General features: G+C 41.0%; 13 protein-coding genes across 29 annotated transcripts in view; 7 read left to right on the top strand and 6 right to left on the bottom strand.

The window, feature by feature from the left end:
* Positions 1 to 7,674, top strand: part of LOC6503465 (neurogenic protein mastermind) — a 17,860-nt gene extending 10,186 nt beyond the window's left edge. For 5 of the 7 annotated variants that reach the window (XM_044716772.1, XM_044716771.1, XM_044716770.1 and 2 more), the window contains 5 exons: positions 58 to 315; positions 411 to 523; positions 596 to 676; positions 2,662 to 2,981; positions 5,211 to 7,674. In XM_044716772.1, the coding sequence (XP_044572707.1) occupies positions 58 to 315; positions 411 to 523; positions 596 to 676; positions 2,662 to 2,981; positions 5,211 to 6,125 (1,687 nt within the window). In that variant the 3' untranslated portion in view covers positions 6,126 to 7,674. Of the gene's footprint in view, positions 1 to 57; positions 316 to 410; positions 524 to 595; positions 677 to 1,642; positions 2,642 to 2,661; positions 2,982 to 5,210 lie in introns of those variants that run through there. The other 2 variants (XM_044716773.1, XM_032452897.2) reach the window with 2 other exon arrangements.
* Positions 7,675 to 16,048: 8,374 nt separating this feature from the next.
* Positions 16,049 to 19,552, bottom strand: LOC6504176 (cap-specific mRNA (nucleoside-2'-O-)-methyltransferase 1). The gene is made up of 3 exons (XM_001964289.4): positions 19,358 to 19,552; positions 18,430 to 19,291; positions 16,049 to 18,258 (listed from the first exon to the last, which is right to left on the bottom strand). The coding sequence occupies exons 2-3, from the start codon at positions 19,076 to 19,078 to the stop codon at positions 16,538 to 16,540; spliced, it is 2,370 nt and encodes a 789-aa protein (XP_001964325.1). The 5' UTR covers positions 19,079 to 19,291; positions 19,358 to 19,552; the 3' UTR covers positions 16,049 to 16,537.
* A 279-nt stretch (positions 19,553 to 19,831) lies between these two features.
* LOC6504175 (DNA repair protein complementing XP-A cells homolog) lies at positions 19,832 to 21,170 on the bottom strand. Its single transcript, XM_001964288.4, has 2 exons — positions 20,920 to 21,170; positions 19,832 to 20,858 (listed from the first exon to the last, which is right to left on the bottom strand). The coding sequence occupies exons 1-2, from the start codon at positions 21,066 to 21,068 to the stop codon at positions 20,129 to 20,131; spliced, it is 879 nt and encodes a 292-aa protein (XP_001964324.1). The 5' UTR covers positions 21,069 to 21,170; the 3' UTR covers positions 19,832 to 20,128.
* A 32-nt stretch (positions 21,171 to 21,202) lies between these two features.
* On the top strand, positions 21,203 to 22,484 carry LOC6503467 (beta-1,3-galactosyltransferase brn). Its single transcript, XM_001964287.4, has one exon. It carries the CDS (start codon positions 21,249 to 21,251, stop codon positions 22,212 to 22,214), a length of 966 nt encoding a protein of 321 aa, XP_001964323.2. The 5' UTR covers positions 21,203 to 21,248; the 3' UTR covers positions 22,215 to 22,484.
* A 1,086-nt stretch (positions 22,485 to 23,570) lies between these two features.
* LOC6503468 (thymosin beta) lies at positions 23,571 to 28,269 on the top strand. Its single transcript, XM_001964286.4, has 4 exons — positions 23,571 to 23,806; positions 27,515 to 27,653; positions 27,719 to 27,832; positions 27,999 to 28,269. Exons 2-4 carry the CDS (start codon positions 27,515 to 27,517, stop codon positions 28,136 to 28,138), a joined length of 393 nt encoding a protein of 130 aa, XP_001964322.1. The 5' UTR covers positions 23,571 to 23,806; the 3' UTR covers positions 28,139 to 28,269.
* Positions 28,270 to 29,393: 1,124 nt separating this feature from the next.
* Positions 29,394 to 31,999, bottom strand: LOC6504174 (tRNA (cytosine(34)-C(5))-methyltransferase). Its single transcript, XM_001964285.4, has 3 exons — positions 31,814 to 31,999; positions 29,901 to 31,728; positions 29,394 to 29,831 (listed from the first exon to the last, which is right to left on the bottom strand). Exons 1-3 carry the CDS (start codon positions 31,871 to 31,873, stop codon positions 29,506 to 29,508), a joined length of 2,214 nt encoding a protein of 737 aa, XP_001964321.1. The 5' UTR covers positions 31,874 to 31,999; the 3' UTR covers positions 29,394 to 29,505.
* Positions 32,000 to 32,199: 200 nt separating this feature from the next.
* Positions 32,200 to 32,944, top strand: LOC6503470 (augmin complex subunit dgt4). The gene has a single exon (XM_001964284.4). It carries the CDS (start codon positions 32,292 to 32,294, stop codon positions 32,847 to 32,849), a length of 558 nt encoding a protein of 185 aa, XP_001964320.1. The 5' UTR covers positions 32,200 to 32,291; the 3' UTR covers positions 32,850 to 32,944.
* LOC6504173 (histone acetyltransferase Tip60) lies at positions 32,846 to 35,100 on the bottom strand. Of its 2 annotated transcripts, XM_014905718.3 has the most exons (5): positions 34,946 to 35,099; positions 34,756 to 34,882; positions 33,440 to 34,697; positions 33,090 to 33,302; positions 32,846 to 33,027 (listed from the first exon to the last, which is right to left on the bottom strand). In XM_014905718.3, coding segments are annotated over exons 1-5 (1,659 nt in total). In that variant the 5' UTR covers positions 35,006 to 35,099; the 3' UTR covers positions 32,846 to 33,026. The 2 variants fall into 2 exon arrangements, with proteins under 2 accessions (XP_014761204.1, XP_001964319.1); XM_001964283.4 differs by having other exon boundaries at positions 32,846 to 33,302; positions 34,946 to 35,100.
* Positions 35,101 to 35,446: 346 nt separating this feature from the next.
* Positions 35,447 to 47,609, top strand: LOC6503471 (pneumococcal serine-rich repeat protein). Of its 3 annotated transcripts, none has more exons than XM_001964282.4 (10): positions 35,447 to 35,702; positions 36,877 to 37,262; positions 37,333 to 38,047; positions 38,988 to 39,116; positions 39,320 to 40,138; positions 40,243 to 40,761; positions 40,821 to 42,032; positions 42,099 to 43,319; positions 43,376 to 44,633; positions 44,692 to 47,609. In XM_001964282.4, the coding sequence occupies exons 3-10, from the start codon at positions 37,403 to 37,405 to the stop codon at positions 44,754 to 44,756; spliced, it is 5,868 nt and encodes a 1,955-aa protein (XP_001964318.1). In that variant the 5' UTR covers positions 35,447 to 35,702; positions 36,877 to 37,262; positions 37,333 to 37,402; the 3' UTR covers positions 44,757 to 47,609. The 3 variants fall into 3 exon arrangements, with proteins under 3 accessions (XP_001964318.1, XP_032308696.1, XP_014760951.1); XM_032452805.2 differs by having other exon boundaries at positions 35,447 to 35,967; XM_014905465.3 differs by lacking the exons at positions 35,447 to 35,702; positions 36,877 to 37,262; positions 37,333 to 38,047 and adding an exon at positions 38,490 to 38,912.
* Positions 47,610 to 50,304: 2,695 nt separating this feature from the next.
* On the bottom strand, positions 50,305 to 52,542 carry LOC6504172 (titin). Its single transcript, XM_001964281.4, has one exon. It carries the CDS (start codon positions 52,377 to 52,379, stop codon positions 50,541 to 50,543), a length of 1,839 nt encoding a protein of 612 aa, XP_001964317.2. The 5' UTR covers positions 52,380 to 52,542; the 3' UTR covers positions 50,305 to 50,540.
* A 381-nt stretch (positions 52,543 to 52,923) lies between these two features.
* Positions 52,924 to 54,627, top strand: LOC6503472 (galactosylgalactosylxylosylprotein 3-beta-glucuronosyltransferase I). The gene is made up of 2 exons (XM_001964280.4): positions 52,924 to 53,262; positions 53,319 to 54,627. The coding sequence occupies exons 1-2, from the start codon at positions 53,048 to 53,050 to the stop codon at positions 54,028 to 54,030; spliced, it is 927 nt and encodes a 308-aa protein (XP_001964316.1). The 5' UTR covers positions 52,924 to 53,047; the 3' UTR covers positions 54,031 to 54,627.
* Positions 54,628 to 56,106: 1,479 nt separating this feature from the next.
* Positions 56,107 to 128,189, bottom strand: LOC6492919 (fasciclin-2). 7 transcript variants are annotated; one of them, XM_032452928.2, is made up of 11 exons: positions 127,832 to 128,189; positions 124,850 to 125,149; positions 79,883 to 80,057; positions 79,594 to 79,641; positions 72,931 to 73,094; positions 66,368 to 66,492; positions 64,811 to 66,301; positions 64,553 to 64,736; positions 58,975 to 59,176; positions 57,759 to 57,881; positions 56,107 to 57,042 (listed from the first exon to the last, which is right to left on the bottom strand). In XM_032452928.2, exons 2-11 carry the CDS (start codon positions 124,899 to 124,901, stop codon positions 56,919 to 56,921), a joined length of 2,688 nt encoding a protein of 895 aa, XP_032308819.1. In that variant the 5' UTR covers positions 124,902 to 125,149; positions 127,832 to 128,189; the 3' UTR covers positions 56,107 to 56,918. The 7 variants fall into 7 exon arrangements, with proteins under 7 accessions (XP_032308819.1, XP_014761203.1, XP_014761202.1 ...); XM_014905717.3 differs by having other exon boundaries at positions 57,759 to 57,845; XM_014905716.3 differs by lacking the exon at positions 57,759 to 57,881.
* Positions 120,396 to 123,993, top strand: LOC6503473 (mitochondrial import receptor subunit TOM40 homolog 1). 2 transcript variants are annotated; one of them, XM_044716769.1, is made up of 3 exons: positions 120,396 to 120,668; positions 122,753 to 123,165; positions 123,218 to 123,993. In XM_044716769.1, exons 2-3 carry the CDS (start codon positions 122,778 to 122,780, stop codon positions 123,865 to 123,867), a joined length of 1,038 nt encoding a protein of 345 aa, XP_044572704.1. In that variant the 5' UTR covers positions 120,396 to 120,668; positions 122,753 to 122,777; the 3' UTR covers positions 123,868 to 123,993. The 2 variants fall into 2 exon arrangements, with proteins under 2 accessions (XP_044572704.1, XP_001964315.2); XM_001964279.4 differs by having other exon boundaries at positions 122,741 to 123,165.
* Positions 128,190 to 128,568: the final 379 nt, after the last annotated feature.

Below are 128,568 nucleotides of genomic sequence, written 5' to 3'. Positions count from 1 at the left end.
TATCTGGCCAAGACCACTTGGCGAACAGGACTAATCCTGGGGTATCCTCTTTCACAGATTGACGGGCTGTTCGCGTTCGGACCGCAACCATTTGCAGTCGCACTCGCAGGAACTGAAGTGCCCCACGCCCGGATGCGATGGCTCCGGCCATGTGACCGGCAACTACTCCTCACACCGCAGCCTCTCCGGCTGTCCCAGGGCCAACAAGCCAAAGAGCAAGCCCCGCGATGGCCAGGACTCGGAACCACTACGCTGCCCGATACCAGGATGCGATGGCTCCGGCCACTCCACCGGCAAGTTCCTCTCCCACAGAAGGTGAGTTCAGTGAGTCAGTGGACTAACAGATAGGAAGCTAGGAGTTCTCAGATTTTCATAAAATATCCTTTTTTTTTATCCTTTTTATCGCATAGTGCTTCGGGCTGCCCGATCGCCAATCGCAACAAGATGCGAGTCCTGGAAGCCGGCGGCACTGTGGAGCAGCACAAGGCCGCTGTGGCAGCTGCCACGGCCATGAAATTCGATGGTAGGTTCAACTCCCCACTCTAAAGGACTCCCCAGGACTCTAAAATATATTTTATTTCTCTGAAAAATATAGCCTGCACTACGGTGGGTGGCCAGGGCATCAAGAAACCGAAGTTTGACGAGGTCACAATGGTCTATCCCAAGGGCTATACAGGTGAGTTTTTCTATCTTTTTTTTTTGGAAATCCCAGTAAGGATTGTATTTCTATATCCATATCTCTATCTCTGTCGCGCTGTCTCTACCTATCTCTCTCTCTCTCTCTCTATCTGTTATGAACTGGGCAAAAAGGCGCTAAAAAAAAAAAAGAATCCATAACCCCTCCTATATATTTTCTAGAAAATAGAAAGGGGTTGGGGCACAAAGTTTGCAACAAAGAAGAAAAATATTTAAAATAAATAACAAATATTATATATTGTGGTTTTCCTTAAAGAACCTAAGCCCGAAATCTTCATCTTTGATTCGAAATTCAAAAATCAGTTTAAAAAAAATGCCAATTTTTGTTGGAAAATTTTTTCAAAATTCTATTCTTCTTCTATGTTGTTGCTCGCTTTTTGTCTTGAAAATTTTCGGTTTTCGGTTGGAATTTTGTGTGCGTGTGCTAAAGTCAAAAAAAGTCAAAAAAAAATATATAGAAAAAATATAGTAATCTTAACCAGAAAGTCAAACAATAGACAGAAAAATATTCAACAAGAAGAACCTTTATTTTTGGTTTTGGTTTCGGAAAATCCAACACAAAAAAAAGATGTCAAAAAAATTCTAACAAACAAAATCTAAAAAGTCTAAAAATGTTCTAAATTTTTTCGTTAAATTTCCAAAATATTGAAGACGGACCCCGGGCTTTAGGGAGAAACCCCCCTTCTACTTCCACCCACAACACACAACCCCAACCCCAAAAAAAAAAAAAATACCTCAAAATACAGATCCACGACTAATCCAAAAAAATTCCCCCAATAAACCCGGTACATAACAAGTTGATTCGAAAAAAAAAAAAAAATAAAAGAGATATAAAGTAAAGAAATCCATAAACAATTAAATTCCTAGTTTTAATTCTAATTTAATTCTGTGTTCCTTCTTTTCCGTTTCGTTTCATGTCTGTGTTTTTGTTGGCGTTTTCTTATAGATTACGCAACGTTTTGTATCGGTGCCGAGTATCTACTGTAAATAGAAAACGAAACCACTGAAATCGCAGTCAAAACAGTCCGAATCGAAACCACTGAAACCACAACCAGCAACCAAAAATAAATGCAATGCAAAAAAAAAATACCAAAAAAAACAAAAATGATAAATCGAAACTAAAAAACAAAAATGGTGCAGCAGAAATACCCAAAAAATCACAGAACCCAAACAAAAAAAAAACAATATACTACAAATATTTATATAGATATGAATAAAACAAAAAATCGAATGAAGGGCAGAAAATGCCAAGAAAACAGACCACAGATTGTCATACAACTCACACAAATCAGAGAAACCAAATATACAAAATGTACATACAGTAAAAATTGCCAGAGAGAGTCTGTTGTGTCGATCAAGGTAAGCCCCCGAGGATAAGTGATTCCAGAATAAAAAATACATTAAGCCACTGTCGAAAAATACCAAAAACTCACTCACAATGTCATAAAAACAAAATGATTTATATTTTCTTTAAGTTTTCATGTTTCAAATACAGCGTTGGTCACACTGTTGGTCACATCTTGTCCAAAAATGTGTTGTTTATTTGAGATTTGTGTTGATTATTTACAAAAGTGGGTTAAAATATTTATTATTTGAAGGTCCTTTGTCATAAATTATTTAAAATTTAGAAAAATGCTTTGGTCACACTTTAATTATTATTTATTTGTATATTATAACTAGTTTTCATTAAAAAACACTGCTTAAAACCTGTTATTATTAGTTCCTTATTTTTATTAAGTTTTGCTTCAAACATTGTCCTGGTCACACTATTACCAAACACACTAAAACACAGCCACACTAGTGCCAATTGAGTTGCTAGCACACGCGCACATGACAACCCGCGAAATGATCCGATTTGAATCAAGTTCGATTCGAAGAGACAAACAGCATAGTGTATACAAAGTAAATGTCCTTTCGAAGGATCTAAAACTCGACTAAAATGGATACCGTAATTGTGATTCGCAGGCGGCAGCGGACTGGACATCGTGATGGGCGGTGGCGTGGGCCTGGGCCTCGGCCTCGGGGTCACCAGCAGTAGCAGCAGCAACAGCAGCTCCACCAACAACACCGCCACCGGCCAGGAAAAGAGTGTGACCGGCGGCGGCGGCGGAAGTGGCGGCGTCACCTCCGCCCCGGGTAGCGGTGCCACTGGCAGCGATGACCTTAACACCTTAGAGGCGGAGATCTCCGAACTGCAGCGGGAGAATGCCCGCGTCGAGTCGCAGATGATGCGACTGAAGTCGGACATCAACGCCATGGAATCGCAGCTGAGCACCAGCGATCGGGTACGTAGGCTCAGGTTCGTTGACGCAAACAACAAATTATGAGAACAACTTCCATTACTACCCTACTAGACTAAGTGCACTAACTTCCCAGACGATGGTCACACTGAATAAACTTTTGCACCACCCCTCCCCCCCCCCCCTACCGCCCTAATAACTACCCTCCTCCTCCAAAAAAAAATACTAAAGTTTGGGCTGAAAAACTTTCCAACTCGAAACGAGACTTTTAGTGGAGTTCTTTTGTCCGTGTTTTCCGTGTTGGAGCCACTGTCGTCACCTGAGTCCCGAGTCTTGAGTCCCGAGACTTGCCACTTTTCAAGGACGTCTCTAAAACTCGGCGAGAAAACCGGCAACAAAATAAAATGAAACGGAAAACAATGAACAACAAGTGCAGAACAAGATATAGTATATATAAAGTATAGTCCAAGTAACATTAACTTGGAATGAAACTTTGATTCGAAACTGGGCGCCAAAAGTTTCATCAGACAAGACAGGCATCATCACAGGATCAAGGGTTTCTTTTTTTGGCTTTATCATTACATTCCTCTCATAAAAATGGGGTATTTTGTAGAGAAAGGATTATTAAAGGAGAGGTAAGTAAGGTTAGGTTTTATATTAGAAAAATTAGTAAAGTTTTAAGTTAAAAAAGAGGGGGTTTTTGAAGAAACTATTTCTTTAATTTATAGAGAGATAGGATAGATTTTAAGGTTAGATAGGTTAGATTTTAAGAAAATATTAGAGTATATTAAGGATAATATAGTTTAGAATAGGATAGTAAAGAATAGGACAGTATAGAATAGTTTAGAAAAGTGTAAATAGGATATTACATAGAAGTATAGTATAGAATACGATAGTAAGGAAGAGAATACGATAGTATAGTAGTAGAATACGATAGTAAAGAAGAGAATACGATAGTATAGTATAGAACACAAAATGCTTTAAATTTCCTTTAAGTTTTCATGTTTCAAATTCAGCGTTGGTCACACTGTTAATCACACTGTATAGTATAGAATAGTATTAGAAGTTAAAAGAAATATAGTAGTAAAGTATAAAAAAATATAACAAAGGATAGGAAATAGGATATCTAAATAGGATTTATAAAAGGACGATAGTTAAATATTTAATAATATAACATAGGGAAAATAGATAATAATAAATTACAAAAAATACTAAAAAATATAAAAAATTAAAGCAAAAAAGGAAATCTTCAAGTATTATAAATAAATCTAAGTCAAAGCCTCTCCTCTCAGTGTAGTTACTCCTAAAAACGCAAAGGTCCTTTAAGAAAACCCACCCGGAATGCAGTTTGCAACCCGCATTCGTTGATTTCCTCGCCACCGAGGGCGGCCAATCGGTGACGTTGCATCCTTGCTGCATCGGGCAGCGAATCAGAAGGAGGCAGGACACCCCTAAGCCCACTCACACTCGCACACACACACGCATGTCCCTAGAGTGTGTGTGTGTGGGTGTGGGTGTGGGTGTGGGCTGGTCATGCGCAGGCAAAAGCAAACGAGGCGCCAACAAATCGCAGGACTCCATTCGATTTGCTCCTAAAACTCGACAAAAGAAAAACAAACGTGTGGGGGGTGCTTGGCAGTGGGGGAGTGGGGAGTGGGGGGCCACAGGATAACAACAACAAAAAAAAGAAACAACTGTTGGGCGCCAACTGTGCTACAGTGACGTCGACCGCGGCAGCGCTGCCGGCAGCCCGAGGCCCCAAAGCCCCAAAACTCCGAAAAGCAGTAGGACAAAAAAAAAAATACCCCCAGCCTCTCTCACTCGCTCGCACTCTCTCCGTCGTTGTGGTGGTCTCCACCTATAGCTAACCCCCTTTGGCTCCCATAGGCCGTCCCCCTCTGGCGCTCTTGTCTGCCTGTTCGCTCTCATTGTGTGTGTGTGACCCCTTCGTGCGAGTTCGTTCATGATTCGTCTCAGTTTGGTCCTTTTTTTTCCCTCCTTTGTTTCACCTTCCCCCATACCGTTATTATTCTTTTTTTCCCGTTATATTGGCGCGTTCTTATTGGAATTTCAGCACACATATGTGCTCGTTAGGGAGGGGTCATGTATAAAAAAAAAAATAAAATAAAACACCATCCCCCTTGTGTAAATTGAATTCCAATTCGTAGACCATTGTCTGGGTAATTTTTTTTTTTTTTATTACTAAATTTCTGATAACTTTACTAACGAACTGGTAACACTTTTTTTCCCACCCTCCCCCCTTCTAATTTTTAGGAGGCTTCTCCACTGAGTGCTCATCAGCAACAACAACAACAACAACAGCAGCAGCAGCAACAACAACAACAACAACAGCAGAGAACTATGACCTCGCCAAGCGGTCAGTCGCCATTCGCCAGTGTTAGCTCCACTAGTGGTGGTACTGCCACAAATAACGGTAATCCCAATGGCAATAGCAACGATCTCGGCCACTCGATCAGCAATCTCGCCCCAAGTTCCACCGCCAACAACAACAATAACAATCCGGATCACAATGGGACTAATCCTGCTAACAGTAATCTAAATAATTACTATGAGAGCTTGAGGAACAATGTGATCACATTGCTGGAGCATGTGCGTCTACCGCCACCACCCCCGCCCACGGCAGGATCAACCGCTCCCGCCCCGGCACCACCCCCGCCAGCACCCACATCAGTGTCGGCGGCCAGCAGCTCCACTACCGGATTGGAGGGATGTCCCAGTCAGCTGGGTGGCGGTGTGGTCACCGGAGTGGCGGAACATGCAGCCGCCTACTCCACCTTGCTGCCACCACCCCCACCCCCGACCTCTGTTGGCCAGCAGGGAGGGGGAGGAGGAGCAGGAGGAGGAGGCGGGGGCAATGGCAACATGTACGTGGGCAACCATCAGACTGGACAGCCCGTACCGCCCGTGCCCACCCATCATCACCATCATCCGTATACCGTTCATCATCCGGTGAGCTACGGTCATCCGCATACACATCCGCACGCCCATCCGCACGGTCATCCGCATCCGCACGAGCACTTCGACTCGTACATCTCGAAGCTGCAGTCGCTGTGCGTGCCGCCGGATGTGTATGCCCTGCCGGGCGAGGATGCCGAGCGGCCGGTCTACAACTCGGTGAAGCCCAGCATGCACCAGGACTACGGCAAGCTGATGCCCACACCCATCTAGAGGGGAATGGGGGGGAAGAAGCTCCATCTCTCCGTATAATGAGTCCTCCCGATGAGGGGCCACCACCACACCCCGTCCCGTCCATGGGCTCGAAAAAAAAAGGATTAAGGATGTAAATAGTTAAAAAAAAAAAAAAGAAAGAAATCGGGTGGGATTATCCATATATAGTATATATATAGAAATAGATGATAAAGAATAGAAGATAATAGATAAAGAGGCATCTGAAGTTAGTTTCTAGACCTTAGAGCTGTTCCACATCCTAGATCCTTAGATCCTAGACGCTTTCGTCCTGTTGATAGCCACTGTATAAAAAATAAAAAAAAATACAAAATATAAATGTGTAATTGGTTTAAAAAATGCAATTTTTTTTTTAATCTGTATCAAATACTACAACTAGAAGTTATGAAAATAATACACACATATATATATATAAATATATTTAAAATGTAGGGCATTTGTTTGGTGTTAATGTCTGGTCAATTTTTTGCATAAAATCGGAGAACGAAACTATCTAATACATGTAATCCCCTACAATCCCCTACAAAGACTAGTTTAGTGGCAAAGTCAAAAGAACACCAAGAATGGAAAATTAAAAACAAAAAAATTAATAAAAATAAAAACTAATAATATAATATTTGAAAATATAATCAATATTAAAATTAGTAGATGTAATCGTATTTTTTGTTTTTTTTTTTTTAGAACAGAAATTTAGTAATATCAGATCGGAGAATATCGGAAACTAAAACTGGTAAGGGGTTACGACACATACATATATTGTAGAGTACTCGATGGAGTAGATGACACACACCCCTATATACCCTACGCGTATATATCTCGGTATATCAGTTTGTGTGTTTAGGATCGTAAGTTTTAATGTTAACCACTAATGAGAGATCGGGCAAAGAGGCATTAACCCATAATACCAGATACAAATTGGAACATAGATTAGAATTCAGTGCAATATAAATTCAAAAATAAAAAATTAAAACTAATTGTGTAAGAATAAGTAAACAAAAAAAAAAAGAAAGAAATGTAGTTGAACATAATGTCACGGTTTTTTTTTGTATCATCATACGTCTAATCTTAATCTTAATTATAATTCAATAAAGGATAATGTATGGGAGGGTGAGAAATCCCTCTATGAAGGGGCATCCAAAAAAATATAATAATTAAAAAAAAACACACACACACACAACCGCAAGGTAATTTAGACGAATTTTAAAAAAATAAAATCGAAAAAAGTTTAAAACAAAACGAAAAAAGCGAAAAAGATATAAAAATTAATAGCAGGCTTAAAAAAAATCATTGTATTTAACAAATAATAAATGGAATGAACGAAGTAATTAATTACTATGATTAATATAATTACATTAAACATAAATCTAAAATAATAAATATATATATATATATAATATAATATTGTATTGTATGACAAGAAAAAAATTCTGTAATTTACAAGCGAAAAATATTTTATGTGATCATTGTCTTTTTTTTTAATATTACAAGAAATAAATAATTCGAATACCAAATAAAGGATATACACAATAAATCGTTTGATATTTTTATTGAAAATGTAAGGAGATTTCAAAACGCCTAAAATGGCGCTTAAAAGAAGGCAATAAAAGTGGGAATTATTAATTAAGCGTATAGGAGTAGATAATTTCTTAAAAGGAGATTTCAAAACGCCTAAACTGTCACCTAAAAGTAGGCAATAAAAATTGAAATTACTAAATGTAAGCGTATAGGCGTTTTGAAATCTCCTTTTTTGTTTTGGGCAGACTATTCGTCCTTACATTAGCATAAATCAGTGGTAAATGGCAAATTGAGTGAAAAATGCCCAACGATTTCTTGGCAACGATTTTAATTTCAATTAGCCCTCTGGTCTCTGGTCTCTAGTCTCTGGCTCTGACCAAACCAATAGCGATGAAGGACCTTGGTCAAGAACAGCCCTGGCGAGGATTGCAATGTTCTCTGGTTAGCTGCCACTTGATTTATGTGGCTTCATTAGACATTCCGCACATAGCTGGTGCTGGGGGAAGGGGCTATTGGATGGCAGAAGACCCGCAGAGAACCGGGCTAAGTGATTGCCAAAAACTAAAAGCGAACACGGCCAAAAACACAATTAGAACCAAAACCAAAAACGGACTTCAATGAGGGATTTTTTTGGGTGTAAAGTGTTTGTTATAGAAATATTTTTTAAATACCCTTAAAAAGGGTATTACTAAGTTCCATTTAGATCCTGACCCGATGGTTCTTGGCTCTTAGTTTTTAAACAGTTCTTAAATAGTATTTAGTCTCTTAGTAGTCTTAAGTTTTAGTAACTCCCCTAAGGATCTCTTAAGGATATAATACGATAGAGTATGAAACTTCCTGTTTAATAAAATCTATTTTTAGAGTTTCGAGTGCCTCTCTTTTTTTTTTTTGAGGATGAAATTTTGTAGTTTTTCGATTGACCAGCATGGAATATTTTTGGTTACCACCTCAAGCACTCAAAGGACGACAAAAAAAAGGGTTCACAGGGTCCGGCATTTGGGGCGACTGCTAGCCTGTTTGTTCGTGTGAGCCGCAAAAATATTTGCATAGTTACCTTTAATGTGGTTCGACAGCGTTTTCCAGTTCGGCCAAGGGCTTTTGGTTTATTTCAGGTCGTGGTGTCAGTTCGCTTTCGGTTCAGTTCGGTTCGGTTCAGAGTTCCCCAGTTCACAGTCTCGATGCAAAGTTCTTCAAAAACAAACGAACAAAAGTTTCCTTTTTCCCAACAAACACACAGACACACACACACACAGACGCACACACATCCTGGCATGTAATTTAAAATGAAAAATTCTATTCTTTTGACGCAATCACACACATATACACACACACTGGTACGTCAACAAGCATTGATTTCATTTGCATAAATAAGGAAAAAGTGGAAAGGACTGGCCTGAAGGAGGCGTGCCAGGGGTGGCAGGAGCAGGAGCAGAAGCGGCAGGACTGGGTCTAAGAAGCACTGCAATGTTGATAAAGTGCCTGGAACGAAACTATTGCCAGAAAACTGGTACTTAGACAGTGGTTATCATAAAAAAAATAATTAAGAAACCTTAAAACATATATTTATTATATATTTATTTACTTTAGTAAGAAAAACTATTCAAACTAATTAAAATAAAATCATATAACTAAAACACAGTGCTCTTAAAACTGTATGCCTGCCCATTGGCTGCCCAAAAAAGTATGCTATACTTTTTAGAAAAACCACCTTCCCGCCAAAAAATCACAAAAAAATCCTTTAAAACGAATTAAAATCTTTTGAAAACCATTCCTCAAACTGTCTTAAAGCAATCAGGATTATAATAAAGCAAAATCCATACCTGAAATAAACATAAAGTTGGAAACAATGGACCAGACTTCCCAACACAATAATCCCCCCACTCGAGTGGCTAAGTAATTATAAGTAATATGGCCACTGTGCCACGCACTGTCACTCCCTCCGATCCATCCAGACCTCCCAGCCCCCACTCCGGGACACCTCCCCACCCCCTTTTTTTAGTATATGCCTCCACCCATGCCTCTTGCTAAGGGCGACGGCAGTCAAAAATCGCATAAATTAAAAAACTGCACACACTCACGCACAAAAAACGCATGGAAGGAGTAGACCGAGGTGGCCTGGAAGGGGGTTTGGGGTAAAGGCAACCCTTTTTTGCCACACCCCCTCCACCCCGCCCTCGCAGCTGTCGCTCACCACCAAGGAAGTAATAAAGTATCTCGAAAGTAACTTATTAACCATGCTGACAACGCTGCCAGCTCCTGGAGCTGCCGTTGCTTCCATTGCTCCTGCAGTCAGGATATCAGGATGTGTCTGTAAACCTCACACACACACACATGCAGGCACAAAAAAAAAAAATAGAAACAGGTTTTGGGGAGTATGGGAAGGGGGTAGTCATGTTTCATGTTTGCTAATTGCAAGTCGATTTTTCATTTCGCATTTCTCTCCAGAGTGTCGTAGTCGTAGTGGACCTGGGACCTGGGAGCAAGGACCAAGGACCAAGGACCTCGACCTGGAGCCCAACCTGGAACTTGGGTCCAAAGCAGGCACTGAAAAAAAATTCCTTCATTTCAGGACCTTCCATTTCTTCTTTATTTTAGGTTTTATTTTTAGTATTCTTTTGAAATATCCTTAAAAATCCTTTTTTAATTTTATATAATTTTTTCGTTAATCATTTAACAACATTTTAGTGATCTTTTTAATAAATCAGAGCCAGGCTTTGGATATATTTTTGCGGTGCGAGGCAGGAAGCCCGAAAGGATCTAGAGTCCTGGATTTTGGAGTTTGGAGACCGAAAGCTGGACAAGGAACTGATTGAATCCGGGACCCTTGTGCCGTGAGTGGAATTTGTTGAGGTTTCCGCTGACCCACTCAACTCCTGGCTCCAGGACCTGCAGACTTCCAGGACTCCACCAGGACCTCTGGCCGCATCATTCCGGAAGGGACTTTCGAGTACAAAAGGCAAAAATATTTAATTTAAAGCAGCATAAAGCCCAAAACCAAGGAGCAAGGATAATGGAGGATGGGGGAGTGGGGAGTGGGAGAGGGGATGAGGGGGTGGCTGGGTGGCTGACAGGATGCTAGTGTGTCGGAGGGAGATGGAGCATCGGCAAATGGTTAATTTAATTACAAATTCTTTGCTTTCTTTTTGCATTTGTATTAAAATTTTATGGCTCCTGACAGCCTGTGTGTGTGTGTGTGTGTGTGTGGAGTGACACGATGTGCGTGCTTTTTCGTGTATGTGTGTGTGTGTGAGTGGCAGGACATGTGTGGTTGGGTTGGAGGCACCTGCTGTCGTTGCCCGTCTTTGCTTAAATACCCAAGAGATTTCACGGCGCATCCTTGGCCATTACGAAAAGGACGTACAAGGACTCGCAAGGACTCTCTCTCCCCAAATAGCACGCGCTGATTGTCCTTTCAATGAAAAATAGCGCTCATTAATGTTGCTCATTAGCAGCCGCAGGACCACAGAATTACAGAATTTCAGCTCTTTGACTTTTGCCCTGCCTGGCCGAGTGTCCTGCCCGTGTGTCCTGACAGCGGCAGAAAGGAAAAACTCCCCAAGAGTGTCAACTGGCAAATGATTTGCCATTATTTTCTAATAAAACTCATCGAGTTTTCGCTCCCTTTGCTAATCGAATGTGTGCTTAGCCAAAGGACATCCACATCCCCTCCCCAAGCACTTTGCCATTCATGTCCTTAGCCAGGACATGCGAAGGACTCTTAATTCGAAGCGACGACTCTCACGTTTATGCTCGCAAATGACCTCAATCAAGGAGGGCCCAGAAATTACGAACTTTTATGGGCCAAGTGGTAAGTTAAGGTTCTTAAAGAATAAATAAATATTTAGAAATATAATAAATTAATTATTTAAGGGTATATATTTAATACTAACTATTTTTATTTTAAGAATATTTGAGAGCTATTGATTCTATTCTTAAGTATAAGAACTCTAAACTCTAAGAAGTTAAATATTATTTTATAATATGTTTCTCTTAAAAATTGATTAATTTTTTATATTATATATATATTTATATTTTAAATATTATTTTTTATATATTTAATATAGATTTGTAAACTTATCCAGGATAATAAACAAAGAGCAACCTCTTTAGAAATATTTCTTCAAATTTCTCTTCCAATTTTAAGATTAAAAAATATATATTGATTTAAAATAATATTTTATATTTGTATTTAAGCATTAAAAATATTATATTTTACTCCCCACTCTCCTCCCAATATTGAATAATATTGTGATTAATTTTCATTCACAAACCAAACATGAATATCCCATTCATGGGGAGTCCCAAGTTCCAGCTCCCACACTTCCATTTCGATGATTATTTTTGTGGCGCCCCCGTTCCCAAGTCATAATGACACATCGGATGACCGGAGACCGGAGACCGGAGACCAGAGACCCTTCGGAATGGTCAAACATCGCATTAGAATGTGATAGAATGTGGAGTAATCTTTCACGTATCGGTCCACAGATGGCTTCCAGTTCGATTCCGGGGCCTGTCAATCAAGGCCAGGTCCCACATGGTTTATTTTCCAAGTGGCAAGTGGCAGGAGTCTAAAGGCAAGTGGCAAGAGGCTAAAGCCAGAGAAGTCCTGATAGAGGGTCCTGAAAGTAAAACTCTTTCTGGCTAACCAATTCTTTGCATTTAATTTCGTTTATTCATTCGAATGACCACAAAATGACATTTGCATTTGGGCCGCCTCCGTATCCTGCTGCTCCTCATCCGACTCCATGTCCAGGACTCTGGCCTCCGGGGAGTTGGGCCGACAGCTCGTTTTATACCCAGGACTTATAGAGGATTGAGGGTATATTGTTTTTGAAGTTAAGATAAGGTTTTTATACTTCAAAGGGTTTTTATTTTATTATAATATTGTCTATTTGCCTGCTAAAATCTTAGAGACTATAGGATATAGGGTTTGATTTTATATTCCCTATATAGACTATTGTAATACCCTAGAAAACATATATAAATATATATAGGGAATAGGGAAGAAGATATATTTTAATCAAAAAGAAATGAATTTTTTTTCCAAAAAGTATATATATTTCAAAGTAAACCCCGCAAAGCTCTGTCCGATTGTCCGTGTGTCCGCTTGTTGGAATAAAACCCTATATCTCAGAGACTATATCATATAGAGTCATAATTTTTCGTATATATAATCTTCTATTATCCAAGTATATAAAAATAAAATAAAAAATAATGCCACAAAAAAGAAATATTTCCTAGAGCCCCCCGAGTACCAGGTATCATACAGTCTAGACCAACTTTATCGACCATCCCTTCTGAATTTGAGTTCAGAATGGTGGAGGATGGTGGACCTCTATAAGATGGGAAGTCTCCAGGGCCGTAACAAATGAATGGCACATTTGCAAAAATTTGTTTTGACATCCGAAGATGCCTTCTCTTAGCAGCAAACGGAGTGCAAAAATTGTATAAAACACAAAAGTGCGAAAACTATCAAATGTGTTCATTTTCCATAAGTTTGAGTGTTTGGATGTGTGTGTGTGTGAGAGTGTCCTGGGAGTGTGTACTATATACTATATATGTGTGTAATTAATTCTACGCTGAGTCGGCCAAAAATGGCCAAAAACCCAAGGCCCAAAAAAGCACAATTAAATGGCCAACAAAAACAATGCAAGCAGCTGGCCTGGACATGGCATGAGTCCTAGGACACTGGATCAGGGTTTAATTATAAAGTAATTACTTAAATATTATAGTAAATTAGTTAAAGATTAAATAATTTTAAGGTTATTATTTAGAAAAATATTTTTTATTTCGCTTTTAAGGGAAGTATATCTCTATAAAATAGGGAACTGTTTTCTAAAAAACTTTTATTTCAATTCTTTATTATTATTTAAAGAGAGATCATTATAGACTATTATATCTTATAAAAAAATAGTATAAGCTATTATATTTAATTATAATTAATAAGAATGTAATAAACTAAAACTAAAAAATAATATTTAGTAATTTTACTAACCACTGCCACTGTCCCTGCCCGCTGAACTGCAAATGGATAACTACAATTTTTCGAATCCTGTAACTGGAGTCTCGTCGTCAACAGGATAGCCAGTGCCAGTGGCAGTGCCAGGACCAGTGCCATTCTCCGTGGCGGAGGAATAACTATAGCCAAGGCTATATCCATGGCCTAGACGTGGCCAAAAAGCAATTAGCAAAGTTTTCAGTCTCCAGAACACTCACTCCTCGGGTGGGCAGGGCTGGCCGGTGGCTCTGATGATGGAATCGGTGGGATTGGAAATGGACAGAACGGGGAATGGGAATCGGATTCGGAATTAGTATAGAAATGGGTATGGGAATGGGATGTGCTAATGGGTATGAGGAAGAAGGACATAGAGGCCCAAGGATGTGGCCATCATCAATCTACTGCAGTTGCGATTCAAAGTGCATTTTAAGGTCGAATGCATTCGAAAAAAAATACTTTCAAAAGTGTTTCTTTTAAAATATATAATATAAAAAGTATTTTTTACAATTTTTATATTTTAAATTTCATTTTTTTATTTGTTTTTCTATTAAATTCTATAATTAAAAGTCTTTAACTTTCATTCTAACAAACAGTTTGAAAAATCCAAAAACATTTCGAAACCTTACTTTTAAAAAATTCTTTAAAGGCCTTTACTTTAATTCGTTTTTTTTAATTATAACTAACTCCAGTACTTCTTAGTATGATTTTTAATTTTTTAAATTTTTAAATATTAAAAAATTCCTAAAAATTTGAGTGAAAATGGCAAGGACTCGTCGCAATTTCCAATTATTCATGGATAATCTAACCCAGAATGGGACGTTAATTACTGGCGCATGTCAGTGGCATTTGCCTCCCACCCACAGTGCCACTCCCCCCGACAGTGACGCCCCTGGCCCAGTGCCACACCCACATTTTGGTGGCGCCTCCTCCGATTTGTAACTGTTTTGTGCGGCGTGAATTGCAAAAGTACCCCCAGAAGCCCCAAAGAAGGGGAAACTATTTGCTTTTTTGTTCAACTGTAAACAGCTTCTTCTCTCCCCGACCCCCTCTCCACACCCAATCCGTGGTCCGGAGTCCTTATTCCGTAGTCCATAGTCCGTAGTCCGCTCTCCGGTCATTTATCGGGTGATTAATTAAGCTGCAAGGACCTGCGACTGCAACTTTCTGCCGCTGACAACTCCCGATGGAGAAGTCCTGGCTCGCCGGCATTAAAGATTTCCGCCAATTATTAAATTACTTAGGCCGCAAAATTAGGGGAATTATAAAACATTAAATTAATAAGAGGAAAATAAATCAAAATAAAGAATTAAATGTTTTACGAAATATCTAAACTCTAATGGGAAGTATTTGAATATCAATGCCTTCAAAATGCTGGATTTTCGTCTGTGGCCCATATCCATAGCTATATCTCCGCCAATTCTTATCCGATCCTTAAGCGGAATACCTTAATCGATTAGTGGATCGATTTCCAGTCATTCTGCATCAAAATCCTGACAGGAAATATTTTTTCAAAATTTTTTCAATTTTTGTGGGGGATCCCCTCCAAAATGCTGGATTTCCGTACTTGGTCCACATCCATAGCTATATCTCCGCCAATTCTTATCCGATCGTTAAGCGGAATACCTTAATCGATTTGTGGATCAATTTCCCATCATTCTGCATCAAAATCCTGACAGGAAATATTTTTTCAAAATTTTTTCAATTTTTGTGGGGGATCCCCTTCAAAATGCTGGATTTCCGTACTTGGCCCACGTCCATAGCTATATCTCCGCCAATTCTTATCCGATCCTTAAACGGAATACCTTTATCGATTTTTGGATCGATTTCCCGTCAATCTGCATCAAAATCCTGACAGGAAATATTTTTTAAAAATTTTTTTTAAAAGTTTCAAAAATATCTCTATAAATGTATCTTTTGAATTTTGGATTTGGACACTGGATCTCTATATATTTGTATCTATATCCCGATGTCTAGAATCATATTGTGTCAATAATATTTAAAAAACTGTTAAATTTAAAGAATTTGTTTTTTAAAAATCACTTTTCATTTGAACTCTTTTGGAACTTTTTTGAGAGAATAAAAGTAATTGTATATTTTGTGAGAAATGTTTGTTTTTAGAATTCGTGGCATTTGTTTAAAATTCCTCATCGAGATTATGAAAACAGTTGGATTGCTTCGATGGCAAAACCATGTCCAGAGATTAGATTACCGAAGTCGGTTCCCCCCGGGATGAGTAATAGTGTTTATACAACGAGGGTAATACGATAAGGATCCGATCGGTTCTGGACTCTGTACTGGAACTGGTACTGGTCCCTTCGGCTTCAAAATTGTTTGTTTTTGAAAGTCAAGTTTCAAGGCGGAGAGCCATAAACCTCAAAATAAAACGCAATTGTTACAGTTTTGCTTAAGATCTTTAGAATTAGAACAGTTTACACATTCACATGATTAATTCTTAATAATTGTCAGAAACAAAATAGGAAGAAATTGCATAATTGTGGTTTGTTTTTAAAATGAATTCAGTTCCTGCAGGGCAAATAGTCGGGTACTTAATGTGGCTAAGTAGCAGCAGTAATAGCTTCCAGATAAAAATCCTGGAAAAATGTGCATATATGTATATGGATGGGGATGGGGATGGAGGGTCATTGTCAAGAGGGATCTACGGGTCTACGGGTCACTGCAATAAGGGAGTTACACTTTAAGGGAATACAGACTTCAAGGGAATACAGACTTCAAGGGAATACAGACTTCAAGGGATATACACTTCATGGGGGGGTTCTACAGATCTACGGGTACTAGGATGGGGGAGTTGTATATAAAAAAAAAAAAAACAAAACACAGTACTAGTATGTGCAATTTGAACTTAAGCCTACGATTGTGTCGCCTAGCAATGGCCAAGCTTTTCCGCAATAAACTGCATAAAGTCGCTGCGGAACAGGATCTTTGGATTCTCATCGGTGGCATGCTCCTCCACCTGGCGCAGGTTCGTCCACTTCCAGAGCAGGCGCCGCAAATAATTAGACCGGAACGAGGCGAAGATCTCGGCTGCTTTTTTTGGCGGTATTTGATCCTTGTAGTACGATTCTCTATTGGTCGTGTTGAAATAATACAGCTGGCCGCAGGACTTCGACTGGGCGGACACATAATTGGGAGTTAGTTCGCAGAACATCAGGATACCTCCCGGCACAAAGAATTTGTTATCATCCAGGGCATAGCCGAAGCGCTGGGAATTATCCTTGAGAACGTAGTGTCGCATCTCGGCAAAGAAATTCCCCATATCCTGGAGGCGGAAGAAGGGTTTGCTGCGCAACGGGCCGCAGGTGCGATCCTTGCGATACGGCTTGTTCAGACTCCGGGCGTACTTGTCGCACATGCTGACCCGTTCGCGAAACGGTCGCCGCCGTATATCAATCCCGCCCAGGCAGATGCCGTCGATGATGTGAAGGGCCGCCACCCGCTGGATGGTCCTGCCCTCGCCATAGAACTCGTACACGATCTGGCCAAAGAATATGGAGCGAGGCTGCACCTCGAACGCCGTCTCGACCAGTTCCCACTTCTTGTGCTCCGTGTAGCGCAGCAGGCTGCCCCGCGACTTGCACAGGAACAGGGTGCAGGCATTGATGTTCGTCTCCTCGCGGCCCACGGGCACAAAATACCAATCGGCCACGTTCTGGATGGCCATTTGCAGGTTCGCCGGACTGGTCATCTCGGCCGGCGCCTGATGCAGCCAGTTTCGATCCTTCCCCCAGTCCGCCAGCAGCTCCTCCAGCAATCGATCCGTCGGCTTGATCTCGGGCGCCTGGCGCAGCTTGTCCGGCAGGCCCCAACGCTTCAGGCACTCCTGTCGCACCTCCGACTGTCGGGTCTCCTTCAGATCGGGATTCTGGGCGAAGGCGGCTATCTTTTGGAGGCCAACTATCTGTTTCTTGCCAATCGAATTGTTCGAATCGATGATGTAGCGTAGGAAGTCCTCGTCCTCGGCCAGTTCGTTGGCATCGAATATCTCCAGGATATCGAGTTCGCTGTCCTGCGGATAGTCCTCGTTGATCATCACGTTAATGGCATTCAGGTAACCAATAATTCCGGCTATATCCGCCTCCGGCCGCTTGTACTTGCACACCAGATACCGCTCCGAGTTGGCCGGCCGACTGCTGTTCGGCTTGATGATCGAGATCTGATGGAAGCACTTGTACATCAGATACACCAGTCCCACGCTAAACGGCGTAAACAGATCGAACACCTTGCACACAAAGCTGCCGTTCTCCCGCAGGATTTTCAGAGCAGTGAGAAACTGGCAGAGGTACAACTGCTTGGAGAGGATCTCTTGGATGTTCTCTTGCCCCTCCACCGAGAATCCACCGTCCGCCATGGCAAAGTGTACACCCTGCGGCGTATGCCTCCTTATGTAATCGTTCAACGAATCCTGATTGGCCTCGTCGAAAATATTGCCATCCTCCTTGACGCCGTAGTAGGCGTCGAAGGGCTCCGGGGATGCCGCAAAGAACTTGTCCAGCTTGAAGTCGTTGGCGCCGCGCAGCGTGAAACCGAAACCCTTGGCTTCCCACGATTTCCGATGAAGCACGTATTCCGAGAAGCCGCCGGGCCCTATGAAATACAAGAGAAGCGAATCATGTTTATACAACTCGGATTACAATGATAAGAACAGTGCAGTCGTCTGGACCACCACAAGGGAGACACTTTTCTTACATAAATGATGTTCAGAAGTCTTATCTGCTAATAGGGACTTCCCCTTTGGGATTCACCCCAATGACCCACCTGCACACATGTCCGTGAAGTAGAGCAGCTCGTCGTTGGCCACCAGCGAGTGGCCGTCAAGGTCGCGGGGATTGGTGAACATAAAGTCGCACATGGAGTCGATGTTTGCCATCTTGACGGCGGCCCGATTTAGGAAGATTGAGCTGCGGATAATCTCGAACGGATTGCAGCGGGAGCGTGCTCTCCGCTTTTCGCTATCGTTGAGATCGTCGAACACCGTCTTGGCATTGAGGATGTGATGAAGAATGGCTGGATCGCAGTACCGGGTTTCCTCGTCCAGGGTTCTCCTCCGACCACCGGTTACAATGTGGCTCATTAGTTGATCATGCGAATAGCTGGCCGCACCGGCCCCCAAGTTTGTTAGCCAGAGTACCGGCTCGGGTATCTCCAGTTCTTCCAGACTGGGATCCCATTGGCCAGCCGCTGATTGTACGGTGTCCAGTTTCAAGCCAAATCCCCGACGACCATCCTGCTGGACGGCGATGATGGGCTCGAGCCGGCCCTGGTTACTCTTGCCCAGACCCTTGTCGTTCTCGTAGCCCATCTTCTTCATCATCTCCATGGCCTTGTTCGAGTAGCTCTTCACCCATTCCCGCTTGATCTTCTTGGGCGTGGGCTCCGCATTCTCGTCGTCGGACGGCTCCTCCATGGTGCTGGCTGCGAGGCTAGCCTCTGGATATCGATGGGGATCGGCCAGTTTCGCTTATCTGCTGCGGTGCGGTGCGGAGCGGATAATTTGTTTATTTAATTGTTTGATTTTATTTGTTTATTCATTTGGTGTACCAGAGTTGCCAGTACACTGAATCAGTGTTGCCAGAATTTCATGGACAGGAATAGCTCGGCCGACGTGAAAATCTAGATTCTAGAAATATTAAAGCACTATTTTAACGAAACTATATGAGAGAATGAGCTATTTTATTGACTTTACCATCATCCATTTGTTTTAAATCTCCTGACCATAGACCTGCGGTTTCTCTTGGGGTTTCCCATTTTTATAATATATTATGTTCTCGCGGCACAACCTCAATCACCGTTTGTTCCTTCAAATATTGCATTATTCCTAATAGTCTTTCTATTCCTGTGGTCCCAATGAGATCCCATTTTTCCTCAAACCAGTAGAACTTTTCAAACTGGCCGAAGCTCTTGATGTCATTTTGCAGAACTTTTTACTTTCCCTTTTCTAGCCAGATCTAGCACTATAATCGCTAAAATGGCAGCCCTGATAGCTGCATGCTAGAAGTAGCTTTCGTGTTGCCAGACTGTTGTCTTTCCCACCTGAAAAATACCACAAAATACTAAAACTTGTTGATTTTAATTTTTAAATGATTTTAAAATCATTTTCTGTATGATTTATAATTATTTTATAGCATTGGTATAGATACATTCTGTTTATAAAAATGTGTATGCTTTTAAATTATATTTCTGGGCATTCAGCTCTTACAAACTAAGAAAAAAAAGGGAAAAAAGGAAATTTTTAATAGCCATACAAAAAAAAAGGATTATCTCTTAATTAAATAATTTTTTGCTTAAAACTAACACGAAGAAGGATATATTTAATAGTTAAATGATAACCTTCATGCATTCACTTCAAAACATAAACTTTCAAGAGAAAAACTTAACTTTCTTCAAAAAGAAGAAAACCGTTTTTCCTTTTTCATAAATATTTTGGTTGGAAAAAAAGCTTATTCCCTAGAGATTTCTACATCTTTTCGTAGGTCTCGCTATAGGGACACGAGAGGCAGGTGTGGGTGTAGGTGTCCTCCTCCTCGTTGTAAGTATCCGGGCCGAACTCGTGCTGGTGGATTTCGTGGGTCTTCTTTGTGTAGATGCTGCTGCGGACCTCCATGCGGAGCTGTTTCATCTGCTTGTTGTACTTGCGGGCCTTGCCCACCTCCCGTTTGTCCTCCCTGGACTCGTGCTGGCGCACCAGCTCGTCCTCGCTGCCCCATACCTCCATGGCCCGTTTCAGGACCTGCAGATGCAGGTACAACTTCATCTCGCCCCAGCGCACGTTGTGCGGATTCTTTCGGCTGATGTAGCGCAGCGGCGGCTGCCGCTTATCAAAGTCACAGTCCTTCAGAAGGTACTCGGCCTTGGCCTCGGTCCTGGTGATTAGCGAGTGCTTCTCCTCGTTATCCCGGCACTTGTCGCACACCGAATGATCAAAGTTGCTGAACAAATAGGAATCTGCGAACTGGTCGCCGCACTCCAGGCATTCCTCGTAGTGAACGGGTATGGCAATGGCATCGTCCTCAATAACTGGGATACCATCTCCAGCTGCAGCTGCCGCTCCTGCTGTCCCGGCTCCTGGAAGGACAGGCTGTTCCAGCAGAAAGCCGCCACCGCTGTCTATGTATTTGGTGCCCTGCACCTTTATGACGGAGGAGCTCTGGCTGAGAACCGCCTCTGGATGGCTGCCGTCTTTGTTGCTGCAAAAGAATAGGATGCTTTAGAATCGAATCTATGTAGTTTACCTTCTGATAACCTCACCTGGCCAAGTCCTTGTAAGGATGCGCCACCAACTTGGCCTCGCGCAGCTTCAGGGCCTTGGCCTGATTCCGTTCGATGCGCGCCCTCTGGGCAGTGGTCAGCGTGGATCCAGTTGGAGCCGCTGTAGCGCTGGCTACTTCCTCGGACATTTTCTATTTCACAATATTTATAAACTGCCCGCTTAAAGTTTCTGGTTTGTATACAATTTCTTCTTCTTTCTCGATTTGACATTCGTTTCGATAAGGGTTGCCAGACTTTGAGATTTAAAGCTAGGACTGAATACGGTCACACTGGTTTTGTTTTTTGTTTTTGTTTTTGTTGTGGCCGGAATGCAGGGTAAACTCTGCAAACTGGTGTTGAAATGCCTCCTGGCGGTGCCCCTTATCCTGCTGGTGGACTACTGCGGCCTACTAACCCACCTCCACGAGCTGGACTTCGAACGCCACTTCCACTATCCGATAAAAGATGACGGCCTGGCCACCTCTGGCATTGACGGATACGCCTTTTTGCGGATGCCCACATTTACGGGCGAGGCTGCATCGGATCCGCCCCGGTTAACCATACTCGTCAAGAGCGCCGTGGCCAATGTCCAGCGCCGGGATGCCATCCGACGCACTTGGGGCTATGAAGCCCGCTTCTCGGATGTCCAACTGCGTCGGGTTTTTCTGCTGGGCACGGCGGAGGAGGGACAAAAGGACGTGGCCTGGGAAGCGCGCGAACACGGCGACATTCTCCAGGGTGATTTCGTGGATGCCTACTTTAACAACACCCTGAAAACCATGCTGGGGATGCGGTGGGCCAGCGAGCACTTCAACCGGAGCGATTTCTATCTCTTTGTGGACGACGACTACTATGTGTCGATGAAGAACGTGCTGCGGTTCCTGGGCCGGGGCAGACAAACCCACCAGCCGGATCTATTATTTGCCGGTTACGTTTTCCAGACCTCGCCGCTGCGTCACAAGTTCAGCAAGTGGTACGTCTCCCTGGAGGAGTATCCCTTTGATCGCTGGCCGCCGTACGTCACCGCCGGCTCCTTCATTCTCTCCCGCCAGACCCTGCTTCAGATGTACGCCACCAGCAAGCGGATACCACTGTTCCGCTTCGACGACGTCCACCTGGGCATTGTGGCGCTGAAGGCGAGGATTCCTCTCCAGCACTGCGATGACTTCCACTTCCATCGACCGACGTACAAAGGCCCGGATAGCTACAGCAGCGTGATAGCCTCCCACGAGTTCGGGGATCCCGAGGAAATGGTCCGGGTGTGGAACGAGTGCCGGTCTGCCAACTATGCGTAGCATCTGGATAGGTTCTGGTAGAATAAGTTCTATTTTTAATGCCAAGAGATTGTATATACGAAAGTGTTTAAGACCTAGATCGAAGCCTTATGAAAGTACACCTAAAATAAGCTATTTTTTTTGTAATAGCCAGTCTGAGGGACAAGTTATCCTTCAGGACTGTAATGATATCCTATATAGCTTTTCTTGTTTCTAAAAATAAAGTGTAATTATAGTATGTTAGCTTATATTTCTATGTCTCTGGATAATAAATCTAAAATGGCAACAGAAGAACAAAATATATATAGTTTTATAAACAATATGACAATAAAATGAAGAGCAGCTTAAAGATATTAAAATCTCAATTAATTAATTATTTAATTATATATTGGGAATATTTTCCAAAAAACTAGGAGTCTTTTTCAAAAATCATTTTCCAAAAATTGGCTTATTCATAAATTTCTGAAAAGAAGAGAAAAATAAATTTGCGGTTAGATTAAATAGCATTTGTCACAATAGTTAATAGTACTAATTTATACTTAGTACACGTCATTTGCTGATAAACTTTAGTAGATTAATAAAATTTCCAAAAGTTATGGGACATTTAGATCAAAAATAGCCCAGGATGACGTCATTTAAAGGAAAACACAATAACGTATGCCTATTATTAGTTATTTTTTTTCTTTAAATGCTTATACTGGGAATCCCTTAATGAGTTTTTAAATTTTCCGATCAAGTAACCGGAAATTGAAGTCGTATCTGACACCATTTGTTTGTTATTATCACTTTTATTCCACAAAAAGCCTCTCACAACGCTACAGTTCTCTCCTAAACGAGGTACAATTAAGCAAAATTGTAATCTGCAGCCACGTATGGTAGGTTATTGTGTTTTTCAGCTGAAAAAACCCTTATAATATACTTTCCTTTTAAACAAAGTTTCAAATTACACGTTCGTAACGGGCCGCCCAGGGTTGCCAGCTCGTAGGAATGTGAGCGCTTTGTCTCCAGTTACTCTCATTTCGTGAAGGAGTTGCCAACGCTGATGTTAGAAAAACAAAGCTAGATTTTAGTTCATAAAAAAGCAAAGAAATTATACATTTAAAAGTTTTTTGTACAGGTTTGACCTTTTGGGATTATTTTAAATTATTATATCAAAAAAATCAAACTTAACAATTTAGTGTTTTTACTGTACCTACGATAAGACCCCCATTATTTTAAATAAGATAAATATATAACAGTTTATAAAATATTTTATTTTAAAAATTCTGATAAAAAGCTCAATGGTTTCAAACTCTAGTTAGAAATTGAAGTATGAGCTGAAATTCCCGCTAGATGTAGCGGGAAAAAAGCCAATCTGGCAACACCACGATGGGGGTATATAAGCGGAGTTTTCGCTCTCCGCTCAACTTTTCGCAGCAATTCAAACTGAAAGTAACGCCGAACCAAAACTTTGTGCGCTTCGCCAGGAATCAGTCCGGGTATTTTTTTGCAGAAAGTGTCAAATCAAAATCCTAGTGTATACCACATATATATACGATAGTATATATATATATATAAACCCACCCAGATCCAGCTTCCTGTTTCTTTTTAAACTCCAAAAAACCAAATTAAAGGTGAGCCGAGCTTTCAATTTTTTTCTTTATTTTTTTTTTTATTTTCAATCTGCAAACCGGCAATTTCTTTTCTTCAAAAAAAAAATGGGGAAGAGGGGTGGGGGAAAAAAGTCTGCAAGCCAGAAGAAGTTGAAGAAGAGGAAGAAGATACCAGTTAACTGGTTTTTTGTTGACTGCGCTTCTTCATTGATTGCAAAAAACGGCAGTGGCGGATTTGTTATAAATATTTATTGTGCTAGTCCGTTACTTATTTTCTTTTTTTTCTCTTTTTTTTCTCTTTTTTTTTGTCCATTTCATTTCTATCCATCATCATCGTCACTTCTTTGTCATTTTCTGTGGCACAAGCGCAGCTGTTAAAGCGCTTTTGTCGCCGTCTGCTTTTGTTGACTTTTTTTTTTGTATTTTTGCGGTGGAGTCTGCTGTGTATGTGTGTGTGTGTGTGTGGGGCTTGAACTTCAGAGCCGCTATCCCTCCCCCCTTTTATTTTTGGCGTACGTGCGCGTGTGTTTGTGTGAGTGCCGGCCGGCATTTTGTTTGTGTGTGTTTGGGCGGGGCACACGTACGTGTATATCCTCCCCACGAACGGCGCGCAAGTCATGCACTTGCATGTCCATGTTTGCTCATGTGTGTGTTTGTATGTGTCTGTGTGAGTTGCAAAATTTATCTGGGCGTGGCGGCGGCATCATCGCTTCATTGTCACAAAAAATATAAAAAAAAAAATGTATCCATTATCCAATATATCCAATTTTGAAATAAAATATGTGCAACTGCCGCCTGCATATTTAAAATTCATTGCGAGTCCCAGCCGCAGCCGCTCTCTTGCCGCCCTCTCTCCTTTTTGGCGTCTTCTTCTTCTGCTCACCCCCATCACTAACGCAGACACTGGCGTCCCGCAGAACAAAGGGGGGTGGGGGATCATTTTGGGGGTTAAATGACTAACGGTTAACTAATTTATATATTATTATCTTTTTGAATAAAAATATTTGCCATTTTTTAGTTGAAACTTAAAAATCCCCTTGAAAATATCCTCGGCACGCCCCTGCTGCAGCTGCATGTGTAGGAGTTGGTGGGAGAGAGGGTGTAAAGCGGACGTGTCTGTCATTTCTCATTTCTCCTGCCACCTACTCCACTCCTTCGTCGCGTTCGTCGCTCTCTCCTTTTTAAACTCCGTTCTTCTTCCAGTCTGGTGCCACGCATCAGCGGCTTTGACTCATTTCTCTGGGCCGGCCTTAAAAAAAAAAAATAAAAAAAACCAAAAAAAAAAAAAATAAAAATTTGTCCAAAAAAAAATTCTTTTGGATTTTTTTTTTTGCTTACGGCTGCTAGGCGCCGTTGGCAACGCCCCCCCTCCTGGCGCCCTCCCCCTTTAACAGCAAAGTCATAAACCCGAAAAATGTAGATATAAAAAGAAATTAACAAAAACAGGAAAAAGAAAGAGGAAAGAGGAAAGAAATGAGCGTCGTGGAAAGCTTACACAAGTCAGGAGCAAGAAGCAGCACAGCTGTGTGTGGGTAGAAGCAGCAGCAACAAAAATGAAAGCAACAAAAACAAAAGCAACTATATAGCTCCGTATGATTCATCGGCGGCTTTAAAGCGGGGTGACCATATTTCGAAGTTGGAAGTTGATTCATGGCAAACACCACCCCTCCCCCTATCACCTCCACCTCCCCCCAAAATCAGCTCATTTTGTATGTATGCAGAGTTGTTGCATTGCACATAACATGTATGTACATGAACTGTACATATATACATATTATATGCTTGTTTTTGGCCTCTCCTTTGTTTACTGGAAGGAGCTGACACCCAGCTTACATTGGCAATTAATCGAATGTAAATTGGAAAGAGAGAGAGAGAGCGAGAGAGAGGAGCGCTCTCTCCTCTCCCGAAGAGAGCCAAGCTTAAATGGTACATACATTGTAGAGATCGCGATTACACGAAAAAAAAAAGAAAAACAAAAAACAAAAACTATGTACATGAAACCCTTATTCTCAACCCTTATTAATTATGTACTCATATTTCTAATATACTAAAATCTTATGTATTTTTTACATAAGAGCAATGTGTAATTATATTTAGTTCGCGATAAATGAGACGCATAAACCATGTTGGTAGCGATTGGAAGGAGCCAGTTAGGCCGCCGTTAGTCAATCAACTTGAGGCTCGGCTTTACGACCATTTATGGCCACAAATGTGCAAATAAATATAGATTTGCTTCGACTGCCTGACTATTTTTTCTCCACTTTTAATTTTTTTTTATTTTTGTTCGATTTTGGTGCGGTCGCTGCCCTTGTAACGGATGCAATATCGACTTGACTTGGAATCCATTTCCAATACAATGCCGTTTCTTTGTTTTCCAATGGCAATTCCAGAATGGAATACGATCGTGTCGTGGAATGGGGCACGCAACTCGAATTTTGCAACTAAAAATAAACGTGATAAAATGCAGTTCAACCTCAAGAACACCCAGCTGATAAGGGGGGGCCGAGTGTTAAAACAAAGACGGGCTACGCCGTTTAATAAAAAAAAAGCGCTTACAAACAAAACCAAAAACAAAAACAATAAAAAAAAACAGTCACTTGGAACAATTTGAGACTTAATCTCTTCCCGCTGGAAGGTTCGCTGAACTCTTTCTTCGCTACTGCAGTACTCTTTCTCTCTCTCTCCCCCGCATTCCGATTAAGCTTAATCATAATTAGGGGGGGTCTTTAATTCAAATGTTTAGAAAATAAAAAATTGTATATTTTTTTGGAAAAGTTTACATTTTTACGAAAAAATAATAATTAAAAAATAAAATTTATAAAAATTATATTTTAATATTTAAGTAGTGACCCCCCTTAAGTGGGGGGGATCATCATCATCGTCCTTGCTGCGCATTTATTTGTGTGTGTGTTGAGTCATCCTTATCGCATGATTAACTTTTTTTCTTGTCGAGTTACTAATCGAATGAGAAACTCACAAAGAAAATGAATTATTTATTAAAAAACACACTACCGTTATATTAGTCATCGATAACATCAGTATCCTCTTCCGTTCGGAATCTGAAATAGTATCTACTTCCAAATAAAAACTATATTTCGTAATGCCCTCAAAGCGACTTAATTTCGAATATTATTGTAAATTCGATTGCCTTTCGCTATCTTTTAACCAATAAGTCAAATAATAATCGCCACAAGATTGTAGGTCTTTGATATTTCTGGGAAAATAAATAAAGAACCCGCTGTTTGTGGCATTTTTGCAATTTATTTTGTTTGTTTGGCAAAGAGAGGTGTGTTTATCAATAAATACACTGTAATTTATCGTATTTGTTTAGGTTTTATCTTTATTAACATGCCATTTATTAACAAAGCCTGTTACAAAATATATAAAAATAATAAAGAAGGGGGGAAAAATGTGTTTTATTTTGAGTATTTTTTAATTTTGAAGAGGGTTTATGGTTTTCTTCCCACAATTTATGTTTTTTTTTTGTGTCAGTTCCCATCATAACTCGAAGACTACTCCAATGATTGTTTTGAAATTTGATCTGTAAACAGAATTTATGTTATTAAAACAAAGAAACACTTTTTCTTGGCTCTAAAAATTTTTTTTGTCTATTTTTAGAGATTTTTTAGAGCCATTTTCGTATTTTTTTATATTTCTTCATAAAATTTATCAACAAATAAACATAAAAAACTAATAATATCCCCCCTTTATAAATTGTTTATTTAACAGATGGCCGCCCCAGCTGCACCAGCCCTCAAGGACCTGCCCAAGGTGGCCGAGAACCTGAAGAGCCAGTTGGAGGGCTTCAACACGGAGAAGCTGAAGAACGCCAGCACCCAGGAGAAGATCATTCTGCCCACCGCTGAAGGTTAGAGGTTTTAAACCAACTCTATTGTAATCCAATCCAATCCCCCCCTTTTTTCTAATACACAGATGTGGCTGCCGAGAAGACCCAAAAGTCGATCTTTGAGGGAATCACGGCGTTCGATCAGAACAACTTGAAGCACACGGAGACCAATGAGAAGAACCCGTTGCCCGATAAGGAAGGTGCGTTTCTGGCCATAAAAGCCATCTGGTCTCGGTCTGGCCGGGTTAGCAGCAACCTACCCTAAATGGCCAATGTCACTTGACCAATTGCAACTACATTTTTCCACACGCACTCTACATTATTTTTATTTATTTATTTATTTATTTTTTTTTTTTGAAATTGTAGCCATTGAACAGGAGAAGGAGAAGAATGAGTTCATCGCCGGCATCGAGAACTTTGATGCGAAAAAGCTAAAGCACACCGAGACAAACGAGAAGAACGTGCTGCCCACCAAGGAGGTCATCGAGGCCGAGAAGAAGGCTTAGATCCAGATCCAGATCCAGAATCCAGATCCAAATCGATCCTTCCCGTCGTCGTTTATTATATTTCTTGTCTCGCCGCATCTCTCACACTCTTTATACGTATAAAATATATATATTCCTGATTTTTTTTTCGATATCTGAACTGCTAATATATCCGTGCAACCACCCATTCTGAACCATCCACACTAGTGACGAAGTCGTGATTTTTGCTATCTTTGCTTTAAAAAAAAACAAAAGTATTTTATTTTATATCGTATTCCGTTTGTTTTAAAAAAAAAAATTTTAATTTTTTTTCTATATATATTTTATTTTATTTTTATTATTATTTTATTCTGTTGCTCTGGGCAATAAATTTTTTTGTATTATTAACAAAGCTGCTGCTGTCGCTGCGGCGAGTAAGTCTCATTCCTAAAAGCGTAATTAACATAAAATAAACATTCGTCTATCCCCCCATACCCCTAAAACACACATATTATACACAAATATATATTTCTGTACTGAAACTCAGAAACAAAAAACAAAAAAAAACACAAAAAATAAGCAATACGACAGCCAACTCACTCGGAACATGGAATGCATTTAAAAAAAAAAGGCAGTAGAAACAGCAGAAATATTTGAGAAATACTTTTTAAAAAAGACATAAATCACGTAAAAATGCGTATAAAACATAAAAACAAAAAAAAAAACTGACTAGAAGGCGATAAAAAAAAAAGGAAGAAATCCATCTACATAAAGAGTATGTGTAATTTTTTAATAAACTTTTTTTTATATACTTTACATACGATATATTTATACTGGGAAAATAAAAAAAACACATAAATGTAACATTTTATAACAAAAAAAAATGGGTTTTTTTTGGTGGATTTTGAGATTATTTTCAGGAAATGTATCTTTTCAAGTCGTAGATTCGGAAAATTGTGGCTTTTTAATTTATTTAATACTTAGTCACGATTTTTATGCATTTTTGCATAAATTATAAGTGGAATCTGCGAGATCGTGACAAGATTTATTTTATTTTATAATAAAAGTAAAAGGCGTTCGTCACCTGTCTTTTTAACTCGTCAAGAGTTAGTTTTTTTCTGGTATTATTGGATTTTAAAAGATACAAAGAGATTTTTCGTCACAAAATAGATATTTTGGCGATGATTTCATCACCTTTCGTCACCTTCCATCATGATGTTTCTTTCATTTCATAAATTATTGTAACAATTAGGCCAATTTCGATTAAAATTTGCAATAAAAGTACCTCGATTAGTAATATTTTATAGCATATGAACTATGCTTAGCAACTTTTTATATATTTTTTGATTCGTTCTATAAAAAATCAGCTTAAATCCTAGGGTGTGTGCTGGGAAGTTCCACTTTTTAAACTAACTCTCCATGGGCGTGTCTTTAGCTCCATTTTCTGATGTTTTCGCTTCACCTCCCGCCGATTCTTCCGCCGATTCTGATCCGGATTCTGGGCCAGCATCGCCCTCGTCACCTTCCTTGGCAGCTTCCGCCGCGGCAGCAGCAGCGGCTCTCGCCTCCTCGTACTTGTTCGTCTCGAATTTGCTAAGATCGGCGCCCAGCAGGCGCAGGATGTGAATGGTCTCGTCCTTGTGGACGTAGGCCCGCAGGCTGGAGGTGCCGCGCCATCCCACCACGAACAGTGTGAATCTTTCGTCCACATACTTCAGGATGCAGCTACCGACTCCTGCAATTCCAAATTATTTATTTTTAATAAAAAAAAATAATGAAAAAGAAAGGATAAAAATGTACTGACCCAACTCCTTGCAGCGCTGCTGCGTCTCCGGATTCAGTTCCAGCGTTGAGGGCGGCTTGGTGGGATCGGTGCAGTTGAGCAGCATCACCAGGTCATCCCGCTCGATCCGGATTCTTCTGCTCTCGCCCATGAAGGCGTTGGAGGTCTGCAGACCCTCCTGGGCCAGCCGGTACGGATGAACCGTGTGCCGGTTCTCGCAGCGCACGAATGTCTTCACTCCCGTGTTGATGATCTTGATGTTGTGCTCGTTGTTGAGCACTAGATCCCGGATGGGCTCGGAGCAGTAGTAGATGTTCTTCTTCTTGTCGGTGATGCAGCGCGTCAGGAGGCAGCGCTGATTGAGGGAGCCGTCCAGCTGATAGAACTCCTTGATGGCCTCGTAGTCCGGATCGTTCTCGCCAAAGAATACGTACGGATCCTCCTTGTAGCCGTGGAGGCGCCTTCGCTTCCGCTGCGGACCCCACGGCACGGCCTTATCCTCGATCGGGTTGCCACGGTCGTCCAGCTTGGGTTCCGTCTCCACCGGTTGCTTGGCCTTCTCGTTCTGCTCGACCAGCTCAACGACATCGTTCTTCTCGAAGTTCAGTTGGCGTCGCTTCTCAAGAACTGCGACGAAGAAGCCGCCACTGTCCTGGAGGTGCGGCAGTACCCGGATGCACTTCTCGAGGCCAATCTTGGCCATCTCGTCGGCGGGCAGCGGGAACATGCCCGGCCGGATAATGGTGTGCAGGCTCTCCGGCACCTCGTCGAAGCTCTCGAAGATTTGGTCCACCTCCTTGGTAGCCAGCTTCCAGTTGGTCATACCCGGCTTGTACTTTAGGCCCGGCACCAAGTGCCCGGCATCCACTAGCTCCAGGGCACCGTCCGCATCCTTGAGGATGCGCTGCAGCACCGCCTCGTTCTCGATGGGATTCAGCGAGCAGGTGGAGTACACGAGACGTCCACCGACCTCCAGCATCTCAGCGCCACGTCGCACAATCCGGTACTGGATACCATGAAGGTTGTAGGCCTGGGCCAGATTCCATTTCAGCCAAATATCGGGATTCTTGCGGAGCGTTCCATCCCCGGAACACGGGACATCGCACAGGATCTTGTCGAACTTGAGGATGGCCTTGGAGTTGTCCGGATTAGTGACCAGAAGGTTGGGGAAGACGCTGCTGTCGTGATTCGTGACCAGAAGGCACGGGGAGTTGAGCCGCTTGGCCTGGTGGACCAGCATGTAGCAGCGATTGTTGTCCACGTCGTTGGCCAGCACGAAGCCGGGCGGGATCTTGTGCTCCTCGGGAGCGGCGTGCAGGGCCTCGATAAGCTGAGCCGTCTTCGATCCTGGCGCCGCGCACATGTCCAGCACCTTGTCCGTGGGCTTAACGTCCAGAACAATGGGCGGAATCATGGAAACGGCCTCCTGCCGGCTAATACCACCGGCCGTTGTCTCAACTATCAGGAAGTTATGCAGCCGATAGAGCGGCTCTGAGCGTCGGATGTCCTTGCGGGTGAGATGCAGCTGGTAGGCCAATCCGTTCGGATACCAGGGCAGGCACAGCGGGCGCTCCACCTCCTCCGGCTGTTTCTGATGCAGCTCAGCCACCGCCCGCACATACTCCGTGAACAATGTCGTCTCAATGATGGAAAGCAGGGCTTTCGCCTCCTCCCTGAAGCCAGTCACCCGGAAAGTGGTCGGCAGATTGTCGCGAATGGACTCCAGGAACTGGGACCACTCCTCCTCGGTGGCGCAGATTTTTTGCAGGTGGTAGTACTTGATGAAGAATGCATTATCACGCTTGATCTCCTCATAGGGCAGGGCACGACGATCAGGCCTCTCGGGTCCCTGAATCGGAAAATATATGGTTGGCGTTCGTACACAATTGGAAAGTGTGTTTGTTGAAGCGTTTAAGACGCTTCTGGGTACTTACATTTTCGCGCTTTTGCCTTTTTCTCGCCGCAAAGGGATTTCCTTTCTTATTACGCCCCATTTATATATATGTTTCAGCTAAATTATGGGTAAAAACCAAGAAAGCAACGTTTATTTATTTTCCAGCGCGAAACAGCCGGCAACACGTGTTTGGATGACGGGTGGCAAGCCTCTGGGTCAAGTGTTGCCAGATCGTTGGAGTTTCAAACCTATAACCGATAGTCCTATCAATATGTCTTTGAAAGCGTATATATGTCTTTAAATTGAAACTTAAACCTAAAATATTATATGAATTTTATGAATATTTATATAATTATTAACAATATTGCGTATTTGGCTTAACTCGCCGAAACAATTGCCTATCGATATTTCGATAGAGGCATAGCTTACAGTTATCAGAAAACTTTCAAGTTATCAGTTAACTTATCGAATGCAACGCCAGAATCAAAAACGCCGCGAAGGAAAAGTTAAGATCTAAAATGGAGACACCACCTACACAAAGCATGGCCAACGGCAGCCTGACCGACATACAGATGTATCTGCACTTGGAGGCATTGCGGCGCTTCAACGAGGACGCCCGGAACGTGAAGCGTCAGGTGGCGGAGCAAGCGCGTCTCTGGCTGGATGCCAAGTGCGAATACCAGCGGGAGTATGCGCGCCTGGCCAACCTAACCAAGTGCATTGCCATGCGCGTGGCCCTGGACGCCAAGCGCCAGCCCGACGTGGAGATAGGCAAACAGGCCGTAAAGGATGTGGCCTATATGCGGGCCAAGATCTCCAGCGACCAGCGTCCGGCCGCCATTGACCCAAAAACGGTGGAACATTGCCAGCAGCAATTGGAATCGTCGCACAAATGCCGCCAGAAGCTCAGCCAACAGCAGAAGAACTTTGCCGAGAGCCATGAGGCTCTCAGAGCCCTTCGGATCGCCGTGGACACGCTGGAGAACGGTCTGGAGATCGCCACCGTGCAGGCGATGGACCAACTGGTGGCCCAACTCCTGCCCCGCCCGGAACCGGCGCGTATAGGTCGCGATTAGGTCGTGTCATAAATATATTTGGAATATATACGCCATTTATACAATTACAATAGATTTAAAATTAATTCTCTTTAATGCCTAGTTTTCGAAGAAGCGTGATAGCAGCGGAGGAGCAGAGATTGGCTCACATCCGGTGATGATCTGCGGGCGCAAGCGGGTTACAAGCGGCGGTAGCGTTCTGCAAACAAAATCGGTATTAGTTTAAGCGCAAAAAAGCCACAGAAGCCGATTAGTAATTACCATTTGGAGCGTTTGGACCAGTCCTTGGGCGTCCAGTGGAGGCACTTGGAATCGATACGAATCTTGCGCTTCTCCATCGCCCGACGATGCTGCTCGATGGTGTCCCGATTGATGCACACTATGTACTGGCCCTTGTAGTAGTTGATCAGGTTGAGGTTCTGCAAAGTGGAGATCACGTCCTCCTTCTTGATGGAGGTGCACTCGCAGATGTCGCTGGAGGTTGATGGAATGTATGTTATTAGGTTCATAATTAGTCTTAAAAAATTAATAAACTAAGCCCTACTAATAAACAATTAATTTTAATTCTAAAAACAACTAAAAATCTACTAAAAAAATAATAAACGACCTACTTGATCGTTATGGTTGGCTTCTCGCCCTCCGTGTTCGGATTCTGGCTAATGAAGATCTCCAGTATCGTCTGCGCCCAGTACGAGCGATAGGACAGCAGGCCCAGATCGGACAGTGGCTTCTCCGGCGACCCGGTCTTGCCCTCGAACTTGGAGAGCTCGTAACTGAACTCGATGAGGAGCTTCCCGTAGCCCTTGCGCTGGTACGGTGGCATCGTGAGAATACAGGCGACGTTGTAGTCCTCGGTGCTCTCCTTCTCCTTGGAGAAGTAGCCCACAATGTGAAAGCCCCGGGAATCGAACTCGGTCATGACATAGAACAGGAAGGGATCGGTGTCATAGTAGAGGGTCTTGTGATCCAGAAACAGCTTGGCCAGGAGGCAGAGATTCTGGGCGTAGACCTTGTTCTTCCTCCCGTCGATCTCGAAGAAGGAAATGGTGTGCTTCCGGTAGATCTCGTTGCCGGGCGGATGGCGCAGATTGCACTTGGACAGATGCCGCTCCAGGCACTTGCGACTCTTCCGGTACTTCAGGCAGAACTCACAGATGTAGATGCAGGACATCTGGCAGAGCTCTTGCGGGTAGGGCGAGAAGTACCACGGCTTTATTCGATGCCTGCCCAGCTCGATCATCTCGACGTTCTTCATGCGGGTGACCACGTCGTCCTGGTGAGTGACCATGCTACCGGATTGCCGGGGCGTTGGAATCTTCCCATCCTGCGACCCGTCCCCATCCTCGTTCGCCGCCCCGCTGATCAGGCCATCGCCTGTGACGTGAACGGGTGTGGCGGTGGTGGGAGTCTGGGGCGTCTGAGGATGGGCATGCTGCTGCTGGGCCTGGGAGGCGTGATGTCCGTGCGCCGAACCGCCGTGCACCTTCCGCTTCCGGTTGATGCGCTTCTGCAGGGCTGCCGCTAGGTTGTTGCCGTTTACCAGCTCGCCGCCACTACTTGCCACAGGAGTTGCTCCCGTCGACGCCGACGCCGCCGCTGCTGCGGCTGCTGCTGATGCCGCTGCTGCTGCAGCTGCTGCCGATGCTGATGCTGATGCTGACACTGCTCCTCCAGGCCCACTGGCCGCACCTCCAGACGCAGGATGTTGGGGAGAAGTAGGCCGGGAAACGCTCCCCGCCAGGGAATGATGCCGCTGCGGAGTCGTTACTCCCGTACTGGTGCCAGTCTGGGAGCCATCTCTCCGTGGGAACTGCACCTTGCGGGTATACAGATCCTCCTCGTTCACCCACTCGTCCAGACGTTTGTTGACTGAGGGATTCAAGGACTAAGAATCATCCAAACTAACAAGTATATCTATTCTACTTACAGTCCACATAGTGCACGTAGAACTGGCGCCGACCGTCCAGCTCCTTGATGCTCACAATCTCCGCCAGCGGCCAGTCATCTGTTTTGTGCATCCTTACGGGTAACCGACAGCCCTCCGTTAAGGCAGCCTGGAATAGCAATTTGTGGAATGTTTAGTCTTTTGAGAATACACTGCGTTGGGGCACACCCACCGTCGACTCGCATATGGAGGCCACATCGTCATCGAACTCATATTTATTGTTAATTTTCATTTGTTTTGTTTATATTCTCGTTTAATATAAAAAATAGGGGACAAAACACAAGCAGCCTAGTGATGGCACTATCCCGTAATGAAAATTCTGCGACTATCGGTAGAGCTACATAGAGTATTTTAAAAATATAACTTTAAATGTATTTCTTAATCGTTTTGAGAATAGTTTTTTATGGAATATAGTTCTACATTACAAAATAGTACTTTTAAAACAACTGGCGATAGTTTTGGATTGATAATATATAGATGATGATCATTTTTCATAGCTGTAAGTTTATTTTTAAATCAATGTAAAAAAAGAGAAATCTATATATATACATAAAACACTATATATAATAAATGAACATTTCTTTATATCTTTTATAATCCTTAATAAATAGTTTGTTGCATATCGATAGTTTTCTTCCATCCCTAGTGACATCAGAGGTTTAAAAATATCGATGACCAGTGCTGCGCAGCGTCGCTGGCCAAGTGCTGCAAAACACAACAATAATTCCAAAGAGTGTTCTGTTCGGTCGGAATTTTTTCATGTGCCCGTGCAATTAAACAAACTATTTAATTCCCCCATTGCACGCCCACATACATACGCCTGTATGTCGCGGGGATAATAAAGCATTCTCGATTATCGAACTGTTGCAGTCGCTGCGTGAATGACCATTTTAAAGTTGTTCCTTTTGGTTCAAAACGTCGCCGAGAAGGTCAGAATCAGAAAAATGTACACAGTTTGTGTGTGCCAGTGTGTGTGTGTGTGTGTGTGTGAGTGAGTGTATGTGTGTGTATGATATAGGGAAGAGGGGGGTAGGAGTACAATTGTGTGAGTGCGCAGAAAGTTATACAGCTGGCGTATGTATCAGCGAAATCAGTAAATAACAACTGTGATAAACGGAAAAAGGCGGCTTAAACGCCTCTAAAAAAAAAACACGCCCCCATCGCCCGGCCCCAGTGTCAAATATCGCTGCAAGGGTAAAAAAAAAAAAAAAAATCAAGAATCGAGAATAAGAAAAAAAAAAAAAAACTGTGTGGCAAAATGACGTGTTTTGCGCTAGTGTTGCCACTGACAACAGCCGCAGGGTTGGTTGTCACAGCTCCGTTTTGATTCCCATTCGAACGACTCGACCGAGTACCTGGTGCGGAATATATATATATACATATATTATTCCAGTGACAGAAATACGTCTGAACTTTAACCTCGACTTGAATGTGATGCATTAATTAAGTATATTTGGAGGTGGCATCTAGCTAATATCCTAATCACATCCGCCACTTGGCAACCCTAGACCAAAAAAAAAAATAGGCCTCGGCGCACTTGGCAACTCTGCGCGGCTTGTCAGCCAAAAGGAAAAAAAAAAAAAAAAAAAAAAAAAACTGAAAAAAAAACGCAACTCTTTTGCGAAATGTGAAGCCACAGGGAAATATGCCAATCTAACCAACAGCTATAGCTCCACCACAACCACCCAGTTACCCAGTTGTTGTTGTTGTTCCACTCCCCCTGCTGCTGCCACAGCTGTCCGCATAACCGCAACAACAACAACAAGAATAACAACACCAAAAGGAAGAGCAAAAAAAAATTGAATATAATCGAATATCCTATACCCTGTATTGGTTTTTATTGAAATTTTTATACAAAAAAATTATAATTTCTGGCAATCTGCTCCTGAAACTCTTCTCCACTTTGTATCTTAATCCTTGAGATACTCTTCCATAGCTATTATCCCGATAAGTACACCCATAGTCTGATAATATATCTATTAGATATTCCTTTAAAATCCTGATATCCTGACAAGGACTCCCTCTGGGGATAGAAAATGGCATCCTGCTGTGAAGCATCATACTTTGTACACATGTCCTAACCTCCCACTTCCATTTCGACAGAAGCACGAGCACAAAACAGTAGCACAGTATTAGCTGTGGGCTGTGGCTTGAAATCCGCATCCGTATTCCGGGTGCCAGTCCCCGTGCTCGCAGGTGCTCTCCGGTAAGGACGCACTTTAGATGCCACGGGTGGAAGGAGGGCGAGGAGCCTGAGCCCAGGACTAAAACCTGTCACCAGCAGAAGGATCAACAGTAACTGAGGCACAATAGAGAATCCATCCCATCCATAGCCTGTCCATATATATCGCGCAACGCAAATCGGAAGCAGAAGCAGACCAGTTGCAGCCACTGTGGCGTCCGGACGGCGCCTTGGCAGCTGTGCTACCTGAGAATTAGCGAGAGGAGCAACCAGGTGGCAGGAGGACACGACGAGGCAGCAACAGTTTGTAAGTATCTCTCGGACTAAACTAAACTAATCCGGGTAATCCGATAAATCCCAAATCCATTCAATCGCAGGTTCGAGGAATTCGAATGGCATTTGGTTGTTTCGCTAGCCTGTTGCCGCGTTGCATGCCACAACAAAAAGATGAACAATGAACAAACGGCGTCAGCATCGGACATATCGGCGGAGCGGATTGCGGCCACTGGAACAGGATCAGCAGGAACAGGAGCAGGTGGTGGGTCAGCGACAGGCGTTGGAAAGTTACCCATTCCGGACACGCCCATCGTCTCGATTGCATCTGGGACGATGAGCGAGAGCACCACCACAACCACCTCGACCAAGACGACGCCGACGCCGTTCTCCCAGGAGCAGCTAATGACCATGATGTCTCACCATGTCGCCGACGACGAGTCAGAAGCCGATGGAGAGCGACCAAAGGATGCCAGTGAGGAGATGGAGCCATCCAAGTCAACAACAGACGACAGCCAAGGAGTAGTTGGAGAAGCAACAGCTGCTCCAAAACCAGAACCAGCTAAAAATCATATAGAGTCCAACAATAGCAGCAGTAGTAGTGGTGACCCCGCGAAGTCAACCTCCCCTAGTAATAGTCATAACACTAATCACGCCACCAGCGAACCGGCACCGTTCTCGCAGGTCTTCGCCCTGCTGGGGGACACTCCTGGCGCGGAGCTGACGCGGCCGGAGCTCAGGTGTCGGCAGTACGGGGCCACCGCCAAGGGCAAGACCCAGGACGACCAGAATGTCGGCAAGCGACAGAAAAAGAAAAAGGTGAGTTCAAAATTTTCCAAAATATCGGTGTCTTTTATGTTTTTTTTTCTTAATTATTTTTTTTTAAATTAAAAGATTTAATAAATATAAGTTAACTATGTGTATAATTTGTATTTTATGTTAAAGAGGGGGTATCTTTATTAAGAAATTATTAAATATTATTTCTAAACTAATTCTGGTTATGGTGAGGATGGGATTTCTATTCGATACTCATTATTGACTAATTATTTTCCAATAAAATAATAAGTGCTAATTTTTAAGCAATTTTTTTTGATAAAAAAGGGTTTTTTTTTTTTTAAAGAAATATTCAAATTAGGCCGGGCGAAATGGAAACTATCGAATAATCATTCCAGAAATTGGGGGGTTTTAGTGGGGACACAATCCATCAGGTTGGAAGAGAATTAGCGGTGAGAGAGAGCGATGAGAGAGAGGATGTGGCGAAAAGAGCGCAAGCTAGTGGCGCAGTCGTGGAAGTGTACCGTTAGGCGCAAGCCGGCACACAGGCGCCTTCGCACGTTCCTTTTTGGATCATTGGAAAGAGTTCAGTCTTCCAATAAGGGTGCTCCGAGTGTTATTTTGTTTCTTTTGTTTTAAAAATATTATTAAAAATAAAATATTTTCTTAAAAAATAAAAATAAAAAATATATGTAAATCGGAAAGAAGGAGAAGCATAAACCGCAAAGCTTTATCTAAACAGAGCTCATAAGTGACAAGAAAAAAAAGAAAAACCACAAAAAAAAAGATTTAATTCCCCGTTCTTGGTGTTTTTTGTGTTTTTGAGTTTTTTTTTAATTGGCTTTTGGCTTGGAAGTGTTTTGGAAGGGCATGTGTTTTTTTTGCACCAACTTGCAACGCCCATTTTGAGGTTAGGTTCTATGTGTGTGTGTGTCTGCATATTTCTTAAAAAATTTAAATATTTTTTTAATTGATTTTTTTTTAGACAAAAAACCATGCTTGGGAGGACAGCGATTTTAATGATCTCGACGACGCATCATTGAAGAAGCTACTGGAGGAGGCCTACTGGTATCGCAATCCTGGCGACAGGAAGAACAAGAGTGAGCGTTTTCTGGTGAGTATATCGGTCCGATCTCGGATTCAATATTGTTATTATCGAAGGGGGCGTCTCTTCCCTTCCCCAAGAATCTCACATAGCCCCATAGAAACTGGCTGATGAAGCAGATTCTTTTTGGAGTAAACAATTGGGGGATGGGAAGAGGGCTTTTTGAGTCTTGAGTCTGGAAAGTTATCTAATCATCTCATTTCCTTCTCCAGCAAATGCTCAAGAAGGCCGAGTACGACGAGGAGATCTCTTATCGTGCCATCAAAACCTGCCTCACACTCAATCCATCGGCTTTAGCAGCCACCGGTGTCTCATCCGCGTCCTCATCATCAGCAGTGGCCAGCACCAGTACCAGTGGAGCTGGTGCAGGAGGAGGAGGGAGTTGCAATCAGTCTGCAGGGAGTCATCAGTACCATCACCACAACAACAATAACAACAGTAATAGTAACCATCAGAACGCCATAAATTATAGGCAGTCGGGAACAGATACACAGAACCGGCATAAGCAGGGCGGATCCCTGCAGGATCTCGTCGAGGCGACGCACCGCAGCGAGCTGGCCACCACATCGGCGGCGGCGGCGGCAGCGGCAGCGGCGGCAACGGCAGCCACCCAACGTTTCAACTGTGATTACCAGCTAACTGGTCGTTCCAATCGTCGCCAGCATCAGAATCAGCATCAGCATCAGCATAACCAAAACTCCACCATAACCACCTCATCCAGCAACAACAACAACAACAACAACAATAGCACCTCCAAAAAGATCAAAAACTCATCAGTTTCGGGACGACAACGTGAAGGAGGAAGTCTACCCAGTAGTGTCAATAATATAGACGCAACAGTGATGGATTCGAAGCATTCGAAACAACAGGAGATGGGGGGAGAGACGGCGGGTGCCTCGAGAGGATCGGGCAGCAGCTGCTGCAGTTTGCCCAGCCAGCTGGGGGAGGTGGACAACTGTACGCTGACGGCCCAGTTCCTGATGGACGAGGACGACGGCAGTAGGCCGGTGAGACGCGATTACCTCCTGGAAGTGAGTCCTAATTGGCTTTAATGTCCCTTATCCCTCCACCCTGTCCTTCAGCACTAATCCTGTTAAGGTTCCACCACTAATTCCTCGATTTATTCTTTTCACAGCACTTGGAGAAGCATGCGCCGCCCACTCCCCACTCGATGACCTTCATGGGCGCCAAGCTGCTCCGCGAGAGTCTCGCCAACCAGCAGCAGCAGCAGCAGCAGGAGCCTTCGAGCCACCAGGGAGAAAGTGGTGAGGGTGCCGCCTACAAGGAGGCCTCTGTCGAGGATCCAGTCCACTTTGCCGTCCTGGAGAACCAGCTGCAGCAGCAGGCCTACTACCTGGCCGCCCTCACCGGCCAGTTTGGACTGGGCATGGACCAGGAGCAGAAGCGCAAAGTGGAGGCGGGCTATGTCTCCCTCAACGACAACTATACAGCCTGTTCGTCGGTCTACGGCGGCGGTGCTGGATCGCTGCCAGCTTCCGAGTCCGGCAAGGCATCCACTTCGTCCTCCTCGGCCAACTCGGCCTCGCCATCGGAGGCGATGGGCGGCGGAGAGCTGCGTCCGGCGAAGATAGGACGCATGGTTTCGGCAGCTGCCTCCGCGGCGGCTGCCTCTCTGGGTGGCAAGGCCACCACGGTAAGTGGGGGATATCCCCCAGGACCAGGAGGAAGACTAATAATCTCTCCCTTTTCCAGCGCCAGCTGGACGAGAATGGCAACGCTCTGGGTGAGGGTTATGGAGGAAATAATGGAAATGGTAGTGCCGCCAATGGGAATGGAAATGGGAACCAGTTCACCGCTTTGATCACTACCACGGTGGGCGGCAGTGCCCCCACCTCGTCGGCCGTCCACCGGCAGATGCTCTCCACCGGACCGAACACCACCACCACGGCCATGGCGGCGGCGGCAGTGGCCGCCTCCTACAGCCAGCTCCAGCAGGCACCGGGCAGCGGTGCTGTAACCGTGTCAGGCGCTGGATCCGGTCTAGCCCAGCCCAGCACCAAGCTGAAGGCCAAGAAGAAGTCGCAACAGGATCGAAATACAAAGACCGTTGATGTGGAGTCGCAGGCCGGCTACCGGGGCAAGGATCCTGTCGAGCAGCTGGTCAAGTACATTGAGAACGATGGTGCCGGAGGTGGGGGTGGCAACAATGCGGCCGCCCAGCAGAAGAAGAAGGAGCGCAAGAAGCAGAACAAGCTGAAGAAGAGCAACTCGCTGGAGGAGTTGCGCAGCTGCTCCAAGATGGAGGTGGACGATCTGAAGCGCCAGTCGGCCACCACGGAGATGATGCGCCAGAAGAAGGGTTCAAACAATGGGCCATCATCGGGTTCTTCTGGGTCCACTGGCCCTTCCGGCACTGGCAAGCACAACTCCTCCTCCGACATCAGCAGGAACAGCGGCAAGGAGCAGCAGTCTCAGCCCCAGGCTGTGCCTGCACCTGTCCAAGTGCGTGCCGGCAACACATCGGCCGGAGGAGCGCAACAGAGGAAGGGGGAACGCCGCTCGTGGGGCACCGAGGAGCTGCAGTACCTGGGCAATGACCAGGAGGTGGCGGCCACCTGGTCCGAGCCGGAGAGTCTCGGTCAGAAGCTGCCGCTCGCCCTCACCCGCATGTCCGAGCTGGACGCCCTCAACACTGTTCTCTCGGAGACCGCCGAGTTCCATGTGGTGACCAAGAAGAAGAAACCAAAGAAGCAGCGGGCGGTGACCATGGATGATGCCGCTGTGGCAGCTGCCGCCCACACTGGGGGCAATCTCCAGAGGATGCAACAGATCACCAAGTCGGCATCCTCCAATATGATGTCCCAGCGGATGCACTGCTACACCCCCTACAACAACAACAACGGAGGCAGCAATGTCGGAAGCGGAGGCTACTACAAGCAACAACAACAACAACAACAGTACCAGGTGGGTGTCGGGAGGAGTCTCTAGAGGATCAGAATCCTTCTAATTGTAATCCTATCTCTCTTCCAGTACCAGGACCAGCACCACCAACAGGGCCAGCAGCAGCAGCAGCCCCACCACCACCACCACCACCATCATCACCACCACCATCATCACCATCATGGTGGATCGGCGGTGGCCAACCAGGTGGACAGCTCCCGAAGGAAGTCCACCTCCTCGATGCCGCCCTCCGAGAAGTCCGATTCCAGTGACCTGGACTCTGTCCACTCGCTGCCCATCCAAACGGGCAAGAAGAAGAGCCTGGGCGGAGGTGGCAACAACAAGCAGAAGGGTGGAGGAGCCACCGGAGGAGGAGGAGGAGGACAGAGTGCCTCCTCCAAGCCGGGCAAGCAGAGCAGCCCGTCGCCGGCGCCCATCTCGTATGCGGACATTGCCCGGAACAAGCAGGAGGCGATGAACAATGCCATTGCCAGCGACACAGAGCTGGAGCTGGGCAAGAGCGGCAAGTCCAAGACCCGTCCCGACTTCCCAGAGCTGCCAGGACCGGCCTCCTCCGCGTCAGCGGTGGTCAGCAGCGCAACTCAGCCGGCAGCCGGCGGCAATCCCGGCGGCCAGATCTCGGCGCCGTCCTACTCCCAGAGCCTGAACGCCACGCCCGGCGGCAGCAGCAGCAGCGACGCCGAGGCCAGCTTCACCTCCCCGGAGCTGCCGTCCTGCCAGGCCTCCATCCCGGCGGACATCGCGAACATTACCATCGTTGGCAGTGGCGGAGGAGCAGGAGGTGCAGGAGGAGTAGCACCTTCGGTGGCCAGCTCCGCCAGCACAGGCTTCACCCCGTCACCGCCGGCGCTGCAAAAGTCCAAGAGCGTGGAGCACGATGCCAGCTACAGTTGCACCAGCAGCAACCTGGACCAGCAGTACCCGGCGCTGGAGAAGACCGTCAAGCGGCACAGCACCAACAATGTGTCCCTGACGGTGGCGGTAACTGCCACGCCCACAACCACCGCACACGCCTCCACCCCGGGCTGCTCCAACTCCACCTCCTCCTCGCTGTACAATTTTGCGGCGGCGGCCAAGCAGTCGGCCATTTCTACCTCAGTTCTAGGAGCAGGCTCCTCCGCCTCAGCCTCATCCTCGGCCTCGTCGTCGTCGGCGTCCAGCACCTCCTCGTCATCATCGTCGTCGACTTCCAAGCTCAAGAGCAAGTCCAAGGAGCTGTCGCCGAGCAGCAGCGGCAAGAAGTCGTCCTCGGCGAAGCCTAGTCAGGATGAGGCTCCAGTGGCCCACAAGGTAGGTATCCTCCAGAATCTCCCATTGGACTATCACTAATCCCTTTCTCCTTGCAGGCCACCACCAGCACAGCCACCAGCACGACCCAAAAGTCAACGGCCGCCACCCAGACGGAGGGAGCCAAGAAGCTGACGATGAAGTCCAGTGGCGGAGCACTGGAACCCACCGCCGGACGACGGGCAGTGATCATCCTGAACGATGACCGTGACGCTGCCGGTCGTGGCAACAACGAGTTCATCTTCGGGGACTTTAACGAGGACGAGCTGAAGCTCTTCGACGACAACGAGGAGGAGGAGGAGGAGCAGGAGCAGGAGCCAGAGATGGACGAAAAGGACAAGGAGAAGGAGAAGAGTCTGAGTTCTTCCAACAAGCAGCAGCAGACGGAGACACAAACCGAGCCAGAGGTGGACTCGAATGAAGTGGAGCTGGAGGCGGAGGAGCAGGACGATCCGGAGGAGGAGGAACAGGAGCAGGAGGAGGATCGCCAGCCGAGGGCCGAGAAACATAGACCCAACGAGGAGCAGCTGAACGACTCTGGCACCGCATCGGATGTGGTCAACAGCTCGGCCAGCCTGGACATGCTCTCGATATCCGCGGAGGCGGCCCAGTCGCCGTCGAATGCGGCGGCCACCGCCTCCTCCTCGAGCGCCGTCAGTCTGATCAACTCGTCCACGCCCTCGGCCAGCGCTTCCAATTCATCGTCATCCGTTTCCATATCTTCCACCGCCTCCGGTTCGGCGGCCTCCTCGTCCTCGGCGTCCTCATCCTCATCGGGCAATGTGGGCGCCTGCCTGGCCTCCGTTTCCGGGATGCTGGCCAATCAATCGGCCGATAGCGGCATCTATGCCGCCGCCAATACGTCCGTGAAGGAGCACGTCAATCACTTCCTGAGCAAGGCCAGCAGCAGCGAGGAGATGCTGCCCTCCAATGTGGCCGCCATCTCCATGCAACAGCTGGAGACGTGCAACGACATCGAGGCGGCCATCATAGCCGCTGCCCGGGCAGCTGCCGCCGCCAGGAGCACCAGTTGCAGTCGCAGCAACTCCCAGGAGTCCAAGCCGGTCCACCACCAGGAGCGGATCAAGAATCCCAGTGGCAAGGCGGCCGTCTACATGGCGTACAATGACGGGGACGAGGAGGAGGATGAGGAGTGCCTGCAGGAATTGAGTTTTATGGCGGATATGCGGGCGGATCCTGCCACGCCCACGCCACCAGAGGGAGTAACTGTCCTACCGCCATCGCAGCAGCAGCCGTCCTCCACGCGACCGGTGATGATGACCAACACGGAGCTGATAGTGGACTACATAGCCAACAGTGAGTAGATCCCTTTCCCTAAAAAGGATAATAATAATTGACCTTTGACCTTTGATAGCCTGGAATGCCATTGCCAATAGCAAGTATGTGACGTACTACAACGAGCAGGAGCAAGAGACTTAGGCAGGATCAGGATGCGAGGATCAGAATCAGAATAGGAGTTAAGAGATGGATCTGATGGAGGAGCAGATAGCTATCAGTGTTTGGATTGCATGTCTGGCCTGGCTGGCGTTGTCTACTACTACTATTATTATTATTATTATTATTATTATTATTATTATTACACCATATTACCCCCTATTTTTTTTTTTTTTGTAATTGTTGTGCTGGGCCATCATCGTTTACACACACACATATATATATATATACCGATTATGCGCATGCATTATAAATAATTGCTATAACGATACGCTTTTATGCTAAATAACGGTCTAAAGAGAGAGAGAGAGAGAGAGCGGCGGTAGATCTATCAGAGCAGTACCCCCCCTTATAGTGTGAGAGAGAGAGTGTGTTTGAGTGCATGCCGTGTGATGAGTGTGAGTGTGAGTGGCATAGTTATAGGAACTAAAGAGAGTTTAGGATATAGAGAGAGAGAGAGACAGTTCTCCCAGCTGTGAATTATAGAGAAGAATCTAACGGGACAAGAAGAGAGTCAGAGTCAGAGTTGGAATATTTATTAAAAGTTGAAAGAATTGGAATGGAATTTGAGCATTTGGGATCTGCTTTTTGTTTATAACTGTACTTTAGACACAACCTGCGGGCTCCCTACCATACAACAACAACTACTACTATTAACTATTACTCACTTATGATTACAATTGCCTATTATTATAATTATAATTATTATTTTTTGCCTTTGTTTTACAAAAAAAAAATCAAGAGAGAGAGAGAGCGCGCGCTCGAGCTAAAATATTTAAAAAAACAAAAAAAAACTAAAAACTAATCTAAAGTTTAAAGTTTTAAGATTAAAGTCTTAGTTGGTAGACCGAGTCGCGTGTAAATATTTAAAAAAAAAAAGAAGAAAAGAAAAGAAAAGTAATTTGATATTTCGATTGCATTGATAAATATTAAATATTAAAGAATATATATTATATTTAAGTGTAAGAGAGATGGAGGGTGTATGATAATGGAATAATGGAATATTTAAAGGATTCGAGTAGGTCCTTAGCTCCGGCTAGCCATAAAGAGGATAAAGATAAAGGATACCAGATTCTAAAAACTATAATGCACTTACGAAAAATGCCGCCGTTTAGCTGAGAGACAGAGAGTTAGAGAGTTTAAAATTAAACACTAAATATTACATTTAATATTAATAATTTAAATGAGAAAGAGAAGGAGAGAAAAAAGAGAAAGAGAGGGAAGAAGCCGAGCAGAAAGAGAAACAAAGTAGGCGTTAAGTGAACTCGTAGCATAAAAGCGCCACTAAATCGCTATATTTCTAGGAACTAAAATATATTATATTATATATAAACGCGTATATATATATATATTTAAATATTACATTTTTTTTTTTGATAATGCAACGTTAACCGTTTAAAATCGATTAATTCTAAGATGGAAACAATGTCAGAAAAGAAAAGAAGTTAAGCCGATAGTGAAGAAGAAACCTAAAAAATCTATTTAAAGCTTAAAATTAAAAATTAAAAATGAATGCCTAAGCCTAAGACCCGGATAAAAAATGTCAAAAATAAATATGTTTTCAAATGTTTTGCTTCGATATTGCTCTCCAAAAAAAAAATGATATATATATATATATATTCTTCAATTAGTATATATATTTAAGTTTGTTGTCGTCTGTCCCTTTCTAATTCATGTCCTGTCATCCGTAAAAACAAAAAAAAATAATAACTTGAAACAGAATCAAAATAAAGCCACAGAGAGAATAAATTTTTAACTAAGTTGCAGGGAGGATCTATATATATATATATATATATAAATTATAAAATATATTAATGAGTATATATATTTATTTGTACCACGCCTATTAAGGAGGATCTAAGCGCATTACGTAATATAGAACAACTAAGTCAAAAAAAACAAAAAAACTAAGCCAATGTACACTGCAACAACTTTTTAGAAACAATTAAAAAACAAAATAACTATATAATATATAGTTATAGTACATTATATATAATAATAAAAAAACAAAATAATTGTTGCTACAACAACAAAACAACAAAAAACGAAAAACGAAAAGTTTGAAAAAAAAAAATATTAAAAAATAAAAATTGAACTTAAATTGTACGCTAGGATCGTAACTAAAAACTAACACTGAAATATTATATATAAAAAACAAGAAAAAAATAGTTGTATACCGAGAAAAAGAAGAAGAAAAAAAGCAAAAAAAACAATGTTTCTTATGTGTGTGTATTTATGTAAAATATATATTGTAGTTGTGTGTATGTGTATATAAATAGAAAAATGTGACTCTTAAAAAAAAATGCAACCAAAAAAAAAAAAATAAGAAACAAAAATTTACAGAGTAAGAGGATCAGATTGGACAGGCACATTAAATCAGGAATTATTATTTTTTTTTTTAATCCTCTCCCCCCAAAAACTAAATAGTAAGGATTTGTTTTTTAATAATTATTTTTTTTTTAAATAATATCCTCGAGCTTGGAGTTTGGAGTTTTGAAGCCGGAAACCAAACCAAACACTAGAATTTGATTTATCGTAGCTAGCGGTATTTTTTTTTTATCGAAAAAACCAATAACAATTATCGAAATAATCGAAATAATCTTATCGGATGTTCAAACTGGCATTATTTTCGTCTTTAGTGCACTTGTTGAGTTTGAAATACAAGAACATAATTATTGAAAGAGAAAAAAAGAAATAATTAGTCGAGAGATCACGGCGGGAACTATAATCATAGATATATATACACATACATATGTACTCCTCGACTACATACACTACTTCTGCCGATCCCCCCCAGGCCCAGATCCCTGTCACCCCTGACCCCCATCCCCCATCCCCTAAACATAACTTATACATACCAATATTTGTACATGCGAACGGAGAAAAAATTAAATTAAAAAAAAGCGACAAAAAAATTAGTAAGCGAAAGGCATTAGAATTTAAAGGCGGTACAGTCCCCTCAAAACACACAAAAAAATAAAAATGAAAAAAGAAATGAAAAGGTCCGATTACCGCGATTGCCCCGTTTCGATCAAGTATCGATAACAGCAACCTATTTCTTCGGGAAATCGACATTTAATTTAAAAATGTGTTTAAAATATAATATACTGGAGAGAAGTGTATTTCTGTCGAGAATCGAAATAAAAATTAACAAAAAAAGATCAAGAGTTCAAATTACTTGAGATTAGAGGTTATTTGATGGTAATCGAAATCCGATTACTACGATTATATCGAATATTTTTCCAAAGTGCTGGATTTCCGCACCTGGCCCACATCCATAGCTATATCTCAGCCGATTCTCATCCGATCCTTGAAAGGAATACCTTAATCGATTAGTGGATCGATTTTCCATCATTCTGCATCAAAATCCTGACACAAAATATTTTTTCAAAATTTCTTCAATTTTTGTGGTGGATCCCCTTCAAAATGCTGGATTTCCGCACTTGGCCCACATCCATAGCTATATCTCAGCCGATTCTCATCCGATCCTTGAGCGGAATACCTTAATCGATTAGTGGATCGATTTCCCATCATTTTGCATCAAAATCCTGAGAGGAAATATTTTTTCAAAATTTTTTAAATTTTTGTGGGGGATCCCCTTCAAAATGCTGGATTTCCGTACTTGGTCCACATCCATAGCTATATCTCAGCCGATTCTCATCCGATCCTTGAGCGGAATACCTTAATCGATTAGTGGATCGATTTCCCATCATTCTGCGTCAAAATCCTGAGAGGAAATATTTTTTCAAAATTTTTTCAATTTTCGTGGGGGATCCCCTTCAAAATGCTGGATTTCCGCACTTGGCCCACATCCATAGCTATATCTCAGCCGATTCTCATCCGATCCTTGAGCGGAATACCTTAATCGATTAGTGGATCGATTTCTCATCATTCTGCATCAAAATCCTGACACAAAATATTTTTTCCAAATTTTTTCAATTTTCGTGGGGGATCCCCTTCAAAATGCTGGATTTCCGCACTTGGCCCACATCCATAGCTATATCTCAGCCGATTCTCATCCGATCCTTGAGCGGAATACCTTAATCGATTAGTGGATCGATTTCCCATCATTCTGCATCAAAATCCTGACACAAAATATTTTTTCAAAATTTCTTCAATTTTTGTGGTGGATCCCCTTCAAAATGCTGGATTTCCGCACTTGGCCCACATCCATAGCTATATCTCAGCCAATTCCCATCCGATCCTTAAGCGGAATACCTTAATCGATTAGTGGATCGATTTTCCATCATTCTGCATCAAAATCCTGACAGGAAATATTTTTTCAAAATTTTTTCAATTTTTGTGGGGGATCCCCTTCAAAATGCTGGATTTCCGCACTTGGCCCACATCCATAGCTATATCTCAGCCGATTCTTATCCGATCCTTAAAAGGAATACCTTAATCGATTAGTGGATCGATTTCCCATCATTTTGCATCAAAATCCTGAGAGGAAATATTTTTTCAAAATTTTTTCAATTTTCGTGGGGGATCCCCTTCAAAATGCTGGATTTCCGTACTTGGCCCACATCCATAGCTATATCTCAGCCGATTCCCATCCGATCCTTGAGCGGAATACCTTAATCGATTAGTGGATCGATTTCCCATCATTCTGCGTCAAAATCCTGAGAGGAAATATTTTTTCAAAATTTTTTCAATTTTCGTGGGGGATCCCCTTCAAAATGCTGGATTTCAGGACTTGGCCCACATCCATAGCTATATCTCAGCCGATTCTCATCCGATCCTTGAGCGGAATACCTTAATCGATTAGTGGATCGATTTCCCATCATTCTGCATCAAAATCCTGACAGGAAATATTTTTTCAAAATTTTTTCAATTTTCGTGGGGGATCCCCTTCAAAATGCTGGATTTCAGGACTTGGCCCACATCCATAGCTATATCTCAGCCGATTCTCATCCGATCCTTGAGCGGAATACCTTAATCGATTAGTGGATCGATTTCCCATCATTCTGCGTCAAAATCCTGAGAGGAAATATTTTTTCAAAATTTTTTCAATTTTCGTGGGGGATCCCCTTCAAAATGCTGGATTTCAGGACTTGGCCCACATCCATAGCTATATCTCAGCCGATTCTCATCCGATCCTTGAGCGGAATACCTTAATCGATTAGTGGATCGATTTCCCATCATTCTGCATCAAAATCCTGACAGGAAATATTTTTTCAAAATTTTTTCAATTTTCGTGGGGGATCCCCTTCAAAATGCTGGATTTCCGTACTTGGCCCACATCCATAGCTATATCTCAGCCGATTCCCATCCGATCCTTGAGCGGAATACCTTAATCGATTAGTGGATCGATTTCCCATCATTCTGCGTCAAAATCCTGAGAGGAAATATTTTTTCAAAATTTTTTCAATTTTCGTGGGGGATCCCCTTCAAAATGCTGGATTTCCGGACTTGGCCCACATCCATAGCTATATCTCCGCCGATTCCCATCCGATCCTTGAGCGGAATACCTCAATCGATTGGTGGATAAAGATTCAGATCGATCTTGAAAGAAAAAGACCATTGTCGGAACTGCATTTTTCATAGGAATCCGAATTTATTTGAAAATGTTTACAATGTCACTAGCTGGCAAGAATCGTATATTCGTGGAAAATGAAATAATAAAATAATAAACAAATCAACAGGAAGGGCATCGCATCCAGCTTCCGGCCTCCGCTAACTGTATAGATTTTGAGAAACGAACCATTCAGGAGGCTTGGCCGGAAAGTGGAAACGGAGACGCATGAGGGACATGATCTGGAAATGGGATTAGGCCCGAAGGCGACTGCCCTGGCTGGCGGCGATGGACAACTGCTTGCGGCGCTTGTTGAGACGGATGAGGGCGTCGACGACCATGTCGATGGCCATGTTACGATCACCGCTGATGAACATGTTGTCCAGGTGGTCGCAGAAGGACTCGAAGCGACGCTTCTCACGCTCCTTGGCTGGCATCCGGGCGACGGTCTCGTCCTCGTAGTAATCGGCATCGAACTCGAACTGCTGCTCACGGAAAATGGTAAGAGGATCGATCTCGGTATTCATCACCTTCACCAGTTGGTTAAGCAGTTGGAACTTGTAGGTCTTCACCGGACGCACCTCCCTGGCCCGGTACTGCGGCAGCCGAGAGCGGCTGGGGCGTTGGGTTTGCGGCGCCACCGGACGACGCTTCTCCTGCTCCCTCTCCCGGAGCATCGATAGCTCGTGCAGGTGACGATAGTCGTCGATCAGGCTCTTGCGGGTCAGGCCCACCGATGCCAGTTCCTCGTCCGAGAGGCGATCCAGATTGTACAAGCGCTCCAGAGTCTCGTCCTTAAGCCGGCAGATCCCGGCGAACTTCAGTTTTCGCGACGTGGCCTTGTCCTCGGGTGTCTCATCTGGTGGCGGAGTCTCGTCCATCAACTCATCGGCCGACTCATTTGCCGGCTCTTCGGGGGTCTCCTCCGGGGTCTGTTCCTGGGGTATGACTTCCGGTATCTCCTCGTGTATGATCTCTGCGGTGAATAGGGAAAGTGCCACCGGATAGCGCTGTGGCTCCGGCATGGGGAATGCATCGTGGAAGTAATCTATCGGTCCGGTTGGATAGTATGGCTCTTCGGGAATCGGATATAGGTAGTCATCTTCTTCGTCAAAGTCGGTAACCCTAATGGGCGGCTCGGAGTGTGGTACCGGCTGGGCCAGGAGGACATAACCATCGTGATCGAATTCCACAGCCGTGTTGAATAATGAGAATGGATTGTGTAGAGATGGACCGCGCCATGGTAGTGGAGATTCCGGTCGGATTAATGATGCTGGCGAAAGAAAACCATCCGGCAGGTCGAACGCCTCCGGTGGCACAAACGCTCCGGGTGCTACAAACGGCTCAGATTGTCCAAATGGTCCTGGATTGACGAACGCTCCAGCCGGCATTAACGGCTCCGGTGGCAGGAACGGTTCCGAAGCACCAAACGGCTGTGATACCCCAAACAATCCCGATCCAAAGGAGTCTGGTGGTAGTAGACTTTCTGGAATCTGAAGTCTTTCTGGAGCGGTTTGGATCGGATCGGGAGTTTTTGATCGCTCCACTGACGGAACTAGTGGCTCCGGAGCAACTGGTGGTACTTCCACGACGACTGGAAGTGGCTCTTCAGGAACTGGTGCCTCCTCGGGAACCACAACTGGAACCATAATGTCTTCATTTTCTTCTGGGACATCAGCATCAGTTTTTGGAATAGGATCCATTTTATTTGAATCAGTTGTGACGTCAGTGGTTTGCTCATTTTTAAATGTATTTTCAATGGTGGCTACTGCGGCGACAGAAGGTCCTGTTGGATCTAGATCATTCGGTGTAACGGGATCTTTTGGGATAACCTCACTTTCGTCGGTTGATGGAACTAGTTCCTCTCCTTCTTGGGGGATAATTTTCTCCTCAGTTACAGGAACAGGAACAGGAACTCCTGAAGTAGCAGCAGCATTTTGAGGATTTAAATCATTGTTGAAAGCGGCATTCTCGTTCAATTCATTAAGTGCAACTGTCATAACAGCTTCGGCTAATGGAGTTGGGGTTTCTTTGCCAACTAATTCTTTAGTTAGTGGTTCATTTGAACAGGATTCACCGCCGGTATCGTTCATTTTGATGTTAAGAAAATTCAATGGAAAAAATTTACCGGCTAGGAATTTTAGGTGAACGTGTTGGAAGCCAGATGTGTGTATTCTCGAATTTGGTGACAATGTGATCAGAACGAGCACCGATTCAGCTAAGGTATATTCCACCAGCTACTTTGTTCAGAGAATTTCAGATCAATAACCACCTAGTGCCAGGAAATCTGAAAGTACTACTGGTACTGAACCCACAGTCTACTTTGTAATAACAATTCTAATACAGAGTCTACTTTGTAAAGCTACTTTTACTACAAATTTCTTGTTATTTTTTGAAAGTAAAGACATTTAGGCCCTTTTTTGGTTTTTAAATTAAGGAAAAAATGAAATTTTGTGATTTTTAAGACTTTAAAATGTTTAGTGAAAGAATTCCCGCTTATATATCTAATAAAAATCACTCAATATCATTATTTTTCATATTTTAAGATCTTGCATTTCAAATGATCCATTTAAATACTGTTATCGATAAATCGGTTGAAAGCTTTTTGCCGCCATGGCAACGCCAACCGCCATAGCAAAGCTTTCTTTGTCGCGGCCAAGCTGGTCACACTACAAAAGCACTGATTCACTTGGTTTGTTTGTTTTAGCTGCGATTTCTTGATATGGTCTTGGAGAATTAAAAGGAACAACAGGTGATCAAGATGTCAGAGGTGCGCATTAGACCGCGCCAGGTGCTGGTGTTGATCATAGTGTTCCTGGTGGTGCTGATGATGGTCCACAGGAACGGGAAGCGCACCTGCCAGGGCCCGGACTATCTGCAGGCCATCTACGCACAACAGCAGGCGGACACGTTGCCCACTATTTACGCCATAACGCCGACCTATTACCGTCCCGCCCAGAAAGCAGAGCTAACCAGGTAAGTGACAGACTGCCACATCGTACAGAGTTGGAAGTAATACCTTCTTCGACCAGGCTATCCCACTTGTTTATGCTGCTGCCCCACCTTCACTGGATCATTGTGGAGGACTCCAACACCACAACGCCACTGGTTAAGAATCTGTTGCAGCGCGCCGGCCTGGAGAAACGTTCCACGCAGCTGAACATCAAGACGCCGCCGGAATTTAAGCTGCAGGGCAAGGATCCCAATTGGATCAAGCCGCGGGGCGTGGAGCAGCGCAACCTGGCGCTCTCCTGGCTGCGCAGCCACGTCGACGTGGACCGGCACTCCATAGTGTTCTTCATGGACGACGACAACTCCTACTCCACGGAACTGTTCGCCGAGATCAGCAAGATCCAGCGCGGCCGGGTCGGTGTTTGGCCCGTGGGCTTGGTCGGCGGACTGATGGTGGAAAAGCCGATCCTCAACGAGGATGGCACCCAAGTGACGGGCTTCAATGCCGCCTGGCGACCCGAGCGTCCCTTCCCCATCGACATGGCCGCCTTTGCCATCAGCATGGACCTGTTCATCCGGAATCCGCAGGCTATCTTCTCGTACGAGGTGCAGCGCGGCTACCAGGAGAGCGAGATCCTGCGGCACCTCACCACACGAGATCAGCTGCAGCCGTTAGCCAATGCTTGCCGGGATGTGCTCGTCTGGCACACCCGCACCGAGAAGACCAAACTAACCGCCGAGGTGGCCCTGCAGAAGCAGAACAAGCACTCTGACGCCGGCATGGAGGTGTAACCGGGACGCCTCAACGATCCTCTGCGATCCCTGCTAGCTGTATATACATAGCCGCCTCGACTTCTCAGCCCTCCAGTTAAGAACTTAGTGAATTTACTTAATGTGTTCGTCTCCGCACTATTTTGGAGTGTCGATCGATCCAATCCGCCAGAGAATTTAGCAACTACTGAGCAAAAAGTGCAATAACTATATATCCTAAGTAAAAAATTACTATTTTGACTATACTTTATGTGAGTTGTTCGATTGCCTGGCTGGAATATCCAAAAAAGACACTCCTACTATGTATTAGCCAGAGTTTCCTCATTTGTATTCTAATAGTTGTACGATGCTCAAATCAAAGTTGTAACATATCTGTGTAAAGTATTTAAGAACGGTAGGGAGGATTCCTTTGAAGCGTTATTCAGATGCACCCCAAATAAGTTAACTTAATTTCCTCCTTTGTATTGGTTTTAAAGCTTTTATGTCAAATACTCAAATACTTGTCAAAAGATTAAGTCTAGACTCTGTAGAGCTTGCCCAGTTCTTCCCTCCAACTGTAAGCTTCCCAATTGTGCCTCCTGTTCTAAGCAAATAAAACGAATTTTCGTTGAAAATTAAGACTAGTAGAGTGATTATTTCGATTATTTTGTACTTTTATCGAAGCCTATCGACATTGAGCCTGAGAAGCCACTAAAGACTAGGCTTGGAATTATTATATTTTATAGAATAAATACAAGATTCAGCAAAAATAACTAATTTTCATTTTAAATTCGAGCTTTTTAAGCGATTATATCGATAATTTTCTTTATTTATCGCATCTATTAGAAGTACATCTCTAGAAACCTCTTCTCCTGTAACGGAACTTAAAGTTTTAGAGTCCTTTTATCGAAACCTATCGATCAGATCCACTACACACCCCGATTAAAAAGACCAGGCTTGAAATTATAGTACAGTAAATACGATTTATTTCCCCCGTTTCAGTTTCAGTTTCAGTGTATAAATTACCATCAATTTTGTTTAGTTCTCATATAAAAAGCTACACTCTTGCCGTCGAACAAAGACCAATCTGGTATTTTGGAATGCATATTTTGAATATGCAAACGACTGTTATTTGGCTGGCAAATAGTTACTTTCCAAAAAACAATTGCATCCAAATTCAAATTCAAATTTAAATTTAAATTTTCAAATTCATATACACATATATAATATATAATTACAGTGTGTGTTGTCCTTTGGGTAGCCGTTTTGTGGGTTTTTGTGGATTTTAATTCGATATAGCTTTTTATAGTATTATTATGTATATATATATTTAGGTAAAAAAGCTCTGACAAGGCAACTGAAGCTACAAAAGCTCATTGGCAACAAACAGAAGATGAAAACAGGGATCACTACGCAGGATCGGGGTAGGATTTGAAATAAAAATGCGCTTTCCTGGGGATACATACATACATACATTCGCTTCATGTGTATACATATATATATATATTTAATATATTATTTAATTTTTTTTTGCAGATTTTTTTTCATAAATTTTTTATTATTTTGTTTTTGTGTAGAAAAAAAAAATCTTATGAATAACTTTAAATACATTGTACATACATACATATAGATTTCTTTATATATCCGTTATATTAATGCGTTCATTTTTTTGTTTAGATCTCTTAACTAGAATTTGTTTAATTTTTACATACATAAGAGAATTCTTTTTTTTTTAACATAAAACTGAGCGATTTGCGATTTGTCGATGGAAGTGGGAATTTTTTGGGATGAAAGATGTATAAATGAAACGCATTATGTTTTGGCAATCTCGTAGTTGATCATCTCTTTTCCCCTAAAACATAGTTTTAAGTTTACTTCCGGTTTTACTTAGCATTTTTCTTAACTGTTTCCTGCGAGTGTGGTGGTATGAACCGGAAACGGAAACAGAAATCGCATTTGCAAGCAGTGCTAAGCAGTTTTTTCAAATTTCATTTCAACATTAATGTACATTGAGCATTTTTCTTGTGGATTACACATTTTGGTGGTTAAGTATATAAATTACCAATAGGAAACCAAGGATTTCTATATATTTCTTTTCCTTTTTTTTTGTTTTTTTATAAACTAAATATTCAAGTCCATTTTTGTTTTTAGGTTTTTAAGTTTCAATTTTTAATGTCATGTTCTAGAAAGAAATGCTCGCAAGTCTTTTGTTTCAGCGTTTTAAGTACTACGATTTTATGTTTTTGGGGCTTCCATGCAAAACTTAATGTTTAAACTTATTTATGGCATGTTTAAGTTAGTTATACTAAAGAAATCGTTATCATTCCTTGCGGCTTACATGCATAAATCCCGTTCTCTTCGCTTTAACTGCTAAATAAATGTAATTTTTGTTTGTAAGGCATTAATTTAAGATTTTTTTTTTTTTGTTTTTATATTTAACTTAGGCTAGGTTCTCATTTCTACTTTTCATTATCCTTAGTTTTCATTTGATTTTGAAGTTTTTTGTTTTGTTTTTTGTGACTGAGGAGAAACAAAGCAAATGCAGCGATTTAAAGAAAAAAATTATTCAAACTAGAAAATGAAGCTTGGACTCCTTCGAAGAGTTATTTGTTTCGCGGCTTAGAGTTCTATGTGTTAGATGCATTAGATATCGTATGTATTTATAGTAAGACATTTAGTTAGATTAACGCTGTGTGTACGAAAGTAAATAAAACCAATTCTTTTCAGTTTGCCAATCGAATCTATCGATAGATCCCATCGATAGTCGATAGTTCAAGTGATCGCGTTCCCCCAGTTATTTGGCTTTGGCTTCTTCTCGCTTTCTTATATCCTTTTCATATATCTCTTGTAACTGTTGTTTTTGTGCTTCCATTTGGCGATCCTTGCCTTCGGTTTCTATATATTTTTTTTTTTGTTAACAAAAAACTCGTTTATACCGCCGAGTTCTTGCCAATTATTTCTCCACTGCGCGAATGCACGAAGCGTCCATCGAACTCTATGGTGGAGTTCTGCTTGATGCTGCCAGTGGGCGTGCGCAGCGGTTCCTTTTCATCCCTGGGGAATTATAGAGAAATTTTAAAGAAATTTATTAGTAATGTGATAAAAAAATAAATGAAAAAAGGAAAGTTTAAAATTGTAACTACCAAAACGCAGCCATGCAAAAGCTGTCTGCTACGCATGCAAGCAGTGTGTGAGAACTGCTTTGCCATCTACAAGCACAGGATACTCACCTTTTTCGGTTTTTAAAATTTTTTTAATTACATTTTTAGCTAAATTACTACTTTTCTTTTAAAAAGGGGTGACACACCAACTAAATTGTATTAGTTTTTAAAGAAATAACATTTTTGAACAGTTTTTATTAGCAATAATCTTTCTTTTCTTCTTTTTTTTTTACTTTTAACTTGACTTTTTTGAAGTTTAAACTCAATACGACTTGATTCCTTTGCTTTGTTTCCAAAATGAAATAATTTAAAAGATTTTAAACTAATATTTAACAAAAAGAAAGTATTTTTTTCTCAATATTTGTCAATAAATGTCACACCCTTTTTTTAAAATAAAATTTCAAAATTCAACTTCTAATAGTGGCATGCAGTGAGGATGACTTATGAGCTAAAGTGATAGGTGACAGGATGAAGGGATTACAGTTCATGAAAGGACACTACAGAGCAAGAGGACAAGCAGGCAAGAGGATAAAGCAGTAGAGCGGAAACGGAAACGGAAACTGAAGCAGGATAACTGAAGCGGAGAGAGTGGTAGAGAGAGGTACGTACAATGGCGATGTCATGGGCGAACCGCCCAGTTTGACGGGCGGCGGCAGTGGCAACGGCGACGGTGGCGGCTCCTTTACCAGCTGGCCACTGCAATAAGGTAGCGGAAAACGCCAACCATAAAGACTGCTTGGTTAGATGGTTGGTTTTTGGTTCGATTTCGTTTGTTTTTTAATTTTTAATTTTTTTTTTGGTTGGATTTATTTGGATTTTTATTTATTTTTTTTGGATGTTTGGATGTGTTTTGTTTTTTTGATGAGTGGAATAATACATGATGAGGTTGATTTAGTATCGAAGAGAGTAGATAGCATGGAGATTGGGTATGTAAGTGACAACAATAATGAAACGAAGTGTACATATGCTTGTGTGTTATGACGGGGGGGTTTTTTTTTTTTTGTAACAATTAACATTTAGACTGTTTTCTCATCGGTTATAGATTTAATAATAAAATCTCTTAAAAATAGCCAACAGAAACAAATAAGCAAAAAAAAATGTCAGTGTTCTTTTGTATTATTTTCTAACAATTGTGAAAAAAATTGTGTGTTCTTTGTGTTCTGAATTTTGAATTAAATTCAATATTGCACTAAAAATAGTTGATGGCAAACGAAAATATAACAATTTGGAATTTTTGTACACAACTCTGACGGTCTCAGACGGATATCAGGGAATTGCGATTGAACAACAAGGACTTGGGCCGCGCATAAACCCAATTGTATTCAAAGTCCTCGCGCCTGTGAGTTTGGCTTTTATTTTTGATATTTTTTGTTAAAGAATGGATGCCAGGATGGATGCCGTGGTGGGAGGAGAAAAAAAAACACAAGCAGAACACAAAAAGCAAATGTTAAATTTCTTTCTGACTTTAATTCCGATTCGGATTTTTAGTGCAATATTCGTTTCATTTCGTCTCGTTGCGCTTCACATTTTCCAATTAAATCAAATGGACAAAGAGAATTATAATCCAAGAAATTTGTCAATCGATTATTTATCGAAAATATCGATAAAATAAAATTTTAACTTGTTTTTAGATAGATCTACTCCAGTTTTAATTCAAATTAAACTTTAGTTCTTTAGAATTTTAAAATACAAGCTACTTGCCTATCGAAAAAAATCGATTTATCGATTGTAGATATTTCTAAACCCTTCGATTGATGACAGTTTCTTGTGATTATATTTTTCTGTGCCAGAATTGTTGAATAATATTTAAGAGATCTTCGCTTACCTGCCCAACTTGGCCTCGTCGTCGATCTCGGAGGGCGATCGCTTGGCCCGGCGACACATGGTGGCCATGACGCCCATATGGACGGTGACACAGCAGAGGAGGTCCACCACGAAGAGCAGGAGGAGGACACCGCCGACGGCAATGCCCACGATGGCTGCCGAGGAGAGGACTGGACGTTCGGCCACCTGGATGACATCGATTCCTGTTTTGTTTGTTCGGCGTCGGGATTAGAGGTGCAGCAGCGCAGGATGCAGAAGGATGTGCGAAGGATGCGATGTAGGTGGGTGGGTTTTTGGGTGTTTTGGCAAATGGAATTGGAAATGGAAATGGAGAGGGGGAACAAGTGTACTCGATTAGTAAAATGTCATTCGTATTCTTAAGGCTAGGTGGTAGGTGGTAGGTACTTTCCAGCACCGATCTTAGGTCAACGCCTCCATTTAAAAGCTAATCTTACGGCTACACTCTTCGACTTTCTCTCTAATTATTTTTAGTTTATTTTCTCTTAATTTCTGGTTAATTGTTTAAACATATTTTTTTTACATTTTTGTGTGTGTATTATTTTTTTTTTATATTGTGGTGGAAATTAAAACGGAATTAGTCGGAACTAAAGGTTAAAAATAACAATAAATAAAGCCAATAATACTTGTAGTAATACAATACAAAATAAACCAAAAAAATCGGGGTTTACGAAATGAATTTTCAAATTCCAATTGACATAACATGAAAAGCAGTTTCAAACAAGGCAAAAATACAAAGTTTTATTTCCAGGGTTGTCCATATCGAAAAAAGTGTGGGCGGGAAAGTACAAATAAAGCATGCAGCCAGGGTTGGGAAAAATAGTGGGCGGGCTTTTTGAAAAGGGGGCATGGGTTTTCGCTCAGCACAGAGAGAGATAGAGATAGTGTTTTTTTCAAAATTATTTATTTATTTGGTGAAAAATAGTAGTGAGTGAGAGAAAAAAGCATAAAGAGGTTTTCAAGGTGTTCGGTTTTTACAATTGCAAAGTACAGTTTCGTTTGTTTTTTTTTTTTTTTGGCCAATATGCAAAGTATACAAGCAGTGTTAAGCAGTTCAAACTTAAGGATTAAAATTGAAGTATTAGCTGTTTTTGTGTGTTTTTTTTCTGTATGTATGTACAGTATGTGTGTGCGGGGTATATATGTATATATAGAGGGGGAGAGTGGCCTAGAGTGCTGCATTGGTTCGGTTAAAACTATAAACATAAATTTAAACAATTAAACATTCGACAAAAAGGCTTTTTACAAACTGGGTTTTGTTCTCATAAGGTCTGGGTGTACAATTTGTCTGAGGTGGCTGTTAGTGTTTTTTTTTTGCGGTGCAATTAAAGTAACATTAATAGACTTAAGTTCTGGTTTTGGTTACACACACATCCCTTGTTACCTGGCGGCATCGGCAAAGCTGGTGGCAACCCTATTCCCAAGTCACACACGCACTGCTTTATGTTAAAGTTGTTTCTTTATTACCCAAAATGAACTGCTTAAGTGGTAGGCTTCGATTTCGTTTTTTACTTTTTAGTTTTTCATTTTTTTTTTTGCTTACAACATTCATAATACCGTATGCATTTTGTTTTTATCATTTAATATGATCTGTGATTTAAGTTACTTGCAATTTTCTACTGCTTTTTTTATTCTTTTTTTGACTGCAAAGACTAAAAAAAAATCCACTGTCTTCCCCCGATTTCATTTTTTTCCATCAGCAACGTTAGGCGGGCTGATTTATTCACTAACTATTATGTATAACTAGATATTGTAAAGGTATAAACTGTATCTTCTGGTTTCACAAGATATATTTGGCTAGAAAATCGCTAAAAAAAAACAAACACACAAAAATACAGTGTATACAGGAATATTCATATCAATTCTAAGGTTGGCTCACTAAATGCTATCCAACGGAAGGATGTGAGAAAAATTCGTAATTAGACGCACATAATCGCACTGCTTTAACTTAGTTAGAGTTACTTATTGTCCCCTCGTAACATTTACGCGCTCAAAATCAAAAAATCCATCCTGGGAAGAAGCTTTTTGGCTAATTTTATGATGTGATTTTGGGTTTAAAGTTTAAATGTAATCTATCTGCTAATTTTTTTTGGTAACTTGTACTCGTAATTTGATATTCCATTATTTTTCTCGTGTAGAATTTTGCTAAAATATTTTTGTTCATAAATTTGGTATAATTTTAGTTTAATTCGCTTGGCAGTGTTGTAAAATGCACATTGAACTAAGCGGAAAGGGTATCCGGAGTCGTATGTGTGTCGTTGCAGGTGTTTAATAAATGCTTCCACTATACAAACATACAACTAAATAACAACTTAATAATGGCTTAGTGTTTTAAACAAGGGCACATAGGATAAGTACAATTATTATCATTGTGTAAGCTGGTTTTTTTGGCATTTTTTTTTCATTTCATTAACTAGAGATTATCGTAGATTTTCTATTTTTTTTTTTTTTAAACTTTTTTCGTTTTGTACAGTTATTATGGAATTGTGACCCGCCCTAGGTGATACATATATGTGTATATATATTGATCGTATTCTCTACTTGAGCACATTCAACATAATTATTCCGCTTTATCATGCTATTTAAGATTAGGTTTTATTTTTTTTTTTTAATATATTTTCTTATTATTTACACGTTGAGACACCAAAAAAAAAAAAAAAAAACAAAACGGAAGTATTAGAGAATGGAAGAAAACCCATGGAAGGCCAGCGAAAGGATCCTCCTCGGTGCATAATTGTGCTTGCCATTTTGGTCCTTCGAGCCGGAGGGGGGGGTTCAATGTCCTATTTAAGCAGTGTCCACTGTCGTCGGAAGCAGGAAGCAGAGCGCCAAAGCAAGCAGTTCGACCAGGGCTGGAGCAGCGAATGTCACTCCATTGGATTTCATGGGATGGGGGTTGTCTGGATTGGTTTTTTTTTCGGTTTTCGGTTTTCGGTTCGATTTTCGGTTCGGTTTTTGCGGATTTTACAGTTTTAATTGATTTTTAGTAGTAGTAGTAGTAGTAGTAGTAGAAGGAGTTGTTGTTGTGGTTTTTAGCACACACACAGCATAAAAGAGAGAAAAAAACAAAGAAGAAAATGTGGTAGAAGAAAAAGGAAGAAAAGGAAACACACAAAAGAACATTTTTTTTTTGCTGGTTTTCATTGCACATTAAATTTTAGTTTCTATTTTTTTGTGTTAATTTTTTTATTTTTTTTTTGACGACGAATTAAAAACAATGTGCATGTGTGTGTGTGTGTTTGTTTTTGGTATTTTGTGTGAATTGTTAGTTTGTTTTTTTTTTGTATCTTGTTTGTTTGCTAACCAAAGGGGCCAAAAAGGACTTGTTGCTCGACATGTGTGTACGATTTTGAGTTTGTATTAGTAATAGCTATGACTAGATGCCTAATTAGATGCACACACTAAGTCCACGGGGTTACGGGGTTACAGGATTAGTCAAAAAAGATCCAGTTTAAGCTTAAAAATAAGGTCAAGTTGAAGCAAAAGCGGTTCAGGATGTGGAGACACAGGATACACAGTAAGAGTAAGAGACAGATACAAAGAGAGAGAGAGAGAGAGGGAGAACAAACACACACATAGGCATTCTAACAAACACATCAAACAGACTACGCACAACATTTACTTAAAATTAAATTTAGTTTAAATTCAAAAAATCATTATTTTTTAGGCAACAGAAGAGGACAGCAACAGAGTGGTTGAGCGAATAAGAGACAGAGTCATAGAGAGCGAGAGAGATAGGTAGACAAAGAGAGAAAGAGACAACGCAGGCATGGTAACAGTAAATTACAGTTTGATTTGGTTTTCTTTGAATTTTTTTTTTATTTGAGAAACGTTTCTTTTTTCTTTTTTTGTTTTTTTTTTTATACTTATAATTGAAAAAAATTTAACTAAAGAAGTAGTCGCAGTAGTATACACACAAAATCAAATTAAATCAAATAATAATAGATGTGATTAAAATAAAAATAAAAATGAAGAACTCTAGTAATAGTAATCCAATATCAATGAAAGTAACTAAGAGAGTGTCTGAATTTCAAAATTTCATCTTCATTTTTATGATTACTTGCTAGGATTTACATTTAACAGGGTTCTCTTGTTATTCATAATATTACAATCGATGCATTTTCAAATCGAAAACTGTGATGAATGCACACACAAAAATATAAAATTATAAGTTTCATTTCATTTTGATTTTCTGTTTCGTGTTTCTGTGTTTTTTTTTCAGTGTTGGTAATTATAATTAAGTAAATGCTTAAGAATGATGTTTAAAAAAAAAAGAACGTAATTAATGATAAGCTACTAAAAAATTGAATTCGCAGAACGCACTTCTCTCACAATTCTATACAACGTCTGTGACTTTTTCAAAAAGCGCGCGCATGCATGCGCACTGCTTGCTTGCGAACTGCTTGCGCGCGCTCTTCGTGGTGAATTTCGGCATTTGAATTCGCCATGTGAATGAATTTCTGTTTTCTTGTTGTTTTTTTTGGTGGGACAATAACACGCGTTAAATATTTATGAACTGCAATGTCTATCAGATGCGTTGCAAACCCTTTGCGATTAGTTTCGGCCCACTGATGCCCGATTATTCGTATGTTGTGATGTGTTTTTTTGGGTTGGAATGTATTACATAAGTTATCGATCAAAATTCACAACTTACTTGGCAAACTTAACTTTTCAAAGGATTCAATGCTCTAGACAACCAGGACAAAAAACTCACAAAAAAAGAACATGCAAAACACAAAATGGTTCAGAACAAAAGACAAAATATTCAAATTAGTTAGAAATTAGAGCAAATGATATGGAAATACTTTTCGATTAGATTTGATTAAAACGATAACGATAAACGGGTTTCATTTTAGAAGGGGACAATTACGGGGCCGATCACACTTTTGATCTTGAGTGCGAAACAAAAAAACCAAAAAGTTGAAACGCATATGAAATAAACACTACAAAAATGTATGCAAAATTAATCGATTATATCTGGGATATATATCATATTCATATAGTTATATATATAGGTATATAGAGCAGTAAAAATTATGTCTTTATCTATATATGAACGATGTCTGGGTGTGAGTGAGAGTGTATATATAGAGATTTTCTTTTAATATATATATATATATATATATATTTGTTTGATTTCTTTCATGTTTAGCTGGGATCTTGTAGACTCGATACGATTCGATACGATATATCGATAAACCAAATTACAACCCTAAAACTGTAGAGAGTATAATCGATATATAATAACTATTATATTCTCTACTATTATTTCTTTTAAGGCCTTTTAAATGGTTTATCATTAATCTGTTTTTTTTCTCTTAACTTTTTTTTTTATGACTTTTAGGCTAACATTGAGGCTAGGACACTAAGTAATGTTATGCTTATTGTGGTGGCCAGCGTTATGATTGTTGTTGTTGCTGTTGTTATCGATGTGGCTGTGGTTGTTGTCGATGTGGTTGTTGTTGTTGTGAACAGTCGTTTGTGTAGCGCACCGACTCCGGAATTGAATCCGGCCGAATAGAGCAACGTGCCGAGATTGTTATTAGCAGAATCGGACTCACCTCGTGTCGTCTTCATGATGATCGATGCTGGCGATGAATAGCCGATGGCGTTGTGCGCCTTCAGCTCGATCCTGTAGTAGGTATTCCCGTTCAGTTGGGTCATCTCAAAGGATGTGGTCTCCACCACCTCAACGGTGTTGCAGTTGTTCTCCAGTTCGGTCCAAGTGCCACTGATCTTAACGCCCTGTTATCGGGGAGAAGAGTTGAGAGAATGAGTTTCTCTATGAGACCTCTAGCCAGGATCTAAAGATTACTTACCGGACAGTACTTGATCTGATACTTGTCGATGGGCTCTCCATTGTCGGCAGGTACACCCCAGCGCAGCTCAAAGTGATCCGAGTAGGGCGACACTACCACCGGTTCCTCGCGATCGTGCTGGACGGGATTGTGCAGCGGCTTGGGCTCTTCGGGTGCGGAGCGACGCGGTGTGGACTGTTGCTGGTTGACGCCCCAATTGCCGAGACCCACCTGGTTGCGGGCAGCGAACCGGAAACTGTATTCGGTCTGGGGACGGAGTCCTTCAACGATGTACGGCGAATCGGGCGACCAGCTCCGGTTGTAGGCGGTGGACCAGTCGGGATTGTAGACCTCCTTGTACTGGACGCTGTAGGCGAGAATGGGCAGACCTAGTTCGGTGGGCGGGCCGCGGATGTCGAAGGTCATGGTGGTGGCGGTCAGTTGGCGGGGCGCGGCGGCCGCTACGAAGTCCGGAACGCGTGCCTCCTTCAGTTGCATGTCGTGCTCGGCGGTGCCGTGGATATTGGTGGCGATACACTTGTACGAGGTGTAGTACTTCCTGGTGACTGGATGCACAATCAGATCGCTCCTGGGTCCAGTGCCGACGATCTTCAGATTGGGATCGGACATATCCTTGACCTTCAATCCGTTCCAGTGCCATTCGATGGTGGCGTTGGGAATGCCCATTGCCAGGCAGCTCAGGTTAGCCTTGCGCTGCTCCCACGAGAAGACTGGCGGCAGGTCCTTCATCTGGCTAAAGTCGGGGGCGAACTCCACGGTGATGTGTCCGGTCTTGTAGGCATCGGCTCCCTTGTTCCGGGCAATGCACTGATAGAGGCCATCGTCGCTCCGTTCGGCATTGGAGATGCGCAGGGTGCCGGTGCTCTCGCCACGCTCCTCGTCAAAGTTACGCTCCAGAACGATGCGGTTATCGTCCACCTGGACTCCGTTCGAGTACTCCTCCTGGGTGCCCCAGCGACGGAAGGTGATGGCCGGGGCGGGACGTCCCTTGGCGCGGCAGGTGATGGCAATCTCCTTGGTCCTGGATCCGGTCACATTGTACAGCTCATAGATCTGCGGACGCACCAGGACATTCAGCTTCGTTTTCTGGTCGACCACGCCGGCCTTGTTCTTCGCCAGACACGTGTAGGTGCCGTAGTCCTCCTGGCTGACCGACGAGATGGTGACCAGACCGGTTTGGGGGTTCACCTGGAAGCGATCGGCAGTGGCCACGTTGAGCTGGGTGGCATCTCGAATCCAGCTGATCTCCGGCACTGGTTTTCCCGTGGCTGTGCAATTGGCAGCGAAGGGCTTGCCCTCGACGGCCTCCAGATCGGCGGGCAGGGACACAATCATGGGCTGGATGAAGACCTCCACACGGATGGTGCGCTCCAGTAGCTCTCCGGTTTCGATAACGGCCGCCCGGCAGGTGTAGATGCCTTCGTCACTCTCCTGGACATCGCGGATGCGGAGGCCATGGTTCTCCACCACGTACTTGTCGCCAGTTCGGATCTGTATTTAAAATATTTGGTATTTATAGTTATATACTGTCTAGGAATGTCAAGAGTTGTATCCTACCGGATCTCCATTTCGTAGCCAGTCGATGGTGGGATTGGGATCAGCCTTTACTTCGCACATAACCACGTATTCCTGGCCCAGGGTGGGGTACTGGTTCTCAGGGGCATTTGTCCAAGTAATAGCCACTAAAAGAATAAAATAAGCATACAAATTAGTATTAAATAATATTTTAAATAGAAGGATATAGTTTAGATCATAAATTAGTGTTGGAAAATGTTAGATTAAGCTTATTAGAACAATTTATCGATATACAGCGATCGCCTGTCACTAAAAGTGTTTACCAACACTAGCTAGATCGCAAATTAACCATTTTTTAAATAAAATATTGTATATTATTGAACTAACTATTAAAAAAGTAATTGTAATTAAGCTTACATATAAAATCTCCCAATTAACTCTCTTCCAAACCCAAAAAATACAATACTTTAATTCAATCATTAAAGATAACCCAGTTTAAGGTGAATGTTGTGTTAACAAGACCTGTTGTTGTTGATATTTTACCTTTAGCTTCTGGCTGGGATTTTTTGCATTTTGTCCAAAGGACTCGAAGGATCCGAGTCTAAACTCCGAGGCAAACAAATTCCATGGCTAGGTGTGCAAATTGTTTGATTTTGCTTCGCCTTCATTTGCACTGCAGAAAATCCGGACACAGACCCACTATGACATGGACAAAATGTAGAAAAAAAATGGAGAAAAAAAAAAACCAAGAAGAAAAATGCAAGCTAAGCACCCAAGCTTGGCACTATTTTTCCGCCTCGGTCATGTTGACAATCCGAGCGGAGCTGTACGTGGCGTATACGTAATATAATTTTAAACAAACTGTCGGGCACATAAAAGCAATTCGAGTATCACAGGCACAAAGTCCAAGACATGAGCGCGACCCCACACTCCTTCTCCTTTCAAGGGTCACTAACGAGCTGGTCAAGAAAGGACACTTGCTTCCGCCCCTCCCCTCCTTTTGGGCGGACGCCTCTGCTCTGACTGCCAATAAATCTTCACTCCAGAGATGACTTGGAAATTGAAAATGGATAGAGGGAGAGCAGCACGGCAAAAGTGAAATTCCAAAATCAAATACTTGCCCTCACAGTTCCCCAAAGAGCCAAACAAAACAAACAGATAAACAGGGGCGTACTCAATAGGGGGTGGAGGGTGGCAAGTACTACAAATCAAAGCTAGCCACCCCCCCCCAAACCCTGAAAGTCAAGGCGTGAAGCGGAAGACTTAATACAGAAAATAATCAAAAAGGCCTCAAACTGGAACTAACAAATGAAAAGGGGTTATCCTCTTTGGGGAAAATTAAAAGTACAGTTGTGTTCGAAGCGTAAAGTGTTGGAAAGTCCTTTGACAGGCAAACCAAACATTTATTGTGCTTTATTTTTAAATTTTTTAATTGAAATCACATATTATTTTAAATTTTAAATCACTCACAGTCGTACAGGGTACAGTTGTGTTGAAAGCCTAAAGCCGTCAAGTGTTGGAAAGTTCTTTGAGAGGCAAGGAAAATTGAAATATTTTTGATATTCAAAAGGTTACCCATAATCTTTCTTGAAAACTTATTAAAGCTATGGGCAGTTGTCCGAAATATAATATTTAAGTAACTTTCCGTTTAATACTTGTAATCTTTGCTGAAAAATGCATTGGACGAGGCAATCTGGTCGGCAAATCCTTTCAAATTCCCCTTTTTTTTTTTTTGGGAAAACGAAGCTGTTACTCACTATTGGCAGCCTTTCAATTTCAGTTTCAGCATATGTGGCTCAAATATTTACAGTTTATTTATAAATCAGTGTAATAACAAGCCATCTCAGCCTGTCTGTCGGCTGTCAGACACATAAAGTATAGAGCTATATATATATTCTTATATATACGAGTGTATTCCGAGCGTACGTGTTGGCTTGAAATGTCCGGAGTTTTTGGGGTTTTCTCTTATTTTTCTCTATTTTTTTGGGAAAAAGCCAAAGCCAAAACCAAAATAACGGAAAGTTGTGTTAAAAACATTTTCTATTTGCAGTTTTTTATTGGCCGTGTCTGGGTCTTGGTCTTGGTCTTGGTCTTGGTGTGTTATCCTTTTTACCAATACATATATTTTTCCTTTGGATTTTCTTGTATTTTTTTTGTATTTTCATTTCGCATAGTCCTGTCTCGACTGCAGGCGACTTGCTTACTGTGGGTGAGCACAACATATAAAATAAATAAAAACTTGCCTCTGCTGTTGCTGTCACTTGCTACCGCTACCCTACTCCCTTTAAGTCCTTGCAAGGACTCTCCCTGCCCCCAGCTCCTTTACGATTTTTTTTTTTTGCTCTTTTCAGTTTCAGCTGCATTGTCGTAGCGTGTGAGATTTTGTTGTTCAAACGCTTTTCGCTTGCTGCGTTCGTTTCTGACGTCTGATGGGCAGCAACAGCAAACACTCAGTCAGGACAACAAAAAACACACACACAAATACAATAAAAAAAATAATAAAAATGAATAAAAAAATACAAAAAAAAAAAGAGAGAGACACACACTCGCAACACAGACACCCACAAGAAGAGGAAAAAAAGATGAACTAGTTTACGATTTCATTATTAGTTTGAACAAGGACATGCAGCCAGTCCAGAGTCCCTAGTCCAGAGTCCCTAGTCCAGAGTCCTGCGTCCAGAATCCTGCATCCTGCAACCAGGATCCCGGATATGGCAAAGACGAAGGAGAGAACATGACTCACAACTTATTGAAAAAGTTGCTGCAGCACCAACTTATTACAAAAAAAAAAAGGGATACAATGAAAAAATTGTAAAAAAATTCACAGGATATAAGGGGAAGGAACTGAAAGGAAACTGCAAATTCGATTTGGGGGTCCTGTACCGGCAATGGGTTAAAATTATCGCCCTGACCAGGTTGAAATCGAGCCAGACGGTGTTAATAAAAAGTCAACAGATTGTTTCAAGGGAATCCTTTTCACCCAACACAAAAAAAAAAGGATATTTTCTTTGAAATAAAACAATGTCTCTGAAAGGATAATTTTTAATTAAAACCACAATTAGTTGAGACTATAAATTATCCATTATAGATGCCCTTAAAGCCACTGAGAGATGCAGACATGTATCGTAATTAATAAATAACAATTAATCAGTTTGCAATTCGGCTGCTGCATTAGGGCTGAAAAGTATGCTATAAATTATTGTCGATGTCTCGAAAACACCAAGGAATGCAGGATAAACAAATAACTGCCTTTTGTGGGAGAAATGTGGGGGGGGAAACCGGAAGTAAAGAACTAGAATGCTAATTGGATGCTTCAGCAAGATGAATCTGTCAATTTCGAATTAAATTGAATGGAAGGAGTGGAGGACGAGTATCTGTTTATTTATCAAGTGCAAGTACTCTCTAATGACTCCAATCAACATTATTAGGGGGCAATTACATGACCAGGACCAAGGATGTCGACAATTATGCTCCAAAAACTAAATAGAGACTGAGAATACAAGATACTTATAGTTGTGTTGTATCTGCATACGAATGCGGCAAATAAATATTGAATTAATGCACTGTCTTCATTCTTTGGTCTAATGCGCTTTAATGCCTTTAATGAATGTACCGCCGAGGAGTTGCAGTCATTGTCTGGTCATAATAAATGCTAACACACATACATATATACACACTCATATATATATATATAGTTACAAATATGCATATGGATCCTGTGAAGCGTTTCCAAAACGGAAACAGCCATTGCCATTGCTTTGGCTTTGCTTTTCGCCTCTGGTGCTCTGGTATCCTGGTACTCTGGTATCCTGGTATCTATATGCCTTTTCTCTCCTCCCTACTGGCGGAAGTTTGTTTTGAGCATATGCATTTATTAAAAGCATAAATATTGAAATATTAAGCTGTGACTGGCAACAAACAACGATATGTAAATATGCACGGCGCCAGCCATTCCTCCCATCTGCTCTTTGTTGTCATACACTGAGAAACAAAATTATAGGTATCTTAAACTAGTTGACAATTATAAAGGTATTATGGATAAATTATAAACCTTGTCTTCCTATACCTCTAATTATTTATTATTTAATTTTTTTCTTGATTTATTTTTTGGAATTTTTCCAAGTAAATCTAAAGTAAATGTTGCAATTTGCCTTCAACTGCCGCTGTGTCTCCTTATTTGCCTAACTAAATGCAACTTGTGAGTTGTCAACACAATGCCAGTTACTTGATTCTCCTTCGGCAAGGTCCTTACAACTCCCCCAAACTGCCCCTCGAGTGTCCTTTCGCCTTGAAGCCTTGAAGCCTTGAGCCTTGAGCCTTGAGCCTTGGTGTTGATAACTAACTATTGTATTTGAATTCTGGTCAACTTGGAATCGGCTTAGACAAGCTTAACATGCGAATTGTGGTCCGCACCACTGGAGAGCTCTTAAAGTTGATGGAGAGCAAGTCATATATCGGTCATATACATATATATGCTATAGTCGGGGGGGAGGTATCTGGATGGGTCAGAGTGGGCTAAATCCTGGCAATTGTCAATACGGATTGTGTCAATTTTCGGTGGCCCTGCATCTCGAATATTTGCCAGCCCGGCCCACCAACCAACTGGAGCCTGAGAAATTCCCCGGAAAGGTAAACTCGGCGACGAGATAGTCTTTCCAAGTTAAACAAGTTGGCCTGACATCGAACCGAGGTACTATTTCTATTCTGGGATGCTATCGTACCGTTCTGGGGGTGCCCATATCACCACCACTGGGTGCAAATTGTTTCCCGGCAAAATATTTGATTTCATTTCAAACGCACCGGGCCGGGCCGGGCCGAGCCTCCACTCCAATACAGTTTGTTTCGTTCTCGAACTTGATGGCAGTATAGCTCTACAGTGAGAGAAATCTCTACCCCTTTTTTAGGCTCTTGTTAGGAAGCTCCAGTTCGAGTAGGGGCTCAAGTATGAGTTTTTTTCGCTGTGCATCATAGAAAAGGTCCTGCTAGAGCCCAGGATTTCTCACATATCACGAGCACTCGCATTGTTGGCTCACAATTCCTTTGCCTTTGCCAGAGCCAGATCCTGCCAGTGGATGGGTGCAAGTACAAGGTGAAGGTAGATAGGGACAGTAGGAACAGGACGACGAAGGGCAGTAGTTGTTAAGGTCGGTGGTTTGTGCTTCGTGGGAGGTAGCTCTGTGTGTGTGTGTGTGTGGTGGAGGTGTATCGGTGGGGGTGCAATGAGTACGAACTTTAAATTGCTTAGAAAAATCAATCTCGTAAAAGTTTTGAACTGCAGCGGCACTTATGTGCACTCAACTACAGAAAGGCCAGTCCGGAGAAAGGGCGGAGAAAGTGGCAGGGACTAGAGCGAGTCAACGAGCCAGGAAAATGTGTGCAGGTGTTTTTTACTCCAGCTGTTGTTGTGTAGCTTTTGTGTGTATGCTGCTTATTGAGGAACGTGTTCTGTTGCTATTCTGTTATTTTTGTTGTTGTTGCTTGTCCTGTATTTTGGAGTCCTTTGGAGGATTGGGTGGCAGGGTCTGATATCCACAGCGATTGCTTTGTAGAGGACGCATCCATTTTGTTTTAGATTCGCTTACAATGCTGCACATGTAATGAAATCCCGGCAACTGTAATTTCTTACTGCCCTGCAGGGCTTCTTTCCACAAAAAGCTACAAAGCTAAATAGCTAAAAAAAAAAATAGTAAAAAAAAAAAATAGCAAAAAGCAATAGCTTAGCAATAGCTGTGTGCAATGTGCTGGGGACACAAATTGCTAACAAGATAAATGAATCATGCAGCAGAGGAATCACGTTGAGCTTTCCGCTTTCAAATTGCGATTACTCACAGCAAGGACGAAAAGGATCGAAAGGAAGGGAGGACTAGAGGGCAGTAGTTCGTCCTAATCGATGGCGACAACAAGTCAAGCATGCTAGCCATCTAATGACAAATTTGACCGCGCTCCAGCACAACTGTATCCTGTTCAGCGACTGGGAAAACCGTCTAATATGTGGTATCCTTAAATGGGTATTTGTCAAATGTGCATAAAGTGGTTCACAACAGAAACTATTAGTTGCTTGTCACAGGAAATCGTGTTTTTCACTTGATTTCACTTCAAATTCAAGAATAAGGTGACCAATTTAGCTTCAAACACAATCAGTGTGACCTTTTCAGTTATACTATGCATTAAGGTGACCAAATGTGTTCAAGTCACAAGCAGTGTGACCTTTTCTTGGAAAGTTAGGCATGTTAGGCCCCCTTTTTAAAGTTCTTCTTAAAACTTTAACATTAAAAAATGTTAATTTGTTAAGGGCTTTACGGCTCAGTTAATGTTCAGATTTAAGTATTCTTTAATTTAAAATTTCAATTACTGTACTTTATTATTATGGGCCCGAAAAGTACGAGGGCAGAGAGAAAACAAAAGCACAACACTTGTACTTGTAATGATAATAATAATAATCGTAACAATGACAATAATAATCATTGTCAGCAGACCCATCTTCATTAGCATTTCGAATGAGGAATGTAATTTACAAAAATACACAATATACAGTGGACTGTGTACTGTATACTGTGTACTACCCGGCGGGGTAGTAGTCTCCCGGAATGAATTGCAGAACTTACCGTAAGTTGTAATTGTGACGGCCTTCTCGAGGATCTCGGTATTTGCATAGGACGCGGTGCAGTAGTATATTCCGCCCATTTCCACCGACAGCGAGGGAATCATCAGGGCCAAACTTTCGCCGGGCAGCGTTTCCGTGTACATTGGCGGCTGGTTGCGTCCCATTCTGGATTTCCGGTAATGGCGGCGGAACAAAATGGCGGCAGGAGCAGCAGCAGCAGAAGCGGAAAAGGGGCGAGAAACAGTAATAACGGTTGTATGTGCGTGTATTAGTAACGGGATATAATATGCATTTCAATTGTACGTGTCAGTATGTATTTTTATTCTTTTTTTTTTTTTTTTGCCATAATTATTATTATTATTATTTTTTATTATTATTATGTTTATGTATGCTTATGATTATAAGAATTGCTTGTTGTTGTTAGTACATTTTCTTGCTTTCCCTATATATATTTTTTATTAACTTTTTTATTTTTCCCTCATTTACATGCCCCGCAAAAATGTGTTACGCATTTTTCCGCATAAAAGTTGAGAGAGCTCGTTTACAAATATATTTCGCATTTCCAGAAAATTTGTCAGCAACTTCAATGAAAAATTCCTTTGGCTTTTGCCAGTAAATGTGCGAAGAGTGCATGAGGTCACGCGGGTCGCGTTTTTTTTCCCCCATTACCCCTCATTTTATGGGGTATACGAGGCTATCAAAAAACTTTCCTTCCAAAACAAACAAAACTTGATATAAAGATTTTATTTTAAATATTTTTCCCTCAAATTATTGACTAAAAAAACAAATTTTTTGTAACGAAAACATATATTACCAAAAAGATTAATAACTTTAAACTACTTTCTCCTAATAGTACCTAGAAAATTAATTTTCTGGGCGATAAAAAAATTACTATTCACGCCCTTCGACCTTCGCTTTTTGTGTGTGAAAATCGCATAAGCCGAACAAATTATTTTTGGCTCCTGGCACGATTATACGATTATTTTCGTTACCCATGCCGAACAAAATCCTCCTGTTCACACTTCACCATCCAAACTCGTTTTGTTGGACGTTGGACTAATTAATTAAAAAAGTTTATACTGGCGGAGAAACTAAATATGCAGCGGTTTTGTTGGGTTATTATTACGATTTTGCTGAGCAGGAGCATAAAAAAATTATCAAAATTGAAAAACAACAAACACAAATACAAATAGAAACGGTGAGAAAAAAAATAAAAAATAAAAAAAATATTAGAACAAAGCCAATAACTGAATAAAGATGAAGATGAGCTTGTTTTTGTTGAGAGGATGAGGGGGTTCTTGATTGAAATATTTCGCAAAAGCTATAAAGTCAATGGAGCACTGGGAAAAAATGCTTATAGCTTTCATGGCTAGAATCATTTGAGAATTTTAGAGCTTGAACTGAAAGGTTAATATTATTTTTCAGCATGAAGTTCTTTTGACAATCTCTTGTCTTTTTATTTTTTTCTATTGGTTTTCTTTTTCCTTTTTTTTTTGTTGAACTTTTGTTTTTACGACTGTAATTGGTTTTGTGGGTGTGTGTGTGTTCCTCGGTTTGTTTGCATTTCCAGGCACAACCTGCGTTCGATTTGCGATTCGCAATTGTTTGGCAAAAATGCAAAAAACACACACACACACACACATGTAAAAAAAAAGAGGAGAAAACGGCGAAAGAGAGGTCCTTGTTTGCCTTGGCACACACACACACACCAACACTTACACACACATGCAATCACATATATAGAAAATGGAGGAAAAATCGTCATTGCTGCGCCCAAAATTATGCTAACAAAAGTTGTCGACGTAGAATAAAAAAAAAATAAAAGGAAAAAAAATGGAAATTCTACAGTTCTTGGTTGGGAAAAACCGCAGCGGGATGGAAAATCCCCGTAGTGCCATGGGTGGCTCCGGGGGGGGATACAAGTGAGATGGAGCGAAGACATTGTGCAAAAAAATTTCGCTGCATATTTGCGTTGGATTTTTAATATTGCGTCAAACACAAACACACATTGCAAAAAAATAGGAAGAAAATATAAAAAAATAGAACCTTTACGCATACGTAAAAATCAAATTTTTCCTTCTATTTTATTTTCTTTTTTTTTTTGGCGTTGATTGTCTCTTGGGAACGAAACGCCCATCTCATCGGTTGGGGGTGTGGCGCCTTGGGGTCTCGCTACCATCGCAATTTCAACTTTTTATTGCATTTCTTTTGCCATTGTTATTGTTGTTGTCAGGGTGGTGTTGTTGCTGCCATTTTCGCTGTTATTGAATGTCGCGGGGCCACAAGGGGTTAAACACACTACTTAGACGGTATTTTTTCAACGATATCTGAAGTCACTCCTCTTGGTCTGGCTTTTCTGCCTTTTCCCCAATTTTTCCTTGTAAATTATTCTTAAGATCCTACTCTCATTCATCGACAATAGTTTTTCGATATTTTGTGGGGAGACCCCTGCAAAATCCTGGATTCCCATATTTGGCCCCTTTCGATGTCCATATCTTTGCCAATTCTTATCCGATCTCTGAGCGGAATACCTTAAACGATTTCTATGCCGATTTCCAGTAAATCTGCATAAAAATCTGGGAGCAAAATATTTTTTCGAAATTTTTCAATTTTTTTGTGGGAGATCCCCTGCAACATCCTGGATTTTCATATCTAACCTCTACCAATGTCTATATCTGAGCCAATTCTTGTCAGATCCTTAAGCGGAATACCTTAATCGATTTGTGGATTAATATCCTGCCATTCTGCATCAAAATCCTGACAGGAAATATTTTTTCAAAATTTTTTCAATTTTTGTGGGGGATCCCCTTCAAAATGCTGGATTTCCGTACTTGGCCCACATCCATAGCTATATCTCAGCCAATTCTTATCGGATCCTTGAAAGGAATACCTTAATTGATAAGTGGATCGATTTTCCGCCATTCTGCATAAAAATCCTGGCAGGAAATATTTTTTCAAAATTGGGTGGCCACCTGGGTGGCCAGGTGGCCAGGCAGATTCCTCCAGCTTCGGGGACCACCAGTACCGCTATATCAATATAAATATAATTTTTTTTAAATTAAAAATCGAAAATAATTTATTAATAAAAACAGCGCCCTCCTCCTCGATTCTCATACGTGGCACTTAAGCAGGGCCCAGAAATGAATATTTAAAAAAAAATATTTTTTTTTTTATTTTTTTAAATAATAAAATAATTAAAAATTATTAATAAAAACAGCGCCCTCCTCCTCGATTCTCATACATTGCACCTAAGCAGGGCTCAGAAATCAATATTCGAAAAACCTTCAACGGGAGGTTACCCCCGGCAGGGTGTCCGCACTTCAGCCAGGTGGGCAGGAGGAGGACCAGCACCGCTACCAGGTGGCCAGGCGAGGGACCAGTGCCGCATCCAGGTGGGCCAGGCGAAGGACCAGAGCCACATCCAGGTGGATCAGGCGGAGGACCAGTGCCGCATCCAGGTGGATCAGGTGGAGGACCAGTGCCACATCCAGGTGGACCAAGCGGAGGACCAGAGCCACATCCAGGTGGACCAGGCGGAGGACCAGTGCCACATCCAGGTGGACCAGGCGGAGGACCAGAGCCGCATCCAGGTGGACTAGAAGGAAGACCAGTTCCGCATCCAGGTGGACCAGGCGGAGGACCAGTGCCGCATCCAGGTGGACCAAGCGGAGGACCAGTGCCGCACCCAGGTGGACCAGGAGGAGGACCAGAGCCACATCCAGGTGGACCAGGCGGAGGACCAGTGCCACATCCAGGTGGATTAGGCGGAGGATCAGTGCCCCATCCAGGTGGATTAGGCGGAGGACCAGTGCCCCATTCAGGTGGACCAAGCGGAGGACCAGAGCCACATCCAGGTGGACCAGGAGGAGGACCAGTGCCACATCCAGGTGGACCAGGCGGAGGACCAGTGCCGCATCCAGGTGGACCAGGCGGAGGACCAGAGCCGCATCCAGGTGGACTAGAAGGAAGACCAGTTCCGCATCCAGGTGGACCAAGCGAAGGACCAGTGCCGCACCCAGGTGGACCAGGCGGAGGACCAGAGCCGCATCCAGGTGGACTAGAAGGAAGACCAGTTCCGCATCCAGGTGGACCAAGCGGAGGACCAGAGCCACATCCAGGTGGACCAGGCGGAGGACCAGAGCCGCATCCAGGTGGACTAGAAGGAAGTCCAGTTCCGCATCCAGGTGGACCAAGCGGAGGACCAGAGCCGCATCCAGGTGGACTAGAAGGAAGTCCAGTTCCGCATCCAGGTGGACCAAGCGGAGGACCAGAGCCACATCCAGGTGGACCAGGCGGAGGACCAGAGCCGCATCCAGGTGGACTAGAAGGAAGACCAGTTCCGCATCCAGGTGGACCAAGCGAAGGACCAGTGCCGCACCCAGGTGGACCAGGAGGAGGATCAGTTCCGCATCCAGGAAGACCAGTGCCGCGTCGAAGTGGACCAGTGGCACATCCAGGTGGACCAGTCAGTGCCGCATCCAGGCTGAATTCCATTTCTTATCCGATTCATGAGCGGAATACCTTAATCGATTTCTGGATTGATTTCCAGTAATTCTGCACTAATACCTTTCGCAAAAATATTTTGTTTTATTTTTTCCGGCTTCTCTTTCCGATTGCCTTTTATTTGCGATGCAAGTGGAAAGTCCAGCCAGAGGTCTGAGGCCTCAAAAATTCAAGCAATGACCGGCCGCAGAACTATGCCGAACTTAATCGTTTTAATTAACTTCGGGGCGAGTTTAAAAGGGGCACTATGGAAGCTCCTCTGGCCCCGACCGTTTTGGGGGCCAAAATAGAACGTATAATGGGCCTGGTAGTCGGTTGGGTTTTTGGCAGCTTAATTACATTTCGCGCCTGCAAATATGCAATGCAGGGCAGGAAAAATGCGATGCGTGGGAGTGGACGTTGCAGTGGGCGTGGCACTGGACCGACCACGCCCCCAACGCCCTACCCCTGCCCCATGCAACAACAAAGAAGAAGAGCCACAACAGAAGCCAAACCAAAACGGAAGCGAAGCGAACCAGAAACTAAAAACCTAAAACCTAAAACCTAAAACCAAACTGAGCCAAAACACAAAACAATCAGCAGTAGGCAGAAAAGCCAGGAGGAAAACTCGACTGGAAAAGTGAGGAAAATGGACATATTTGGGACGAAGGATGTGCGGGTTAGGGCGGGCAGGGTTGCCAGGCTAACCTTTCAAATGAGAAATTGCATTTGCTTGTGCGTGAGCAGAATTGAAAGGCAGCCAGCCCAGGGTTGCCAAAGTCATAATTAAAGCAGACATTTTTTTTGGTAGAAAAGAATTAAAGGAATTAAATTCCCTAATAAGGAAATATTATATTTCCAAAAGACAATTTATATAAAAACTAATTGAATTAAATAGTGGCTTTCCTAAATGCTAGAACCATAATTAAATAAATTGAAAATATTAATAGGATCCACCCCTAAAGTACTCTCAAATACGACAAATATATGTGGAGAATGTCCCTAAAAATAAAATTGGAATAAAAGGAGAAGCCAAAAACACAGGCTTCCACTCTCATAAGTTTGAAGAGGAAACGAGTTTAATTGGTACGCAATGGTTTCCCGCCTCCCTGCAGCCCTTTTTTTTGGGCGGGGGCGGGGGGCGGTCAGGGGGTCATGGGTTAAATGCCGGGTCAGGTGTGAAGCCTGCAGCTTGGCCACGCCTCTTTCTTTATTCATGTCACTCAAGAGAAAGAGAGAGAGTGGGGGTGGCGGGTCATTCCTCTTGCAGGCAAATTAATTAACACGATTTCGCTTTTCACACGCAGGCACTCTACAGGACTCTCACACACACACACTTACACACACACAGCCGCAAAAAAAAATAGTCCTAGAGCTGAGATTTCGATCTGGAATATCTGACTTAAAAATTCCCATTCGAATTTTCCTTTCACAACCCCTGTCTGTTTTTTCGTTTATTGCTTTTTCCTATCCACCTGTCAAGTCCTTAAAAGCAAAAAAAAACAAAACGAAAATAAACAAGAAATGGGAAAACCCTTTCAAAAATATATATATTTTATTAAAAAAAATTATGAGAACATGAATCTGAATCCTCGAAATCGGAATCGGAATCGGAATGAAAGGTGTGTTAGTACAACAACTAAAAGGACAATTGCATGATCTCGTGTGTGTGTGTATATGAGTGCTGGTGTGTGGGTGTATGTGTGTGTGTGAAAATGGAAAATGCCAAAATGCTACTCATAATCGAGGGGTTGGGAGGGCCTGGACAAAATGCATTTGCTTTTCAATACAGCGCGATGAGTTAAACAAGAAACAAGAACAAACCAAACAATTAAACATGCCAAATAAACGACAATAAGTGGGCAAGGATAACAAGGATAACTACACAACTAAAAAAATCGTGTTAAAGTTAATCAATTTTCGAATTTTTTTAGAACAGACAGCCAGTTCTTTGAAATTTATTTAATAATCGAATCAGAGTTGCTTTCAATCAGAAGTTATCGTCTAAAGTCCATGAATTTATCGAAAAATTATCGTTATCAAGTCAAAATAATGATGATGTTGCGGTTAAATTACTTGGTTACAGTTTACTCTTGCAGTTGCTGTTACTGTTTTGTTTACGGGGGGTTTACTGTAGGTACATATATGTATTCTTGCTGTAAAGCTGATCTTCGGCACTTACAGTTTCTTTCTATTGCCCTTGGAATCATACAGTGGATCGTAATTGGCCCTACAATACGATATTCGACATAAAAAATAGGTAAGTGTGGTTGGTTTTTTGTGTATTTATTCGAGTGGGTGGGTGGGTGTATTGTTGTGTTTGTGTTTTTGGTGTTTTGTGTTCCATGTTCCAGGTGTAGTTTCGTGTGATTTTTGTTTTTTTTTACAAAATTCCATTATAAACATGTATTATAGGACACCCATAACCGGAGTTTATTTTTAAGGAGAAACTATTCAATCTTGAGACTTACGGTTTGGGCAAGATGGTGTTGTTCATGTTATCCCGCCATTGCAAATCGGCCACCAGAGCTGCTTCCGGTACTCGAGGGCGACAGGTCAGGATCAGAGGCTTGCCAACGGGCTTACGTTGTACTTCCTGTGTGGGATAGATTTCCAGCCGTGGTTTCTCTTCCGCTTTGATTAAATCTAAAAAAAAAAGTAAAATAAACATTATTTGTTAGTTTGCTTCATTAGAGATTTGAAAACTTTTATTTCTGCGCTTAAAAGTAGGCAATAGACATGATAAATGCTTGTTCTGTTGTACTATTGTAATTTAATGACTTAAACAGTTGGTTTTCTCCTTTTGAACTTAAAGAAACTTGAATTTAAACCCTTTGTGATTTAAAAACTCCTATTTCAGTGCCTAAAAGTATGCAATTTCTTCAGGAACCCTTTAAAATTGCTTGATCCTTGTAGAATTCAAAGGCTCCAAACTTTACTAGCAAATATATATATATTTTTTTTTTAACGCTTTAGTCATCGGTCTTTGTTTTCATTTTATCTGCTCTTTTTCCGAGTGACTCATTTGCACAGGCGAGTAAATTTAAATTAATTTTAATTGCCTTTGCCGCGGACACACACAAAGGCGAAAGGGGTGGTGCTGGTGGGGTGTAGGGTTGTGCCCAGCTGGGAACCTTTGTAATTTTCGCCTCCGCTCATTATGCACACAAATTTGAATGTGTGTGTGGATGTGGGTGTGTGTGTGTCTTAATTAAATGAAATTATTCCAGCGAAATTCCAAGAGAAATTCAATCGAAATTCGTAGATACAATTTTGTCGTGAATATGTAATGGAAATTAGTCGAGCGCACTTGTGCAATGTGCAAGTTCCTTTCATTAAGAATTTAATACAAATATTTCGCGCATTTCTCAATAGGAATATTCAATTGAAAATTTTAAAGAGGCAGCTGTGGAATTTGATTTTTGTTAAAAAGTTTGCATAGAAATTTATTTTTTTTTTCGATTTTTTATCGATAACTTGAATGGAACTCTACAAGAAGAATAAATAATGTTTTGAAACTATTTATAATAACAATAGAAGCTTTAAATTATTTTTAGTAATATTTTAAAGCAAATCCTTACTATTTAAGCATATAACTTTAATTTTTTTTTATCAAATACTGATCTTTTATCGATAAAATAACCTAAAAAGCAACTCTGTAAATGATTTTATAAAGCTTTCAAAAAAGTCTCTCTTTAAATAATTTATTAAAAATAGTGTTTATGGATGATACTCTATTGTTAACAGTTTCCTTTGTTAATAATTCTGTATAGAGGGCTAGAGCATATTATTTTCTATTATTTTGTGTCCCTGGAGACGGTGGTGCTCCTTTCAAAACTTACTCCTTGGCTGAAGCTGAAGCTAAAGCTAAAAGTTGGCCATTGTTCATCTGGCTAATTACCGACAATTAAACGCTCATGAAACCCTTTGTTATGAGTTCATGGGAAAAAGTGGCCAGAAGTGAGAAATAGGAGAGAGAAAATGCCACTTTTAAGTTTTTAGCATTTTCTTGCCCCGCCAACCGTCCCGGTCTCATTACAATTAAAAGGCTTTCTCCTTGGACATTTTCTTTGACATTTTATTGGGGGCTGTTGCAACAGTTGACTTGACTCGGATAAAGGCAAGGAAGTCTCTGGAAGTCTCTGGAAGTCCTGTCTCTGCTTAATGGCCAATGTCCGCACATTTGTTTAAGGACTTTATGTGGTCAGCATTTGGCGGAAGATTAAAGTGGTTTCAAGGGGGTGATGTGGCGGCTTAAAGGTGCCACCACCCACCCCCTAGACAGTGCCAGCTGTGATCTGTTTTTTTCCGAGTGTGTGTGGCAAGGATGTCTTTGTGTGTCCTTTTTTTTGTTTTTTTTTTTTTGTCAAGCTGCAAGTGCCGCACACAGTCGAGTGCATAAATAATTTAATGTAAACGAAGCCGCGCACATGGGTGGCTATTTTTTTTGTGTTGTTGCATCTGTCAGTGGGTAGGTGGCATGCAACAGAGTGCATTAAACTGTCCTTCCCCCCAACCCCTACCTCAGCTTCCTTCCTAAGCCCCCCTGCCCCCCACCCCCTACCTCTTTGGGGAGCCCATCTCCGGTTGCATCTGCAACTCTGGCGAAAATTAAATATGAGAAATTTATGCGACGTTGCCTTTTTGCATTGCAATTAATGCAAAGGCAACAAAATGGCGCCACAAACTATACCACCAACAAAAATATAAAAAAACTATAAAAAATATAAAATACAAAGAAAAAGAAAAGCTTTCCCCCAACAACAACAAAATATACAAATAATAATGAAAAGTTTCAAGAGAGTTCTTGACAAAAAAAAACTCTTCGAAAGAAGAGAAATATTAAATGCTCTTTTAAATTATTATTAATCGATTAGTTCTTTTTAAGAAAAATGCAAAATAATATATATTGATTTTTAATCTATTTTTGCTTTTTTTCTTTTATTTTCTGATTATTTTCATTCATTTTGATTCCCTAATTAATCGGTAATTGCTTAATGGTTTAAATTGCTAATTTTTAATTTGTTATTTTCAGCTCATTGGCTATTGATAGTTTTTCTGTTTTTTTTTTCCCCCCCCCTTTAAAATTGACAATCTAGGTTATCCTTTTTTTTGTGGTTTATTTAATTGATGGCCTCCTTTGTCCATTTTTTGCGAAAGGGCATTCAGAGTTGGCTTTCCCTTGGGGACTGGGTTTATGCTTAATTTATATTTATTTTATTTTAAATGAATGCTGCATAAATAAAGGCGCCAACACCAGGACACACACACACACACATGTATGAGCACATTATCTTTCTACCTCTTTGAGCCCACGATTTTCCACATTTTCCCCCGCATTTTCCCCAAGTGTCTGTCTGTTTTTTTTTTTGCCTTTCCGGCGCCGCATAAATAAACAAGCGGTTAAGAATTATCGCGAGGCTCTCGGGAACAGAGAAAAAAATATAAATATATATATAAAAAAAGAGATATATATATGGTATGCATGAGGGGCGGTATAGAGCATGTGGGCGTGACCAGCGGGCAGTGGCCCTCCTTGCAGAATGGCGCGCAATTAATTCATTGCACCAGGCCAGAAAATATTGTTGAAAAACAATTAAAAACTGAACATTAAAATGGCAGCGGGAATATTAACAAATGCACACGCAATTGTGGAGAAAAATATATATTTCACCACACATCCCATTTAAAGACAAGGGTTTAGTGTATTCTGGTTCATAGAGGCAACAGGTTTTTAAAGATTATCCTTCTATCCTTAAGGATAGAAAGCTAGTTTATTTTCAAACTATTCTGATAACTATAATACATATTCAAAACAAAATTCAGCCAAATCAGTTGATTTCTTTAAGAGTTATGGAAGTACTATATTTAAGATATATATTCTATAGTTTAGAAATCCAACTATAGCCCCTTATAGCCACTTAAAGTTCCAAGACCTGACTGCTTTGATTGTTTTTATTTTCTTTTATTTTCTATATATTTTTTTGGTCAAATTTTTTGTATTATTCCTTTAGTTTTCCTTGCTTCCTTTTTGGTTTTTTGTTTTGTTTTCTTGTTTTTTTTTTATAGCTCTCGGCCGCGCAAAAGTTAAAATTAATATTTGTTTGCTTGAAAGTTTTTGGCGCTTTTTCGGCCAGAGCCAGAAAATGTTGATTTATGTAATCCTCCCACCGAAACCATCCCGTCCGAAAGTTAGTTTTTGAATTATAGCAGCAAAAATAGTGTTTTGGCCATCTCGTTTCCACTTTCGGTTGGGCAAATATTGGTTGGGCCACCCATACCGCCCCTCCTAAGGTTCACCTTCTGCCAGAGGCGTGCTCAAGTGGGCGTGGCTAAAAATAGGCATTATCCGCAAATCGAGAGCAGCCTAAATTTACATAAAACCCACTCAGAAACCCCGGCAAGATCAAAGGTATCGAACGCTTCCCAAGGATGATTTGGGGTTGTAAGTCGGTTAACGGTTAATATATATAGACTAAGTGGTCAAAGGATAACAAGGATGTGGGGCATACACTTTTATATTTAGGTTTCATTAGGTTTTAGGACATATGGTTGGTTTTTGAGGGGAGAAAATAGATTTAATGAAAAATAAGACGATTTTAAGAGACTGAAACTGTCTAAATTAAATATTTAAATATTAATTAAAGAATTTCATAGTTTGAATAAAAGATAATTAACAAGAATCTGTACTTTTTTTATAAAAATATTTAAGGTAAGAGCTTAATTCAATAAATATTTCATAGATTTCATTCATAGATTCCAAACCTAGCTTTAGATTTTAAGGTTTTTTGCTTTTAAACTTTACAAAATATAAGAAAATTGTATGTAAAATTAAGATAAAATATCTATAAATTATAATTTCTTTACTAATATTTTTTAAATATTTTTTTTAGACAAAATATTTAATTTTTAATTAGCCTGAAAGCAGTGTTCGGGCCATTCAAGGCCGAATTTATTTGCCCAATAAACATTAAAGGGCGCTATAACCTTCCACACGGCCAACCTGCCACCCACCGAACAACACCCACCACCCACCGAACAACACCCACCACCCACTAGTCCCCCCCCTTCTGGCAGAGCCCCCTCTCCGCCACTTGGCTGCAAACATGTTTGGCATATTTGATGGCATTTCCTTTAGGCATGCATGCGTGCCACCAAACGATTGCAGACATCCTCAAACCATGCCACACCATAGCCCCCTCTATTTCACTATTTTTTTTGCTGCCCCCTTGTGTGTTTTATTTGCACTCGTTATAATATTTCCACGTTATGTTTTCCTTGCCCTGCCACGGCTTGCCTTTCTTTCCTGTCACATCAATTTCTTTATTTTTTTTAGTTCGTTCTTTGGCGGCAGACATGTTGCATACTTTTGTGCTCTGGCGACAGGGTCCTTGAGCAAGGACCTCCTCTTCGCTGCGCTTGTATATTCTGTTTTTTTTTTTTTTCGGCATGTATGCCTTTTGAATTTTTAAATAGGCCACGAGGGAGGCCAAAAAGAAAGTCAGCGGCATTGACAGTTGTGCTTCGGTTTTGATACCCTAGGAAATATATTTTTAAAGGGTAGATGGGTTAGGCAGTTGTTTTGGTCATCTAAGTCCAAAGTTGAAGTTCTTATTTGGGTTAAAAAATATAGAAAAAATTATAAAATAGGTATGGTTTGATGCAAATAATTTATAGAAATGTGTTTTAAAAGAGATTTCTATTTTTAAAAGTTAGTTATTAAAGTTAAAGTTATAATAGTTACTATAGTTAGTATTTATTTAATATTATTTTATTTTGTTCTGTATTATTTTTCCCCCCATAATTCAATGAGTAGACCCATAGTCTCATCATAGTCCTCTCCCCAAAAAAAAAAAAAACGCTTGGCTGATGCTTTTTTTTCGGTTTTTGTGATTTGACTTGAAATCTTTTTGTGTGCACTCCAAGTCTGGCTCAAGTGGGGCTTTGACGAGCAAGGGGCGCCTGAATGGGAGGTCCTGGGAGGGGCATTTTACGATTGTCGCCGTCTGTGTCTGTACGGTAATTGCTGCCATTTGCACGCTTCAGATTCAGACGATATTTACATACCACCCACACACACACTGCCACACACTGACACTTGTACTGGGAATGACTTAAGCCCCCACTATATAGCCCACTAGAAATGTGGGTCTATTTAGTAAGTCAGATATCCTGCACTCTTATATCTCTCAAGTAGTCCAGCGTATCCACTTGCGTATAATGTGGATATTAAATGGCAATTTAGTTGTTTACCAAAAGGATACCAAGGTTGCGGTTTAGTGGAACTTTTTAAAGCATACTTTTCAGCTGATCTCGAGACCGAAACTAAAATATAGTTTGAAATTAAATAGTTAAATAATAATAGTCTTTTTAAACTAAAATATAGTTTGAAATTAAATGGTTGGCTTTAGAAAACTCTGTAAGAACCATTTCGCACTCAAAAGTTCCAACAAAAACAATGAAATTCAAACATTTATTTGACCTTCGAATGGAATGGGTGGTCTGGGTGGCTTTGTGGGTTAAAATAATGATCATGATCATCGCCGGCAGTGTCATTATCGCCATCATCATCATCATCAGCTGAATCATCATCTCATTTGGAATTGGCTGACTGGCTGACTGGCTGGTTGGGGGAACAATTTATATTGTTGTCTAATTGGCACAAAATGTTTGCGTTTGCTTTCGCTTTTTTTTCATTTTTTTTCATTTTTTTTTTGTTCATTTGGGTTATGCACTTGAAAAAAGTCAGCGACCCAGAAACCCACTAACAAGTAACGTCTTACCCCTACCCCCCTCTCTCAAGTCAATTGGCAGCCAATGGTTATACAAATGAGGTCATTATGGTGCAAGTGGCAAGTGTAGTACAGTGGCAAGTGCAGCATCAAAGTGGCGACAAAGTAGTTAAAGTTTTTATCTCTTTGTTACCCCCATAGATATTCCCTATTTTCGTGGATTTCAGTTTTCTTCCAAAAAAAAAAGAAGAGAAATGAAGGAGAACTATAAAAATACAAATGAAAAGTTGATGAGCATCGAACAAGAAAAGCAGCAACTGGTGAGCTACTAAACTGATTTTCACAGAAAGAAATAATATTAAAAAAATATATAAAAAATACAAAAATAGTTAAAGGATTTACAAACAATCTCCTTATACTTTACTTTACTCCTTTACTTTATTTATATATTTTTTCCAACAACCTTTGTATAATTTCTTGTAGTGCAGTGGCAGATTGCAACTGGCATTGCAATTGCCGCAAACTGTTGAACAACTCGAGTGGCAAACTGCTAAGTGAGTACTTGGCACTTGGATGCACACGCTCTCCCGAAACTCCAAGGAAAATGTTCAGGAGTCTAAAGGATTTCCACTCAGTGACATCGAAATGAGGCACGTAGTCCTTGCCAGCTTAAAACATGGCACAGATTTACGATTAAGCTTTTGTAATTAAATTCATTTACAGACAACAGATTGCTGATAGAATGTTACTTTCTTTCTTCAGAAACTTTTTAATATTATACTTAATCGGATGTTAGACAAGATAGAGGCCTTGGACATATGGATTTTATTCTAATTCTTCAGGATTATTTTTGATTTTCCGGGTAACTCTTTTAAAAGCGGCTTGAAATCCATTTTTAAATCCCTGACAACAAGGCAACGGTTAACCACTTTGCTTTTACAGCTTCGAGTGGCCTTACCCCCTTATTTTTTGGTTTTTTTTTGGAAGAAGAACCTCCCCATGGGCATCCCTAATCCCAGAGATTCTGAAGAAAAAAAACTCTAAGGCTTACTTATGTCAGGGAATTTCTTGCCATTTTTTTTGTTTAACTGCTAGCTGCTACTCCCCCTGCTACTTTTAACCAGGCTGACTTTTGGGTTTGTTTAAAGTTTCTAGCAAATAACAAAAAAATGACAAAAAGAGTAGGGGGTATAGAACAGTACAACCAAGAAAAGAAAAATAAATAAAAGCCAACAAAACTTTTGGAAGAATTTTTTGAAGAAAGCGAAGAGTTGAACGAGAAAAAGTGCACAAAAAAAAAGTGGAAGAGTTGTAACTTTTGGCTTGCAGGCGGTGCCTGCTTTTGGCTTAAACTGGCTAGCCAGGAAGAATGTTGTAGGCCTGGAGGGGGCCACCGGAGGGCGGTGTAGCACTTTACGAAACATTTTATGGGCCAGGACATGGAGGACATGCGGAGGAGGGAGCCATGGAGGGACAACATGCGCCAAAAAACTAACTGCTTACTTAACAAGACATATTCAAGCACTTAAAAGCAAAATAAAACGCCACCAAAGTCCCAAAAAAAAAAAAAAATGTCAAAAACTAGGAAAGACTTTTCTGAAGACTGAAATTCTAAAAAAAAAAAAAATAAGAGAAATAGGGGGGGATATAGTAAAAAGTAATGACACCTTTGACAGACCATAGAGCATATTTCAAAAAAGTATGTTTATTTTGGAGATTTTAAATGGGAAATAGGCTGGTTTTAATTGAAATTTAATTTAAAAAAATAAAATAAATTAGTTAAAAAATATATAGGTTTATTTAGAAGATTATATAATAGATAAAATATATATATATATATATTTCTTTGTATTTAAAATGTTATACAAAATATAACTGACATTTCCAGTTTTTTAACAATAGCAAGCCTTTCAAAAATCTTTTTATTGTATGCACTTAATATTTCTTTAAATATTGAATATTTCTTATATTCTCCCTTAAAAAATTTAAAATTTTTTTCAGTGTAGAACTAGCTGACGAGGTGCAAGCTAAGAAAACTAAAGAAAGCAGTGAAAGCATTTTCTTCGCCTCCCTCCTCAGAGGTCACACATTGCGTGGTTGCATTTTTTCATCCTCCCCTGCATGATTCTCCCATTTTTTATATTTTTTGGCATTTTTTCGTTCTTGTGCGTTTTTTTTTGTCTTCATCCTGGTCGGGAACTTTATCAGCCAAGTTTACTTAATACGCAAAGTAAGTTAAAAGCAAGCGGCGATGACGGCCAAAAGTTTTACGCGCATAATAAGCTCAACTTCTATATGCAATTCTTTCAACTTTTTTCCCCCTTTTTTTTCCTATTTTCGCGTATTTTTTACTATTTTTATTTTCTATTGCCAACTTTCAGTTTCGAGCTTAATCCTCAATATCCAAGAATCGCTCTTTTTATAAAAAAAAATAAAGCGGAAACTTGGTTTTAATATGAAACGTTTTGTCCACCGCAGAGCAAAATTTTTGTCATTTTTTTTTTTTTTCGGTTGTTTGAGAATTTTTGTGTTTTTCTATCATACTTTATAGTTTTTTACGTGATACCTGATTCAGTCTGGGCTGTGATTGAAAAACTTTCGGGCAGCTTGGCGCGAAAAGTCACGACTTTGATATTTTCATAATAGATTGTTTGGGGAGTTGGAGAGCTATTTTTGACACTCTTCTGGCAAATTTTTCACTTGCCTTTCTTTTGATTCTTTTTGTAACAGAGTTGTAATAATTTTATGGTTAAATTAGACAGGTTTTTTTTTGACTAATTGCATATTAATTAATTGTATTTTTCAGGTAAAAATAATAGTATGCTTTTAAATACTATTTATTTATTTAAGTGAGAGAAGTACTGGGTATCATTTTTCATAATTTTATGGCTTTAGTATATCTCTTAAAGCTTCAAATAAAACCGAGTTTCAAAATACTATCGTGTGTAGTACCGGGTATCATTTAATCAAAAAACTGTAGCCTATTTTTCAGAGTAACTTTAGTATCATTCAAGTTTTTGACTTATTTATTTTATATATTTATTTTTTATATATTTGTGATATATATTCCTAAGTAAAAGTGTAATATATAGTAGAAAAAACTGTAGCCCTTTCCCCGATTAATCCCATATGAGTAAGCTGCAAATGAACAATTAAAGTTCAATTTGAGGAGCTCCTGTCCCAATGGCTATCGATGGCCCTTGACCGATAGCGCATATCTCCACGCTTTCTCTGTGGCTTTCTCTCGATTTCTCAGTACTTCTCTGTGGCGCCGCTCAAAAGTTCAATTGCATAAATTAACCAAAAGCAGACACATCCATGCCGTATATATTCCACATTCCACATTCTGGCAGAACCGCAGAATTTTGCCCCAAACCCCGCGATGGTTCTCTTGGCATTATTGATGCATTCAATGACAATTCGCGGGGGGGTGGGTTTGGAGGGGGGCAGTTTGCCAGTGAACTCATTAAAATGCCATTTAATTAATCATTGCAGTAGCAGGGGCGGTGGCAGTGGCGGTGGCGGTGGCGGCAGCAGCGACGAAGCCAACCAAATGCTATAATTCAGCACTTGCCTCTAATTGTTATTGGGGCTCTCGAGGGTGGGGGTTGGGGGTTGGGGGTGGTGGTGCATTGTGAAGACCCCCCCCCCTTCGGATTGATTCATTCTCGGGCTCTGTCCACTCATTAAACATCGCCAAGTGCAGCTGCAACCCCATCATGCCCCATCATTATCATCCATCAACGCGGCATATCATCATCGCGGCTTTATCATTATTTGTTGAGAGTAGGTTCCCCCCCTAAAAACACTCCAATATACAACTCATATTCAAAGTTATTTTATTTCCTATAAACCGTATATGATGTAACCCTTTTTTTATCCTCCTCTGAAGATTCATTAACTTTCTGCATACCCTTTTATTTCGTCACTGGTATCGCGTATCTTTGGCGGTTTAAGCTTCCACGTTCCACTTCCCGGACATGGCTTCCAATTAGCTGGGCAACTTTTCGCTCAATTGGTTCCAACAACAGATTACAGTGAGAGAAAAACTATAAAGTAACTACTTTTCTTACTAAAAATAAGATATATTTTTCAAATAAAATGTATACCATTCTGTTTAATTTTTATAATAATTTGTTGTCCCCTTTTTTATATATTTTTTCCAGTGCTACACCCCCTAGGCTTGCGCCAAAGGCAGTCAACACTTGGCGAATTGAAGCATAAGCGTTCGGGTTTTGAGTCCGATAGCCCAAGCGAGCCATCAATCAGGTTATCAATCAAATTTGCCACTCCCACTGCCACCTCCTCCAGCTCCTGCTCCCATCATCCCTATGATGATCGATTTGTGCTAGACGGCTAGATTTCTGGACTACCTGCCTGCCATGCCACGCCCTACTCTGGGCCAGACTGGCCCCCGAGGGAAGTGCAAATTATGCAGTCCGACGGGGACCATCGATCAAAAATTCCGTGGAATGGAAAGGAAAGGGAACAGCTGGCCAGGATTCTCTGGCCAGCCTCTATCTGTGGCTCATATTTTTTGCAGTCATCAATTTGGTCTTTGATTTGACTCTTCCCCCCTCCAATACCTTCGTTCCTTTTGGACGGTTTTAATTCTTGGCTGCAACGTTTGCATTTGGGATTTGGATTTAGGCCTCGACTTGTGACGCGGGAATTGAGCTGTCGCCGGCCGGAGGATGATGGATGGGTGGCTGAAAAGGGCGGATTTCGGATATAACCGATATAAATGGTAGATCTATACATAAATATATATATATCTCTAGCAGACTGGGCCTTCAGCTGGCTAAATATGACAGATGAGCCGTGCCATCCCACCTGATGGCCAATTTTCACTCTCGGTGTCAATTTGCATTCAATCGGAAATTCAAATTGACTTTAAGTGCAAAGTCAGGGGATATAGGAGGGTTGAAATGGAATTTATGGACTAGTAATCGTAGGGATTATATGCTGATAATGGTTTTTGTTAACTTATTTGGATTTTATATGATTTTCTTTGTAGTAATAGTCTTAAGTTCAAATAGGCTTCGCAACTCAAAGGTTCTACGCATTGCTAGTCTTTTGATTTTAAAGCTTTTGTTCTGAAACTTGGTGTATAACATTATTATAGTTTTTAAAACAATATACTTTAAAATGATCAGGATCGGTATACTATATCTGTAAAAAATACCCTAAATATTATCATATCTTTTATGCATTTAGGAACAATTGTTTCTCTATTTTGAAGCTATTGCTCTGAAACTTGTTATAAAATTGTATTTTAGTTGTAGACACAACATATGTAATACATTTTATAGAATAAAAAACTATATACCACAAATATCCCCTAAAATCTATGATAATTTTCCCTTTTAAAGATTTTAATTTGAAATTTAGACCAAGTACTTGACCACATTTCATTTAATATCCGTCTATTTATTTAAATTCCCCAAAGCAAAGTTGATTTCTTAAAAAACATAAAATAAATCTATTCCTAAATGGCTTTCAATTCCCAGGGAATTCAGATTAATGAAAACGATTACATTTGATTGATTCCAGAGCCCCAGTCCTCTGGGGAGTGGGAGGTGTGGAAATGGTAATATTCTCGTGGCAACAATTTTATTCTTCCCTTATCAGACCGAGCTCTGGATGGTCCATAAAACTGATATCGAATACTATCAACTGGCATGCAAATGGCCAAAACAATGGCACGAAACATTGTAAGCATTTAACATTAATGTCTTTTCATTTGCATTTGTTTCTCTCTTATTTTTTTTCAGACAACAATATAGCGACAAAGTAAAAGTAAAAGATGCTGGATACTGGATGCTACTGGATGCTGAATGTTAAATGTAAAATGGGGTTAAGTGTCTCGGGCTCGAAGAAGGGAGTGCAATGAAAACGAATTTCTCATTGTCTCTGGTCTATTCTCAATTGCTTGAAATATATACACATTCATATCTGGAGAGAAGTATCTACGATATATATGGTGTACCATCCCCATTCAATCGTAGAGCTGAATTAACACCATCACACAAACTAATTGACTTCAATTAAAACAAATGATTCCTCAACTGGCAGTGCAGATGCAATACTAGTTGAATGCTAGAGATGTTCAATGGAAAAAAAAATTATTGAAAAAAGCAAGTTCTGTATAGTTATGGATGAAAATTATGATAGTTTTTGGGCTATATTCATTTTAACATATATAGTTCCAATAACTAAAGAATAGTTGTATACCCAGTTTCAGCTTGATAGCTTTAAAATTACTTAAAAAGTTTACCCTTAACTAAATATATCTAATAAATTACAAATATTTCCATAAAAGCCTTGATTGTTATACTTTTAAACTATATTTTGATGAGCCCATAAAAATGCAAACACGTAAGCAAAAAATTCTAACCAATTGGCTCGCTTATTGAACTTTTTTAACAATAAAATAAAAGTAAAAATACGGAAATTTCATTTAATTTTTAATTTTTTCTTTTTATCAAACACTCTGTTGAAGAAAATTAAAATATCTGTATATCATGCGAGTTGTGAACTGATGCTGATGGCATCGAGTTCTAAGGGAGATGATAGTAATAACAGGTGGCCCGACATGCCAGTTGCTCTCAATTGTGCATTATAATTAACAATTTCGTGTGGTTTCAGCGGAAATGTGGAAAAGTTAATGAAAATCATAGATATATAATATATGCCTGGGGAAAATTAGTTCAAGTTGCAAGTCCCATTCGTTTCAATTTCATTTAATCGAAAGACTTTGAACTGACATTGATTGAGTAAAGAATGGATTGGAAATGATGTAAAGTATTTATTTCTTTCGATGTTTACATAATCTATTTCTCAATTGCTTTAAGTTGAGAACAATGCTGGGCTTGTGCCTTAAATTAAATCAAATTTGAAGCCGCAAACACATTTTGCGGAGAGCTGCTTCAAAAACAATTGCGGTTAGGCACTTTTTGAGTGTGTGTGCGGGTGTGTGGTCATTTCCGTAAAGGCACAACATTAAATATTTAATTAAATTTTTTGGAAGTGGGAGGAGGCGGCCAAAAAAACCGCAACAACCATCTTAGAAAGTAACCAATGAAATGCCTTTTGAGGCTGCTGCCATTGAAATGAAATGAAATGAGCGCGATCCAACCGACACCGACACCAACACCGACAATTCCCCAAGACTTAAAAGAACCCCAAAGGCTGAACCCCGGGAGTTGAAGACCCCAGACATTTCGACCCCGACCTCGCCAGAAGAAGCACTTGAAAATGCCACTGACAACCAAAAGGAAATTTATAGCAAAAATTTATGCACTCATTGTTGCTGTTTCTGGCCGCTGCTGCTGTTGCTGCTGCTGCTGCTTCTGATGTTGCAGTTGCAATTTCTGTTGCTGTTGCTGATGTTGCTTCTGTTGCTGTTGCTACTTCTGCTTCTGCGGGTTGTGTGGGAACGACAGACGCAAAATATTTGCATGCTGTTTATACTTTTATTGCAAATATCTCATTCGCCATCCCTTTCAACCACTCCGACTGGAAGCCCCCGCCCTGACAGCAGACCCCAAACAGACATGTGTCAAAGTTTGGACCTCTGCCGGCTGTCCCGGGGTCCAAGGGCTTTCCATACACTCCAAAATAAATTTAAATACAAATAAATTATTCAATTTTAAGGCTATTTTTAAAGGACTATTGTCTTTGAAGGTTAAACTATCTTTGAGTTCTGAAAGTACCAGGTATCTTATAGTCTAAAAACTTTCATAAAATCATTATTTTAACAGAGAATTAGTAACAACTTCTAGTTAGGTTGAAAAATGTTATAGAATATTTAATAATGAACACCCCAAAAACAACTGAGTTTCAAATATAATTAAATAATTAGCTGTAGGAAGCCAACCAATTAGGCAGTTGACGAAACTCACACGTAGAATTAGCAATCTATTTAAAATAAAATAATTTCAATGACTTGTAAAGCCCCAAAACCTTACTAATTTGTTTAATAAAAACCCAAACCGCTTTTCCCTAAGTGGATATATATATTTTCATGTTTTTAAACGCTTGCCCCGCATCGAGGCTCATAAATCACTTGGCAAAATGTGCTGCGTCTGTTTGGCCGGATTCGGCAAGATCCGGATAGGGGACATGGAAAGGAATACGGCGTTTTTTTTTCGTATTTTTTTTTTTGGGTACGGGTATACTGCAGCAGTTCCATCTGCAAATGCTCCAACAGCAGTCTCTGTGTGCCACATCTCCCGATCCTTGGCAGCTAATTCCGACTGCTGGTTTTGCGCTGAAGCGTGGCGATGCCAGAAATGGAGGAGGGACCCTCTCGGTTATGCCTCATTTAAATGCGGCAACTCTGACACCAGTCATCCCAGACCCCAAACCCAGACCCTGTTTTTCCCACTATTTGCTACCCAAAAAAAAAAAATAAACTTTAATTGTAATAAATTTACCACATACTTGCGTGGCATCTCGGGGGTCGGTCTGAAGTTTCACCTCCCCAGTGTAATGAAATGCTAAACAGACCAACAGACAACACACAAAACAGACACTTGTTGCCCCTTCGAAATGCCACGCCCCCATCAGAGGCATGACAAACAAGCGACAGGATTAAATGCCAAGAAAATGAATAAAAACAAAAGACAAAAGAATGTAAGACAAGACAGTTTTATGACATATTTCATATAAATGAATATACGGTCGAGTGTGGCATGAAAAATTGAGGCGTCTCTTGGAGCTTGGTGCTTGGAGCTTGGAGCTTGATGGAAGGCGGTCATAATGGAAGCCAAGTTTTGACAAGCAATTGAGTCGATGGTGTGATGAGTGAACATGGATTATGGGAAGAAATGTTCAAGTAATTCAAAGGCTTCAATTGAGAGCAATTGCATTTCAAATGATTGGTTTTTATGATGAGTGAGGGGGAGAGTTCTAAACAACTAATTGAGAAACACAAGAAAGTTAAAAATAAAAACCAAACTAACCTCAAAATTAAGCTTTGAAATAATCGATAATTCCCGCACTATCGATGTCCTCCCATCTCTAACTCTAAACTCTAATCTTTAAACGTTTATTATTCAATTAAAATTTTAAAGCACTCCCTATTCAAGATAAGTGATTAAATTTAATCGGATTATGTTATGAAATGATGCTTAATTAATTATTTCACACAATGGACTTCGATTTGATTGTATTTATCACTCGATGGCAGGTTAAATACCGCGGTAAATGAATTGTTTCGGGTCCAGGGCCAGGAGTTCTTGTGGAAAGTACTAATAGAGGAGTGCGGTGCGCGCCCCTTTCAATCTTCAATGGGCGATTGAATGGCAGAGATAGCCGACGAATCAGCCATTGAAGCCAAAAAGCCATAAGGAGCGTATGCTGTCATTATGCCAGCTACTTGCCACGCAGCTTCCAAGCCACCATGCCACCTTGCCACTCTTACCTCTGTCGTTTTATCATCAACGGAAAATCTCGCACTCACTCACAGAGCACAGTGAGTCCATTAATTGGGCCACACAAGCAGAAAAGCAGAAGGAAAGCAGGAAAAGCTGCTAAGAAGTCGAAGGGTGAATGGAGAATGGAGAATGTGTTGCCATAGAATAGCTTCCATCTGAATGCAGACATGCTGCATGCCTTAATGGCATAAGCGCAGCCACCAAAGTGCTACTTAAGATCCCCCACCTTCCTTCCTTTCCTTTCTTGCTTTTCCAGAATCCTAGATGCATAGATAATGCTGCCAATCCGGGCATTGAGTGAAAAGGATTTGGCCACCAGACTCGACTCCTCCAGAGACTCAAAGTTCGACGACGACGTGCCAGCATCAATTGAGGAAACAAAGTGTGAGCGAGCGAGACACCGGTTGTCGGGTTACCCCCTTTTTTTCTTCAACAGATCTGAGCTGGAACCACGTGTGTGGTGGCTGGCTACTCCACCTCGAGAAAATATTATAAGCTATTGTTTGAAAAGTCTACCTAAATGTCACCTTTAACCAAAAGCCATATCCCCCTTTTTCTTCATGTGTACTACTGCCACTACTTATCCAGCTCATGCATCGCTACTCTTGTGTGATTTTTTTTTTGCTTCACGCTCGCTTCTTTTCAATCTTTTCTTTCCAGCTCCAGTCTCCCCGGCTTGGGTCGTCCGCCCTTCTTGTATTTCATCAACAGTGCCTGCATAATTTCGCACTGCATTCATTCCCTGGGACCTGGAACCTGGGACCTCCCTTCGATAAGGATGCGATGTGAGTGCCCCATGCAGCGTGTGGCGCTATTAACACTTTTGTCATTATCGGGCAATGGGCTACAGTTTCCATCTACACTGAACAAAAAGGCGTTATCTCTATCTAAACAATTTCTTATTGAAAATTACAGTTTCTATTTCAGTAATAGTATTTTTTTTAGAATTTAATAAACATTTGAAACATTTAAAAAAAATACTAAACTATTTATTTTTTTTTTGTAGTGCCTTCGTCTCTGGAATCTTCCTTTTTGAAGTAGGTGTCATCCTGGGCCTCCGCTTAAACATTACAGTTAATGCCACGCAGGTGAATGAAAGGAAGGGGGTACTGAAGTGGCACACAGGCGGTGTGAAAAGGGGTTCTCGTCCTACCATAGAGTGGGACACGGCGGAAAACGGAAGTCTCAACTTCCGTTTGTCGTTGTCGTCGCTCCCGTTTTTGCTTGGCTTGATGATGAAGCCATTCGATATAAATGCTGGTGGCCAGCAGCCTCAGGATCTTCTACCTAACCTCACCTTACCCCATGTTGCCATGTTGCAAGGCAACCCCCCACCCCCCTTTTGGCAACCCCATTTTGGCATTCATGTGCTACTCTGAACGTGGCATGCGTATTCAAGTGTAAGCGAGTTGAAGTGTCATTCGGAATTTGGAGCACGGTTCAGTTCAGTTTTAGAGGAGAGGAAACTGGAGATTCCGGGAGGTCCTTTTCGTCCTTCGTCCTCCGTCCGTCGCCGGTTGTCGGTTGTCCTCTGTCCTATGTCCTATGTCCTATGTCCTATGTCCTATGTCCTATGTCCGCTGATTAGGGTTGCTGCACTGCCTCACAATGGCCATGGAATGTGACATGACGTGTACAAGTGCCGCCATCCCCATGATACTCTTCGAAAGGGGTTCGAAAATTTAGGTTACTTCGTCAAGGACCAAGTAACAGATCCTGCGAGGCAAAAATGCTGATGCTGACAAGGATTGAGGACCAGGGATTTCACATTTCCAATTGGCGAGTCAATTGGTGGGGTCTGACTTAAATGAGCATCGAGTCGACATGGGACTGCATCGGACAGTCATCATCGAAACAATCAACCCGAATCGACAGAGATGCATTCTTGTGGAAACTCAAGAATTTCAAATAAAATAGTGAGGAGCTTGTATCGAAATAATCGATAGAGAACACGCTTCAGTTATCGAAACAATCAAGTTTTCTTCTTCAAGCCTTGAATGCAAATGTCTTTGTATTTTTTTGAAAAATCTATTGTTTCAAAATAAAAAGCATCAACTTTGACACTTTGGTACGTTTCGATAACATATTCAAATCTCATCGACACAATGCCTTGGCAATCGGACTCCATTTGCATTTGTTGTCTGGCGATATGCAGATGCATATCGATAGACGATATACATACAAATGACCGCTTCCGCATCTCCCATAGTCAATGAGCCAAATGAGTGAGGGGATTGGAGCCAATGAATTATTTATCGATTGTGGCCACTGCATACTCTCTTCCCCACTTAATTTCGTATGTAATCGGATTCTGGGCACGGCCATCGGACTTGAGACCCCCGGAAAAGAGGAATCGTTCACGCACCATCGATAATTCATAGGCACGGTGATTGTGATAACTTGTGCACTGGAAGGATCAGTTCGAGGACCATAAAGGTTTAGTTTTTAAACTTGAAAGACTATGTCCTTAAACTGTTGAGAGAATAGGGCTAAGGATCTGTTCTAAATTATTTATTTTTTGGTATTTTATTTACTCCTAGTACCGGGTATCATATAGTTTAGTATCTAAGATCTTCTTTATAGTATACTGGTATAGAATATCTCTAGTATTTTCCAAAAAAAAACCTCCATTAAGTACCAGGTATCACATATTTCTTCATAAGAAATGCTCTCTAATCCCCTTATCTTCCCAACCAGTGTTTTTTTTCAGTGTACTTTCTGTAACGCCTCCACCTACATACATACATACATATATCTCCAGCATATTGTAATTCATTTTTGACTTTTTTACGTGCAGAATTATCTTCTCTTAAGATTTATGCAGCGAAATTGTGTGTCAATTTACTCTGTCGATTCCTCACGGACCTGTCTGCCTTCCTGCCTTCCAGCCGCCCACCACCTGCCATTGCCTCCTACAAAACCGCCCAATTTTCTCCCTCCAGATTTTTTTGCAGACACCTCCAAAATCCTCCCACGCCCACACATGCAAAGCAGGGACGTAGATTGTCGCTGCGGCCCAATGATGTGGAAAATGTGAATTTATATATGAACAGCGTGAGTACGCCGCGGCATAAGTAATAAAAATGAACTGCAGGAGATCCCAGGCGAGGAGGACTCCTCCTACCCGTCCTGGTCGTCCTGGTTGTCCTGGCTGTCCTGGACCAAGGCCTCAATGGTGTATCCTTGTCATTGATGCCCGTAAAGATAATTTTAACGATGTCGATAAACTTCAATTTCCATTTGCTAGCCAGAGATGGAGAATCGAGTGGACCAAGCCGGCCAGGCCATTTATGAGACACTTTTTCCATCCCATTTTTCATTTATCATTTTTCATTTTTTTTATTTTTTGCAGGCAGCTCTTGCAGTCGTACTTTTACTTAAATGGCATTTAACTGTGTAAGATTGGGTAATGCGACGACAAGCGATAAAGTGCGGGTGGCAGTGTTACTTTTCAGTATCCTGATTGAGTCCTTGCGGCGTCCTGTGAACGTTTCGATAATTCTTTATTGCATTTCCCGGCTCCCCTATCTCCCGGCTGCGTTGGCCAAATGGATTATGGCGGAGAATGGACTTTTGACTGCAGACATCATTCCCCAGCAAAGGACCAACGAACAAGGAACAAGGACCAAGGACCAAGGACTTATATTCAATGATTGAAAGCCAAGCCGATACTTGATCTTTTATGTCCAGTGAGCTCGGTAAGGAGCAGAAAATAATGGATAAACCGAAGCAATTAAGTTTTCATGCATTTTATTCTGTTGAGTAGCCGCCAGTAACCATTGATTAATCATCTCATCACCTCGTTTAATCCGAACGTCCAAAGCCCTCAAAGCAGTCGGCCAAAGAGGCAAAGGATTTTCTCAATTATATTCTTTTTTTTTTTATAAATTTTTCCGGATATTCCTTTCCATTTTCGGCTTATCAATTGCATGCAAATTCAAAACGACAGCGGCAATTAAAAGCGAACTTCGCGTTGGCCCCGCTGGGTATGAAAAATCACGACTGATCCAAACCAAACGCAATCAAATCAGAATCCACTTTGACCAAGGAACAAAGTGAAGCAAAAAAGTTATAAAAGAATCTCGATATTTTCGTAGTTATTTAATGGATGGACGTTCGCGGTGTCCTTTTCAATTCATAACCACGTCCCAGTTCGAATATATTCAGATATATATATCCATTCAGATATATTCAGGTGCAGAGGCACAGAGACAAATGGGAGGCTTCCAGGTACAGTTTCCTCAAAAAGAGTGACCATCTCTAGCTATTTTTTTTTTGGAGAGTGACCAGTTTGGTGGCTTCTAAGTACAGTTGTGACTAAGAGGGACTAGTTCTTTTAATTTTTTTTGAAAAATATAACTATTTCTATGAAAAACTATATTCTTTCAGTGCTCTCCATATATATATATATATATATATATATATATATATATTCTGAATCCATGTTTATCTGCCCACATAACTGTAAAGCCGGCGGCTATTTGGGATTTTTATTATATGCGCCACTTTTTGCGGTCAAATGATTTTTATTCCGTTTTCATTCACAGCAGCATCCCCAAACAGACAAAATAAAAAATACTATATATATGCAGAAATGTTAAAAATAGAAAAAAAAAACTTTGAAGGATTCGCAGTACTGGGGGAACGATTGAACAAAAAAAAAAGGACGAAGGAAACAGGAGTCAATGGCAGTGAGATGTCTGATGATTCCGACAATATTTTCAATAGGTTTTCCCAACGATTCATTTCGTTTTGATTTTATTATTTAGACAGACTCTGTCGGTAGTTTCTCCCTCTCTCTGGCAGGACTCCTCCATTTTTGCTCCTGTTGCATTTATTTTGCCCGTACATTGCACATTTTTCATGTCACTAAAAAGTTCCCTCTACCATGCCATTGCTGCAGGATAACAATTTTACCCTATTGTATGCGTTTTTTGCATAACTCAAAGCATATCTGTTTTGCTAATGAAGTTGTTTTCGCAGCATTTTTGATGAATTTCCAGCTAGGTGTTGGTGGTTAGCATCTTCGTCCTTCAGGCTAAATAAAAATTCATGCTTTAAACGGATAAATTATGAACTCTTTGTGGGAGTTTTTGGAGGAAAAGTTTTGGTCCTTCGAGCTGAATTTAATTGAATTTTTTTTAAAGGTATTGTGAGACTATAAACATACTTTTTTTTCATAAATTTCAACTAAGATTTAATGTGAGAGTTTTTAGACGAAAATATTTGGCCCTTCGAGCCATAATTTACTTTTCACTTCCCATTACTACATTCCCCACAAAAATGCCTGAAAGTGTGACGGCCCTAGGGTATTTTCCATTTTCTCCCTGGCCGGGGACGGGGCCGAGCCGGTGCCAGAGCCGGAATCTAACAGCTTATAAATATTGGATATATTGAAAAAGCAGAGAAAATGGCCGGAGAAGAAATAAAGGAAAAACAATATGTATCAAAGGTATATTCCCATATATGCACTCGTTGGAGGCGCCACTAGACCATCAGCCCAGCATTCCACCAGCCTCTATGCCCGCCTGCCACCTGCCACACCCCCATTTGTGTCACCAGCCGCCTATTGCCACCGGCTGCCATTTAATAGCATGTGTCAAGTGCATTGAAAAAGTCTATTTACGTTGCAATTGCAACTGTGGCAGCACCAGAAGCAGCAGTGCCACTGTCAGTGGCATGCAACACCCCCATTTCCAGCACCCAGGCCCCCTTATATTTTTGCACGAAGCACTGGCATTCGGATTTTGGGGCTGATGATTTTATATTTTTAGGATTTGTAGTCAGCACAAAATAAAAAAAACTATTCACGTAGATAACCCAAAAACAAAGGATTGGAAGGACGAAAAAAAAAAGGAAAGAGGATACTGCAGCAAACAAAATTAAATTTGATCGGAAAAATATTGTTTTTGCGGTTGGGGGAAGGCGAAAAATGATTTCATTTGGAAACATAACGTAGTGGAAATTGCGGTCAAAGTGAAAAGCATATTTCATAAACAATAAGAAGTAAAGCAGTTTGGTTGGATGGTTGCATGTGAATGGAGTTATCGGTAATCGAACTGAATAGGGTTGCCAGGCTGCACATGAACACACGCACACATGAATCATCAATAATGGCACTTCCAGGCGAAGACATTAAGCAATCTTCTCTCTTTTTTTTTTTTTATTTCATTTTCAGTTTCAGTTTCCAGTTGCCACAAACATTTCGCAGTCCATTAAAAAAGAAGCCTGAAGTGGATGGCTGGAAATGGAGGGGAAATCTTTGTGGGGAAAATCCGGCAGGGAAATCGAAGGAAATGGGTGGCGTCTCTGCAGCTGGCAACAATTTTGCACTCAATCGAGTTCTCCCCACACTCACCCACCCACACTCTGCCATGAAATAAAATTGAAAATCAATTAATTATACCAACTATGAGTGTATTTTCTTCTGGCGATAGTCTAGAGGGAAAAGAAATGAAGAGGTTTCCAGCACGTACCTGCCAAAGAAACGGAAAAAAGAAAAGAGTGTATTGGTTAGTGATTTATGATTAATCGAAGCAAACTTATCGATAACAAAAGGAAAATGTACACTCAAGAAGAAATAATGATGTCATCGACAAACTTTCGCTTTTTTTCCCAGTCGGGAGGAGACTCCCCCTAATGTATGCTGTGATTTCATCGCTTTTCCCTTTCTTTTTGGACCGACTCCCCCCCCAGTAATTGACATTCGTGATTCAGATGCAGTCGTGAGATAAAAACTTTCCGCGCAGCATCCCACCAAAAACAATCAAGACATAAAGTCAGCCACCCAAGTCAGCCCCACACACAGTCCTCCTCCTCAGAAATGTTCTGGCTTACAATGTTCGTTATGAAAATTGAAAATTTATGGCCGAGAACACAAAGTTTTCTGCCAAAAATGTAGCTTTCCTTTTAAACTCTAGTTTTAATTATTATTTAAGAAATATTTTTAAAAGCCAATGGCTCTTATAAATTCATGAAAATGTCAAGAGATGTCTAGAGCCTTTGAAATTCGAGATTTGAGATTCCGATGCGGAACTTGCCACTTGCCACTCACTATTTGCTGTTTGCCACACTAACTGCAGCACTCGTCCTCCTTGGGGCCAGGACAGGCCAGGCCAGGCCATTGAGGAGTCCTGTGTGATCGACCCCACTTGGCCGCCTTGTAAATGGGTCAACTTGTCTACTCTTAGCCAGCACACAAAACGGCCAATTGTCACCGCGTTTGCTAGTAGTTTGAGATTAAAGTTTTAGTTTTTTTTTCTCTTATTTTTAAAAAGCTACTTGGGGCCCATATCACGCCCTGCATTTAAAGGATTTTTCTTTTTATATATCCTGCAGACATGCACTTGAAAAAACTATAACCAACTGGCTTATGATAACTAGCTATTTTTTCGGGCATAACTTTTTCTCTTTAAGACTTAGAGTCTTGGCTATTATCTTATATTTCTGCTTAGCTTTTCAGTTTTAAAATCTAAAAAAAGAATCTATATATATATGGAATATATGTATATATATTCCTAGAACAGTTCGTTTAGAAGCTTCATTCTTTTTTTGCTGACTTTGCATGTCATCTGACTGCAGCAGCTGAGATGCTTCCCCATCTGGGGGGGAAAAAGTGCAATCAACTTGTCCGCGGAAAAGCGAAAAAAAAAAATATTAGACAAAAGGACAAACGCTCTACCAGAAGGCCTTGACATTCAACAGAGTCTCAATTATTTTGTCGGAGAAATCCTTCTTCTCGTCCTTCAACGAGTTGGCAAAAGATTAAACTTAAATAATCAGCGGAAAAGTTTGTGGAAAATGCCAGAGCCCTCCCTCGCCACTACACAAAAGAAGCCAAATGAGCTTTTAATTAGCCGAAGAAGCCTTCGATGTGCTAATCAACTTTGGGTATGCAAAAAATAAAAAAAAAACTAGGAAGAAAAGAATGAGCTCTGTGGAGAGCCAAAGGCCCAAGAAGATTAAGATTTAATGAGACAGGCTGGCCACCATCACCACAAAAGAAATCCAGAAATGGTCAGGCCAGAAAGGGAATAAAAAGCCAGGCTTTTCTTTATTTTTAATTTAAATAACTAAAAGATATTTTCAAGAAGAAGTTTTCAAGACAAAAGCAGGAAACAGTTCTCGAGGCAGCTGCTCGTCATCATCATCACGGAATTGAAGTCAATTGATGAGGTTGCTCTCGCTGTTGCTCTTGCTGTTGTTGCATGTTGCAAGCAACAATGACAGACCAACATATGAACACATACATTCCCCCATAAAAAAAAATACAAAAAAAGAAACACCTAAAACCCCACCCACTACTCTTCAGATGTCACTTTGTCGGCGACTTTGAAGCAGGTTGCCTCGAAAACTCCCCTCCAGATACTATATGTATTTCTACTCAAGTGGGTGAAGGAAGTTTAATTAGGCGCCAAAGATAAAAAGAGGAATACCTAAGGGAAAGGGGGAAAGTTCAGGTTAAAGGCACACACAATTACGTAGAAATTTGCATAAAAAGTGTCAAAGCAAAAGGGCTAGAAACTGAAGGGAATATATAAGTATCTATAAGTATCTCAGGAGCATCCATTTCCCCACTGATGAGCTGGCCAGATGGAGCCAGAAATTCAAATTCCATTTCCGAACATTTTGTAAATTAATTATGGAAAATGTCATGAACGCCAATTAGTCATTTTCATCGTTTGTAGTTAACAAAATGGCACAAATATTCACTGATCGGATCAAATTGAGTTTTGAATTACCCCCCAAAAACAGAAAAAGACCCCCTTTAGTGGGCTTTCCCGCACACAGAGTTGACAACTTTTTGTGTTTTTGTGGTCAGAACTGTGATGATTTTTTTTTTTCTGTTCGGTTTCAAAGGGAAAAGTTTTGTGTAGCCTCGACGCAAATCACATTATTTTAATAATGGCCTGTCAGTTGGAAAACTGTCAGCGACCGGAAACCGGAACGGAATCTCTAACTGCCAGAGTTGCCACCTCTGTGGGACAAGTTTCAAAGTTTAACATTTAACCGCTTATGTTACAAAGTCGGTGATTAAACGATTTATGACAGCGTTTCTCTTTTTTTCTTTCGAAATGAACAACCCATAAACGACTGCCCGACTGCCCGGCTCGGTCAGGGTTGCCACCAACAACATAGAATAGGATTGCCCACCGAGAGCAATAAAAAGAATCAAGCTGTGGGTGAAGGAAATTAACAAAATGAGCTCAAAATGGGCCACAGTCGAATGTGGTTGTTGGCAACACTGTTGCTAGTTGGGGACATTGTTGCAGCTTTTCGCATCGCTTTCACATTGCAACTTGCAACTTGCAACTTGCAAGTGATTTTCCGCTTTTCCGCGACCCTTTCACATTGTTATTGTCAAGTGCACGACAATACTGAAAATGGGAAAATGAAAAACAGGGCCTCACAGTGTTGGAGGTATTTGGAGTTTAGAACGTAGAACAGGTTATGGGTTCATTAAAAGCGGATCAATTAGGAAATGGGCATTACGATAAAAAGGGGGGTCTCTATTTAGGCCTATATATAGAGACATTTAAAGAAAAGAATGTATTTTTTATTAGATCAAAATTCTACAAATATTCTACAGTCTTTTTCTCTTCAATTTTAAATATAACTACTACCAGAAAGTCTAAGATAGAACCCTTACTAAGAATTTTATTACTTTAGAAATACTTATTTTATTTCTATAATATTTCTATATATTTTTAAAATATTTTCCATTTTTCTATCTAATTTATTTTTATTTTTCTTAGTGCATTTATTTTCGCGTGTCTATTCAGCTTGTGTGTGGCATTGGCTAATGATTTCTGTTGCATGACTCGCTGCTGTATTTTTGCTTAGTTGCATTCTGTATAGCTTGCAACATGCCACACCACATGCAACAATGACTGAGCTGGGCCCATTTCTCTTGCAACCACAATTTGTAATCGCTTTTTTTTTCTCTTCTAGTTTTGAATTATTATTATCCTCCGATAGATGTATAGAAATTGACCTGAAAGCCAGAAGGGGGTTATGGAGCAAGCGGGTATCTGGAAGTGCATCAATTTGTGGCACATTTGTGACATTTTGCCAAAGACCAGAGAAGCCAAATTCGAAATGTGTCACAAATATCTTTGTCGAAGGAGGCGAAGGATGGCTAACCAAATTTCGGCTTTGCCATTCTGAATGCCAACTGCATCTAAATATATTCTATGCATATATTTTGACATTTTCCGACAGTCATAGCTGTCCGCCGTCTACCGTCTGCCTGGCTGACCTTTGATCGCTTTAAATGGAAGAGGAGTCCTCCTCCACCTCCTCCTCCTAATGACAAAATCGATGGCAATCGGGTTTAAGATCCGGTTTTTGTAAAGGGCTTACAGATGCCAGGGTATTGCAATTAAAACGGAATTAGTTCGAAATTTGTAAACTAAAGAGAAAAGGGTCTTAAGGGAAGCCAATAGCTCTTCCTTATCTATTATTTTTTTTGTATTAATTCTACTAAGAAACCCCTCTATCCAACCTGAATCAAAACCACTTGATGATCTTTTAATTAACAGCAAAAGAAACAAGTAGAAACTACACCAAGGATGTCCCCCATTTCTCCTTCTTTTTTTTTTGGAAATGGAATTGAGTTATCAAAGCAATAGGGATTGGGATTTGGATTTGGATTTGAGATTCTGATTCGGATCTTTTCCCACAGAACTCGGAGATTGAGGAATGAGTTATGTGTGTCGGGCATTAAACGGCATATATCTCTCCGCACTCGCCACTCTGGCAGCTCGTATTTCGACAAATTGATTTCACACACTCCTCGCCAGTCGGTGGTCTGGTCTGTTGTACCACCATTTACTCCACAACGACCAGCTTCATCAGCAATATGAACAAGACGGACAGACACACATATCAATGGTACGTACATGTTTGTATATACGAGAAGCCCCCCAAACAACATCAGCAAGAACAATTATAATGCTGATGTGGATGTGGATGCTGCTGGCGTTTGCGTCTTTTATACCATTTAATATGCATATAAACAAAACGCCAAGCCGAGCCAACCCAAATGAAAACAGAATGGTAAATGGTAAATGGTAGACGGAAAATGGGAAATGGGGGGCAGTCATTATGAGTTATATATCCAAGTCATGGCTATGCTAGTCCGTCAGTCCATCAGTCCATCTGTCCGTCCGACTGTGCTCGTTTTCTGTGAGAAAGCTCTAGACTTTGATCGATGTGGCGAATGTGGCTCAACTTTCGGCTTTAAGCGGCTTCACAAGAATTAAACTGAAGAGAAGAAGCACCAGAGATCATCTGAGACAGCACCTTTATTTGTTTGCTCATAAAAACTAAGACATATAGATATAGAGATTAATTTAAGTGACGAAAGTATATGGTGCTTATATTTCTTTTTATCTTTTTTATCAGAGAGGTTACTGAAAGATTAAATTATAGAGGAGAAGCTCCAAAGAAATCACAGATCATCTAACAAAACACCTATGTACAGATAAAGTTAACAATTTTAGTGACGAAAGTAAACAATCTAAAAGTCTAGAATTTTTTTTAAGCTTAGTAATTATTACTTAGAATTGGAGAAGTAACAAGATAACCACTTCAACAGATAAAGCTTCTAGACTATGAATTTAGTAACTATTAGTGACGAAAACCTCACATGGGTCTGTATTTTTTATTTTTCTCAAATGTTTGTCCCTGAAACTATCAAAGTACTTTATCATTTCGGATTTCTAAAGTTTCCGAAAACAATTTGCCAAAAGTTTAAATTCAATCAACAAACAAAAGTGCAAACAAAATTCAATAACTTTTGACATCGACAATAATCTCTATTTCTTTTCGTATCGCCCCCATTGTGGGAATTGAACTTTTGTCCATCATTTTGTTAATAAGAATCACTTCGTTCTGTCGGTGGCTTGGCTCGGTTGAAATTCCCAAAGCCCCAATAGCAAATCGCAAATCACAAATCCCAAAAATCCAATCCAATCCAGTCATTTCGATGGAATAAACAAAGGCCAAAGTGGATGGCGAAACAATGGGACAAACAAACAAACAAACAAATAGAAAGAGTTTCATCTCTCTGTAGCGCAAATAAATTTCATCGTCTAAACATTGCAGTTGATGTGTCAATTGTAGACGAAAACTTTTCACCCAGAAAACTGAGCAAACTGATGGCTCAGAATCGAGACCAGAGTCCAGAGACCAGAGACCCGAGAAACGAAGTCAAAACAATAATATCGTCCATCCAGTCTTTGCTTTTGCTTTTTGCCGAGAAGAAAACATTTCGCATCCTTCCTTCTTCCTGCTTACTTTTCAATATTGGCCTGATACTCTTTCCAGGGGGTATAATGGACAAAGTCCATCCCTACCTACATGGCTTACTAATATAGCCCATGTCCTTTTGTCCGTTTGTCCGTCTGTCCGCCATAAAAGTTCAAAGCCCATAACTCTTCAAGTTTAAAATCTATCTAGACAAGACTTGGCATAGATACTTTTTATTAAAACCCACTTTGAAACACTTCCTTTTCATCCTCCAAGTTTCTATATTTTTAAAACCAAAAAGGGGATAGAAAATTCGTCTCTACCCACCGCTAGTCTTCTTTTCTTGTGACTTTTCTTTTGTTTTTTCAGCGTTTTGGCCCCAATTGGGCCTCTCAATCCGCAATTTGTCCATCTATCGACAGTTTTAATAACTTTTTTTTGCCATGTTTTGAGATGTTTTGTTTGGACAGCGACTGGGGAGGACTGAGGAGGCCCCATTGGATGCTGACGATGATGAAACGCATTTTCCTTTTTCTTTTTTCGCTTTTAATGAAATTCTCCGATGATTTTTGTTTACAAATCAAATTTGACTAATGTGGTTTGATTGATTCGGGCAACTGGCCTGTCGACGCCCGAACTGAACTGGACTGCTCCTTTCTGATGTTAAAGTTTTTCCCTCCCGGCTGCCAAATAAAATCGAAAAATTCCGGAAAACAATAAGAAACGCTATGTTTTTTTATGTTTTGGTTCTGTGCTACCTTTGGGTTTGTCTGGCAATTACACAAACACAACGATATACGGACACGAAACTTTACATTCTCTGCAAAAACTTTTCCAAGCGTGTATAGTTTCAATCTTTTTTCTCGTTATTTATTTTTCCCCCCCCAGTATCCCTGGGTGTTTTTCGCATAGTTTGGCAATCCATTGGATGCGTCGACATTGCGTCGAAAGCATTTAGATATTTTTGCTTGTTTTCTGTTAGCTTTTTTTTTTTGTTTTTTTGATAGCCTGGTAAAAATCGGAGTTAACATTTTTCTTGTTCCATTCCCAAAAGCACTTTTCGCTTGAATTGGCGATCAATTTTGGCCTTTATCTGGAGGGGATACCTAGTGGACAGTATTTGGTGGACATTCCAGGGAGAGATAGCTTCCAACCTCATTTAGATTCAACATAAAAATTCAGAGATAAACCTGAAAATAAACCTCTTGCTAATGAGATACAAATTGATTGATTTTGAGATAGAAATCTTGAATTTTTCGAAAAAACAAATAACTCAAATGTATGCTAGTTCGGTAGTGGAGGGATGTCTACAGACTTTTGGCGCCTGACCTTTTCCTAATTCCAATCAATAAGAACAGAATCCCAGACTCTAAGGCTTGCCCCCAAAAAAAAATCCATAACCCCAAAGACAAGATAGATATATTTTATTGAAAAACACACATAGATACTCTTTGAGAGAAGATATTTATATTTTTGGCGACACACGCAGCCGAGGAAAAGTGATTTTTGGAGAGAGTGGGACATATTTTTAGCCAAAAACGAAAATCAATTCCAGAATAAAGCACACACAGTCGCTGGCCCAAGCACTTTGATGTAGTCCAACGAATTGTGAATGGCTGGGCTCTTTGCTTGGATGCTTTAATTCATACTATATACTCGTAGTATCTAAATCTGACTGAAGCTGATTTAAATGGTTTTTTTCGTTGCTGTTTCTGTTGTTTTTGGGGCATAAACAAAACTATAAAAGTTGTATGTGTGTTGGTTTCTGTGAAGGCGCCACAAAAATGTCAGACCGACAGTCGGCCCCCCTTGCAAAGTAAATACCCAAAAATATTCTTTACGGCATCTGTACGTATTTGCGTTTGACCCGATTTATTTATAAAGAATGCAAACATTTCTGGGAGGCAGTTGGAGTTGGAGTCATGACCAAAAAAACAAAAAAAAAATAGAATTGATGCCTTAAGGGGGCAGGATGGTTTGAGACTTCAACAAATTTTTTTTTTCAGAAATTTTTTATATAATAAAACATTATCTTAGGAATATCCTGTGAAAGTTTCATGTCGATCGGACTAACACTTGCTGAGATACCGATTTTCTATTTTCTTTCTCTCCATATACTTTCCATTGCTTTTAAAACTTTAGACGCGTTTTTCTCAAAACAACTTTTTCAAGTCGGTGCGTAACGTAACTCAAAAAGTAATGCTCGGATCTAAATAAAATTTTGCACACATCTTTAATACAATAAATACTTGCGGATGAACGAACGCTTTTTTTTTTAATTTTTTTTTTTACCATTTTTACGGGCAATAATGGGCGGATTTTTATGTAAAAATGGTACCTCCGGCTTTACAACCGCGCCAAAAATTCAAAATCGCATATTTTTCAAAATGGTTTCGTTCATCCGCACAAGAAACTAATATTTTAAGTAAATAAATTCATTTTTTTTATTTCCGATAACACTGTAAGGCCAGACTTTACGCACCGCAAGAGACCAATTTTTGGAAGCGACTCCGGCCGACTGCCCGTCACGGGATAAATTATAATTATTTCTTAAAAATAAAAATTCCTAGATACTCTCCAAATATAGCCATTAGTCGTGTAAAAAAATTGAATTGATATATTTACTCAAACATAACAAAAAAAAATCGCAAAAATCTGCTCTTTTTCAGCCTCTGAAACCATCCTGCCCCCTTAAATACTTTCACTTCCCGGGGGCCTAATTGCATTTGTTTCGTGTCACTGAACATCTGAGTATAAAGTCCCAGGGGACAAGGATACGGATACGACAGGATATCATAGAAAATCAATTAGGAGCCAAATCTAGATTTTCGGAACAGGGAAGGAAATTATTGATTCTCATTCATCTTGAAGTTCTATTCATTCCTCGGTTTAATAATAAATATTACAAAATAATTAAAAATATATATTCCACAAGAGGAATTCTGTTTTCTCTCCATTTCGACAATAATTATTGGCCATTTGGCATCTATTTCTGTAGTTCAGTGTTTGTTGAAGTGGCAGATAGGCTTACACATGCTGGAGTTTCCACACACTCAATCCCCCTCCTCGGGAAAATGGAAAATCACATTCAATGTCAATGCAGCTGTTCGAAATTGACAAAAACAAGCCATCGACAACACGAGGGCCATTGTGACACATAAACGTGTCAGACTAATTGCCTCCTTTCGATGTTCGCACCTCCGATGATCGGATATATCAGAAATATATATAGTATTCATACCTTAAAGGGAGACTGACTGAGAACATGAAACTCTCAACAAAAGCGAACCATTTTCATTAACATACAAATTGTCAAGATATAGCATATAGTCTCTTGTACTCCTGTATGACAGGCAATAAGTGGGCGTGGCACATTGCATTGTCACCTTTAATGAGTTGCCGGGACATGGAGCATAAACAGGCCATAAAAACGCGATATTTTTTTTCTTCCCCAAAAATGGAAAGAAAAGTATTCCTACCAACCCGAAAACTTGGAGGTGTGAAATCATCAATCATGACTTACGAGCGTGTGTTGTTTTTCCTTTTTTTTTTTTTTGTCTATTTTCTTTTTATGGCCATTGACATTGACACTTACCTGGAAGGAAAGAAAAGAAAAAAGAAAAATGGTTAATGGTGGGAAAGAACATAATTAGCTGGGTGTTTTCGTATCTAACAAGTACTTATTCAAATGGGTGATGTGTGTAAACAAACCCGAAAAGTTATGAAGAAGGTTTCATGATTTTATTCCCAAGACCAAGTATATATTGGTAGAGATAATAAGGAAGATAGGTGCAAAATTTGAGGACAATAGCTTCAAAGTTGACAGAGTTATCCTAGAAATAGACCCATTGGCGGACAGACGGACACACGGACAAGGCTTCAAAAGCTCATCAAGTGCTCCTTATCAGTAAGAAACACATTCTTTTCAGCATTCTTAATGTCTAGACATAGTCATAAAATCCCTTCTAAAGAATACAATTTGAATTTCTAATTTCTTAAAACTTTATAAACTCTGAAAGTTCTTAGCTTCTTAACTTTTATAACTTAATTAAATTTATTTTACTCCATCCTCTTGAGTCAGATTTAAATATTTGGTTATCGTGATTTTGGGGAAACCTCTTAATTGAATTGTTTATTATTTAGAGACCATGCTTAAATCCTAATTCCGGTATTAGCCTCGAGGCAAACCAATTTGAAAATCCCTCGGAATAATCATCGGACACGTGACAACGACCACTTGATGTCTTTGTAATCTCCTTCACCTAATCCACTTCATTTCCTCAACCGAACCGAGTCGAGTCGAGTCGAGGGTGGGTGGAAAATTGAATTGTAAACAACAATTATGGAACTTTCAATCCGAAGGCGACATCCGAAGGCGACATCCGAAGGCTAAAAAGAATAGATGACACAGAGTGATGGGAATAGCACCCCCATAGAAAGCAATGCCTTTCGCTAATTGAAATACTTAGAGAGTGGTAGAATGCTCGCTTTTTTGTCTCCAGCCTGGGCGATATCTGGGAGATATTTCAGCTTAAATGAAGTGTTAACAGGCTGCCAAGAAATCCTCTCCAACCGCATAAATCAGATTCGCAATTTGGCAAAGTGCAGCGGCCGGAAAGTCTAACAGAACTCTTGGGTTTTGATTTAAGGACTCTGGGCCTGAGTGCCAGTTGTCTTACAACCCCAAAAATACATTTTCCTCTGATTTATGTTGCTTTACGAAACAATAACACTAAAGCAGAGTATAGAAAATCAAATTAATATGTTGGCTAGATATAACTATGCCAAAAATTCGAATCACAGCGGGCCATAAATATCGAAGGACTTCGTGACAGCCACTGAGGAGTGGGAGTGGGTGTCTGGAGCGATTGGGTGGTTGGGTGGTTGGATTCCTGGGGCATAAAAGCTTTTATCCCACACCCATCCGTTATGAGGAAAAGTCTCATAATGTCAACCCCCTTGTTGCGCCTTTAATTGACATATTATGTAAACGGGATAGTCAGAGTTGTTCATTTTGTTCCTTGGCAGCTGTATTTGCACAGGCGGCGTCGAAAGGGGGTTGGGAAAATAAGTGCTTGGGCTGTAACCCAAAGTACAAATGTAATTTGCTCTCATTGTTTAAGATTATGGCTTGGGTTTATTAGTAATTTAACAAAAAATTTCTTTTTTTTCGAACTAGTTCTTTGCTTTTTTTCGCCTTGAGACTTCTGTAATTCCCAAGTGGTTCTGGCAACCTGTATTTCCTCAATTTCTTTAAATATTTTCTTCCTCAACTGACACTAATTGAAATAAATATTAAAGTTTTCTGTTTTTTTTTGTGACAGTTGCTTTGCATTTTGCTAATTGGATAAATGTGTTTTTCTCAGATTTCCCCCTTTTTTTTTGCTTAGAAGGCAATCCCATTTTGTTGATTGAGGTTTGACTTTTTTGTGAATTTGTTGGGAGAACAACTCGAAAGGAAGAAAAACTAAAGACATTTGGTAACTTTTTTTTTTACTGAATTCTAGCACCAAACTCAAATGGGAAAATGTTTTGTCAGTTGGAGCGATTGGAAGCGGTTGATAAACTGCAGCTGCAGCTTTCAAATTCAAATTCATTTAGATGCATTTCGTATCTGTTGGAATAATTAAAGCAAACAAACTACCAACTGTCGCCGAGGCAAGAAAACTTACACGCCTTTTATCCATTTAGACATTGTATGATCGGAGATCGGGGGATATACATATGTATATATACATAAAATGTGATATGGGGTGATATGGGAGCTGGGGGTGCTACTGTTTTCAGAGTTCTATTTTTGTACACTAATTGTCGGAGCATAACCACGAGATGCATTTGTATCTCTGTATCTTGCCTTTGTATCTTAAATGCCGTCTGGGGAGCAGACGTCGCTCAGGCCTTGGAAAACTCTCGTTTTGTCTGGTAGGGGACTGGGAAAATCCCTCCACCTCCCAACTCCCCCCAAAAGAAAAGCCACTTGCGGTCCATATATCATTCATCTTATATATATTCGTGTGGGAAATGCAATTGTGCGGAATCCAGATGGAATCTCATCATAATATCTGTTTGTTTTCTTTGGCACTTTTTTTTTTTCTCATTCAAGCGCCTCTCTAATGATCCTTGTTTTGTTTTGATTTCCATTTTGTTTTCTTTTTTATTTAGGGAGTTTATGGAAAGTTTTCAATAATAAGATACGCATGTTTTCTAATTTCTTATTTATGAGACATTTATGGGTTTTCTGTCATTTTCAAATGATTTAGTTTGGCTTTCTGAATGGATTACTTTCCATACTTTTTTATTAATCGAAAAACACAATCCCCCCACTATTTTGTCTTAAATTTCCTTTCCCATCGAGAGGAAACTTCCTGTGTAACCCTATATCTTCGATCAACTGTCACTATATCCATACCAATATCGAATGCCCATCGAGTGTTTTCATGCTTGGCTTCACAAGCCAAACACCTGTTGTACTTTTTTATTTTTTGTATATTTTTTGTATGTTTTCTGAGTGGTAACTTTAAACATTCTACGCATCGTTGATCGCTTTAAAAACTAAAGAATTGAATAAAAAGTAAAAAATGGCACAAAAAACTGTTGTGCGACTTCCGTTTAATGTCATTCCTATAAAAAATAAACAGAACAAATTGCAAAGAAAATATAAAATAAAATGGTAAAGCCACTGTCTTCCTCTGGCTTCTGTTTTCTTTCACAAATTGAGAAAAACAAGCCAAAGGAAGTTGTTCCAATCTCATTATCGGCCAGAGAGAGACTTTCATTAGAAAGTCTTAATACTTTCCATTGCCATTCCATAAAGAACATAAAAAACTGTAGTTAAGACTAATGGTTTACAAATATTAGATAGTAATGGCATTTTATGGGGATGTTTCTGGACAGAAACGATCGAAAAAATTTATGAAGCAAGAAATATTTTCATTAAATGGGGTGGAAACAAAGAGACAAGGGATGATGTTTTCAAAAAAATACTCCATACTAGGAATTATTAAAATAAGTTGCCAAAAAAAAAAACTATAAACTGCTAAGGAAATATTAATAGTTCTAGTAATTTTCTAGTACCCTTACATCTTCGTGACTTTTCCCCAAAAATTCCATTAGAGGCACTGCTTGAATTGAGGAATTCCGCGCCCCAACATGACTCGGCCAAGGACCTCTTGACGCTACCAATTAGCAGCTCCCAGCCAAATGGAGGAATATTTCACAGAAATGATCCAACCCGTAACAGTAAACACTCGGTACGCGTGACTAGTTCTATAGAGTTTGCCCTGACAGGGGGGGAAAAACGGAAAACTGAATAATTAATAAATCTAGAAACAAATTAATGAGGCCGCAACACGCGCAACGCATCTGAAAAGTTTTCCGGGGAGGGGAAACTTCGGCCCGGGGAGGGGAAATGGAGGCAGAATGATGGCCCGGGCGCATGCCAAATGTTGCATGCACCCGGCGTTCAAATTTTCCGCCTATTTGTTTGCAACAAACAGAATTAAAACAATCATAAAAACAAAAATAACCAGCCAGCCAGCCAGCCAGCCAAGTAGTCAGTGAGCTAAAATTTGTGGAGGGGAGTGTGGCATGTGGCACTCCTTTGTGTGTTGCCACTTTTCCTTCCTCTAGACATTGACTTTCCCTTTCCCGCCAGTCGTTAAACCGGCACGCGTCAGAAATCAAATGTCAACCAAGAGACAGAGTTACGCACACTACCAGTGTATAGGGGTATAAGTATGTCCTGGCAAAAAGGACTACCCCCTCAGGCGACTTCCAGACATCGACGGCAAATTTATTCGATTGATTCGAGCCGAGCCGAATGGGAACAGTGCCTACATATATATTGACAACTGCCTCGGCATTGTGCAACAGCAATTACGTTTATTAGCAATTGACAACCGTCAACAATGCCAGTAGGCCTTCTATCCAATAACAAGGGGAAACTAATAAATAGAGAGGCAATAGGGTTTCCCAGAGAAAATAGTGGAAAAATACACAGCCTTTCTATTTCTTTGGAGCAATAATCAATTAAGTTTCAATATAGACTTTTGTGACGAAAGAGCTACAATAATTGCAGACATATTTTACTTCTTTCTAGCAAGCATTTAGTCAGGACTATCTCAAATATATATCCTTCTATCAATTTCAAATATATGTATATTAAAGAGATTCCTTTTCGTCATCAATTATTCCAAGCGCCCTTCGTCACCTACTTAGTAATAATCAATTGAATTAAAAGCCAGAGAACTTTAAATTGCAACCAAAAATCAATAATTACTTTTGCAAGCCAATACTGTTTTTGTCTTTCAATTAAAAACCAGATATTTCTCTGATATTCCCGAATATTTCTGCTCCTCCAGCTTTATTAGGATTTCTTCCTTGGCAGAATACATTTTGGAAGCCAGGAACAATGAACAAAAAGCTCCTCTTTCAGGCCATATATTGGGGCTTAATCAAACCAATTGGAAACAAACTCGATTGCAGAAGCTTGAACCAAAAAAAAAAACATAAAAACAATTTGAGGAGATCTCCTCCATGACGATGATGATTTTAATAGCTTCGGCTCACAACTGGAATGGTAACTGAATCACAGGAATTTAATCATCACTCCTCTGTCCTGGAAGTGAGTCTGTTTTGGATTTGTATCTGAGTGTTTTATGAAGGCTTTACTCAGAACTCGAATGCAGCCAGAGGAGCTTAAAAACCATAAAGTCTTGGGCATCTTGGGCAAAAAGGGCGAAAAGAGCGAGAAAAAAAGCGCCTCTGCAAAACGGAGATAAAGCCCGGGTTGTAAATTATGGGAATACATATGTATGTATGGTGTGTCCATTTTTGGGAAAGGTTAGCACCTCACTGAGGTAACCAGAGTACAGTGAGAAAGTCAATGGATATCCAGGAAGAGTTTAAGATGACTGGCATGCCGGATACTGTTTATATTTTTATTTAAACAAGAGCTTGACAATTATTTTATTTGCAACTGCTGTTGAAACAAATTAACACAATAGAGGTGTTTGTTATTTGTAAATATGTATGTTTAGCTTGAGCTTGAGTTTAATGAAATAAAATAATTAAGGAGCCCCTTAGTGGAGGGCGTTTAAAAGAGAAAATAACCTCTGCAAGAAGAACTGCAGCTGCAACAAAGCAATGTGAATGAACTTTTACTTTTAGCTTTCGGCCATTCGCCCTCTTGGCCATGTCTTTCTCCGAAAAGGTAAAGGCCATCATTAATCTTGTTGGCTGAGTTGGCTGTCCGGCTGAGCGGTCCTTTCCCGCCATCACTTTTCACCAGACGTAATCCGTTAGATGTATCCGTATCTTACGGTTTGCTGACTCAGTACCATGGCTCAGTCATGGCTGCTGCATTCCAGTGTTATTAATGGGTTAAGCTAATTATTGACAAAGCTGTTTGGCCCACAGGGGTTAAAGTCGGTTCTGACTAATGTCCGAGAGTCCAAGAATCGGTTACCCATGTCCGCTTGTCCGCTTGTCCATTTGTCCGCCAGTCTGCTTGTCCGTTTGTCCGCTTATCCGAGTGAGTGCATTATCCTCTTCCCCAACAGCAACAGCAATCAATTTAAAATTCTTTCCAATACATTTGGCGCTCAAATTATGCATGACAAATGCTTAAAAGTTCATGACTAAAATGCAAACACAAAGGGCGTCGACAGGGGGCTTGGGGATGCATTTCTGTTGTTACTTTTGCCGTTTATTATATTTTTTTGTATTTCTTTTTTTTATTTAGTTGGCCGCATTGCGAATGCGCATGTGAAAAATTGCCATAAAATTATGCAAAATTTACGCTAAACTATGCCCAGGAACAAAAAAGTGGAAAAGAGGCGGCACCCAAAAAGGGGTTAAGGGCGGCGGGGGAATGAAGGGTTACCCCCTTTTTTTTCTCAGGCCCCCACAGCCAACTTGGCGTCGGCTAAAAAGTTTTCGTAACTTTGGGAATGGTATAATGATGAGAATGGAGCAGTCAAGGGGCTTCGAAAGGCAAAAAAAAAAAAAGAAAAGAGTTAAAAGGGGGTAAAGGGTATAGGGGTTCAAGTCAAGGAAGTTCACGAACTAGTTCATTGAAGTCGCAGAACTAGTTTATGAACAAAACTCTTTGAAAACTTCCTCCCCGAGGCATATATATTACTTAATATTACTCAATTTTAGCTAATTTTTTTTTTTTGGGAATAATGTTCACTGTAAAAACATGTTTTTGTTTTTTGAGAAAATTTTAATTTTTACAAAACTATAACTTTAAACTTTAAGAACTAGTTCAATTTGAAGAAACTGCCAAACCAGAAATATGCAATGGGGCATACGAAAACAATTTGTGGTCCAGGTGAGGTGGTCCGGAGAATGGAATCCCCCCTCTACCAATCACAAAACCCAATCCCAATCCCAATCCCATCGCCATTTCCATTCCCCCATTTCAGTTTCATTTCAAACCATACCCGCTGGCTGCCATGCCCGGCCGTTGAAAAGCTGAAAAACTGAAGAGGGAACTGAACCTGCACCGGCCGACCGACCGACCGACCGACAGACAGGGGCGCAGCAGAGCCCGAAGGGGGGCTTAAACGTTGATAATGACGCCGAGAGCCACTGAGCACTATATGAATGTGAGAGATGCTGGCGAGAGGGCTATTGAGGTGCACTGCGAGTAAGGATTGAAACTAAAATGTATAAATTTTAGAAAGATATGAAAGCTATTAAGAATAGTATACAAAAAAAGAAAGAAACTGTCATAGAAATAGTTAAAAACCAGTTATGTCATAGAGCTTCTAATAATTCAATAACTCTCTAACTCTCTAATCTTAAAAGTTATCGAAGCAGAAACATCTTTGGCTTTTGCCATCTCTAACAACTGAAAACTTGATTGATCGATAATCTCGAGCCTTCGATAATCAAGCGCCAATATCTCTCCCATCTCTATATAAAAAAAGTTAGCTTTTTCCGCGAAATAGTTTTCGGTGTGTAAGTGGAACTGCTGTCAGAGGTTTATTTGGTTAAATGCTGAAAATTGCCAAAACCAGCAAATAGTACGGTGAGTGCAAGGGGTCTTCCTGGTCGGGATCGGGATGAGCTGCTGCTGCTGCTGGTGCTGGAGGGGGGCAGAGGGCATTGCCGGGAATTGCCTTATGCTTGCACTTTTTGCCGCTTTCCGTCTTGATGAGCTGCCGCTGATAGTTGAGGCTTAATGGTGGGAAAAAAACACACACAAAAAACAAAGCAGGAAGGCAAGATAAGTGCCGAAGGAAGAGGATGAGAATTGGCCATGGGATTGGTGGCTTGGAGGAGGCAGGAGACAGGAGGCAGGAGGCTGGCGGCGTGGCAAGTGGGAGTCGAAATCCCACTCAGTGTGGGAAATTTAATGAGTGACGGAGCGAGGAGGAGAGCGGGCCAGGAGATGGGCATGCAAAATGGAGCACGACCATCCTCCAAATGAAAAATGAAAAAAAAAAAATATAAAGAAAATGTGAAAACCAAATGAAAAACAATTTAACCCCCCAAGGAACAAAATGAAATCAAGTACAGTGATTGCCCGCAAACAAGAACCAAGCTACTCCTCCGGCTATTTTCACTTGTAAGTGACAAAAAAATAATAGATTCTAATACCACCTCTGTAGAATAGTGCTTTTCTTGGAAATAATAATATATTTGACACCTTTTTTAGGAGCTCCCTCCCTTAAGCGGACAGGAGGATCAGGAGAGTACATTTCAAAAATACGAAATGGAAACGAATTGATTACGAAGACAGGACAAAGGCAAGAAGATAGAACAAAGAAAGGTGCAGACTGGGCGTGGAGAGTGTGGGGATGGAGGAAATAAAAGAAAGGACACACTCCAATGGGCATAGGCGGACAGCGGACAGTGACGGACAGGAGCCAGAAGTCGGGACCGGGCCATGCACTTTGCATTACCAATTAGAAGGGACAGGCCAGGCCAGGCCAGGCACAGAAGGTAACAAAAATTGACAATTGACGCCGCAATCAGGAAGGCAAACACACACACACACACACCCGCACACTCACCCGTCCCTGATACCAGCCTACACATGGAGAAAAAATAGAGAGATGATGGTCCCGAGGGGGTGTGCCGTCTCATTGTTATGCAATTGCAATGGGGCAAGTCAATTAAAAACATTCCAACCCCCGTTGTCTGGACGGCTGCGATGACCGTCGTTTGGATTACGACCTGGCCAAAGGCGGATATCAATGACCCTTCGGACTCTCTCTATCCCTAGATATATATACAATATATGTATGTATGTCTCCTATGGTTCTCCCACTCGAGTAAGACATAATCCAATTAGCAATTAGTTGTGTATGCCAGGGCGTCATCGGGTTACCTGTGGGCCTCAATGGCCAGATGGCCCGATCGCAGTACAGGTAGTTGGCAGGTAGGGAGTAGGCCTAAAGAATTCCCAAATCACATCGCCAGGACCCACAGGTTATGGCTCAATTTCGGGTGGTTGTTAGGCCCATCACGTTCTAAAGTCAGGTGGGGAGTTTCCTGTCTCGAGGGGATATCAAATCTTTTTCATCTTCAGGGCTTATTAATATTATTATAATTTTAAAAAACATACTTATATTTCTTTGTAATCTAAGTAACCTATGACTTTCCACTCCAAGATCTATGAAATATAATTTTTTTAGTATTCCTCACTTCAACTTAGAGCTTCAAGCAGTTAACATTCTCTAACTTTTTTCAAATATTTTCTACTCGCTTTCAAAAACGCCATTTTTTTCGGAACTGTATATTAAAAGTGAAATTATTAGTGACTTTGCTCAAACATCGCGTTGAAATAAAACAAAAAAATTATTAAATTTTTCAGGGTGCTTGTAAGTATTGAACCCTATCCCCTTTTTTTTGGAGCCCTAGAGCCATGCGGGTGGCGAGTAGAAGGTGGACCTGGGTTTCAGAATTCGTTTTGGGACACATGTGGCTTAATCAGTTTTGTGTTTTCGTCTGAATTTTAATTTAAAATTCATTCATCATACTTGGAAGAAAAGCCAAGGGGGGTGCTCCTTCATTTGTATTTTCAGTGCATTCTTGTGCTTCTTTATTATTATTTTTTTCTTATTTTTTTTTTGTTAAATTGTATGCATCTTGGCATGTCTCATTGTTCATGAGCTTCGTTGGGATTATATGCGGGTCTAAAGACTTTTCTCCACTCTCACTCTGCACTCTCAAAAAATGCACAATTTAATTCAAGAAAATGCATACTTCATACTGTATCTTGCCATATATTTTTCACACTAATTCTATTCAACTCTTTTCTTTTTTTTTCTTAATTAATTTTACTTTCATATTTTACCGCAGCCTTGTTTTTTTCCCCCACAAAGTTTCTCTGGTTGATTTAAAAAAAAAAAAAACTATAGAGGGGGTTACCCGAAAATATGTAAAAGAATCTTTGTTTTTTTTCGGGAGGTTTTTCGGTCTTTTTGTGGCTCATTTGCAGTTAATTCGAATGGGAGTGGCGTTGCATGCCACAATGCCAGCTAATTATGCGCCTGTTTTTGGGATCAAGTCCCCTCCCCACAATAAAGATCCACCAGGGAGCTGGGCTGCAATCCTTTTGAATGCTTTTGTATTATTTTATTAAGGAGAATGTTGGGCTTAGAATAAATAGTATAGTGACTAGAAAGAGCTACAATTCTTTTCTACGCACTGTCCAGAGTCTTAGGAAGATAATTGGAATTTCCTTTTCCTGTCTACCACTCGCTAGCTGCCTCTTCCAGTTGCCACAGCCTCTCGTTTCTGCATCTTTGTCTTGTCAAGTGGCACAAAAGACAAGAAACAAGCACTCAACGAGTTGCCTGCCCGCTTGACCATAAAGCTTCCATTCTCGGTCTCCCATTCTGGAGGAGCATCAACCTGATGTCTCTCCCCAAAACGCACCAGTCTCTGGGATGGGAAGCTGGGCAGCGTGAGAAGTCTCGAGAGATATGTATGAGTCAGAGAATTCTGAGAATGTCCTCAGTGGAGATACTAAACAGAGTTTATAAACTCTTTAGAGAGATTCCTCTTCATTCTTGTGCTCTATAATGGAGGTTATTAAGATTTCTTGATCACTAAACATGATCTACCTTTCTGTCTACCTTTCTTTCTAGAAACTAAGCTGGAACCTCTAAAGTTCTATCTCCTTTTAAACACAAAGTTTGGTTTTGTGTTTCAACAGAAGCCCTTAAGTTTAGACTTCTTTTTTTTTAGACCATTCATTGTAGAGCCCTCATCGCCCATTAATAGTACGACTAACTGTCAGTTGGACAGCTTTCCCAGGCACGACGATGATGGCCAAAGTGAAAGCAGCACCCAATTAAGCCAGTTTCGGGCTCAGCTAATTAGGACTGTCCTCCGTCTTATTCCCTGCCATTTTTTTTTACACTCTTGAGCTTTTCTTCAGTGTTTTTTCTTGCAACACGGGTAGAGCGGGAAAAATATGGAACAAGTTGCCGTATTTTCTTTTTTTTTTTTAACAAAAAAAACCAGAGCGGCGACAACATAAAAACTTTTAAGTTTACGGCACAAAATTAGAGCATAAAACTGACCACAAAAGTGAGGTGGCGGGCGGCAAAGTGGCAGCCAGTGCTTTTTTTTCTTCATTTTTCCCCCCAAAAATCTTTCCTGGGAATTTTCTTGAGCGTTTTTCCTTTCAGTTCTTTCAGTAGGTTGGGGGGAAAACCCCATTTCTATGTGATCCATCAGCTGAGTCACTCTCCTAAAGTCCAAATAGAAGCAAACGTTAATTAAATTCGACTAGGGTCTTAATTTTAAAATTTTGTTGTGGTCCGAACCGGATGCGGTAATTGCTGGGAAGAGACTTCGTCTTTGGACTTCATCTCGACAGTGTCCGGCTCTAGGCAGCCTATTAAATTAAATGAATAATGGATTGGGATTAATAGAACAATAGTTTTCTTCACAGATCATCTACATTCCATATTGCCATTATGGGTAATATTATTTCCAATCCATCCGTCTATACCGGAGACGAGAAATCGAAGCGTAAGCGACTAATGGAGTTCCTGCCGTATGTGAGTGAAGACCATCAGGAGGAGCTGGCCAACATCGACGGCTACTACATCCTGGGCGACAAGGACATGGCCGAAATAGATGTTGTTAAGACGTTCGGTGACAATCCCGGGACCGTGGCCGACCTTCACGAGCTGGCTCGGAACTCGCAACCTGTGTGTTTTGACGGGTTGAAAGTAATTTCAAATAAAACCGTCAACACACAGCTCTCGATGGGCCACCACCTGCAGATGGGCAAGAGAGACAGGAACGTCTACCGCTTGAATCTAACATACCTCCGGGACATGAACGTCCATCCCCTAACAGGTATGTCTGCGATAACTATCGATTCAAAATCGATAATAATCCATGTTTTTAGGGGAATCCCTGTCGGAGGTTGTGGCGGAGTTGGACAGTCGTGGTGGCTTCTGTGCCGGAATGAATCAGTTCCTCTCCAAACGCCTGAGATGCAAGAGCTCCATGACCTTCGCGTATGAGGGACTGCAGCACTATCAGATGATCGCCGATCTCCTTGGCAGGGACTACACATTATCCTGCATGCTTAGCGACCTGATCCCGTACCAGAAGACTGGCATTTTCGTGGCCTCGTACCTGAAGCACGTCACCCCCCGGCTGGAGCTCGGCTGGGAGATCATCATGCAGCCCAGCAACGAACCGAATCTCTTCTCTTGTGTGGGACGCTACACCCGAGGTCCTTGCCACCTCTCCGCCACCGTCAACTCGAATGCCGCCGAGCTGTGCTACACCCAGACATTCGGCGGCTGCCTTCGTGCCGGCACCCAAATTCAGGCCAATTTCGTGAAGCGATCGCTCCTCGCCAAGATCTACTACCACATGGCCAGGCCCGAAACGGACTTCAACTTCCGGGGCGGCATCGATACACGCGGTGTGATCAGTGCCACGTGCGAGAAGCATCTGAAGCCGCTACCCATGATCCTGGTCATCAGCGCCAAGCTGAATCATCGTTCCAACCGTTTCCGGCTGGGAGTGGGAGTCGTCCTGGAGTAACCAATCCGATCCTAGTTGCGCGTATTAGTTCCAGAATATCCCAGGAATGCGGATATCTTTTAGGTCTGGTAATTTTTCGTTTTCGGTAATAAACTCCAACATGTTTTCTCCCTTTTTGGCCATAAAGGAGGTTCTTTTTTGGTAATATTGTCCTAGAGAATTCCAGCCTCATGGCAACAGACTCTTCTTGCGTAATCTCAGTTTTCTGATATTTTTATGGCTCCCCCCAAAGTCAGGTGCTCTCAGATCTGTATCTTTTTTGCCTAAGCAAATGACGCTAGCGTATCTGTATCTGTATCTTTGTATCTGTAGTCTGGAGAGACGCCTAATCTGCCATGCTAGCCCAAAAAAAAATATACGATATTTGTCCAGATACAGTTCGGATAGTAGTCTCCTCCTCTCTCTGTTATGGCGTAAGACAAATATTGATTTAAAAATTTCAGAGGATTTCAGAGCGATAAGGAACATGATTTTGGGATGGTGTGGTGTTATTTTTATTTCTGTTTTTTTCCTTTTTGTCTATTTGCTCAGTGTCTTGGTTTCAGGGTCGCCCCTGGCATCAGGTAACTGCCAAGTGCTCAGGTAACTTGGTTCAGAGCTCAGGAACTAAGAGATAAATGGATTTTAGCCGAGTCAGTTCCTACTTAGATGACTTAGCCTAATGATTTGCTATTTTTCTGGGATTATAAATGGAAAAAATAGGGTTATTTAGGACTATTATGACTTGAGCATATTATAAGCTTAGCACTCACTAAAAACTATATAAGATAGTTACTTTTAATACCAAAGATATAAAGTTTTAAGCCCCCAACTATCTAATGAATTTTTCTGAGTATAAGTTCGATAACTTCAATTTTAGTCATTAAATTGGTTTTCGGTTTTGTAGCTCTATTTCTGCATCGACTGCAGGTTGCTATTTCTAATTTTGTGATTATAGAGATAGAAATGTATCTTGTGGATGTGGAACGTGTTCGGCACTCACCTATTAGCGAACAGCTGCATAGGAGCAGCGCCAAGAGGGGCAGTTCTCGCATTTTCTTTATCGTTTTTCTGTCTCCGTTGGCCGACTAAAAATTACGACCGGCTCTCTTTAAACTTCTTTGGTTTGTTTACAGTTCTACACGAAAAAAAAATGTTTCAAAAAATATGTCAGTCCGCTTTTTTATTCGACTTTTGATTGCACAAATTTCTATGTAATTTATTAACACTTTTTAGTTCTTTTTTTGTTAAGATAGTTTTATGCTGGTCTAGATACTTTTGTAGCTTCGGGTGTGTGTAGAATCTGAAATGATGAAGAAATAATAGAACTACTAGTTAGTTTTTGGTTAAAAATATTTCAAAAATCTTTATATAAGATTGTACTAGTTTAGTTAATTTTTTATGGGTTTCTTTTATTATTTTGTAATTAAATAATATAATTTTGGAATTCCCACTTATTACTGTCTTTTTGCTAAAATTCCCAACTAGTTTTAGCAAAAAGAACCAGTTCCAAGCTTCAATCTTTCAATTGAAGTTAATCAAATGACTTTTTAATCTTTTCCAAGACGATCCTCATAAAGTGCATTGTTTGGGCCATAATACCACATAACTTTAACATTTTCTGATATTCAAATGGCAAATAGTGGCCTTTATGAGCCAAAGCCGGCAGAAGCGTCACGCACGACTTATTTTGGTGGCGAGAGTGAGAGATACTCTGCTAGTATCTGTATTGGCTTTGTCTTTGCATTCTAAAAAAAAAATACAAAAAAATAAAGAAATAAAGAAAAAAGTTGGCAGTTGGAAGTTAACCAAGAAAACCAGCTTTGCTTCTTCTTAGCCATATTCTTCTTCTTCTTAGCCTTCTTCGCACATGTCGCTGGCACTTTTGTAACGGAAATTGAGGCTCTCTCAGAAGTCGAAACACGTCGCCACAGAAAGAGACAAAGTGCTTGTGGCAGGAAGGGGAACCTCTACCTGGACCTGCATTCTTAAATAAATTCTTAATATTTAATATTTTTCGATGAATTCCATGTTCCATGATCGTTATCTCGATTGGATTGGGTCAGGCAGATAAGAGAGCGGCAGGTCTCTCGATATCTCTATCGAGAAGAGAGCACCTTAGATTAGCGGTTTGTTGGGGCGTTGTGTTAGCTTTTGTGGCAAGAGACAGAGAGAGAGAGAAAGAGAGGGAGAGCCAGTGTGACTCAAGCTTGCTATCGCTATCTTTTTTTTTAGCCCCATCTCAGTTCCACGCACTGGAGGTGCACCTTTGCTTAATGTCCTTGGACTGCAATGAGCATTAAGGTACAGTGATCACTAGGAAGCAGTATACTTCACTTCTTTAGAAGTTAATATTTAAGACTTCTTTTTTAGAGGCTCATGACAAGCTCGTGTCACGGTCGCCACATTATTCAAATTAGTTATCCTTCAAAAACCACATCCAATTAATGCCTGAAAGACACTTTCTACTGCCTTATACGTGTTATAAACCCACTCCCCCTCACTTCACCAAGTAAAATAGCCACCCACTTCCACTTGAGGGGTATTTTCTTACCGCCTTACTCATTTAGCCTGACGGCTATTACTATTGTTACCACTGGGTAATCGATATTTGGGGCAGGCCTTGACTTTTTACTGAAAAAAACACCTACATATACAGCCACATACGGCGGCACGCGAAATGTTCTTGGGAATAATAGGTGGTAACTGCTCCTTTCGTCTAACAAAATACACGGAAGTCGACTTAAATATTCATAAACTTTCGAAAACGCTAATTATAATGTCAAACTTTGTTGCAAGTGGGGCGGATGTGGCAAGAGTGGATGTGTTAATTTTGAAAATCTGTTCAAGTTGCCAAAACTTGAGAAGTTTTTCTTCCCACTTAATATTCCTGAATCATTAATGCTGGAATCAAATGATTTGATTTGGAATTCAAACTTTTAATTAAGGTAGCCAAAAAAGATAGTTAAATTATGGTTTATTATTTTTTATTTAACTGGAATGTGATTAGGTGAATTATTTTTGAGAAAATGTTGTGCCAAAAACTAAATTGAAATGAAACAAGTACTTCTTTTCTGGCGCTTCAGAAATACTTTTGATCAAAGCGAGAGCTTAGAGAAACTTTATGAATTTAGGATGAAAATTGTTTGATAAAAGTTTCCAGCTAGTTGATAACACTTTTGGGCCAATGCCTAATAAGGTTAAAACTTTTCCGACAACCCACATTTCTCGGCTTCTCCAAAAATTAATTAACTTTTCTCAGACAATTTCCCACAGGTCAAAAAATTTTTGATTTTTCTCCCTCAGATGTTCAACTTTTAGGGTATTAGCCTCTTCTGTTAGTCAACTTTCGGGGTTCACTGTACAGTATAAGCCAAACAACAAAGTTGGCAGCAGCGTCATAAGCGAAGCGGTTCCAAAAACCTGTTTTTTTCATTTTTTTTTCTCTCCGCTGTGTTGGTAATGTTTTTTATTAGACTGCATTTTGTTGTATAGTTTTTTTTTTTTTAGTTTCTGTTGGAATGCACTTTGAGTTTTCCATGCAGGGCATTTGTTATTTTTCTCCAAAGTTTTTCGTTTTTTTTTGGGCCAACAATTGATTCGAACTTTTGCACGTGACTCAGCGCCAAAAAATGGGGAAAAAAAAATATTATTAAATTAAAAACCATAATAACTAAACCAACACCCAGGCACTTGAACAAAAACAATTAGTGAGCGAGAGAGGGAAATGACACACTCTTCATTCATTTATATATATATTTTTTTTTTGTTTTTTATGTCACACGCTAAAAAAAGTTTACAAAAAAAGAAACCACAACAACAATAACAATTGGCCAAGAATGCCGACAGTTTATTTTTGGTTATTTTTCCGGAATTTCTTAAGTTTTCATGTTTTTCTTTCCGTTTCTCGTTTTATTTTCATTTTTTGTTTTTTTTTTTGTTTAGTTCCGTCTGTTTAGTGGGGCAAAAAAATAAATATTATTACCAATTTTTTTTATTGTTTAACTGGCACACCAACACACACATTCACGACCACGTACGCGTTCGCGACGCGATAAGAAAGCGACAAAAAATCTTAAATTCGCTTATTTGACAAAAAATATTCAAGTCTCTTTGGTGATTTTGATGAGATATTCTTTAAAAATTGCCCGAATGATTGGCGATCGGCTAACAAGCACGCTAAAAGACGACAAACGGATGCGGCCAAGAGTGCCAAGTGCCAAGTGCCAGCGTTGTTGTTAGATTCGGAATATTTCGATTAATAAAATTTTTTTTATAGGGTAAGTTTGCTTTTATACTCGGCCGAGGCCCACTGTGAAGTGAGCGCAGCGACAGCACCAACATGAAGCGGCGAGAGCGGATTTTCGCGGCAACAAGGTTGCCGAGGCATGTTGCAGAGGCAGGCGGGCAAAGTTGGATCGGAAATGAAGAAATCCTTATGGAAGCAAGTTATACCAATCGAAAATCAAATGGAATTACTTCAACAAATCAGGAAATCTATAAATCTTGGCTAAAAAATAATCAAATAAAGTATAATTTTATTTTGAAATGATGCCATGGCAACAAAGATGCTGAAACATGCTGCTAGACGAAATGTGTTGCCAAGCGAGAGCGACCCAATAAGCCAGAGAACATGACGCACAGTGGTTACCGTTAGGCTTTTTCTGGTTTCCCCGGCGGGGTCAAATGTCACTGGAGAATCAGAGAATTGGAGAAACTGGG

The sequence above is a fragment of the Drosophila ananassae genome, chromosome XL (genome assembly GCF_017639315.1).
Source record: "Drosophila ananassae strain 14024-0371.13 chromosome XL, ASM1763931v2, whole genome shotgun sequence".
Classification (NCBI taxonomy): domain Eukaryota; kingdom Metazoa; phylum Arthropoda; class Insecta; order Diptera; family Drosophilidae; genus Drosophila; species Drosophila ananassae.
The sequence above is the reverse complement of the archived record's forward strand: the minus strand, read 5'-3'. Positions and strand labels throughout refer to the sequence as shown.

Bases quoted from the DNA above. Each gene is read 5' to 3' on its own strand.
- LOC6504176 (XM_001964289.4), bottom strand. From the start codon at position 19,078: ATGGAGGAGCCGTCCGACGACGAGAATGCGGAGCCCACGCCCAAGAAG. The intron at 18,259-18,429 runs GTGGGTCATTGG...TGTATTTCATAG, and splicing joins CTTCACGGACATGTGTGCAG to GGCCCGGCGGCTTCTCGGAA.
- LOC6504175 (XM_001964288.4), bottom strand. From the start codon at position 21,068: ATGTCCGAGGAAGTAGCCAGCGCTACAGCGGCTCCAACTGGATCCACG. The intron at 20,859-20,919 runs GTGAGGTTATCA...ATTCTTTTGCAG, and splicing joins CCTTACAAGGACTTGGCCAG to CAACAAAGACGGCAGCCATC.
- LOC6503467 (XM_001964287.4), top strand. From the start codon at position 21,249: ATGCAGGGTAAACTCTGCAAACTGGTGTTGAAATGCCTCCTGGCGGTG.
- LOC6503468 (XM_001964286.4), top strand. From the start codon at position 27,515: ATGGCCGCCCCAGCTGCACCAGCCCTCAAGGACCTGCCCAAGGTGGCC. The intron at 27,654-27,718 runs GTTAGAGGTTTT...TCTAATACACAG, and splicing joins CATTCTGCCCACCGCTGAAG to ATGTGGCTGCCGAGAAGACC. The intron at 27,833-27,998 runs GTGCGTTTCTGG...TTGAAATTGTAG, and splicing joins CCCGTTGCCCGATAAGGAAG to CCATTGAACAGGAGAAGGAG.
- LOC6504174 (XM_001964285.4), bottom strand. From the start codon at position 31,873: ATGGGGCGTAATAAGAAAGGAAATCCCTTTGCGGCGAGAAAAAGGCAA. The intron at 31,729-31,813 runs GTAAGTACCCAG...TTTCCGATTCAG, and splicing joins AAAGGCAAAAGCGCGAAAAT to GGACCCGAGAGGCCTGATCG. The intron at 29,832-29,900 runs GTCAGTACATTT...TTGGAATTGCAG, and splicing joins GCAGCGCTGCAAGGAGTTGG to GAGTCGGTAGCTGCATCCTG.
- LOC6503470 (XM_001964284.4), top strand. From the start codon at position 32,292: ATGGAGACACCACCTACACAAAGCATGGCCAACGGCAGCCTGACCGAC.
- LOC6504173 (XM_001964283.4), bottom strand. From the start codon at position 35,005: ATGAAAATTAACAATAAATATGAGTTCGATGACGATGTGGCCTCCATA. The intron at 34,698-34,755 runs GTAAGTAGAATA...TGAATCCCTCAG, and splicing joins CTACGTGCACTATGTGGACT to TCAACAAACGTCTGGACGAG. The intron at 33,303-33,439 runs GTAGGTCGTTTA...ATCAACCTCCAG, and splicing joins AAGCCAACCATAACGATCAA to CGACATCTGCGAGTGCACCT.
- LOC6503471 (XM_001964282.4), top strand. From the start codon at position 37,403: ATGAACAATGAACAAACGGCGTCAGCATCGGACATATCGGCGGAGCGG. The intron at 38,048-38,987 runs GTGAGTTCAAAA...ATTTTTTTTTAG, and splicing joins AGCGACAGAAAAAGAAAAAG to ACAAAAAACCATGCTTGGGA. The intron at 42,033-42,098 runs GTGGGTGTCGGG...TCTCTCTTCCAG, and splicing joins AACAACAACAACAGTACCAG to TACCAGGACCAGCACCACCA.
- LOC6504172 (XM_001964281.4), bottom strand. From the start codon at position 52,379: ATGAACGATACCGGCGGTGAATCCTGTTCAAATGAACCACTAACTAAA.
- LOC6503472 (XM_001964280.4), top strand. From the start codon at position 53,048: ATGTCAGAGGTGCGCATTAGACCGCGCCAGGTGCTGGTGTTGATCATA. The intron at 53,263-53,318 runs GTAAGTGACAGA...TTCTTCGACCAG, and splicing joins CAGAAAGCAGAGCTAACCAG to GCTATCCCACTTGTTTATGC.
- LOC6503473 (XM_044716769.1), top strand. From the start codon at position 122,778: ATGGGTAATATTATTTCCAATCCATCCGTCTATACCGGAGACGAGAAA. The intron at 123,166-123,217 runs GTATGTCTGCGA...CCATGTTTTTAG, and splicing joins GAACGTCCATCCCCTAACAG to GGGAATCCCTGTCGGAGGTT.
- LOC6492919 (XM_032452928.2), bottom strand. From the start codon at position 124,901: ATGCGAGAACTGCCCCTCTTGGCGCTGCTCCTATGCAGCTGTTCGCTA. The intron at 79,642-79,882 runs GTAAGTCTCAAG...ATCGTATTGTAG, and splicing joins AACACCATCTTGCCCAAACC to GGCCAATTACGATCCACTGT. The intron at 73,095-79,593 runs GTAAGTGCCGAA...CCGGAAATCCAG, and splicing joins AAGGGCAATAGAAAGAAACT to AATGGGACGCAACCAGCCGC.